The sequence below is a fragment of the Thalia democratica genome, chromosome 6, assembly GCF_965202585.1.
Source record: "Thalia democratica chromosome 6, ktThaDemo2.hap1.1, whole genome shotgun sequence".
Lineage (NCBI taxonomy): Eukaryota > Metazoa > Chordata > Thaliacea > Salpida > Salpidae > Thalia > Thalia democratica.
In genome coordinates, this window is record NC_139170.1 from 12,199,901 (window position 1) to 12,344,079 (window position 144,179).

Consider the following 144,179-nt stretch of genomic DNA (forward strand, 5'->3'; position numbering starts at 1 on the left):
GAAGGAATTACTTACTACCTTTAATTTTTTCTTTAAAGGGTTTAAATACTGAAAGTTGATTGTATCAAAACAGTTTCAATGACAGTGGCTGTCTTACTCTTTGAGCAAGTAGTTAATGTTATCACAAGCTTGCTCTTTTACAAAAAAAAAACTTATGTACTTGTTTGTTTTTTCCTTCTTCCAGTTTTTTTCTCATGTCTTCCTGCATCAATTTTTTCTGAAAATCCCACCGTTGCCTCATTTCATTTAAAACCTGTTTGTGACGCCATAGTTACTTATTTTGTCAAAAAAAACATTCAAATTGATAAAAAGCTCTAAATATCTACAAAAAAGAGGGCTAATGTAATTTTGCGATTATGAGAGCAGAAGGTGAAAAGTAGCATTATTTCGAACTTGCTCTGGAGTTCCATCCTTGAACTGTTTTCCTTTCGACTTCTGGCTCATCAGCACTTTTTGCACGTAATCAACGTGGTGCCACTGCTGCTCGCTGCTGAATATCCTCTTGTGTTCTTCGTGCAATCCTTCGTGCTTTTTTTCTGTAAGATTTTTTTTTTCATTTGATTTTTCTATCTTGTAAAAATTTTGTTTAGTTCGTAAAAAAATCAGTTTTTTAAATATCAGAAACATTTGAATTTACAGATCGGTTGATTTTAGTTTTGTTTTTAATGATTCTATTCAACTACTCTGAGATAATGAAGAAATAGTTTGTTACCACTTATTTTTGAAATATTTTTTACAATCAAGAGTACTTTTGAACTTTAAAAGTAGCCTATTTTGTTCAGAATGCTACCAAATAAGTCCAAAAACTAATCAGTGAGATTTCGAATCAATATAAAACTTTTCATACTGTACCACATATTTTTCAAAACTCTCTGAAAATCAACTAAAAAAATTCTTCAAATGCTCAAAACAAAATCTTCCACGGTTGCCCGTTCAAAAATCCTTCTCACCTGCCGTCACCTTGCTCTGCCTCCTCACCTCCGTCACCTTCAACTCGCCCTCGTTCGGCTTCGCCTCCATCAGCATCTGCCAGTTCTCCAGCACCATCTTCCTCCTGCGATCGTTCTTGTGCGCCACCTCCTCATTGGTCGGCTCGTCCGAGTCGTACACGGCGATGCGGCTGATCGCCTCCGTCGCCGACGGCCGCCCCGCTTGATCGAAGTGCACTTCGCTGCAAGTTGGATTTGAAGCTTTAAATTAGATAACATTGTTTTTCAGCAAGTTAAACTATTTCAAACCGCTTAAGTCAATTTGTGTTTTCTTTTAAAGTTGCGAGGTTTAAACATGATCTGCCCTAATGACAATTTAAATCAACTGATAAATTACTACAAGGTAACTGTTATTGTAGCTTAAAAGCCTTTTATTTATGTGGACGACTAATAATGTACATGACACATAGTTTTAAACTGTACCGTTATTTTATTAATAAAGTACTAGTGTATTATGGTAACTATCGTCAAAATAACGTAAGAAAAAAAAAAAGTTGCTGCAGTCACTTGGTTGTTTAAAACTGTTGTAAATGAAAAGTTTTTACATTTTAAAAAGAAGCGTACGTAGCTAAGGCTTGTTAAAGTAAACTTTATTGATTTTTAAACTTTAAAAAACTGTCAAAGTTGACACCGTTTTAGTAAAGATGACAATTTTATACTCAGTTTAAGTGATTATATTGAATTGATAATAGTTGTTACTACTTTTAAAATGGTATAATTACTTATTTAGAGTTTTTGAAATAGACATTAGCCCGAAATACTTGACTAAAATTAATTCTGCAGTTGTTTTATTTCTATAGAAAAAAAGTTCATCATCAACAAAGTTTGTAAAATATTTTTTTACAAAGCTTTTGATCGAATTTAAAAATAAAGTAAGTTCTTATTATACTATATATCATTTTGAACAGTACTGATATTAAATTGACTTATTTGCAAACAATAGTCGAAGTTTTTACTTTTGTGAAATTGTTTCGTTGTTACCATCGTAGCTTGTAACCAAAAATGAAAATAACTTTTAAGTTTTGTATGAATTCCTAAAAATATTTTATAGCTTCTTTTAATTGCCTATTTTACCGTACTTAATTTACTTTTACAAGTGTGACAAAAGTATATAAAAATGTACAGTTTTAATAGTAACACTAATACAATATTAAGGCAAGTTTTTTACCTGTAGAACAAATTTCTGACTGTCTTCTTTTTCAAAGGTATCATCGTTCTTAGTGCTGATTTTTTCATGTTCACTATTGCACACAGTAGTATGTTTATGTGGTGCAGCTTCTTATATCTTTAAAACAAAAATTAAATACATTAAAAAATTGCTTTAAGTAGTTTAAAACTATTAGAAATTTTTACAATAACAATATTTAAGTAGAATTGAAAAATGATTTTATCAATAAGTGGTTTATAAACATAAAAAAAATATGTATTTTGTTTAGCGACAAAAAACACGCTAAAATATTTGGTCTTAGGACCTTGTGCACGAAAAAACCTATCAGTTATCGACGTTGATAACAAAAAATATATTTTAACTATTTAAAGTTTTATAAAAAGAAGTATTTAAAAGTTTAATTGTCAGTTGCAGTACATTAAAAAAACTAAAAAAATAAAAAAATATTAAAATTAAAAATACTGACCAAAATTTCTACAATCTCAATTTCATTTGTTACAAAAAATATGGTAACTATTTTACACTCGAACGATTTACACCAATTACAAACCTGTATTTTCTCGCCATCTTTTCCCTATACTCCCTCAAACTGACTTGGTTCTGCTGCCAGTTCACCTTCTGGTTGTACTCCCTTTCTCCCATGAGCTTGCAGCGACTCTTAGTGTCGAAATCGTCGCTCATCACCGACATCTCGTCCTCATCAACGTCGAATTCCTTCTGTCTCATTTGGAGCTTGCGAACCTTTAGAGAGGTACTTTGGGTAGAGAAATGTTTTTGAAAATAGTACAAAACGTCTACGTCAAACAACACTTTTTAAACACTTGATTAGATCAAGGTTAGTTCGCAGTTTTATTTTTGTACAAATACAAGTTACTAAAACAATGATTTGAAATTGAAATTTTAAAAGATTGTGACCTCATGAAACTTTTTCCCTTAAAATAAAACTATAGTTTGAAATGATATTTTAAGTTGGTTACTTAGATTTACACAATGAGTATGTATAGCAAAGTTTTTGTCTTTTAAGGTTTTTTTATCAAAATTATTTTTTTAACCACTCTTCTATGAATGTGTCAAATGAGCCTACAAGATTCTTTATATTTACTAAAAATAAAACCTAAAATATAATTTAGAACAAACGGTCTGTAAAGTGTTATCAAAAATTAAAATAAACTCTGAGGAACAGATGTAGTAAAGACTTCAAGTCTGCAAGGGATTGTTTTACGTGCTGCAGCTAGTCAAAAATGTTATTAATAATAAAAATTTAGTAAGCATAAGTAAAATTAGTATTAGAAAACCAAAACAGTATTTATGTTGCATAAATTTTAAAAACTTCGTTAGCTTTTTTATATTTGGTGAACAAGTAGATGCAAGTAATATTATTAAAACAATAGATACTACATACTAACCTTTTTCAAAGTCAGTTTGCTGATACTTCTCATTGGTTTAGCGCTTACCACGTGGTCATCAAGCTCAATCATGCGAAACTTTACCTTCTCTCGCTCTTTTATTTTCTCTCTATTTTTTACAAAGCTCATCAACGGGATTTTTCCTTTTAAACCTTGAAAAATATTGAAGTTCAAAAGTTTCTATCAAATAAATTTTAGTCAAGATAGTTATAGGGTCAAGATAAGGGCTTCCCAAAGTGGCCTGTCAGAGGGCAAATACAAGTAAGGAGGCAGAAATTTATATTTGAAATTTACTTATAAAGGAGCGATATCTAGTAAAAAAATTCAATTTTAAAAATTTTACCGTTTGTGGAAACCAGTATGGAAAGCCCTGATTAAAAAAGTTGTTAAAAAATATTTTAATTAAGACTAATAGTTTAACACCTATTCAAGAAACATATTTACATAACAATATCTACACTTTTTATTTAAAGTTTATTGACATTTAATATTGTTACGAAATGAGCGTAATTAAGTCGACGTTTGAGAACCGCTAGACTTAGAGAAGCTTAATTTATAAGAGTTCTGCTTTGAAAATAAGTTTATACACATCAAAACGGGTATTTGTTGGCTTCTGTGAAGCACCGCTAATACCTGGCTAAAACTTTCTAGCAAAACATGAATTCATTTTTTAAGCAGAAAATTTATCAATGAAACTTTCTTAATCTAGCTGTTTTGATATTTATACCTTATTAATTTATCACAGCTAGAATCATGACTATCTAATTGTGCAAACCCTTAGCGTTTACAACCGTAAGGTTTACCCAAGTTAAAGTTATGACATATATGCTGTAAAGTATAAGATTTGTATTGAGACACTTTTTGCTTAATTATTCAATTCACCGAAAGTAATGTTTATGTACAAACTTTTAACAACTAAGTAACGTTTTTTTATAAAAATTTTTCAAACTACGTCCATGTTTTCAAACTTTAACTTTTTGTCTAGTCATACTTTTAGGTGGTTTTATTCCAACTATTTAAATATTTGTATTAAAATAGTCAATTTTCCTGGTAACCTGTTTGAATCAATCGAAGCTCGTCAATTTGTTTTTTGATCAAGCCGAAAGTTAAATCCTTCTGACACCGGTGAATGTCTCTCACTGCTAACTTTGGTAACCGGTCGTTTCTAGGTTTCTTCAATCTAACTCTCGGCTGCACCTGTTGGTTGAAGAAGAAAAGTAACTTGTGTTTATTTTTATAACACGGGATTTAACCTTTTTTTTACTGTCTTTTCAAAGTAACTGGAAGAATGTTTTTGGTGTCATGAGATTATAGAAACTTTTTAGTTTTTTTGCTGTTTAAAGTTTTCTATAATAAACGTTGAAAACATTATTAAATTAACAGAATGTAAAATATCGTTATGTAAAAAACTTGCCTGAATATAATTGAATCTTAAGTATAAACAATACTATTTGGCCAGAAAAAAGGTATTGTAATTTCTAATTGTCTTTTACACGTCTTTTAAAAGTTAGTTGTTTTTAATGCAAACTGTCAAAATCACCATCATATGGTCTTGCAGCTTCTTCTCCATGTTGAAATCTTCAATTTTCTTCACCCTCATCTTTTTCCTCACATCGGGGGTTACCCCCTGAAGTATGACGTCACCGTCGTACTTGCGGAACCTGCCTCCGATTTCCTTATACGGAATTTGCGGCAGTGAACTGAAACCCTCCTTCTTTTGTCGCTCCCTGCGCAAGTACTTCTTTTTGCTTGCTTTCTTAAAGTCCTGAACAATAATTGACACTTGTTGTTATTTTTTGTTAGATTTAATGGTTGTTATTGTGTTTTAATTTTCTAACTCTTAAACTAATTCTAAATAATCAGACTTGAGTTAGGAATAATACATTGAAAAAATAGTTTTTTTTAACAAAATTAGTTTATAATTTTTATGTGCAAACTATTTATAAAAAGTCAATTAAAAAAAAATAAAGAATCAACTATCTTAGAAATAAATTATCCAATACTAACTTTCAATTAGAAAATCATAATTTAATATAGTGGTCTGTAATAAGAATTGTAATGTAATTTTTATTTTTATTTAGACAATGAGATTAAGTAAAGTTAATTTTATCAAACATTTAAAATCTGAAATAAGTTGTACTTTTATAAATATATATTTTTTTCCAAATATACTCTGTCTTGAGACTTGTTTAGCAATTGTCAGAAAAAATTTCTTAAAATTTTACTATTCTTTTTTAATTGTAAAGTTGTTAAGATTTTTAGTGTTTAATCAAATATATTTTTCAAAATGAAAAATTCATCCGTTAGTTAAGACTGTAGTCGTTTTAATTTTTTTGTCTTTATTTTACTGACTTAGTTATGAACCTTGTATTTTTATTTTTTAGTTAGGTTATCATGAGTTCAACAAGTTTAGTTCTTTTTTCTTAAAAAAAAGTTTGCATATAAACCAGTATTACTACAGATAAGCTTATAACATATACAACTAGTTTCAACAAATCAAACAAACTTTTTCTTCAGTCAAATACTCCTGTTCAGTTCTGACGAGCGCTTTCAGTTTGGAACACCTCTTCGTTCTGTACAAATACTCCTGATTGTTCACTTTGTGCTTCAACGCATTGTGGAGTGCATTCAAGACGTGTTCCTTGAAAACTTCGTTTGCTTTTATTTCAGCTGCCCTGCTGGTCAATTGGCTCGATTCGTGCATGCTATATTGCTGAAAATGTCCTGAAATTTCAATTGCTGTTTTAAGTTTTTCTGATGTAGATTTTTAATGCAGTTTAGTTGCTTGTAATATTCATTGCTTAGAGACAGTGGTTACGTAGAGTCATAATTTTGTATTATAAATAGTAATTTTGAAGATACTTTTAAGAAAGTTTTTCTTAAATTAATAACTATTTTGTTAAAACCTGTAGTTTTTAGTCATTACAGAGGTTTTAGTTTTTTTTAAGTCAAGTCGCTAAAACTTTTACAGATGTCAAAATAGGCATATTGTACGTTTATTTAAAAACAATATCATTTCTAAAAGATATTAGAAAAGTCCATAGTTCTATCTTTATTAAATTGAAATCAAAAGGTACCTTACGGTTTGTATAATGTTATTTAGATAAGCATGTTACTAACTTTTAATACAAACTACTTTTTTTGCTTTCCTTAAAATTGGTTAGAATATTTAAACTAGAAAGTATAAATCGTATAGAAAATTTATCTAAAACTTACCAAATTTGTTTATAATTACAGCTAAAACTGAAGTCTTTTTTTAACAACGTAGATGTTAGTTTAAATATGTTGAATAAAACTACAATAATTATAATATAAATAAATAAAACAAATCTTTTTAAATTTGTAATGCATTTAATATAAATAAGTCTTAAAATGTATAAAGCATATTTTTAGATATTTTTTATGATCATTGCTATAATTTTATGCAATTTGCTCAATATATAGTTTAAGGAAATTATAAACCAAAAATGGTCATTCATTTTAAAGCGCTAAAATTTTAAAGTTCTGTTAAAAACACAAATGAAACCTTTAGAACTAACACAAAAATTTTTAGAGTTTAAACGTGCCTAGAGAAATATTTTCATTACATTTTAAACATAAAAAATGATTTAAAAAAAGCATTTAATACGCAAAAACACAAATCTGTACAATTCTTCTTAACTAGCCTGTGAAGGCATTACATGTAGTACATTTAAAAAAAAAAGTGATATCGTGATAATACGTTAAATCTTAAAGACAAGCAAAACCGGTTTAAACATCAAAAGTATTTTTACGCAAATTCATTATTCGATCGACGATGTTTCGCTGCATATAAAATTTCATGGAGTCTGAAGAAATCATAAGGTACATTATAAAAAGCATACAACGAAAAATTCTGTACTATATAATACAAACTACTACTTAGTGATTTCTAACAAGTTTTTATTATATATGACAACTACCAGCTTTAAACTTTTATAACTCGATCTTTCCTGTTCTGGGGCATTTCTAGTTTCATATTATTAACTTGATATGCTTATAACTTGTCTGTTTTCTAAGTAGGTAAGTTTCTTTTTTTTTGTTTTTAACTTTTTTTTGTATTTTGTAGGTCCAATGAAGTTTAACATAATTAGGTGTTAACTTATTTTTAAAGTTTGGATAATTTTAAGTATATTTCATTAAGTTTTCGTTAAATGTAAATTTAATTCAATGAGTATTGTATTGTAACTTTGGTTTGACTTTAACTTTTATAGAACTTACAAATAAAGAAGTTAGAAAATTATTTAAAAATAAAAAAAGTTTGAACTATACTCTAATAGATAGTTCAAAGTTAGAAAAAAGTAAGTTATAATTAAAATAAAATATGTCGAGTTAAAATTCGTGAAAATTCGAAATAAAAATATTTTAAACTTGAAATGAATGTGAACTTGAAATAATAAGTTATAAACTTAAAAACAAATAATAAAAGTAAAACATGTTAGATATATTATTACTAGCTTCTCGAATTTGTTTTCTTAACACAAACGCATACTTAGTGGAATTACTTTTAATTTAATTGTTCATTTGTCTTTTATTTTACGGCTTTTATAAGTTTTTTACTATTTTAGATTGAAAACTTAAATATAAACGTGTTGTACTGGCAGTTTTTCTTACTTCTTACTCGTTTATTGAATAGTTTGTTTATCTAGACTTCTGTGCTTTATGAAACTGATTAGCTATAAAAAATTACCTGCAATTATTAAAAAACAGTTCAAACTGGTACATTTCTAGTTTAAAAGCAAAGAGAAATGAAAGCAACGGACTTTTTGTGGAAATGTGAAGCTTTCCTTTACAGCTTAACGTTCGCTGTAATATATAATTTTTATTGAGCGACAAAAAAAGAACGTTCAAAATATTTAGTCTAAGGACCTGGTGCACGAAAAAACCTCTCGGTTATCTAGTCGTACACCAATTGGATACCTTTAAACGTCATGTCCAGGACAACTGAAAACTATAATTACTAATTAGAACAATAACCGCGTACAGGTTACGACAAAATTGTTTAAATGAGACATTAACAGATATATATACAAACGATTAAATCTAAAAGATAAGACAAAAGACTAAAACAAAAAGCTCAAATCTAAAATCGAAACAAAAAAATGACAAAGACTGAGATGTAGTTATATTGGTTGCTTGTTAAAAAAAATTAGTATAAAGTTTTAAATACTATAATCATAATGTGAGCTTATCGATTTTTTGAAGTCTAAAATAGCTGAACTAGGTGGGTGTCACTTTTGCACGAACATCATTTTTGCACGAAGGGTCAATTTTGCACGAGGCGAAACTTTTGCACGAGCATCAATTTAGCAGGAGGGGACACTTTTGCACGGTCGTCACTTTAGCACGAAGGGACATTTTTGCACGGCGTCACTTTTGCATGGCGATATTTTTTCACGATGACAATTTTTTACGGCAGCATTGTTGCACAACGATACTTTTGCACAACGACACATTTTTACGATGACATTTTTGCACAGCAACATATTGGCACAATCACTTTTTTGCACGGGACATTACTTTTGCATGCAGGCCGATCAAAAGTTTTTTAGCTAGTACGAAATCTGTATCATAAAAAGAAACTGAAAACTAAAATTTTATAACATACTTATATAAAAGGCAAAAAATGAAAAATTTAAAATCTTAAACAGTATAAGTAAGAAACAAACTAACGAAAAGATAAAATAAAATAATTTATAAAAGATTCATACCAGTGATAAAAAATTTAATTAATTTAGAAACAAAAATAAAAAAGATATTTTAAGTGTAAGTAAATTTTTCTAGTTTATTTTGAATTTTAACATGTTAATTAACAACTATGCCTTTTTTATATTTTATTATCCATATGATGGACCTAGGCATCAAAACCTAGACCACTTTAACTGAAAAACACATTAAAAAAAATAAAACTAACACAAAAAGTTTATTTATTAAAACAAAGATAAAAACATAATTTGTTATAAAATTTATATGTTAACATAAAAAGCAAGACTTTAACAACAGACTTATACTTATTTACGCTTTGATGTAGAACGAGTTGAATTTAAGTTGACAAAAAACAAATTAGTTTATTTATTTGAGAAAATAAAAATTAGAAGCGTGCAAAAGTGAAGCTCCGTTAAAAATTGACTGATTGTTTAAAATTTTTCGCAGTTCATTAGTATATCCGTGAAAATATAACGCCGTGCAAAAGTAACTCTTTGCAAAAATGTCGCCATGCAAATGTAACGTCGTGCAAAAGTTTTGACGTGTAAAAATGTTGCCCGTGCAAAAGTGATGCCGTGCAAAAATGACCCTGCGTGCAATAATGACGACCATGCAAAAGAGTCGCCGTGAAAAGTGACCCTCCGAGCAAAAGAGTCGCCGTGCAAAAATGTCCCTTTGTGCTAAAGTTACGACCGTGCAAAAGTGACCCTTCATGCAAAAGTGGCGCTCGTGCAAAAGTGTCCCCTCGTGCAAAAGTGTTTCAGTGCGAAAGTGACCCGTTCCCAGCTGAATTATGTCAAATTATTATGAAAGGGCATGTAAAAAAACTTTTAAGATTAAAATATTATACTATTTGTTTTTTTTTTAAATCATAACCTATAACTTCTTTATTTGTATGTTTTGTTATTTATTTATATATATACTTTCGATAAATAAAAATTATGCAAAAAAATAAACTTAAGGCATGCGTTTTTAATTTTTTAAACATGTAGCTAATTCAAGATTTATTTTAGGTTTGTTATTGACAAACATTTAATTGTTTCAAATGAATAACAAATAAAAGTTTTAAAATTATAAATAATTTGAGCAACTACTAAAATCAACAAAAAGTTATACCTATAAACGTTTACATAAAAAATAAGTCGTAAACTTAATGGACTAAAATACATAAAACAGATACCAAAAATAGAATAAGTTTTATCTTTCGATAAAAAAGTTATAAGTAAGTAAAGTAAAAAAGTTAAGACCGTTTAAAACACCTTAAGAAAATTTTTGACATGTAAGATTTTATAAACGAACCAAAATTAAAACTTTAAATAATCAAAAAGTTAGTTACAACTTTTATAGTTTTTTAACAAAGTTTCGTATACTACTTAATACAAAGTTTAAGCATAAACACAAAAAATTTATTTTACGGTCTATTTTAGTTTATCCTATAGTTTCCGTAAATAATTTCAGTTTAAGTAAACGAGTTATACATGGGCGCTTTTAATAAAATGTTGAAATTAGAATTTTCTGAAATACTTTGATTTTATTTTCATGACCACTAAACTACTGCCGATACATGCATAAAACGATTGAAGTTAGTTAAACAGACTAATATATTTTTAAAAGCGCCCAAATATAACTCGTTTACTTAAACTAAAACTATTTACGGAAATATTTTTAAACTATAGGATGAACTATAATAATTCGTAAAATAAAACAAAACAGGATTATGCTTACAGCAACACTAAATTTTAATGTTAAAGAAATTTTATAACGATAATATGCTAAAATGGTTTTACGAGCGCTTACAGTGTAATTTATAGCGAGTTAAAAAAACTTTGAATTAATTTTCTTAAAAAAAAAATTTAACGAAACTGTATTTTTAATTTTTACCAGAAGGAGAAAAACATAGCATATATTTCATTACAAAAAAAAGAACTTAATGAGTTTTAAAAGTTTACTTTTTTTTGTCATTAAATAACTCTTACGATTCTTTAAAACTTTTGAGATCTTTTTTTTCTGTTTAGTAAGAATATGTTTTACAAGTTGTTTTATTTTACTTAGCTCTACAAGCTAGAACTTAAATACATCATCAAATTTTCGAACTTTAACACCTAACTTTAAAATACGTGACTTAACAAGGCTTTGTACTTTATTTTTTACAAGCTTATATCTAACTTCAAGATGCCTTAAACTGTTTTATTGGCATTACCTAAAAAATTTTAAAAATGAAAGAAATACCTGTGTTTATTACTTGAACTGATGTTTGGCACGAGCTCACTAAAAACTATGATTTCGTTACGTCAACGCTTGGTTGGATAGGCGTGTAACTAAATTATTTGTGCAGCATTTCAGCAATTTACTTTTGGAGAAGTGAATATAATACGAAAAAATATATACACTACTGAATATATAAATAAAGCAGATTTATTTTATGTTTTTTATGCCTAGTGTTTAGTTGAGTTTAATTATACTTTATAACTACAGAATACAAGCAACAGCTATGATTTGTTTTAAAATAACTTTTTAGGTTTTTATGTACAGAAAAATTACTTTTGTAAACTTTTGGATATACTTTTGTAAGAAAGAGTGAGTTCATTAAAAAGTCTTTAAATTTACTACAAAAAATCTTTGGCATACAATATATTCTAAATTTATATATATATATATGTATTGTTTATTGAACAAAAAAAGCTCTCAAAAATTTGATTCAAGGACTAAGATACAAAAAAACCTTTCGGTTATCGAGTCATACACCAGGATACAGTTTTATGCTATGTCCAGGACAACAAATGTTATATTTGTTCTAAAGTTAACGTACTAGAAAATAAAAGGTTAAAAACTTATCAAAAAGTTTGTAAAAAACTCAAATATACATTTGTTATAATTTTTAATAAAGTAAATTTTTTCCAAAATTAAGTTACTTTTCAGGAATAAAACTTTTAGGTATAAATAAATGATTTGAAAAAGTTGACCTAAATAAAGTACTAACTATACTTAATTCTGAGTTTTTATTGAAAGTGTACTTTTGTTATTAATAAAAAAAAAAGTTCAATCAAATTACCAACTTAGCTTTGTATGAGCACAAGTATGACAGAAACAATTATTTGGATTAGAGGTGTACCAAAAGGAATAAGTTTAGTAAAAGTGAAAAGTGAGTTGCTGAAATATGTGAAAGGAGTTAAAAGTGTTAAGTGTGTTAGAAATGATAATCTAACTGGAAACAAATACGATCATCAGAAAGCAATCGTAACAAAACTGAGTTCAAAATCAGGTTCGTTGCAGTTTTGGAATTAGTATTTTATTAAAAACTTTAAAGTTAATATTTGTTTAAGTATGAATGGTAGCTGGGTCAATTAATCGTTCCTTTAACTTTTTTAAATTAGTTTTTATTAGATACATGAATTATTAAGTTAAGGTTGTTTTTATAAATAAAGGTTTTTATTAAAATATTATATTTTGTAGTAACGTCACACAGTTATTTTAGTATACATTTGTTTTCCTTTTTTATTAAAATATATATATGCTCATTTAGTTTTATAATCTGTCATTGTACTTTTTTACTTCAGATTTTATAAACTTAAAAATAGAAGTACTAGTATTTAGTATATCCTAGTAACCAAACAGTAAAGTAAAGCTTTTAAAGTGACTTTGGTTATTCAACAAAAGTTTATCTTAATTGTTACTTGTTTTCTTAAACACATATTTAAGTTTCAGCATTAAAAAATTATGTAGGTGATATAAGCTTGTTCCATATTTAAGAACTTTTAAAACGCTTTTACTATATATTTTTAAACAATTACTTAGTCTTATCTATTGCTGATATGTTTACAAACATCCGACTGATATAGTTATAAAAATATTGATAGTTATATTTAAAGCAAATTTATAACTACCAACTTGTATGCTTTAGTTGAAATAGTATTAATACTTAAAAATCAAAAATTTTAATGAAATTCTGCTGTTTGTCTAAACAGAAATCTAAAATTTTAGCCTTTCGTTTAAAGTTCTTCAATTTTTAAAGCTCGTAGATTGTATGAATTCTCGTTTGTAAGTTAAGCTGTTTATTTAGCTTTTAAACGCAAAGTGTGGTATGACAAATTTTAAAACACAATCTAAATATGGTAACAATTATTTTTAGACGCTGAGCTTTTACTGAATCTAAAAGGCATATCAGTCAGTATTGGCGGTACAATTGTTGATATGGTGTTTATCAAACCTAGAAGCATGCATCCGGAAGAAAATACTGAAAGTAGTTAGTGAATATAGATTCTAAACAAAATAAACACTTTTGTATAATTTTTTTTTATTTCACACTATAATAATTATTCATTAAAAAAGATTAAGAAAAAAATAACCACTACAGAGTTTTAAACTACGATGCTTTGAATCTTAAACATGGTAAGCTAGTAAACTTAATCCTCTTACAACTTTAAACTAAATCTAGAAGACAACGGTAGAGAAAAAATCAAAATCAAAACCCAAAACGACAAAAATCAAAGCAGCAAAAGAAAACTAAAAGAGTTTAATGAAAGTGGAAGTGAGACTGCTGATAACCCTAAAAGTACGTTTGAGTAAGAATAATGACTATAACAAACATTTTTAAAATCTAATAAGTTTATGCTTGTAATTAATTTTTGTTGGTCAATTCATAACATTTAAAAAATTAAACATATTAACTTGTAAATTCTATATGTGTTATACACAGACATTCAAAAAATGCTATATAAAACAAGTCAATTATTTTAAATATTTTAAATAAAACAACTTAAAATACAAGTTTAATATGCAATACTTTTGTTTCTACCCCTATTCACCAATAAAATTAAGATGGACTGGACAGTTAAAGTAGGTAAGTGAAAATTTCGATTAGCTGGGTAAACCAAATGTATAAATTTTAGAATGTGTAAACTTTGCGACTGCTACAAATTCGGTAACTCAAATTAATCTTATATCATTAACAAAAGTGTTTAAATACAATGAGAATTATCTTCTTTAAACTTTTTTAATCAAAATTTGCTATTGTTTTGTAATATTTGCTAACAAAACAAAAAAAAAAGATTTTATTAACAATTTATATTTTCTTAGCAAAAGAATTTTTAGTGTATAGCTTTATTTAGATACTAAACAAATTTATAAAAACATTCCAATAAAAACGAATGGAATTTACTTGTTTTAGGCTACCAAAGGTTTAATTATTAACATTCTTTACTAATAACAAGTTTTCGCATTACTTTTTCTTTATTAAACTTAAACATGTTTCTGTATGCAGACTTCAACAGAGTTCTGAAAAAATATACTGTAAGAAAAGAATAGAAGTTAAAGTAGGTGTATATATGTGTTTACTGAAAAAAAGCATAATTACTATAGATTAATAGTTAATAATAGATACAACATATGATGTTAAATCCGACTGTTATTAAACTTTATAATGTTTGTATGGATTAACTTTAAAATTTAAATATTAATATTTTGAACGAACCATTCAGAAGAGTAAGCAATAAAACTAAAAACAAAAAATCCGACAGAAGTGTAAATAAAAACTTAAAATCTAACTTCAATAGACTTGCCGTATTACAAATTTTTGCAGAAAACATAAATGCTAAACTCAATAGCTTACATTTAGTTCTGACAAGTGACTTGGTATATTTCCACACAATTACACGTTGTACTATATTCAAAAAAACCACTTTTTAAGTTGTTTTTTAAGTTTTATTTTCAGAACTTTTTAAGTTTTCTTAAACACTTAACTTGAATATTCATCTTTTTTAAATGCATTTAAACATTTTTTTTTCACATGTTATTATTTCTAACTTTTTTGGTAAGTTTGGTTAGGAATTTGTGAAAAATAAGTAAATACAAATTTTACTTTTTGTTAACAACCTATTTTCTTAAATCATATTAACTTGAAAAGCTTAAAAATAAGTTTTTTTTATAAAAACGCCTGATAGTATCAAAACTAGTGTAAAATCCAACTAAGAAATTTCCATTTTGTGTTCAGTAGAGCATGTGATTATGTAGAGATTAGCGAAACCACTAGCTTTGAGTGAAATAAATTTAGGTATGTTTTTAAAAAACAAGCTACAGCACTTCACTAGATTGTTTACTTATTTATAAATAAAACAACATTTAATGCATACACAAAACCAATGAGGTGGTTAAGGTATTAACTGAAAATTTTTGAAAATTTATACTTTAAATTTTAACTAGCTAAAAGCACAGCCAATGAAAAAGAAAGTCTTGAAAACTCAAAACCAGTAAAAGTGTTTGATAAAAAACTAAGAAGTATTTTTTGCTCAAGGATTCCAAAAGGATATATGTATGAAAAAAAAGTTAAAGAAATATTTTCAGAGTGAGTTTTATGCTTTAATAAAATGCATTAACATTTTGTTTTAATAAAATAAATGTATAATTTTCATGGTAGGTTTGGTCCAATACAAAATGTGTGTGTTTTCAAAACATTAAAAAGTGCTTCTGTTACTTTTGTAAATGAGGTAAGCAACTTTTATGCTATTAATTCTAATTTAAAAATTCTACTTATAAAAAGCATACTTTTTTATTAAAGTCTTTACAATTATACACAAAAAGCATATATACTTCATGCATACTTGTAAGAACGATTATTAACAATGAAATTGAAAATTTAATAAAAGAAATTTTTTTGGAAAATTTTATTATTTTATTATGTGTCCAAACAGTAATTCACTTAAGTGATTTGTTTAGTTCGTTGTTAAAAAACTTAAGAGTTAACTTTACCAACTTTTCTAAAATTTTTGTTACCAAATTTTTAAAATGCTTCACAAAAGTCTAAACCATTAAGATAAAACAAATTTGTTTAGAGAGATGCTAAAAAGGCTACAAAAACAAATATAGTCATTGAATTTGAAAGGTTTAAGCGAGTATTGCTTGTTTCTTACACAATAAACGCAGGTTTTTAACAAATATACAAACTCTGAGTAAACTATATTTAATTTAATTAAGAGTATATTCTTTCAAAGTTTTCGTTTATTTAGTACTAAAAATTTTTTAAATGTTAAAAAACTCATTATAAATTATTCTTTTCAATCCACCTGTTTTAATTAACATGTATTAAGAAAACCTAAGCTTATCAGTATTTGCGTTTGAAATATACTTTGTTTGTTTTAAGAACGTTTAAATAATTTTTCATAATTATGTATATATTTCAGTTTCATTAATTTTCAAGGCTTAAATTCAAAAAGTTATAAACTATCGTGTGATTATTATAATTACGTTACAATTTATAGACTTTGAAGAATATTTAGAGTTTGAATCGTCGATACGTAATCAGCAAAAAAGCTTGTTTTGTAATGGAGTGAAAAACTTTAACAAATCTTTTATTAAAAGTACTTTTGAAAAGTTTGTTTTTACAAGTTGGTTGCTACATTTTAAGATATAAAGTTTGATTTGTTCTTTTTATTTTTATTATAAACTTTATTAAAAATATTTTTTTAGTTATTATTAACATATTTAAACAGGTTAATCTTTTACAAATCATAGGTAATAGTAAAACACGAAGTTATATTATACAATTACTGTTTTAACTTGAAAGTATATATAAAAAAATTTAGAGAAGGAAAAGTTGATAGAGTAGTTTGGAAGTCTTCGGGTGAAAAACCTTCTGCTTTAGTATATTTCGCTTCAAATGTTATTCTACATAAGTTTATTAACACTTTTAACTAAAGTCTAATATAAAATTTAATTTAGCTTTTTTAAAACTATCCTGGACAACACTAGCCTAGATTTTTATACAAAAGTTAAGTTACATACTTACTTGCAACAAATAATCACACTTTGATAAAACAGAAATCAATCTTATTTGGTATAAAATATTATATACATACTAATGCACATAGAATTCTTAAACCTCATTTTAACTTTTAGTTTATTAACACAATTTTGCACAAACCCAATTTCAAATCTCCATGTTTTCTTAACAAGCTTATAAAATAATTGATTGACTTTTAAATTTGATTTTTCAGCAAGATGCAGTAAATTTAATGAAAAAATCACTTATTCCCTCCTCCAATTCATATTGTTTCAACAACTTTATTGTTGAATGGAGCGGTACTGAAGGTGCTTGTTTGTTTCATTTAAATTTGATCAATATCTTGTAGTTACTTATCTTTTTTAAGTAAATTAGTCTAAATCATTTGTAGAAACTTTGATAGGCTAATTTATAAATAACTCAGTGTTCACTTTGATTATAGCTCGTGATATCAGAGAACAGAAAGTTGAAGAAAAACTTGGAGTTAAAATACGTAAGGCGTTTGTTGTAATTCTTTATAGGAAAGAAATTGTGTATAAAAGTTTGTTTTTAATTTTTTTAATTATTGTACAGTTTTAGAAGAATCAATTTTTAAAATTTATTACTAGAAAAATGTTTAACCATTTTTTGTGATACTATCTTAAACTTTATTTTACAGTTTATAATTTAAATTACTGTAATTAGTTACTCATATTGTAAAACTTTTCTATACACCGAGTAAGAATTATTAAGGTTGTTTATTCTAATTAGAAGCTTAATGTAAGATATATGTTAATTTTTTCAAACGTTAGTTTACTGTTTGTTTTAAATCAAAAACTTATAATTTGTTTCATGTTTAAAGTTAAACTTTGAAAGTTAAATCTTTATTAAAATTTAAAAAGAGGTTTTCTATATTCACTAACAATGTATTGTTAAAACATACATAACAACACCTTTAAAACTACATTATATTTAGTAAACGGCAGAATATATAAGTATTAAATCAATTACTAAAACTGGCACAACCTTTTTATAATACAGCATTAGCTAGACCTCGTCAGCAAGCAAAAGTTCATTATAAACACAGAAGACCACAGTCAAAACCTATAAACAGAGATTCTAAGCTCACAACAGGTAATAATTTTTTAAATATATACTAACACTATCATACAAATTATAACTTTTTTTAGTTTCTTCGGGCCTAAATACCACAAATGAATCTAAGAGAAAAAAAGTTCACGTAAAAGATATACCTCATCAAAGTTTCAATAGACACTACTTGAAGGGCTTAATTGAAAGGTATTTTACTATTTATCATATTATGTAGAATTTTATCGTTAGCTATTTAGAATGTTTAAAACCTAATAACTTCTTCTTGTGTTCTTTTAAACATAAATTTAAATGAATAATGAGTTTTTTTTTAACAGTTTTGGTAGAATAGAACACTTTGTCATGTCTGAAACTTCAATCAAATTTCTAAACGTTACTTTTGTGAACCACGTAAGTGTAAACTAACATGCTAATTTAACAATTTTAAGAGTTATCGAAAACATTACTTATTTAAAGTTATAATAGTAGAATAACACTCAAACAAAAAAAAAATTAGTATTAGTAACAACTATCAAACTTGTTTAGAAAGATGCAAGAAGTTTTATAGAAAAAGGGCTTGTTTGTCATAGAACAGGGCGACAACTAACGGTTGAATGGTCTAATAGTGAAAGTTTGTTACAAGTACAACATCAAAGCTGCTTTGAAAATAAAATCTGAGTTAAAAAATTTAATTAATAAGTAAAATGTTTGATTAATCTTAAAAATTTAAGTATCAAATAATATAAAAAAATTTAATTCGTTTAAAAACCAAAGTTTTATATAAATTATAGCTGTTACATGCCAAATAAACTATTTTTAGATTATCGACAAAGTTCAAATCCAATCAAGACAAAAATAGCGACTGCAGAAACAATAAATAAACAAAAAATACTTAACTCAAGTGAAGTTTCAAACTTACAAGACTTTATAGATGCTTTAGAATCGTCATCAATAAAGTTTAATAAAAATGGGTTGGTATCATTTTGTTTAATGAAAGTATCATTTTTATTTTAAACATTCGGTAAAAACTTTTAGTTATACTGATAAATATTTTACATATTTAATAAAGTAAACATCTAATAAACAAATAATTTAAAAAAGTAACTAATCAATACAATAATATTAATGATTTAAAAATTAAAGTGAGAAATTTAAACAAGTTTCATTATTTTACGTATTTATAATTATAAAGTTCCTAGATGCATCAATAATACACAAGTGTTTAAAGAAAATTATATCAAACTTTATTTTGTACAATAATTTTTGGTTATCCTATCATTTCATCTTTTTTTAGTTTTTGTGGTCAAAATTTGCAGCGTTTTGTAAAAAAGTTTTTACAATTCTTTATAGTTTTTTTTTTTTGTATTCTACTTTGTATGGTTCTTTTTTGTTGTAGTAGTTAAAAAATTATGTGTTGTTTTTTGTTAAATTAACAGTTTAAATAAATAGCATGTTGCTCAAAAAACGAAATACATTCAATAGATGTTTAATTTTCAGAGCCATTTTAGTTACTAACGTTTCTGCAAAGACAAGTTGTGAGAAATTAAAATTGTATTTTGAAAATAAACGGAGAACAAACGGTGGTAAAATAAACTTGATGCGAGCAATCAGCGATGGTGTTCTCATTATTTTTGATAGTTTACAAGGTCATCTTGTTCATAATAACTATAAAGTAGTTGAAAATAGAAATATTCTTAGTTTTAAATATAAATTATTTTTCTTTGAAGTTTTTAATTTTTAATTAGTATGATGGAAAAATAAACTTTATATAAACTTTTTTTACTTTAGACAAGAAAAACGTAACCATGAACAGCAACTACGAATTAGATGAAAACAATATTACTGTTTTTTCAAAAACTTTACCTGAGATGCAGAAAAACAAGTTCATTATTAAAGTTAGTAGTTTTTAATGCTTATGATTATTAAGAAATAGTTTAAAAAAAATCTATGGTTTTTTAGCGGTACGAAAATACTTATAAACTATAAATAAAACACAGGGGTTAAAGGAGAACATGAACAAGCTTTTGATCGAAATGTTTTTGGAAAACAAAGATGTAGTGAATCAAGCATCACCAGTGTCGATTGAAAATATTACACCAACGTCTTACTTGATAACTTATGAAATTAACAGTAAGTTTCTTAAAGTTTTAGTTTTGTTTTAATATACTTATACAGTTTGAAAAAATGGTTACTTTTAACGAGCCTAAAAGTAAAATACATAAACTATTTTTTCTTTAATTTTAAATGAATTTTCTTTCATTCTAGAAGAGGTTAAAAAAAATTAATTTAATCTTTTTGAAATACTAAAATTTTTGTTTTAAGCATAATCACGCTAAGGCTAACTTACTAGGGAAAGAAAAATTAATATCAACTATAATTAAATTGTCAAGTTGATATTAAATTAGCTAAAACAAACAATTACCAATCTGTAATCTTAAATACTTTAAAAAACATATAAAATACTAAAGTTAGTTGTATTTTAATAACGAAATTGCATTTAAAAACCTGAGAAAACTTGACATGATAGTTCTTAAAACCGCTTCAAAAAGTTTTGTGTTTTTATATTGATTAGTTAAAACTAAATGAATATTTTCTAGCTGAAGTTAAACACATTAAAGACTCAGTTGATGGAAGTTTTTTGGAATCCAGTATGATTGAAGTTTGTTACTAATAATTATATTTTACAAATTTCAAGTTAATCATACTAACTTATACAACTAGACATAGTTTACTTAAAATGGTATACAATTTTATACGAGTTAATATATGTAAAAGCAAAATAAAAAACAGGTTAAAAATGTTTATGAAACTGATTGTATCAATGTTTCCGGAATTTCAGCAAACTTAAGTTTGGATTTTGTCAAAGTATTTTTCTCAAATGAAAACAAAACTGGTGGAAAGAATGTAACTCATGTTGTAAGAAATAAACATCAAATGGATCTTGTATATGTCTTTTTTGCTGATTATAAAGGTTACACTATTTTCTTTAATATAGTATCAAATTTGTATATATTTATAGTATAATTTGTCTTAAATATAATACTTGTACTATTTAAGCCATATTAAAGATTAAAAAAAGTTCATAAATTAGCCTTTTAAGCTAAGTAATTTAGTTTAATCTATATTTGAAAAATACTATGAAATATGTAAACAGTTCAACACTAAAATAAATGTTAGTCTATGTTATATATATTTAATAATTTTTAAGCTTTATAAATACTAACTTCTTACATAGGGATTTTTAATAACTTTGTAATTCAGTTGCATCGGATGTCATAAAAAGATCAAAACAAACTAACATAAAAATCAACAATAAAGTTTTAATAATTAGCCCTTGTTACAACTACAATGAGGAAAATATGCAATCAGTAGTTAATGGAAAACCTATTACTAGCTTACAAAAGAACGAACCAAAATTATCTCGTTTACTGGAAGTAAATGAAACATATTTATAGTTAGTGAAGTTATCTTAATTTCTTGTTTTATAATTTTTATGATAGTGTTTTGTGAGCTAACACTTGAAATTCTAGTATCTGTATTTCTTAATGTTAGTTTTACTTAACTTTTTTATAAAAAACAGTTTTAGAGCTAAAAAACATCAGAAATATTTGTAACTAAGTGAAAATTTATAATGTTTTTACAGCTTTTTGGAAAATGTGTCCTGGTTTGTTGATTTTAAAGCAAAATATACAAATATAGTGACTGTAACACTTAATAAACAGAAAAACATAATATACTTTCACAAAAAACCTGAATTATCAGATATTTCTAAAGTAGATGTTTGCGTTAACGAGCTAAGTCAATTTCTAAAGGTTAATGTATTGTAAATAGTTAAAACTAATAAACTGTTTATAAGTAAATTTTAATATTCTATTTTCAAGAACTTAACATTTTCAAAACTATCGAAACAAAAGTGTTTTGAAGCTTAATTTTTAGATTATAAACAAATTTTTAAAAATCTAAAAAAGCTTGTTTTTAATTATTAAAGTTTTATGATTTATTATTCTTGAAGCTTTTAGAACAAATGATGTAGTTTTATAAAAAGGTAAGCAACTATTTTCATAAATTATGATTTGTTCTAATGTTTTAAAAACTACTGTTAACCTTTTATAAGAAATAATGACATCTAAGATGGTATGTTGTTTTAATAAATCAATAATTCTTGCAACAAAACACTAAACTATATAAAAAAATATTAGACTGTAGAAACATACCCTATTAGGAGTCAATTGTCTGAAATAAAGAAATCGTTTCTCTGTTTTTGCATGAATAACAAGAATTTGAAAGAAAGTCTTTTCAACACGATCAAAATCAAACTAAACGAAATCAAAGCAGTAGGTTAGAAAAGTATGAAAACAAAGTCTCTTTAAGTTGTTGTTGTTCATAAACATTATTTAGAATTGATAGATTATACTTTCTATTGGTGTAAGTTAAAAAATATCGCCTTTTAGCTTGTATTGAAAGAACAACAATCAACAATTTTAATATTCTTCACACAAACGTTACAAATGCCAGTGGTGTAGTAGCCATTATAAGAAAAACTATCCAGATGAAAACAATAGCTATTAACTATGAAAAATTAAATAATAACCGAGAATGGAGCTTACTGTGTGAATCTTTTTACAAAGAAGGAGTTTATATAAAAAGCTACCAAGTTAGCTTTTTACAATTTTTTAATAAACAGTTTCTATTTGTGTACAATAGTTATATTTAATACTTATCGCATTTGGTTTAAAAATGATTTTTCAGCTAATTATAATGCAGTATAATAATAAAAATGTGTTAAGACCTGGAAAAGATGTTAAAACGTTTCCGTGGTGTGCGACTTGATAATCGAAAGGTTCTTCGTGCACTAGGTCCTAGTACTAAATATTTTTCGCGTTTTTTTGTCGTTCAATAAACTATAATAAGAAATAATCAACTAAAAAGAAAATTATAAAAAAATAATTATCTTTGATTAGCTGTAATAAATATACTTTACCATTTTTGCAAGTTTTTTTTATTTGTAGAATCCGAAACCAGGTAAAATGGACATTTTAAGCCTTCAAAATTTAAAAAATTCTATTGACCAAATACTTAAGTGCTTAGAAGGATCAAAGACTGGAAAAAAAGTTATAAAGAGCGAGTTAGAAAAATGTTTGTATGCTGTTAAATATCTAACTTTTAATTTTTACAAACTTCGAATGGTAAAAGAAAAAATTGAAATCGAAACGACTAACAACAAAATGAAAGAAGGTGTGAACACTAAAACAAATTATTTTAAAATATCAATATTACTTTTTGTTAAAAATTAGCATTTGATTAAACCAAAAGTGTTGTAGTAATTAACTTTTCTAATCAAAATTAAAATCTACAATTTTTGTTTTATATTATAGTCCTAAGTAAAAGTTTTTCAATCTTCTGTGTTTTGTTTATGAAAAAGTTAGTTGATTTTAAATTTAGAACAAAATACATACTTTTTATTTTTTTGTTTTTTCTACGTATTTATTTACTTCTATTAAAGGTTTTTACTTGCTTTAAAACTTTCGATTTTTTAATTAAAATTTAAAGTTTTGTTTATGTTATGAATCTCTGACTAGTTAAGCATTTTAAGTATTTTATTGTATGTGCTTTTATATACTTAAAATTTCAAACAGTTATTATCAAAACTAATACATTAAGATATTTTTGTATTCTAATGTAATATTAATTAGTTTTAAAACAAAATTTTGAAGCTGATTTTTTTGTTCTGAATGAGTAATTGTGCTATTTTAGTTTTACTATATATCAAAATAGAAGTTTAACAAGTTTTATATTTGCCAAGTTTAACTTGAAAAAAAGCAATTAGTTTAAAATTTGTATTTTATGAAAAGTTTTTATAAACTTATATGTTAATAAAAAAACTAAAGTAAAGTTATTAAAAACACTTGTTTTTGTAGCTACAATGGATTTAAACAAAAGACTAAGCAAGTTGATAGTTTCAAGAAAAGCTATACATAACAAATCAATGAAAAACTTTTTAAATTCTAAAGAAGGACATGAATTTTTGGAAAAAGTTCAAGAAAACCGTAAAGTTATTGTTTTACTGTCCCAAATTAAAACTAAAATTTCATTAGAAAATCTAAAGCAATCTAATGAGAATGAAACAAAACGTCTAGTAGAATCTAAGCAGAAGGTTCGTTACTAGGAAACTTTGAATAGTATTAATCAGAGTTTACATAGAAAATAGATTCTAATGTTTAAAAATAGCTCGTACTACAATTTTTTTAAACTTTTAGATTTTTTTTAAACGAAACGGAGTCTCCTTAAGTTTTGAATAGAAAATAAACGAAAAAAATGATACAATTTTTTTATAAAAAACAAATAAAACTGCATAAGTTATGCTAAAAACTAAATAAAAAAGTAAAAAAATAAATAAAATAAATTTAAACTAGTTGCTTTAAAACTTAAGTTATCAGTTTTGAGTTTTATTTAAATAAAAACTTACAGACATTTTTGTTTTAGATAGTAGAAGAAACAAAATACGAAGGTGTTTTGAAAACCAACAGCAAGGTCACGGTTAAGGTTGTCAAGGGCGACATCGCGTCTTTTAACGGTGATGTCATAGTCAACCCAACAAACGAGCAACTTGACTTGTTCAACAAAGGTGTATCCGGTCATATAATCCGTAGAGGTTTGTAAGATCTTGCCGATTTTTATTTAGTAATACTAAACTGTAGCTGAAGACTTTTTAGGCAAGTTCTATAACAAATAATTAGTCCCTATACTCCAAACACTTTTAAATAATTTTCATTAAAGCTTTTCGGTATTTTTCATAAGTATATATTAGTATAGAAAAGTTATATGTGGAGCAATTAAAAACTGTTTTAAAGCTTTGTTTTAGCTTATATATGTAAGAAAATTTAATTTTGTATAAAAATTTTATTTAGGTGGAGAAGACCTTCAAAAGGAGTTACTTGCAGTTCTGAAATCAATAGGAGTTTTGTGCAAGGGGGATGCAGTTGTCACTGGCGCAGGAAAACTTCCATGCAAAAAAGTTATACATGCTTCTGGACCTAAGTTAGTTTTTAAATGGTTTTCTTGTCTTTTGTAGCCTTTTAATTTTTTTAAAAAGTTTTGAGGTGTAGTCACACTTTTATGTCACACTTTTATTTACTCTGATATTAGCTAATTGAAAAAAAAATATTAAAATACTTATTAATACTCTTTTACTTCAAAATCTTATAACTTTCACCCAATATTTACAAATAAAGTTTAAAACTGTTGTTTAAAAATTTTTAAACAGCTGTCGTAGCTATAACTATTTTTTTACTCCAAAGTTGGCACCAATCAAACGAGGTGGAGTCATCAAACTACTTGAAGAGTTGCGTTGACACGGCACTGCAGAGAGCTGAGGAATTAGATGTAAAATCAATCGCATTTCCCATGATAAGTTGCGGAAGCTTCGGAGGCGATCCGAAAATTTGCAGCAAGCTCATTTGTGAAACAATTTCGTATTTTTTCGAGATCAGACCTGAAAGCCCTATTAAACAGGTTCAGTTTGATGACAATTTAAAGTTACCAAAACCCAAGTTTTAGTACTATTGACAAAAAGATATCATAATTATTTAGAGTTTTTTTTATTCTTTTTAAGTTTTAAAGACAACAAAAATTACCAACTATATATCTAAATAAGGAAAAAAAAAGTTGTTTATCTAAAAAAAAATATTATTTTTGATTTAAAGTAAATTTAAGTTAATACCATGTAGAATAAATTGTACTCATCAAAAGGTCCAACTTCAAGAAAATAGCAGCGAAGAAATTTTGTCACTGTGGACTCGCATTGCTAAATTTTACTGCAATGTTAAAAATCCAAAACCACAAAACACAAAAGTTGATATCGAAGCACTAAATGATACATCATTTTCTAAACAAAATGTAACAGCTTCGAAGTGTTGTGTTTGTAAAAGCGTTATATTTCAAAAAATAACCACTTTTAGCAGTTTTTAATTAAAACTGTAAAGTAGACTAGTAAATATACTGATTAATATGAACTATGTACAAAGTTTTACAAGTTTCTTTTATGTTTGTTAAGTCAATACATTGATTAACGTCAAACGACTAGATAAGTTTTGTAGTGACTCGAATGACTAATTAAAAAGAAAAAACTCTATGATTGAAACAAATATAATAGATTTCTCAAAATTTTCTACAACAAAAGAACACTTATATGCTTGGATCAACATCAATAAAGATTGTAACAGGAGATATTGCAGCTCAAAAATGTAGTGCAATTTGCGTAAGCAACAAAAACTTTTCTGGTATAAACTTTTATTTTATTTTTGCAACTATATCAATAAATAAAACTGATGTTTTAAAGTTTTGTTATCACAAAATTCTGAAATCTTTTGAGTCTAAACATGTAAAGATTTTAATGCATTAATTTTTAAGTATTTTTACGTTTGAAGTGTTGATTTATATAACTCACTTTATAGCATAGTAAATAACCAAGCATTTTTTTAATTCAAATTGAACTATTTAATGTTGAGTGCCAACACTTTTTAACAAAAATTTAAACAATTTCCAGGTCGTCTTTTAAACCATGTAATAAGTAAAGGAGGCCAAGAAATTTTGGACGAATTAAACTCGTTAAAACAGGCAAATATATTGAGTAATGTTATAGTTACTAAAGGATACTCTTTAAGTTGTAAAAATGTGGTACATGTGAGGCTAAGTGACGATTTAAACGCGGATAAGGCGATTATAATCGAAGCATTTCAACAGCTTGTAAGGCTGAATGCAAAAACTGTTGCTCTTCCAGCTTTTGGTGAGTAAACTTCGTTATAAGTTTTTTAGAACTATTTTAAATTGAAAAACAGTGAAATTTTGCATAGAAATTAAGTTTGGTGTTAAACTGGAGTGTTATTCATTAACTGTATCCAATAAATTTTAACTGTTGTATTATTAAGTAAAGTTTTATAAATGAACTTTAACTCTTATTAAAACTCATATTTCGGATAATAAGAAGAAATAAATTGAAGTAGTAAATTTTATTTAATCTTAAGCTTCTAAAATCTTTTATTTATGTATGAGTTAAAAAAAGAAAATCACTTTACTTAAATCATTAAAGACTTAAATTAACAAATACGTTTTTGCAAACCATGCCTAGAATTTTTATGAATTTGAAGTGGAAATATATACTGTTTAAGTATTTTGAAATTTAATTAAACTTTTAAAAGCTTAAGCTCTTATTTCTGCTAGTAGTTGAGTATTCTAGTTTAAATTTTATTTTTAGATAACCAATTTTTTTTAACACAATTATCAGCAAAACTTTATACGATTGTCTATCTTGTTATCATTACAAGTTTGTTAAATGCTACGAACATTTAAAACAATAAAGCGAGTTTAACTTGGAATTTGAACAAATTTATCAACTTAAATTTCTATTGCTTGTTATTTTCAGGTGGATTTCTATGGACACCTGAAATAAGTGCAAGCATTACAATAGAAAGTTTAAACACCGTACTTGGACAATCTAACTCAATAAAAGAAGTTTTGTTAACTTTTGTTGATGAAAAATTCATTGATCCCTTCAAAAAAGAGCTTACTAAATACACGACTAAAGTTTCTGACAGTAAGTAAAGTTTTGCTTCACTAATGACTTTGTTTAATATATTATACTAAAAATTTAATTTTGAAAGTCGTAAACTTTAAAAGTATGCTGAAATTCATTGAAAAATAAATTTAGTTTTTTAAAAAAAATATAAAAACGAATTGTACAACAGTTAAAGCTTCTACAAGTTCAACAAGAACATCAAAAACAACGAATAATTACAAACCAAAAATGGAAATTTTGTTTTGTTCAGAGAACAAAAAACATATAAATGATGTGAGTAGAGTTAAAAAATCTCCATTTAGTGTAAACTATTGTTAAAATGTTGATTTTCAGATGTAATTTATTAAAAACTATTAATAACATACAGTTTTCGAAACCAAATAAAATGTTTCTGCTGTAAAAAAAACCTAATCTTTTTAGATTATATTTTTAGTTTAATATTTAAAGTTATATAAATACTTATTGAATAGTTATGCAAGTTATGCAAGTTGTTTATACTTGACTTATAAATAATAAGCTTAAAGTAAAAGCAAATATTTGTTGATAAAAAAGTAAAGTTTAATAATAAGTATTTATAATAAGTAAAGTTTTAATCTTTTCATACTTTAACCACTTTTAAAGTTTTAAATCTCTATCTATTTACCATTAAAAATACAGAATTTAATTAGATTAAGAAAACTTAAAACCTACTTTATTTTCTTATTTTAAGTTTTTTTACAGGCGCTTAGCGATATATCAACTTATGAGTCAAAAAATTACAAAACGCTGAGATTTGAAGACCATCTGCTTGGAAAGTATCATGAAAACAAAATGGATTTTATAGAAGAACTTGAAGAAAAAAACAGTGTAAAAGTTAAAATTGAATCAAACAGGTTGATTTCTATTTCCATTACAAGATAAAAATAAAACAAAAACTGTGGTTCTTATTATGATATTTAATAGTAATTTGTCAATTTTTCGATGCATAAATTTTCTAAAACCAGTTATTTTATTTTTAGTTTAAGATGCACTCTTTTCTGAATAACTTAAAAATCATTAATAGTATATGAAACCAACATTTAGAAACTGAAGGAAAAACTAAGTAGCACAATAAATTGTAAATCGTATAAATTAATCAAAGATTAAAACTGATGAATAATCAACATAAAAAAAACATAATTTTTGTATAATTAAATTAGTCCTATTTAGTTTTTTCTTTATTAAGATTATGTACACAAACTATTAGTATTTTCTTTTTAAAGCACGAAGCTATTTTGTGAATAAACTGTTTAAAACCTGAGTTATTTGAAAGACATCTTAAGAATAACTGCAGCATCTTAGATTTAGATAAATTTATGTATAATAAAGTAAAGTTTAGATTATTATTCAGATTTTTGAAAATCAATAACATGTAATACAGCATTAGGTAGAATATAAACTATTTTAAGTTATTTACAGGTACATGAGCTGGGCCCTAATATCTGGGTTCAAGGAAAACGTTCATGAGACCAAAAGTGCCATACAGTCTGACTTGCATCAGTTCGACAAGGAAATTACAAATGCTAAATTTGTCCAGTGGTTTGAAATGGACCGGAGTAATGTTTGGAAAGAAGTTGATATTCACCTGAATTATATTCTTGAAAACAACTACGAAGTAAGTTTTAAAGAATGAATGATTTATTGAGTTGAGTAGTTGCTTCATCAAACGTATACTCGAATGCTCTACATATCTTGATTGTCAGGTAGAAATCTATTACCAGCGAACTGTTTTTAATTGAAACTGTAGAAAAATAAACTAATTTCTAAAAAGTATACTATATAATTAAAGTGTGTTTTAGATTCATAAGTGAATTGATTATTTCATAAGAAGGTCTTTAAACGTAAACTTTTATTTTTTCTACCTACAGTGTTTCTTTATTTAGAGACCCTCAAAGAATTCTTAATAAAATTCGATCCGTTATTTCTTAAAAGTCAAGAAATAATACTATATTTAACATAACTTTATTTTGTTAAACTATTTTACAGTCATAATAGTACTATTAAAAAAATATTTGTATAAAAAATATGGTGCTCAACAAACAAAACTAAGACTTGACTAGCGTATTATAAATCATAAAAAGTGTTAGTTATTAATGAATTTTTATAATAAAAGATCAAACTGAAAAAAACTTCATTGAAACATTAAAACAAAATCTTTTACTGGTTAATTTATTAAAATTGACCAAGTTATTCTATACTAAGAAGTTCGACGAAATATTTATACAGGTTGCAACCTAACCGTATTTTAAATTTTTTTTAAAACTCATTCAGAATTTTTAAAGTACTTTTTAGTTTAATTTTAACTAACATAAGGATGAAAAAGTAGTTATTTTACAATTTTTTTCTTAGGGCATCACAATGTATTTAATTATTTTTTGATTATTTCAGGACAACATCAACAGCACTAGTTTTAGTTTGTACGACACCAAAAACTCGAAAGCATACTCTGTTAACTTTAAAGATATGAAAATTACAGAAGAAAACGAAAACAGTTGGTCAAAAATCAAAAGAAAACTAACCGGAAACTCAAGTGAAGGTAAAAATGAACAATTGATAAAATATATTATCATATAACTTTTTAAATAGATCTTTTTAAACTAAAAGTATATAGTTTGAATACAAATAAAGTCAACAATAACTAATAACAACAATAGCTATAGTATATTGTTTTTTATAAATTTGAAGAAAACGAAACCGTCGAAAGACTAATAGCTGAGAAAACGTGCAAAATATGCTAGTCGCATCCACTGCAGATCTTGTTCATACCATGAGGTCATATTTGCACTTGCTCGCAATGTGCTGACAGATTGCTCAGTTGCCCCATCTGCCGGAAGAACATTTCAAAAAAATTAGAGCTTTTTCATCTTAATTTTTTTATGTGTAGAATTTGTAATTATTAAAATTTTTTATTGAAAATTTCAACAATTAAACAACCTGACATTTTCTAATCTTCTATATTGTCATTTAACGATTTTTTATTGCAATAAAGTATTTTATTAGTTATGAGTTTCATATTTGATTCAAAATAAGTTTGTTTGAAATCTGTACTACAGTGTTTATTTATTTTGGAAATTTGAATAATAAAGAATTAATAAAGTTTGACCTCTTTAACTATTTTTATTTTGAAATATTTCAAATTGCTAACTTGTAATAAACTCATAATACTTTTTCTTTGTTGTATGTTTTACAAGTAACTTACACATAGTTTTAAACTTATAAAATAAAAATAACATAATTTAACTAAAGTTTGAAAATTTTAAGCTTTAGTTTTAAACTAATAAAAATTAATTATAACTGTTCCTGAATACACGAGATCAATGAAATTTGCTGTAAAACCAAATAACTACCCAAAGCTTTAATTAATAAGTAAAACTAATATTCCGTATACTTTGCGTTTAAAAAATTTAACTTCTATTAAATAATTGATAAGCAAAAAAAATCAGGCACAACCACGTAAATTATCATAAAGATTTTATTTTATAATAATGTAACTTTTAAGCTTACAGTTTCCCTGACAACTGGGACAATATGAACAATCAACAAGTCAAGAAAGTTTTAGTCGTTCCTAATTCAGCTGAACACAACAAAATATTAGCTACCTATAAAAACGCTGGTCTATCTATCTCTAGGGTTGTAAATGTTAGGTTTTTGTTTGATTGAAATTTTTCTAGTTTAGTATAGTGTTTTAGATTGTTCTGTAGAATATTTTTCGTATTTTTAATATTTTTTTTTTCTTTTTTAAAATAATCATATATCAAACTCAGTTGTTTCGACTACAAAATGTTGTGCTGTACAAGCAGTTTCAAGTACAAAAGCAGAAAGTTGAAAGCAAGCTACCAGGTCAATCAGCTACACGATTGTTGTTTCACGGAACTAAACAACAATCAGTTAACAACATCATCACCAATGGTTTTGATAGAAGTCACGCCGGAAATGGTATTATTTTTAATGTTAAATTTATTATAATCTATTTGTTCTTAGTAACAAGTTTTGTGTTGGTATAGTTTGTATTTTTACAAAATATGTTACAAAGTGTATTTTTTTTTCAATACTTTAAGACTTTTGCTTATTTAATGATAATTTCTTAAATAGTTAAGTTTATAAATCAAAATCAGCATAAACGTTTACTTTCTAAATAAAAGCACTAGAACTTAAACATTAAAAAAGATATTTCGTTAGCACTAACGTCTAGTGTAGGGACTCATAGTTTTGTATGCCAACTATTGTTCAAAACCTTAAAAAAAGAGTGTAAAGGTTACTAAATGTAACTTGAAGGTATACTAAAGGTTTTGTAAAAAAGGTTATTTTTAATTTAAGGAAATATCTTACATCAAGATACTTAGTTATGCGCTAATTTTTAAAGCAATCAACAAGCTAAGTAAATCAAACAATCATAATTCCTAAAAACTCATAAATCAGAAGCTTTGCAACAAGTCTACGATTTCCACCGGTAGTTAAATAAAATAATTTAAATGATAAATACTTGTTTACATTGCAGGAAGCTACGGAAGAGGAGTCTACTTTGCAAAATCATCCCAATACTCACATGGTTATTCCCATCCTGGAACTAATGGAGTCCGAAGCATGTTCCTTGCCGAGGTTATATGTGGGGAATATTGCAGCGGTAATAGCGGCATCATTGCAATTCCCATCAAACAGGGATCGAATGAAGCGTATGACTGTGTTGTTGATAATTTTAGTAATCCAAACTTTTTTGTCGTTTTCAATGACTCATCTGCTTACGCTCATTATCTATTGGAGTATATGTGATTTTATATGTTTTTTGTCGTCTTTATACACTGCTAGTATCATTTTCAGTTGCTTAAACACAAATACTATGTTTGTGCAAAATCATCATGACATGTAATACTTTGTTTTATAAATTTTAATTTTTAAAATTAACAAAACTACAAAGTATTTTAAATTTTAGCGTATTATGAAATTTAATAAATTTTAATTTCTCATAAAACTATTTTTTCTTAATTTATGTATAAAATGTTATGAGTGAAAATAGTGTTGATTATTTACTAAACGTTATAAGTTTTGTTAGTGTTTAACTTTTATTGCATACATTCACCTCTCGCAAATCTACGCAAATTGTGTTCACAGCAAACGTGAGTAACTAAACGAGATAAAATATAACTACTCTATTGACTGTTTTTTAATACTTAATTTACAAATACTACGTTGTACAATTGTGAATTGCCTTTGAATTTATTTTTTCTACTTTTCTTATTGTTCGCAGTGTGAGGTCACATCTTGCTTTAGTTTATGCTATTCGAAAAAGGTTATTTAAAAAATCTGTTTAAATCTATAAATGTTTTGCTAACTTTATATGTTTACTTTATTATAATCCTGCAATGTAACAAGCTTACGTACTTACATTAAGATGAGAGCTTTTAGTTTATCTTAATTAACACATAGTAATTTTTTTGCGCTCAGAAAAACCAACAACTAATTAAAAATTATAAAATTGAATGTTTTCAAAAAAAGTTTAGTTACATTATTAAATGGGTTGATGATACTTTTTTAAATACATATTTAACTATATAGCTGTATATGTAATCTGAAAATTTTCCTCGAAAGTTGCATACCTTATACCAGTGCTTCTGAAATGGGATTCCGCGGAACCCTAGGGTTCCGCGAAGGCTTTCGAAATTTAAAAAAGAATATTTATTTAATTAAACATTTTATGTAATTTAAAATTAGGGCTTCGCGGAAAAGTTGAACTTTGGAATAGGGTTCCGCTACTAGTAATAGGTTCAGAAGAACTGCCTTATATGATATTCATACCTTGTAGTTTTTCGAGAAAATTTGGTGGTTTTACACTGAATTTCAAATTAAAAAAACTTTCCAAAATATTTTTTTGAGAACTCTAGAATGTGTAACAAAATGAAACGTAACCAAAAGAGTAAGTATATTCGCGAGAGGTGACTGTTCTTTAAAGATTGGTTGAACTTCTATAAACTTATTTTCTTGTTTTATGGTAAAAAGCTAATTTATACAAACTTATAATGGTTATAATAGTTCTAAAGGTGAACAAATAAACTATAAGAACCATTAAAACAAATAATCATCTTGAATTCTTAAAAAATTAGTCATAGGTATTAGCCATCAAATTATAAACATTCAAAAAAAACTATTAAGTTTAAAAACGACTTCAAAAAAATTCTTATTGTTAAACAATTATATCATTTAAAAATTTTTTTGAAACTTAACCCTTTTAAATGTTTAATTTTAAAAATTACCATTTACCAGTTTTTATACTATCTATGTGTTTTTACAACTATTCTTTCAAAACCTAATTTTAGTTTCCTTTTTTTCCAGAAAAGTGTTTTTTATTAACAAAGCCATGTTTACTGTCGCATAATCTTATTTCAGAACAGGGTTTCTCAAACTCGTTTTTATAATCGCCACTTTTACTAGTACTCGGCATTTCCGCAAGTAAAATCTTTAAATTAAAAACAAAAAGTTCTTGTTGTTTACATCTTGTAAAATTCTATAAGTCAGTAAAAAGCTGTAACAAATATTTTGATATGTGAAAACTTTTATTAATTAAGAAAAAAAAACTTAAACTATTAGTTTAAAAAAGACCAGTTTAATATGATCAAGTTTAAATAATCAAGTTTAATAGATCGAGTTTAATAGATCGAGTTTAATATAACCGAGTTTAATATAATCCAGTTTATTGTTATCAAAAATAGAAAAATAAAAGTTTAAAAAAGATCAAGTTGAAATGATTGGGAGTAAGAAATTATCGGCTCTCACTTTACATATTACTCTTTGTAGATAAACGCTTATAATCACGTCTAATAAATGTAACTGATACGAATAATAAGTATATATATTTATGAAGTAAAGATGTGATAAAATTAAACTATAGGATTGCCATTACTAGTTAAGTTATGAGGTATAAATACAAGTTCTTTAAATAAACAAAATGTCGAACAGCAAAAAAAAATCAACAAATTTTCACTAAAACTTCACTATTTAGTTAACATTAAAAGCGTTTGAGTTTTAAATCTTTGCACAAACTCTGCAATTGAGTGCAGCAAGACTCAACGACGACATGAGATATTAAAAATTAACTAATAGATAATGCTATGAGTTTAAACGATTGAAATTTTATGTGCTCTTTTTAATATTTTTGTTTTGTTTATCACCTGTAGTTAGTTTTAAATTTAACTGATCATATTAAGACTACATGTTTCAATTCAAGTACATATAAAAATAAAAAACAACTAAAATTAAAGTTTAAAAAACAATTAACGCTGAATTAAACTTATAAAATAAACAGATAATTCTGAAGAAAAGTATAAAAAATGTTAAAGTAGCTAATATTGTAAAAAAAACTTTTTTTATTTGTCTGGTGTGCACAAAAAGAGTATATAATTTTTAACAAAATACGTTTTTTGTTTACTAAATTTATATGGAAAATTGAAATAGTGTAGTGATAGACTAACTTTGTACGAGAACTATAACTTAAGTTTTATTTAAACTCCTTAGTTTCAAAAGGCAAGAGCTTTCTTTTAGCTTAGTATTCTAATTTTTTGAACAACGAAAAAATGAAGCTCAAAATATTTCGTGCTAGGAACCGGTATCGAAGAACCTTTCGGTTATCAAGTTGCAAACAAGTGACACCTTTTAGTGTCTTGTCCATGACGAACAATGTTTTATTTAATAATATTAGTCAAATTTGTTTAGTTTCCAACCATAATTTTTTAATTTAATACTATGAGTAATGCTGTAGCCCATAGAAAAAGTGGTACATTATGGCTTTTTTCTGTAAATATAACAAAACTGACAAGAAAATAAAAGTTTTAATTAATAGAAACTTTAATGAACAATAATTTATATATTTACAAATGCCTTAAGTTATCGTCTTTTCATTTGTGCCTAATAACATGCTTCTGGTATTTAAAAAATGTCGTACGAAATTAACTCAATTAAACATTGATATTGTTATTTAAATGATTAGCTGTATATATAAATTCAAATCGAGTAGTTATGATTAATAACAAAAATATTAAAATCATAAGACATGTTAGTGTAGAAATAGTTATATAAAACATGTGCTCAAAATAGTAAAACTTTAAAATTCTTTTGAATAGTTCTTTAACGTATCTCCAATCTTAATTACATAAGTTCTTTGACTCTGAAAAGATAGGTTTTGCAATTTTCTAAATTTAATACTCATTATAATAATACTTATTATAAGTAGTAACATTTGATGTGTTTTATTTAATAATATCAATACTTTATGTACAGTAAAGTAGTTCAGTGTTATATAAAAACTATTAAAAGTTTAATAAATGTTGTTTTAGTTTTCATTTTAAGTTCCAAAGATAAAGTTTTCGTTGGTCAATAATAACTCTAAATTGTTAAGAGATAAAAGTTCTGATTAGTATAAGGCAGGGGTCGGAAATTTGCGGCCCGCGGGCCAACTAAGACCCGAAAAGGGTATATCTGCGGCCCGTGAACACATTTTTTTTAGAATGAAATGTGGCCCGCGTAAGAAAATTCTGCGGCCCGCGAGCACGTAAATGTAGCCCGCTGAGCATATATATTTCAAGTCAATTTTTTTTTCGGTAATATCGTATAATTTGATTAATTTGGTTAAAAGTCCCTGTACAACATTTGAAATAATTAAAAGACTTTACTGCTTTGGCTTAAAAAAAAATTAAAAGACAGATTAGCACTCCATCTACCAGGGTTTTCTCTCAGTTTCATAATAACTTTCTTCTTACAACAGCAAGTTATCATCTGAAAAAAGAAGGTAAAGAGTGCTTGTATTTAATAAGCTATTTGTAAAATACCTATTAAGTAAGTAAACTAAAAAGATGCAAAAGATTTCAATTTTGTACAAAAGTAATGCAAAGTAATTAACTAAAATGCTATTTCTTTACAATTTAGGTATTTTGTTTAACATGTATTTTATACCTACGTTTCGTTTATAAATTGTTATCACTACAAGTTATATTTGAGTGTGCACAAAAATATTTAAAATAACATGTTAATAAGAAATGAGGTTTATTTTATTATAATTCTGACGCACTTTGATATTTCAATTATTTTCTTTGCACTTTAAATTAATTCGAAACTTACAACCTATGCACACCAATGTACAAAGATGCTCATTTTTTGAACCACTTTTTTATTAAGTACTTAGTTAGATTAAGTGTAGTTTATGCATAACTTTTTATTACTGTTGTAACTATATGTAATATCAAAGTGTGTACAGACACATTTGAAACACAATATGTATGAAATAACAATATATATTAAAATAGTTTCTGTTAGGTAAACATTTTCATTTTGAAGATGGTGATTTTATTATAACACAGATGCTGTTTTTTGGAAGTACCTATTTAGAGATGGTAAATTTATTAAATCTATAAATTGTTAATTAAATATTTCAAACTTAAGCTAGTAAGCAACTTAACATTGCCACACATTTAGACTAAATCAGAGTAGTTTGAAGACTTTTCAAATCTACTCACAGTGTTGGTTTGAAATACAACATATTTCTACCTTGCAGCTGCTATTCTTTAAAATATTGTTTATATTAATTGTTTACATATAATTGTGAACAATCAGTGTTGCTAAAATTAACTTGAATTCTGGACAAGCTTTAAACTTCACAAATTGTGCTAAAAAAATCTGGAAAAACCTGGTATTTAAGAATTCTGAAAAAAAAAACCTGGAGTTTTAAACAGTTTTTACATGTTAAGTGATGATACTTCGAGTTGCCACAAAAAATCTACCATATAGGTTTTTTTTGTTGAAAAACACATTTAAAGTTTCAAATTTTAAAGTCATTATAACATGGAAGAAATTTTACTTTTAAAAAATGGAAGAAAACCTAGAAAAATCTTCTTAAAGACCTTTAGCAACTCTGGAATTGTTTACATTCTTAAGGGTTAAAAATGGGCACTGATATTTTTGTTTGACATATGTCATGGATGTACAAAACAAGAAAAAATATTTTTTTAAAACAAGCCAGAAAAAAATAAAGTAAACTATAAAAAACAATTTTTTCTATTGTTGAAACTTATACAATTTTTGTGGTTAATTAAACTGTTTTGTGTTAAATTAAAGTTTTGGTGTCCTGGCCAAGGCGTTATAAAGTATCCGTGGTGTGCCACTCGATAACTGAATGGTTTTTTCGTGCACCAGGTCCAAGATCCAAATATTTTGAGCGTATTTTTCAAATTAAAAAGAAAAACAATTTATCTGAAAGTTTTTAGTTTTGGTGTTGTAGATACCAACTTATAAGATGTGCGTGTTTTGACTGGAGCCCTAGAGAATACTGAAAGAAATGTTTTAAAAAAGCGATAAAATATTGTTCTCTTTTAAAATACTTTATTAAAAATTCATATCTACCCATAAAATTTTTGCTATCAAGTAAAATTCATTCGCAGTAGTTTTATAAGTTTTCGTTGAAAAAATTATACACAGTTCTTCTTTGCTTATTTGGTCCACGCATATCCAGTTTCTCACTTATCCTGCAGTTTTAGTCGAGAAGTTAAATTATTTTATTAAGCTAAAATCAATGCTTTATTATAAATACATATCTAGTTTGATTTCAATAACTAAGCAAGCAGTTTAAAGTAATGTGGAAATTGTAAAAAGTTAAACTTGATGTTATAATTCATAGTTTTGGTAGTTTAAAAATATTGAACCGAGGGCTACTCAGAACATCACATTTCAATTTCAATGAAACCGGGTTGTATTTAAGAATGTTGCTAGGGCATACCTTGAAGTAGAACACAACCCGCAGGATGAAACAAAAAAACATAAACACACCAGAAAGTGTTTCACAATTTATTCTAATTGATTCTTTCATACCAACCTCAAATCTTTCTTTTTTCAGAAAGAGTTCAGATATTAGTTACACTGTTTATGATGTAGTTTGTTTTCGTAAAATTATTCTTTGTCTGTTTTAATTCTTCGGTTTGATGAAGAAAATAAAAATAAGCTAGTATAACAGATAATTAAGTGCACGCTTTAGAGTAAGAAGTGCATAATATTAATGAAATATATTAACTGTTCAAAATATACTTTTAGTTGTTTGCTAACAAAAGATCCTAGTAAAGTAACTTCACTGGAATATAAATAAAAACAAATTATACAATAATCATCCTTTATTCTACCAACATATGTTTTTGTGTGTCAACGAATCAACACACTTCAACTGGGTTCTGTAAAAAGTTCTGAAATATATTATAAATGAAAAAACTATATTTTTTTCTTTTCCGGCCAAAAACTAATTCGGCCTTATTTACAAAAAAAAAATTTTGCACAGCATGGCCAAGTAGGCGAGAAAGCTCGATCTAAAAACTTCATGTTTACCAAAGCGCCACCCTACTGAAAAAGTCTAGACTCTAAACACGCCCCTGTTTTTTATAAATCTTTAAGTTAACTATGACCATTTTTGTCAAAAACCTGTAATGAATACGCATTTATTGTATAGCCCAGCACATTTTTTAAGATAAAAATTTTACATAAATTTAGTTTGTGTCTTTCAAATTTCCTTACTAGATACAAGTTTAAATATAGTTAACATGCTAATGTAAATAATAAATTAAAATTACGATTTTAAAGATAAATAAACGTGTATAAAAAAATCTATTAGCAGCATTAAAATATAAAGTTTTAGATAGGTACAAAAATAAGTTTTATAATAAGGTAATTAATTGAATATTATTGTAAAATATGTTTGTTTATAATAAACAAAAACTAGTCTGAAACATTATATACTTTACTTAAATAATTTTAAAACACTTAAAACAGAGCTGCTACACATGTAGGCTACTTAGTTCACTTAAACTAAAATGATATCTTTGGAAAATTCAGACTACTTTTTATAAATTTAAAAAATATTTTTTTTAACAAAATTATGTTTTTTCTGTTAATATTAAATCATTTTGTTTTTTTTTTTCTTTTTTAAGTATTCAAGCTATACACCACTTGCTTATAAAAAAATTAAGTGCTAGTTCAATTTTAAGTGTAAAGAAACAAAAATTTGGTGATAATTTTTTACAATAATATTAATTAACAGTTTTAAATAAGGTTATAAACGAGTTGAAATTGAACAGCCAAATATGCCCAGTTAAGCTCAGGGTCGCCACACAAACTAAGTCTACTCCGTACAACTCTGCTCTCAAAATGCTTTAGAAAAACTCAGGCTAGTTATATCTTTTTTGGAATAAAAAGGTTGTTATGAAATTTATAAATCTCAGGCAAGTATTTTTTTATCTTTAGATTTTTTTTGACTAAAAAACTTATTTCTAATTCTAAATCCGCATATTGTTATTTTAATATCCTTATGTATTTAAGCTTGATCAATTATATATATAATAGTGTTTTGTATGTTTTGTTTTAGTTATTTTAGGAATTAGAGTGACTCAGGGTAGTATGAAGTAACAGAAAACTACTTTTTGATCATTAAGGCTGGGTTTTTAATTTTACTTATTAGTTGTTTGTAAACTAGCGGCTTCGAAGATATTAAAAGGTAGTATTAAATTAAAACTATAAAAAAAAGTTGTTATGAAAACTGTTAAACTGCAACTTAATAGTAAGTTGTCAATTATGGGTAACATAACTTTTGAAATTATAATAAACTAATTTTTTGTAAAATTTTGAAGGGGCCAAATCTCTAAAGTAGACTGAAGTTAAAAAATAAAAAAAAATCTCATGTTTTTAAGATAGTTATGGTATTTTTAGTATTATTTACAAAAATAGATTACCTAAGTTTGAATTATAATTTATTAACTTTAAAAACTTATTGTAGCTCTCCCTCACAAAAAACAAAAATTAAAAAAGCTTAAGTAAGTCTAAATTATAAGATTATGGTCTATGATAGCAAAATAACTTTTTGTAAAGATTAGTTTTAATAAAAAGTTTAAATCAACTGAAAGTTATTAAAACTTAAAATTTCACAATTTTATTTTTTGTGTTCTGTCAAAATTACAAATAATTAGAGTTATTTCTTGTTCTAGTTTTTTTATTTCTGTCTTTGTTACACTTAGATAGTCATACATTTATTCTTTTCTAATAAAGCGCTTTAACAAAAATTTAGCACTGCTAGATTTAAAATAATTTTGTTTACAGCTACCCTGCTTTGAAAACAAACTCAGTTGTGGCGGTCCAGTCAAAATCACAATGGCTTATATAAAACACTTATAACTTGTTTCAATAAATACTTATATAATATTTTTTATAAATTCATTATGTATTTATTATCTTTTTTTCAATGATGTGGTCCCCTGATCATGAGTTCAGATTATTACTACTTTCCAAATTTTGTATGTTTTAACGCTATTTAAGCTTAAATTATTTATTTAAACTTTGGTACAGTATAATACGTTACAAAGTAATTGGATTTTACATTAAATTGATCTTATATTTTTTGATTAAGTAACTTCTAGTTCAAATATGTTTAATATAGTAGCAAATAACTATTTATATTTAGCTTGTTTAAACTTCATAAAGTCAAATTAAATGTTAATGTAAGTACAAAGTCTGAATGTATTTTTCTTTAATTAGGATATAAATTTCTTTTTTAGTAATAGTTCTACCACTTTTATGCATAAAAATTTTGTCTAAGTAAAAATAAAATCATTTTGTTTAATCAACTTCTTTTTTTCAAAACTTTTGTAAAAGTGCTTTAGTATTTAAAAATTAACCTTTGTAATATTTTTTAAGAGCCCGGAATGCTAAAGACTTTTAAGCTCTTTAAGCTTAAAATAAAGTATTAAAAATAAAATCTTATCTTTAAAAGTTTATTATAAATAACTTAGCACTTATAATTTTTGTCTAAGCTTACCGATAGTAATATTTTTCGCTTGTTTTATTTTTATTTTATACGAGTAATGAAATTTTAGTTTACAGTAAATTAAATTAAACGTGTAATTTTTCTGCTCTCAGTCTTCTTTTTGATATCAAAGTAAGAATTTAGAAAGTTTATTAAACCAATAAGTTTGACTTACATACATTTTTAAGCATTTTTTACTACTATGTATCAAGCTCACAATTATACATAATCCTTAAATATCTTTGTAATTAGAGTTTAAAAAAGTTAGTAAAATATTAAACTTGAATTGAAGCTTCAGGTCTTTAACGAAAATAAAACCGGGCTTAAGTTTTTAAAACTCGAACTATTTTAAACATTAAGTTTTAAATCTCTAACCGTAATTTATTAACTTAAGCCCGGTTTTATTTTAGTTCAAGACCTGAAGCTACTTTTAAAGTTTAATACTTACAAACTTTTTTGAACGGAACACTTGTTTGCCTTTTATAAGTGATGTTATGTTTAAATGAATTTTAAAACAAAAAACAATCCTTACAGTCAACGGGAAAGTACATCTGAAATTTCTTTTTATAACTAATCTAAGTTATCAGATTTTTTTTAGATAATATTTATTAAACAATAGTTGTTTAAAAAAGTTTCAGAATGCAATAATATATCTTAGTATAGCTAGAAAAGAAAAAAATAACATGTCAATTTATTAAAGAATGACCAGTTTATGAGTTTCATTGCTTTTAACTTGAAAAGAAAAATTAAACTGTACTGTTTTAAACTTGTTATAAAATACTTTGAACTTATAAAAGTTATAACATTTTACGTAAGTGTAATTAACTTATCAGATACTGTAAAAACATTTAAAAAAAGCTGTTCTTAGATATATATTTAGTTATGATTGGAATGGATAATAATGTTGAGTATGCTAGAGGCTTTTTAAGAGTAGAACATCTCTATAATGAAGAAGCTCAAGAAAACATTTCCTAATTTTTCTTCAAAATCTGGAAAACTTCTGTTTGAAACAGAAGTAGAAACAGGAGTAGCCTATGTGCGTTAGTTGAACTAATTGTTTATTTCATTTCTCACTAGTTAAACTGAAAATAAAAAAGGGCCAATGTCTCAAAAATATTTTGTTTAAAAAATCTTAGTACAATGAGAGAAAAAGTTTATTCACTGAAGGATATTAAAAGAATTTAGTAAAAATTATATACATTTTTAGAGACATGTTACGCAGTATAAAAAAATATCTTGTTTTTCAATGGGCTTTAGCACTGATTCTATAAAAGTTTAAGTTAAAACTATTATAAAGAAACGTATGTCAAGTTGGATTAGATGACTACTTAAATTACGACATTACATATTCTTATAAAAAATTTCAAGAGATTCCTTTTAAATAAGTTAAAGTTGTAAATAATTATCATGTCCGTCAAATTAATATGGTAGTGATTGTTTTTTTAATAATTGTTTATAAAAAGAGATTACTCTTTTTGGTTTAAAGTTATAATTTTTTATTTTGAAAACTTTCTTTAGTTATACCACAGAAAATAATTGAATAAGAATAAAACTCTAATCAAGATTTAGTTGATAATATTATGATTGTAAAAAAATTATTTTAAAAAATAATTTGGAATTTCAACTGTGCCGTGCACCTGCCAAAATGACAAACAACTTGAGTTTTGTTTTTACTTGTACCTTATTTTTTTATTTTTTTTTAAGTGTTTAGTGTTTATAAGCGAACTTTGTAGTATATATATTTTCGTTTTTGTAATGGCATGGCCTGCTAAATATCTTTTAAACACTAAAATCAAATTTCAAAAATCAAATCTAATCTTTAAAAGTTAAAAAAGGTTTTTTTTTTTGTTTTAGCATACTGATAGTAATTTTTTACTATCCATTTTTAAGGGATTTTTATACAAATGATGAAACTTTAGTTTAGAATGAATTAATGTTAAACGTATAATTTTTTGTGATCTCAACTTTCTTTTGTATCTTGAAGTACGCATATAAAATACTAATTAACTAATTGTTTTCACTCATGTATATACTTTTCAGCATTTTTATCATTACGTTTCAAGCTCACAATTATAAATAAGCCTAAAATGACTTTGTAATTAGAGTAGTAGTTACTACATACTTAAAAAGTAGCTTCAGGTGTTTAGCTTAAATAAAGCTCAACGCTTATAAATAAGCTTATGGTAATTTTGTAATTAAATTTTAAAGTAGTTAGTATATACTTGAGAAGTAGCTTTAGATCTTTAGCTGAAATAAACCCGAGATTGAACAACTAAAATACAGTTAGAGAATTAAAGCTTAACGCAGGGGTCGGCAAACTGCGGCCCGCGGGCCCAATTGCGGCCCTCAAAAAAAAAATCTGCGGCCCGCGAGCACGTTATTTTTTTGGAATGAAATGCGGCCCGCGAAAGAAATTTTTGTGGCCCGCGAGCATGTTAATGTGGCCCGCTGAGCAACAATATGTTTTAAGTTAAATTTTTATTGGTAATTTGGTTTTGTTTGATTTCGTTTTAAGTTTATGTATAAAACTTTTAAATAATAAAAAGACTTTACTGTATTAGCTTAAAAATTTGAAAAAAACAGATTAGCTTTCTAACAGGGTATTTTCTAATTTTCATAATAGCTTTCTTCTTAAAACAGCAAGTAATTATTTGAAAAAAGAGTGTAAAGAGTGATTAGATTTAGTAAGTCAGTTATATAATAGCTACTTAGTAAATAAACCAAATACAAATGTTTTTCATTTTGCACAAAAGTAATGCACAGTAATCAAATAAAATAGCATTTCTTTACAGTTTAGGTATTCATTTTAAATGTATTTTGTACCTAAGTTTCTTTTAGAGATGTATTATTACTAAATATTATATTTAAGTGTACGCAAATACATTTAATAAAACATAATAATAAGAAATAAGGTATATTTGATTTTGGTTTTAACACGTTTCGATTTTTTAGTAGTTTTTTCATTTGAAATTAATTTTAATGCACACAAGTGTACAAAGATGCTCATATTTTAAACCACTTTTTATTTACTGCGCAAGTTAGATTAAGTTTAGTTTATGCATGAATGTCTAACATTATTGTATCTAAATGTAATTTCTAAGTGTATTCAGAAACATTTAAAACAATATTTATGTCATAAATTAAAACAGTTTTTGTTATGTACACATTTTTATTTTTCAAACAATGTTTTTAGGCAAATGAAGTTAATTTTTATGCATTGCATACTAATATAAACAACTGCGGTTTTTTAAAACTACCAATTTAATACAAGCTAGATTCAAAGATGGTAAATTTGTTAAGTTTGTAAATTGTGAATCAAATTAGTTCAAATTCAATTAAATAAATAACTAAACATTACTACAAACTCAGACTATGACCGTTTGAAGACTTTAAATCTCAGGCCAATTTAGTCTTTTTTTCAGTTATTTACTTGAATTGCTTTCTGTATACGAAAATATCAGGCTAGTTTTTTGTCACTAAGGCTGGCTTTTTTTCTTTAAAGAATGGCAAATTAAATTAATGATGTATGTTTTGGTCAATACACAATGTTGGTTTGAATCATAATCTATGTTAAATTTTAAATCTTGTAGCTGATACAATTTGGAATACTATTTATACTACTGTATATAAGTGTGAATAATCAATGTTGCCAAAAAACGTTTTCAAAGTCCCGGTAAATCTTAAAATCTAAAAATTTATACTTAAATAATCTGGAAAAAGTTTGAATTTGAGAATTTTTGAAAAACCTGGAATTTCAAACAATTTTTACATGTAAAGTAATGAAATTTTGATTTGAAACAAAAATTTACCATATAATTGTTTTTATTAAAAACCACATTTAAAGTAGCTTAAGAGCATCTTTTTTTAAATGATATTATTTTTAAAAGAGTTTTTTTACCTTTAGTTTAACTTTATACTTAAAACAGAAGAAAAAATTTGTACTTTAACAAACTTTATATTGGTGCATTGCACTTTTGCTTTGAAAATCTATTTACCTATTGCTGTGCTTTGCATTGGAACTAAACCTAGAAATTCTTCTAAAATTTCAAAGTTAGTAAAAACAACTCAAATAAAAATTCTCAGATAACAATATATGTTTTATCTTTGCTCTCATCTTAACAGATTGATTAAAGTCCTAATTTGATTTATGCTGCTTTATAATTTTCAGGCATTTCTTAAACACGACTTTTGTTGTCAGTAAAGAATTAAACAAAAATCTTATACTACCGTCAACATAAATTCTTTAAAAGAAATTAAAATTCTAAACGGTATCTTCTTTTTAGTAATTAATTTTGCTACTTTATAACTTGGCTCAACGTTTTCTATAATCAGTCTGTAGGTACTGAAGATAATCATGTGCTTTGTTGGAACTGACTTGAGCGATTTGCTTTTTTTTTCGTTTCTTGCAATAACTCCTAAATAACGTTTTTCAATGTTTATAGAACGTCTTATATTTCACATTTATTCTTTACAAATGCAATATTTTTATTGCAGATAAAGAATTGCTATAATTCTTAATAAAAAGTTAGTTATTATTCTTCATTAAAGGCTTAACAAGCTTTTATACTTTTGTTAAAAATGTTTAATAAACCGTAATTGTCCATTGAAACTGACTTATAATACTTTTTTTTGCTTTGTATTTAATTCACTGTTAATAAACTTCGTTGTGAATTTTCTTTTAAACAGGGTTGCCAAACAAGCAGGCTAGTTTAAAAGTTTGTAGAATAAAGACTAGGTTAAACCTGTTTAAGACATTGTTTTAAGACTCAGGTGTGTGTGAAACTTTTATTTTAAACACTTTGAATTCTCAGAATAGTTATTACAACCGTAATGTAGTTAACTAATTGTATTTTTCTTTCTTGTCTTCATACATATTGTGTACTTTTTTAGAATAATGATATTTCAATTAGGTATTTAAGCTTGATTAACACGAAGTTTTATGCTTTTTCAACTTTTAATTAACTTGGCTGGTTTGATATAACTTAGACATTTTGCTGTTAAAGTTGCAACCATGTAAAATACTAATTAATTACTAATAAGGTACTTTATTAAAGTATTTGAGAGTTAATCATGTTAAAAAGTTGTTTTAGATTTTTACATAACAAATAGGTATTAGATATATTTAGTTAATTAATTACTGAATTTTTTAAAGAGTGTAAACTATTTTAGACGCAATTTTTTTTTTAAATAAATATTTTTAGAAACATGAAAAAAGGTTTGATAGTACAAACAAGGCATAAAAGTGACCTCTAAAATATTTTTAAGCTCGAATTTTTATTCAGAGTTAGGTTATAAGCAAAATTACAAAATATTAAGTTTAACCTATCAGTCTTTAAGAAAGTACATAGTTTATTAAGACTTAAGTACATTAGTCAATGTAAATTTTATTCTATAAAGTATTTATGATTTAAATAGACATTCTCTGTTTATCTAAAAGTAATTTGAAATATCAAAGTGAATAAAAGTAAAACTTTCTCTAGTAAGACTAAAAGCATAATATTATTCAAATATCACTAAAACTAAAACTGCGGCCCGCGAAGACTTTGAAAACTTGAAATTTGGCCCTCGAGCACCAACTGCCTGCCGACCCCTGGCTTAACGCATCAAATAGTTTGAGTTAAGACAAAACACTTGTTTGCCTTAACAGTTTTCTAAAGAGTTGAAAAAAGGAATGTTACGATGTTTAAAAAAAAGGAAAGTACAGCTTTAATTATGCTTTTATGACTGGAGGTTGTACCGTAAAAATTCTTTTTATAGCTAACTAAAGTTATCAAAAAAAAGTTTTTTCAATAAGTTTTTTTAAACAAAACTAGTTAAAAATGTTTCAATAAGCTATAAAGTATCATGATTTAGTTAAAAATAAATTGTAAACTTTGAAATGTAAATTTAGTTGGAGTATGATCAATTTTAAGGGTTTCATTTCTTTTTAATAAAAAACAAAAATTAAACTGTGCTGTTTTAAATTAAATATAAAATACTTCTAAAAGTAAACTTATAAAAGTCAATATATTTTATGTGTGTGTAATTAATTTATTAGGTATTGTGAAAACAATTATAAACAGTTTTTGCTAGATATATAAACTATTTATATTTGTAATGGACAATAATGTTGAGTATGCTAGAGGCTTATTAAGAGTGGAACATCTCTTAAATGAAGCAACTCAAGAAGAAATTTTTCAAACTTTTGCGAAACATGGAGAGCTTCTGTTTGTCACAGAAGTGGGAGAAGGAGTTGCTTATGTGCGTTACTTGAATGAAGATAGTGGTTAGTTGATATATAGTTTTTACTGTTTAACAGTTAAAATGTTCAGCTGCTACATGTACTCCTTTTTAATATCAATACTTTGTTTGTCTTACCCTTAACTGATTTGTAACTTTTATTTATTTTCTACTAGTCGACACTGCAATAAACCAACTGCATATGAATGACAATGAAAAGCTGAAAATGAATGTTTCAAGAGTTGATAAAAACGCGCTTTTTCTTGGAAACCAGGCAAATGCTGTGTTTGTAAATAAAATCCCCAAAAATACAACTGATGTAGAGTTCTATGATTCTTTTAGCCAATACGGAGAATTAATTTTTTGCGAGGTATGTGAGCTATAAAGTTTATTTTTCTCGTTCTTAAATCAGTAACAAAGTTAGTAATTTGACATATTAAATAATTTTAACAAATATAATATATAGCTATTTATATACTCAATATTAAGTGTGTATACAATTTTCTGTATTGACTTCTGCCAGAGATTTATTTTGTTAAATCTGGCAGGTCGACTAAAAATTGCCTAATCTTATACTTATGCAAAGTATAAGAATAAGATGCTATTATTTTAATTTGGGTCAATTATTTAAGCCAATTGATATATTAATTGATATAAACTTTGTTAGGTACTTGAAAAAAAACTACTTTTGGTTTGTTTTTATGTTTTCATGAAATTTGAAAACTTTTTAATGATAACATGACTAAAAATTAAGCTTTTAACTACATGAAAAAAACTACACAATGCTACATTTGCAATTAGGTTAGAATACTAGAAAATGGTGACTTGCCAGGTTACGGAATTATCATATTCAAACATAATCAGTGCAAATCAGAAGTGATAAACAACAATTGTTTAAAAGTAAATAACAAAAAGGTTAGTTTTTATTGGCTCAAAATATAAATACTTGAGTAAATTTATTTTAACTAAATTTTTTCTAAAGTTTTAGTATTCACTTAAAAACTATTATTTTCAATATAGTTTTAAGTTTCTTTAAAGTTAAACTAGTAAAGACAAATTGTATGAATGTAATTTTCAATCTCTAGAAAATTTTTCTAAAATTATTTATTCAGGTTTGTATGTCTGATTATAAGCACAATTCTGAACAAATTGGCTTAACAAGACAAGGTCCACTTTCAGTTACTGAAATCTACATGAAAAACTTTGCACCTACCACCGATCAAAATGATATTAAAAAAGAATTTTCTGTAAGTTTTGTTTAACTGTGTCCCAAACCCGTATTTATAAAAACATGTAACTTTAACTTATTACGCTCACAATTGTTACTTATTCTACTTATTTTTAAGTTTATTCGTTTAAGTTGTACTTTTTATATTTTACAAAACACTAAAGTATTTTAAAACTTAAATGATTATTCTATTCTTTTTTCATAACAAATTTTACTAAATTTTACACTGTTTAAATTAAGTTAATTTGAACATAATTACAAACAGAAATACGGTCATGTTTTGAATGTTAGTATAATAAAGAAGTACAGTAATCCATATGCATTTGTAAATCTCTCCGCTACAAATGAAAATTCGCTTAGAGCAATAAGAGAACTCGACGGAACAATACATAGAGGTTTGTTGGTTCATTAATTTTACTTTTTTATATTTGTTGATTTATTTTGTTGCGAGTTATCAAAAACTATATTATTTTTGAAAAAACTCTGCATTTGTTTAATTGATACAACAATCTTTCAAATGTATAAACTTACTTCTATATATATTTAGAAATAAATTGTACTTATCGAAAATAGTAACAAAAATTAAGCTTAAAATTTATACAGGAATTAAATGGGTTGTAAAAAAGAAGACTTATAAAAATCAAGGTTTAGCAGATGAAAGAAAAGAGCTGTTCATCTTTGGAGTCAACAACAGATCCAGACTCATTTACTTGTTTAAAAAATATGGCTATGTCAGCGATGCTGTGGTAAGATAAAATACTCCGTCAATTTTAAAGATTTAAACATTAAGTTAATACTTTAAGATAATTTATTTAAAATAACAATGGCATCAGTGTGCACATTTTTTGTATTTTTCACACACTTATCAAAAATAATCAAATAACATCAGATATTGAAAGACCACAACACCGGAAGAAACAGGCACGTAGGATTCATGAAACTTCCCGATCTCAAATCTGCACAAAGAGCAATTAACGAGATGAATGGGAAAAAAGAAAAGAAAAAGAAATTGGACGTCAAGTTTTCTGCAGGACAACAAAACTGGGTTCCGAAACACTCACAACAAACTTGGTTTGACATGAAAAGAGTTAACTTGCTGATGAACAGCCGTCCAGCAATGTTTGGCCAGCAAATGTACAATCTGCAACGACAGGTAATAAATATATGTCTCTAATTTATTAATGCTTAAAACCTACTTTTTTTACCCGCCATTTGATTCTTATTCGAATCGAATCCAGTGCTTTAAATGTTTTTAGTCAAGTATGCAATCTTAGCATTTAAATATCAAGTGAGGTTATTTCAACTTTTTAACTTTGAGTTAAGTTTTTGAAAATAAGGTTTTTTTTTATGATTGCAAAAGTAAATATTTTAACACAGACCAGAGTCATCAGACAACAAAATCCACCAGCACCAATTTACTGGCAATATTACCCGGTATTTCCACCTGTCAGCCAATACTATGGATACCAAGGAAACTTTCCTTGGACTTCAACACAGAAGTACAATTGGCCGATTAGAATGATTTTATAAATTAGAAGATAACTTTTATCTTCTCTACTTCTTAAGTTTAGGTAATTTTTTAGAAAAAGTGTGTTAATTAGGTAATGAATTTCCAAATAAATAAATTTGCTGCTTGGAAAAAATTTAAATTGACGTTTGATTTGATTTTCTTAATGTTTTTTTAGTAATTAAGTAATGTAATATAACTATTTTAAGTTAATTTTCCCCATTGGTGTTATATAAAGTCTAGTTTTCAGTAGAATAGTTGTTTTCACACTTTAATTTCTTGTTAATTTCTTTAAGAAGTGTATTTAGTTAATTTCGAATATAGTATTAAAAAAAAAGTACTTTTTTGCAAAATATAATTTAATATTGTACTTGTCTATTGTGTTACGAATAAAATGATTTAGTTTATAAAAAGTTTGTTGTGTTTCATAGTACTTATTAGTCTGCCTTTAATTTGAAACTTAAATAATTAAAGATAGGTAAACCTATTGTATTTAAGTTTACTTGCACTAACAAAAGTAAGACTACTTTAAATATATAAAAACTACTTATTGAAAAGGCTGGTTGCCTAGTGTTTAAAAAAGCAAAAACTTATTAATAAAAGGTAATATTAGACTTCATAGAAAGAATATGTTGATTTTATAAACTAACAAAAATTATTAAAAAAAAACCTTATGCAAAATAGTTTAAATTACTTTAGATAAGAAAACGAGCAAGCAATTCAAATCACTTTTATGAAACTTGTTTTCTGTTGAGAGCTTAAGTATTTAATAGCTTTTAAAGTGCTTCTTTTAAAATAAAACTAATATTTTTGTTTGTTTTATACACTAAGCACAGATATAAAACTGACAATATGAATCATTTAAAAACTAGTTGAGTGAAGGTTTTATACAAAGTAATTAATAAATATAATTTTCAGTATCTTACTTTCAAATTATTTGTTTGAGGATGCATATTATTATTTAAAAACAATAAAAAACTTTACGGTTTAAAACAAATTAAAATCTATCACGTTTGTGCGCTTAATCAAAAACTACTTAACTCTATATAGTCTTTCTATACCAGGGTTTTCTAAAGTAGGCCATGTGGCTACCTTGGGTGCCGTAAGCTGCAAAGGGGGAATGGTCGTGAGTAGTTAGTGGGCAGAATTTTAAACTTACACTAGATGTTGTTGAGTTGATGATAAACAGCAAAAAAAATCTTAGGTATATTTAAGGGGAGTTTTGAAACTTATAGTACTTATAATAGAAAGTTTTTAGAAATTAAGGGGGGCTTAAGCTGTTAATGGGGAGGGGAGATAAGACCATAGTTTTAAACTTACACTTAATGATATAGTGTTGTTGATGAAGAGCAAAAATAGTCTTAAGCGTATTTAAGGGTAGTTTTTAAAAAAACCTTGTCGAAGGGGGCCATAGCTTTTTTAATTTCTTCAAAGGGGGCCAAATGAAATAAAAAGTTTGCAAAGCCCTAGTCTAAACTATTTATAATAATGGCTAGAGGATTTTATTAATATTTGAAAAGGATTTTAAATAAGACAAGCATAAAAACTTACTGTTCCATTTCAAAACAGAAAGCTTCAACTTTGAGACATAAAGATGATGAAAATTTTCGTAAAATCTTTAGCTAAGTAACAGTAAATATAAGATTAGTAAAAATTAATAATATATTAAAAAATTTATACATATTTAACTAGTTAAAAAGTTTCAAGGTTTTTGCATATTTATTTTATAACAGCTTTAAACTACATTAAACATTTATAAAGATACTTTAAATTAAACAACAAAAGTGCATGCTAAAAAAGTTACAGACTAAATAATCTAAATTAAGTATAAAAGTTAACGTTATGCTACAAAACATAACTTTTTAAAATACATATTTATTAAAAATTACTTAAACACAATAACGATTATTTCAGAGTAAATATAGATTAACTTACTATGTAACTTTAAAGCTTACTTAAAACTGTATTTATGTTTTTGCACAGCATTTTATTAAGAGTATCAAAAACAATTTTTAAAAAAGGTTTTTGCCCAGATAAGTTACGGTAAAATTTAAAAATCAAAAACTTCTATTAAACAATGAAAGATTGTTAAATGAAATTTTAATTATATTTGATGCTGTTTATAAAAGCTTTTTAAAATTTATAGATTTTTGTTGTCATAAATAAGTCGATTCAGGTACTTTTAAAAGTTTTCATAATCAAAGTTTGCAAATTCTATTCTAACCCTAACGTTCGTAGTTAAAAATTACAAAACGATCAAACCAAAACGCACCTTTAAAATTTTATAACTTATTGCTTTTTTATTTGTGTGTATTTAAAAAGAATACTGCCAAAAATAGTACTCAAGTTGCTGAATAAAATAAATAGACAGTTCATCAAACGCATGTTTTTTATCTTTAAAAAAACCTAACATAAAAAACAAAAAAATTTTAGAAATTAATAACTACAACACTGCAACTTGAGTTAAGATTTGGAGTAAAGATAAAAGTTATAATATAGATTTCTTAAAACCTTCATAAAAAATCCTTGTTATTATTTTTATTAAAACTGCTTGTAAAGCTCATGGGGGTCTCGGTGATGTAGGGGTCTTACTGTCGGTATTGACGGTTGTAATAGTTGAGCTTTGCAAAATTTAAATCGCTGCCCAACACATGTATAAAAGTTATTGTTATATTACAAGTTAACATAATAATAATTTTTTTGGTCAAATCTTATGTAAATTATAAGCTAAGCTAAAATATTTCTTTGATACAACAAAAGTACTAAGTTTTTTAATGAAAAAATATATTTGATAATTTTTTTTTTCGGTTATTTTACAATATTTAAATGGCTAATGCTACAATTTTCAACTCTAGTAAAGTTAAAAAAAAAAGTAAAAATTATGTATTAAAGTAAGTTTCAATGTTTAATTTTTCCATATTATATTGCTTTTTTTATTACCTGTCCTTTAATTATCTTGTCTTGGTCAAGACCTTAAAAGGTATCCAACACTAAGAGGTGTGCAACTCAATAACCGAAAGGTTCTTCTAGTACCAGGTCCTGGGACAAAATATTATGAACGTTTTTTTTAATGTTCAATTAACTAATTACCAAAGCTTAAGAATCATAAACTAATTTTTTTTTTGAAATTTTTTTTTAACTAGCGTTATTAACATATTTTCGAAAAAAAATTTCTTTTTATTTTTACACCTAATGCTTTGTTCGCTTCAAAAAGTCGCTGGTATAAAATTTTATTTTTTTCCATTGTAACCACTTTGCCATAACTTAATTTGAAGATTTCCCAGAATGACTAAAATCTGATGAGAAAATAACAATAATAAGCTTATCAACTGCTGGAAATACAACTTGCATCAAGTAGGAAATTCAAAACTAATTCTATTTGTAGAAGTTTTTGATTTATCTATAGGAAACTATCTCATTTTATATGTCTTAGATTAACACATAGTTCAACAAATAAAGATTGTATGAGTTTACCTAAATAAGATAAATATACTCACTGCTTGGCCTTCAGAAAACGTTTATTGTTGCATAGGGTAGAGTGAGTTCTGTTGTTTTTCAACCTTAAACAAAAATTTTGAGGTAGAAGATTCTATAATGTCACTCTTCCCTCTATTAATTGATAATTGAGGTAAAGCAAGTATGTTAAATCAGTTTATAATTGTACCTTACCCTTGAAAAATTCAAAACCAATTTATCCCAAAAGGATTTCTTAGTAAAAAAAACTCCTTTTGACAACTTTTCTTTTTTTTTTGGTAGAAAAAAATCAGACTTAATCTTCCCTCTACAACGATAAACGTTTTATGAAGATCAAGCAAGCACTTTTCAATCACCCATAATTCTACCTGCCCATTTAAAATTAACATTAAATTAACCAAAAATAAAAATGTCTGCTAATTCTCACAAAGTTTAAACATCAGTATTAGAAGCCATATTTTCTAGGATAAACATCTCTAATCCTCAAGCAAGTATCTGTTATCAACACCTTTTTTCTTGTACATGTGTTGGGCACTGGTTTTAAATTACATCCAACAATTTTTCAGCTTTTTATATCATTAGGACCCTAACCAACATACCACAAGTTTTTTTTGGTAATTGCATTTAAAGTGAACCCACTATAGTTGTAAGCTCAAATTTAAATTAAACATGATGTTGTATCTGGCCCAAAGACAAACACATATTTTCATCCATAATTTAAAAACTTTATTTTTGTTTGCTCAACTTTTGAACAAATCTGCTCCACAAATTATTTTTTCTTAATATTTCTAGTCATCAATATATCGTCAAAGAATTTAACAAGTTTATTTATAAATGTTCCACATTTTGTAACAAATCATTTCAAACTTTTTCAGTCTAACCTAAACTTGATAACAAACTATCCAGATTAGCCATTATACCAGTAAAAACCTGGAATTCAATAAATAAGTTTAATAAAATGGAAAAACATGAAGTTTGAAACTTTTTGAAAAAGAATGGAATTTTAACATTTTTTACATGTAAACAATGAAATTTTGGTTAAATAAGAAATATTTCTTAAATAAAAACTTTTTTTATTATCACAGAGTATAAATTTAATCTTAAGCAGAGTTGCCTCAGTATAACTTAGGCTGACTTGGGATATTTTGTTGCTCTATAAAAAACTATATATTTTTAAGTATTTTTAAGATTTCTTAAAATTTTAGTCTGGTATTTTTTCTAGAACTTAATAGATCTAAATTCAACATTTTGTTATTTTATAACTAATTTTTTTGGAGAACTTGATTGTAATTGATTTTGCAAAGTAAAAAAAAAATTAAAGGATTTGAAATAAAACTCATGATGACTCTGGACAAATTTAGGTCAGTCAGGATTTTTTTTTCACTCTAAGAGTGGCAACCATGCTGGAGTCCTTGAATGTGAAAATTTTGATAAAAATAATCTCAAAAATCATTAAAATTCATAAAAAAAACCTGAAAAAAACCTAGAAATTTGAACATTTTATACTAGTTGAATTATGAAATTTAGATAAAATAAGAAATAATTGTTATACATAAAAAAAAGGTTATAAACTATTTCAATTTTATTAAAAAAAGTGTTTAACATAGCATATATCAGTAACTTTGTACCAATAAAAATGCAATATTTAAATTATAATTAACTTTATACTAAAAAGACTAGAATACTTGTAATTTAAAAAACCTATAAGAAAATTAGAAAACTTAAAATAAGTTTATAAAAAACCCAATTGACACCTTAGTCATTAAATATATTTAAAGTACATTTTCAGTATTGATAAAGTAAACTAACACTAAAACAGCTAAACTTATTGGATATGTTATTTCATTTAGTTATAAGCCTTACTGGGTTCAGATAAACAATGGTTAGGGGAAATGTCAGTTTTAATCATGGCATGTCAGTCTAAAATTGTAACATTTTGTGTTTTATACCTGCCGTAGTTGTTTATTAATTTTAAATAGATATTATTTTCATGTATATTAATTTCATTATTTAACTACATATGTATAAATTTTCATTATCAGATAAAAAAAATGTCTAGCATTAAATTACTTTGTTAATAAATTTTCGAATATAAATTATATTGCCATTTACTAATGGCAACTTAAATAAATTTTACTTTTAAAAAGCTCAGAATTGTTTTAATATAGTTTTTAAAGTTAGATAAAATTTATATTTATATTTTCATATTAGTGCTATAGGGTGTCAAGGCCTTTGCTACAAAAATTCTAAAAATTTTTTTTTCTGTTTTTATTTTTACTCTTGTGCAAAATTGACTTTTGGTGCAAAATTGTCTTTGTGCATTTTGTCTCCTCAGACAATTTTATCCCCTTATCAAATTTGTGTTTGTGCAAAAGTATCTTCGTGCAATTTAGTCCTTGTGCAATTTTGACCCGTTCCCTGTAGAACTAGGGTTGACACACACTCAGAGTACTTGTACATTTGTGATAAATCATTTTTATTTGGGATAACTCAGAATTTTTAAACTCAGGATGACTTAGGTCTTTTTTTTGAATAAAAATCTCAGCATGGTTTAAATATTTTTTGAAAATATTCTAATTTATCATTACTAAACTAAAGAAATGACATTTTAGTTAATTACTGTGCATTACTTTTGTACAAAACGGAAAACATTTGCATTTAGTTTTTACCAAATAGGTATTATATAACTAGTTTACTAATTCAAAGCACTTTTTACATTCTTCTTTCAAAAAATAATTTGTTGTTGCTAGAAAAAAGTTATTATTAAATTGAAAAAAAATTTGGTAGAATTCTACCTCTCTTTTTCACATTTTTAAGCTAAATCAGTAAAGTCTTTTAATTGTTTCAAAATGTTATACAGAAACTTAAAACAAAATTTATCAGACAAATTTTCTTTTGCGGGCTGCATTCCATTCAAAAAAATAATGTGCTTGCGGGCCGCAGTTTGCCAATTCCTGACCTAGATCATTATGTGAATTTACTACTCAAAACTAATTTAACTTTATTTTATATAAAAAAGTTATAGAACAAATTAAAATTTATTTTTTAAGCTAAGTTACGTTTTTAATTAAAAATTTATTCCAAAATAGTATAAGTTTAACAAGATTAAATACATGCAGACTTTTTGTAATGTAACAAAATGAACATAATTTTATTTGTTTTTCTTTTAACACTGTTAAAAGCTGAAGTTAATAGTTTAAGAGCTGTCAAGTGCTACGACTGCCACAATTGGTTGGACAGTTGGAACCCGTGGATTGACTTTACTGGGCGCGCAAGTAAAAAGCAAACTAAATGCACAAATATTAAGACTTGTGGCAAGCAAGAAGTTTGCATGACTGACATACGTGATGCGCCTGACTACTATCCGCGTTGCAGGGACATTTTTCTTTGCAGAACGGAGCAAATACAAGGACTTGCAGATTGCTGCTACACAGATGGTTGTAACAAAGCAAGCAGTTTTAAAGCGAATTTGTTTGTATTAGTGTACTCAGTTTTATGTTGTTATCTGATTATTTAAACACTCAAATTTAGTTTACAAATGCTTTGATAATATTTACAAAAAAAAGTTTTCACTGAGAAGTTTTGAAAAATAAGTCTAGGTGTATAATAGAATCAGTGTTTTATAGGTGAATATCATACATATTTCAGTTTAATTAAATAAAAATTTACTTAAACCAAAACATTAATTTTTTTATATTTCTCAATGCTAATATGTTTTCTTATAATAGATACTATCAGTGTTGCCAAAAAACCTCCAAACCTGGAATAACCTGGAAAACCCTGAAATTTGACAATTTTAGGCTGAAAAACCTGGAATTTTGAACAAAAATCATTAAAAATTCTAAAATTTTTAACAATTTTTACATGTTAAGTAGTAAAATTTCGGTTTGACACACAAAAGTATCATAAAGATCAAAAATTTTTGTCATCATCTAAAAATTTTTTTATTAAAATTCATTTAAAATAGCTTTACAGTAGCTTTTCAATGTTTTTAGGCTATTTAACACATTTTTTTACCTTAAACGTAACTTTAAACTAAAAATAGACTAAAAAATGTGTACTTTTAAAAACCTGGAGGAAATTTTGAAAACCTGGAGAAAATTCACCAAATTATTTGGCAACCCTGCACTAATATTAGTCTTAATTTTTTATCCTATTTAATCGTTTTGTTTGATAATTGTGCAAATTAGCTTAAGTTATAAAAAACTGAAAATATTACAGTTTCAATACTTTCATTTTTTCTTCTTAGTGCGCGTAATCAGAAGTTTTTAGTTAAAGAAATTAGCTTCTCATCTGTAAAAGTTTTGAAACCAGAGATAATTAAATTTAAATATTGTTTAATGGTTAAAGAAGTTAATTTATACATAAATTAGTTTAGCAATTATATTACAATAATAATTAAGTCTTAGTTTAGAACGTTATGAATTTTTTTCAGTCTATGTTATTTAAACTTCTTTCTAAAGCAAATATTGGCTTTAAAATTTCTTATTCTTTTCTTTATGACGTAATCTTTTTATAAAAATATAGTGTTTTAGAAAACCAGTTTACAAAACTATTTGATCTAGTGTTTATTTTTAATTTACTAAGTTACTTGGTATTAGTTTTTTAACTTATTTTCTAATTGGTTTGTTGACTTGTTGTTTTGCAGTAGTAAATAAAATGCCACATAATGTCGATTGGGAATCAACTGATGACGAACTTAATGGCACTGAAGGTGCTAAAAAAAGACAGCGTCAGCATAAAACTACTGTAAGTATTTAGTAAAGCTTAAAAATCATATTAATCATTGTGAAAAGTAAAAAATAGATACAAATTTTAGTTTAAAGCAAACACTTGTTTTCCTTCTTAATCTAAACCTAATATATATAGTTGACTAAGATTATTTGACCCTAAAAAGCTAACTTAACCTTATCTGTTTAGACTGCATATATATAAGTTTTTACTAATGTAAGAGTTACTACTTTTGTAAAATTTTTGTTTATGAAAAAATGATCATAGTTAGATTGGAATCTCCTTGAAACTAAAAGAAGCTTAAGTGTTAAATAAAATCTCAGTTTTTAAATTTCACTAATAATAATTGTCATATAGTCTAAGAATTTATTAAAAAGTATTCATCTATACAAAAACATCCTTACCAGATTAAAAATTACGAAACTTTTATTTCTAAGATGCATTTACTTTTTCAAATTCAAAAAATGATTAGATATAACTAATTTTTAATTTGTTCAGTTTTTTAAGAGCTGGTAGATTAGGAATAGGCAACATTATAGCCGGCAGGCCATATTTACAAACAGATTTACAAGGGCTCATCCTTGAAACTAAAAACTATTTTAGGCTGCTTAATGTGCGAAATTCTACTACAAGAAAATAAACTCTTTAGAATAAGAATTGTAATGCAATGTGGTTATAATAAGCACTACTAAGCACAAGATTTAAATTTAAGAGCACACGTGTTATTATTATCAACAATACTTTAGTGTAAATGCCAACTATAATATATCAAAGCCCTAACTTGAGTACTATACTTTCATTATTTAAATTTTTCAAAAGTATTTTACTGTTAAGTTTAAATAATGGTTTATAGTTTATAAATGGTAAAAAAATGTTTTTATTTTTTAAGGATACCTAAATTTACTTTCTAGCAAGCAACCAAAGTTATTTAGGTTTTTTTTTGATTAACATATTTTAAGAAGTTGTGCACTTTTTGTTCAAATTGAATTACTTACAGCCAAGCAAGCGAAGCAGAAATGATGCAAATGCTTCATTGTTTGAAAAGCTAGTCAGTGGAAAAAATGTTACAAGACTGGTTGATTTATGGATTGATAATTACCAGGTGAGTTTTTAAAGTGTAAAATTAGAGTCAGGCTATTCTTGTAGTCTGCAGGCCAGATTTACCAGGAAAATATTTAGCTGGCCGAAACTAATAAAAAAGGTCTTAGGTGGTTGCGTATTAAAAAAAATCTATAATATGATTAAAAAAAGTTTATATTTGGTATAAAATAGTTGTTTAATATAGTACTTAAAAAAAATTTTTACTTTTCAAAGTAACTATTTAAAAAATAATTTTTTGTTTGCACAATATGTTTTTAAGCTAAAAAATACGTTGTTGGCCGGACCTTTCCACTGATTGTATGTAGCCCACATCTTTGTTTAATAAAATATTTAACTTTTTATAATACATTTTAAACCTTTTATATGTTATTATCAAGTTTTGTTAACTTGATTGAAATTTAGGCTATAAGTTTATTCATTCCTTAATGCATTTTAGTTTTTATTTAGAGTTAATTAGTTGTTTAAACAAACATTTAGGCTCAATTAAGAATTACCTTAAATTGATTTTTGTTTAAAATTATATAAGTAAAACAGTGATTTTAATTATTATTACTAATTTATTGTCTTAAAGTCTTCTTTTTTTTCTTATAAAAATAAACCTTTTGTTTAGTAATATACCAAAGCCTATTAATTTTATAGTATGCATACTTAGGTATTTACCATATAAAATTTATAGATAATAATTGATTTAGTATCAAAATAAAATTAAGCTGCATTATTTGATAGAAAAAAAAAGAATCAGGTATTTTGATTAAATAAAAATGTTTTTAGAGCAACAAAGTCACAGCAATGCTGTCTCTAGTACAATTCTTCATCAACTCATCTGGGTGCAAAGGTGTGGTTACCATGGAAATGTTGGAAAACTGTGAACAAGAAGAAGGCTTTAGTGACGTCATAAATAAAATGTCAGAAGAGTTTGATGAGGTTTGGTCTTTTTTGAAAGTTACAAGTTTTCTTAAATCATTACCTAATGATGTCCACTCTGCAGACAGTATTGCAGCCTACTTAATGTTTTGTTATGTCTGCTGTTAATTCATGAAACTTATAATGGAATATTGAACTAGTTTAGAAATTTTGGATTAATTGTAGATAATTTCCTAGATAATTTATTTCTTTTACTTGTTATTGTTTTAGGTTTTATAAGTGTTTGAATTTAAAAAGATACGCATATAAGCTAAAAGTTGTAGTAATAATAAACATTGATTTTAAGTTTTTCGAAACATATTTAAAAAAAAATAAGTAAAACTGTTCAATTACAAGGAGTTACATTTAAGGAAATACTTATAAAACAACATTTTTCTTGCAATTTCTCGCAGTGAGAAATGGTGGTGATGTTTATTAATGTGTTGTGTTGTGTTGGTTAGATTTAAAGGTAACATGCATATTAATATTCTTATAGTTCAATTGTGTTCAATCGTAGTTTTAGTCTAGTTTGCTGTTGTTAAATTTAATTTTCATCTTAACTTGCGTTATTTTGTTCAAGTCAAATATATCACTAGCATTTTATTAAGAAATGATGATTGCTTTTATCAAGGACGCAGTTGACAATACATTCTTTTCTATACCCATATCTATCACTATTTATCTAACCCGTAAGTACACTAGTTTCTTTTCATTACAAGTTGTCTTGAAAATACTGTATTATTAAGATAAAAGTTCCAAGAAAATGTCCACCAAGGGTGCTTATCAAAAATGCAACCTTTGAGTTTTCAGCCAGAAAAAAGTTTGTAATAGGGAGACATCATGCAACATTTTAGATTTAAAAAAATATTTCACTGAGTAAATTTTTGATTTTCTGAAAACAACCCCAATGTAATCTGTATTGGACCGACAAAATGCGACATAAGAGTTTTTACCTTTAAATTGTTTTGCGTGTGGCAATTGTCACAAAAACACATTTTGCAAATTTGAGATGATCTAGAAATTTTCTCCGAGACAATTCTTGACTTGATATAAATTTTCATCATTTTATCATTAACTGCATTAGAACGTTACAGTATTTCTAATTATTAACCGCGAATAATTTGCCTTCCCGTGGTTTTGTTATTTGTTTTAGTTTTTATCATTAATAGTTGGTTTTGCGGCCCGTTAAATTAAAGGTTGAACTAAAAAAAAATATGGTTTATGTACTTGTTTTTAAAACAATAATAGTATTTGCATAACATTTTAGTTAGTTAAAAGTAAATTGCTAACTGTTATGTTTTGTTTTGATGGTTTTTTATTGATTGGATTATTTTTGAGAAATTATTTACTATTAGGAAGTAGAAACATGTGTTAGAATTTAAAATTTTCAAAAAAACTAATATGGTTTAATATTTTTAGTGAGACAACTCATTTCTATGAAGCCTAACAATTAAAACTCAAAATTATATGCTATTTTATTTGTCTAATTCATTTTACACTATTGATTTAAACTATAAAATATGGTTTTTTACTTTTTAATATCTTAACATCAAATTACAAAGGAGTGCGGAGATTATCCATTGGTTGCAAGTGGTAATTTGTACAAAAAATTCAGAATGGGCTTCTGTGATTTCATAAAGGTAAATATCATTATTTTATGTTTTTTGATCTTATCGTCTTTAATTTTGTTTGAAAATGACTAGTTCATTCTTGCCTACTTGTTAAGTTCTTCAAAGCCAATTTATAGTTTATTTAAAATAACTATTTCTAAAAAAATTGATCTTTAATAAAGTAATAAATTCTTAGCAACAAATCTTTAAAGTTTAAAGGTTATTAGGTAACTAGTCAAGCATATTAAAAATTAAAAACATGTTTTTGTTATATTTCTGCATAAATTAATATTTTTTTGCAAACAGACACTAGTCAAGCAGTGCCAGTACCAAATAATATACGATTCATACATGATGCCGAACATTCTCGCGTTGTTGACTGAGCTGAGCAACTCGCAAGTGAGAGCTTTCAGGCACACTTCAACTCTAGCCGGTTTGTCACAAGTTTTTATTTGTTTGTCAATATTCAGTGACATTTTAATTGTTTTTTAGTTTTCGTTTGTTATTTGAGTTTTTAGTAACTTTTTTATGAAAGTGCATCTAATTGAACGTTTTTTAGTTATTCAGTTATTATATAAAGTTGTTATATTTAAAAATTCAATAAATGGAAAGAATATTGTTAATTTTCACAAAAGAACTTACAATAGGGGGCATAGGAAAAAAAAAAACTAATAAAATAATATGACAGCAATGAAACTCATGAGCTGTTTGGTTGACGTGGCGCTTCATTTATCCGTCAGTCTGGACAACACGCAGCGTCAATACGAGAATGAACGGGGCAAGGAGGCGAGCAAAAGAGCTTCGGAGAGAATCGCCACTCTTATTGAGCGCAGAGAGGAAGTTAGATGTTTAGTCATTTTTAAAATCCAAAAAGAATATTATAAACAGCTTTTTAAAGACGTTGAACATTAAAAGGAATTTAAAACTAAATTTAAGTACTTTAAGGAAGTGCTATCATAATGATAATGATTTTTGATGTTTTCTGATTTCTTTATTTTCGTTCCAAGAGATTAGTTTGACATTAAACTTTCATTTAAATAGCACCATTTAAGAAAAATATTGCATCTAAAATGTAATATTATTTTATATATTCTTTTTTAAAACTTTTGAAAGTAAGTTTTCAATACTAATCTTGCAAAAGTATATAAGTAAAAGTTTTAAAACCGTGTATGTTAAACGTTGGGACTTTTAACAAACTTAAAAAAAAAGTTTATCTTAAAAATTGTAGGTTGCTTACTAAGTGTAAATTAAATTTGCTTTTTATGAAGTCTTAGCTGCAGAATTAGTCATGTTCAAGTACAAAAACAAATAAATTGAACAACGTTTATTATTTTTCAGCTTGAAGAAAAACAAAATGAAGTAGAAAGCAACTTAAACGGAATTTTTAAGGTAACTCTTCTAAGTAAATTTGACAAATTAAACGCTTTTTTTTCTTCGAAAAAATAGTTTAAATCTGCAATATAAATGTTGTTTTAATAATTTTGATAAACTTAAGCTCAATTAGAATTAAGAAAACGATGTATTAAAATATAATGTAGTAAATATATGCAAGTTTTAAAAAATATTTGAATTAATAGCAATTTCCTCCATTTAGCTCAAACTGTTTTATTTTCTGCAGGGAATATACGTGCACAGATACAGGGACTTCGTTCCCGACATAAGAGCTTTGTGCATGGAAGAAATCGGGTGCTGGATGCTCAACTTTCCCAAAATATTTCTCACAGATTCGTATCTCAAGTACGTTGGTTGGACGCTCCACGACAAGGTTTGTTCGCTTTAAATTGAAATTGAAATAGCTTTGAAATTATAAATAGTTATAAGTTTTTTTTATAAAATAACTTAGTGTGGTTTAACAAAAAATAAACGGATTAAATACTTACATATGCATGTGCTAAAAAATCTCAATTTTGTAAGATGTCTCAAGTATAAAAATCAGTAATACTACTACATCCATTCTTATGCAGATCTTTAAGTTTTACGATTTTCCATCGTGTGCTATTAAATGCACACTTGTTTCCAACTACGTAACCAAACCACGTGTTTGCTCAGGTGAGAGAAGTGCGTATGAAGTGCTTGCAGTCGCTGATCGGTTTGTACAGCAACGCGTCGCTCATACAAGACCTGACGCTTTTCACGCAACGCTTCAAAGACAGGATCGTCGGAATGGTGCTCGATAAAGAATACGACGTTGCGGTGTTGGCTGTTAAACTTCTCACCATCATACACGAGTTTGTTTTTCATTCATATATGTGTAGGTGTAACATGAAACATGAATTTCGTTTTTGATTTAGATCTTCTCTGATAATCGTCTTTTGATGGTACTAATCAGTATAATTTAGACTAGGGGTGGGCAACGTTTTTAATCGGCGGGCCGGATCAGAAAAAAATTAGTCCTTCGCAGGCCGGAACATTTCAAAATAGTTATCTACTAGATCCAGGGTCGGATTATCCCTTTTTAGATCCGGATCAGTCCGGATTCAAACTAGAAACTATTATGTAGATCCGGCCGGAAATTAATTTGATGGATTCGGTTGATCATTATTTCCTATCCGTTTAATTTCCAAATATTTCTCAACTATAACATTTTAAGTTAATATTTGTTATATTAAGATTTATATTTTTGTTATAACCCTGGGTAGAATTAACAATAATTTTATAAACTCAATAATTTAAATATTAAAATTTACTCGACACAAACTTTAACTTGTTAAATATGTCACTAAATTTTTAAAGTTTTTCAATTATAATTATTCTATGATTGCATTGTTTACTGAACTTCATCGTCACACCAAACTCATTGTCAGCTAAAACTATAATGTTTATGTAATTCTCCGTTGATATCACTGATTGTTCTGTATTTGCAAGTGTTGCAAAATGTGTTAAGTTATTCTTACATATATTAAGAAAAAATAGTTTAAACTTAAACGTTTATGCCTTAAATACAGAGTAAATATCATGATAAAAAGTACCTTTCCCCATTGTTTGGTATTTAGTTTGTCATATGCCTACACAAGTTTACCCTGAATGCAAAATCTGAGAACCAATCCCTATTGGAAAATTGGGTAAAACCTTTATACTTTTCTTTCATTTTTAAAAGTTGCCAAATTTGCGGCTTCAGGTCCCAAGCGCATCTTAGAAATTTCTTAAAACGTAAAGTTGAGCAGTTTGTCTGAAATTAGTTGTCAATTACTTGTTGCGAGATAATAAAAAAAATCTTAATATTGATATAAACAACTCATTTTTTATTCGAAAAAAAAAAGTCATTTTTGACTTGTCCATTGTTTATGAATGTCATTGACATGGTAGATTGACAAAGATAGGTATGTAAAATATCAGATTAAAAAAAACGCTTAGGGTAATTTGAGTTATGAATATTCCAATAAAGTTTAAACAAAACAGAATATTAGGACAAAATGGTGTTTTTATTACTACATATAAATTGAGAAATAGATTTAAATTTTTTTAAAGTCTAACTCTTACTTTTTGTTTTGAAAAATTTGATACCAAGTTTTATACAAAATTTGTAATATTGACTTTGGCGGGCCAATCACTTTACTGGCTGGCTGGTAATTTTCATCTGCGGACCGGATTCTTTAGAAATTTAAAAAACGTCGAAGTTAAACAGTTAAATAATGTTATTAAAATTACAGCTCTCTTTATTTTACTTAATTCTTACATTAATTATTCAAGTGCAAAAAATATTTATCCAAGAGTTGATGTTGGCGAGTAAATTATGGTGCAATCAACCGTTATGTATTAAATTAATTTAAAAGTTTGTTTTTAAATAAGTAATAAAGTGTTTAAACAAGTAAATTCAAAACAAGTAGGATATAAGTTTATTATGTAATGCTGGAATGTAATATTTCATATTTGTACAATAAACTATTAAGAAATGCGAGGAAGGAGCTGACAAACGAGGATTGTGACCACATCAACCAGCTCGTGTATTCTGTGCATCGACCGTTAGCTGTCGCTGCTGGTCACTTTTTAACCAATCAGCTCTTCAAGAGTTCTGTTAGTTGGAATTAACTTATTGTTAAAAACTTTGACTTTTCACTACTTTCTTCGGTAAGTTTTTAAATAGAACTATTACAATTATGTTTGTTTGTTTACCCTGCTAAAACATAATAAGCAAATCGAAAAGTTATCTTAAAATTTTAATTATCTTAAGATTTTTTCAAGTTGCTGAAGTAACAAAGTAAACATAATTTTAATACATAAATTATTTACTATCTCAAACCTAAAGCGATTAGTTATAAATGCATGTTTGTTTAGATTTTTGCATAGTACGTTGAAGTAATGATATAAAGTTCTTTTCATAAATTAAAAGATAAAACTAACAATTACAGAACTACAAGCGAAAATACACAAGTAGTGGAAATCCGCTGCCTCCAAATTACCCTTACATCAATAATCTTTTGAACTTCTATATTGACAATGAAGTAAATTTGCATTTTGTTGATTTTATATTGTATATAGTGTCGTGTTATAAACTGGTAAATACGATTACAACACATTTTTTTGTACTTGTATAAAATATTACACTCATGAGAACTAAATATGATTGATAATCACATAAACAAAAAACCAAATAAAAGTTTAACAGTACATTTTTGAAATGCTACTTTGTGCAAACAAACAGTTGCACGAGCACGCCACGTACTTGGTGGATTCTCTGATGGAGAGCGCTTCGGAAATACTGAAGGATTGGAACTGCATGACCGCCATGCTGCTGCTAGATGGCGACAGTGAGCTGGACGAGAAGCAGGAGAAAGTGCTTGTTGATTTGCTGGTTTGCGCCGTCAAGCAAACCGCAGAGGGGGTTCCGCCCAGTGGCAGGAGGGGATTTCATAAGGTAAAATTTTGAAATTTGCTTATTAAAAATTTTAATTAGACTCGTTTAGTTAGTCGCTGGTTGACTTGATGAAGAAGCTTTTCAATTATCAAGAATTTTATATCGCTTGATAATTTGTACAACTTGAAATATATTGTAAAAATCATTACAAAAACTGCATCAGTTTGATATTAAGTTATCTTTATTTGGTTTTTGGGCTTTAGTTTAAGTATATTTTCCTAAATTTATCACGTATCCTTATCTGATTTACCTATGCATTTAACTTAAGTTTTTAAAAGTCTTAGAAAATATAAAACTAATGTCAATGACTGATAGCAAACTAGTACTTACAAGTATACTGCTTAACTTCAACTGTTGTTTCAACAACTTCCTGCTAACAGAAACCAGGTAACAAGGAGAGACGGCAGGCAAGCGATGACAGGACCAAGCTGACCGAAGACCTGATGACCACCGTACCGCTTCTGCTGTCCAAATACAAGATGGACCGGGACAAAATGGCCAGTTTGCTTATAATCCCCAGGTACTTCGATCTCGAACAGTACGTCACTGGAAGGTTTGTCGTAGTGTGTTGCTTTTGCAATATTATTGATGTTTATTAAATTTTTGCTCTTTAACTTTAGTCATAACACACACTTCAAATAGCTTTTGAATGCAAATTTATGTGTGTCAATTCTGTTAATAACAGTTTGTTACTTTATGTTGCTAGTTTTTATTTTAGTTTCAAAATTTTATTGACGATTTTTACATGACTAACTCTTATTTTAAACTTATAGGTGATATTTAATCATTTTTAAAAGATATTTTTGAAAGCTTGAAAGTATAAGTTCAAACATATTAATAAACAGGGCTGAGAAGAATTTGAATGAACTTTTAGATGAAATTACGGACATAATTGCCAAGCATGCTGATACTGATGTTGGTACAAAATATTTATTTTTTAATTTAAAAAAGTTAAATGAAATCTATTTAAACCAGTATTAGACAAGCCACATCCATTTTTTTTTTACATATATCTATCTACATTAAAATTGATTATTTTTTTTAGTTACTTAACGTTGTATATCAAAAAAATATTCTATCAATTCATACAAAATAAAGTTTACTTTATTCTTAAATAACTTTAAAGGTACTCGAGCAAGCATCTAGAACACTAAAGTACCTATGCAATGAGAAATACTCCATTTATGAGAAAATAAACAAGAGAAGGAAAAATATTTGTGACGAGTTGAAACACGCTTTTGAAGTTGCTTTTGGTATTTTTCTACAAGCAGTTAGTTTTTAAACTCATACAGGTTGAAAGTTAAATTTAACAAAATCATAGTTTAATTTGTAGATTTTTATTTCCTTCCAAATAGTTGAAAAATTGATTTTTGTTTAATATATTTATGCTGTTGCCTAAACACTTCAGGGTTTTTTTTACAATGACTTAAAATTACTCAAAATGAACAATTTATTAGAAAGAGGAAGCGGACGAAGAGGAAGTGTACAACACGATCCAACCTCTCAAAAAGTTATCACACCTCTACACTTTCAACAATCTCACAAATCTCAAGTTTCACGATACCGTACGTTTCGTTGATTTTATACGTACAAGTTAGGTTTTTACTCAATACTTTTTTACAAATATTTTTACATACTTCTTAATGTACAATTTTAATTAAACTTAAATTTAATTTGTCGAAAAATAAATAAGAAACCTGAGTTTTATTTAACTTTCCTTTTTTTATGAAACTTAAGTTAAACATATATTTATCTTTTTAAAACAAAAATACTAAAGTTTTAAAACACTCCTAAAAACTTAGGTTAAAGTTTAAACACTAAAAAATATAATTGATTTGTTTACTAGTTTTCAAAAATCGCCGTAATTTTTTTATTAAAGATAAATACAATTGTGTTCCAAATGGTACATTTGTTATTTGTTTATTCTGGTACATGAGTGCATCCTTCGGCAGAAGAATTGATATTTTAATACTTTATGCCAACAATCAATGTAAAATAAAAATGTTTCGTAATTTTTATGCAAATAACTTTTTTATCAGGTGAGTGAAGTTTTACAAATGTTCAAAGAACGAAGCTTTTCAACTTGTGAAGAAGTAAGTTTGAACATTTATTATCAGAAGTCATGACAAAAAGCTTGCATTTTTATTTTAATGAATAATGTTTAGCTAAAATATATAAAGTACTGGTATAGTTTCGGAATTAATAAATTTAATTAATTATGTATATTTGGTTACGCATTATAGTTTGTAAGGGGTGTAATGTAAGTAGGTGTTAAAGTAAACAAATATAGGATGTAAATTTTAGTGGTTAAAGGTAAGTGTCGGAGTTATCTATGCATATCTGACACCTAACCTAACATACTAAAAATATTAAATTTTTAAAAACAGTTTTAGATACAAAATTTGCGTATTCAAAATAGTATAAATTTATACATGAAAATATTTACTAATTTTAAAAATCATTGGATTAAACAAATTTGCGATTTTTTTGATTTTTTTAGTTATAAAAATAGCAGCCTAGGAATTTTAAGTTTGTATAAAGAACCATCGTTATATTAAACATATCTTATATATTGTTCAGATCTTATTTTAACCTTACAGTTGCTGATTGAAGCGATTAAGTTCCTGTATTTTGACATATCGTGGTCTGTTTCCGTCATCAAGAAAGATTCAGAGAACGGGGTTGATGTCACTTCGACCGAAGAAAATGTTAGCATTCCTCAATTGAGAAAGAAAGTGTCTGCCTTTCTGAAAACCAGTCTTCAAATACTGACGTCTTCTCCAAATAAAAGCGTTAGTGTTTCGCGTTTAAGACGATCAGTAGAGTTTGTTGGCGTCGGACAGTGGCTACCCTATTTTTCGCAGCATTGTTTTTACTCCACCTTGAAAATTAAGTCATTTTTAACTCAGTAGTGTTTCACAAGTTTCACTGAAATTGCCCATACTTGCTCTCTTTCTTTTGTTGTCGTTATGTGCTTACTGTTGTACAATTATGACAAAAGTTAAATTGTTAAAAAGTTTATTGCTTAACAATTGTTCCACGCTAGTGCGATGATCGCAAGTAAAAGTAAACAAACTAATAAGTTGCAACGGACAAACATTTTATATAGCTTTAGATAAGTAATCAGTTGATTAGGCTTATTGTCGTACCCACAGGTGCAGGAGGAGTGCTACATGGCGCTGTGCGACACCCTGGTCATGTACTCGCCCCAACTCGCCCGAACCTGCCCCGCGCTCAAGCCGCTCGTGCAGACCGCCGGCGAGGCGCTCGTCAGAAGCTTGCTGCACTTCATCACCGAAAACGTGTTTGTTTACATTGACGATGACGAAGGTTCATTTCGTTTTAATAAAAATATTTCAAAAAAAAAGTTCTTAAATAAAAGTTCTATTAAGATGTAGAAGAATTTAATCTAAGCCCTTATTATACTTTTCAAAAGTAGTTTATTTGATGTTTTATTTTACTTTTTTTATTAAATAGTAGTTTATTTGATGCACGACTGCTTTAAATTATAGTTAGTCGTTTAATCAAGCAACAAAAGTTATATATTTATTTGTTACACAAACGAGTTTTTAATTAATAAAAGTTGTTTTAAATATTTACTTATTATAAAACTTTTAGACATAGATGACATGATAAAAATAGATGCTTTGCACAAAAGAAGGTCTTTATTGGCAGCAATTTGCAAATTGTTTGTTTACAATATGATACCGCTGAAGAACGCCTCAGTTATTTTCCAACACTACATCAGGTCTGTTTGCATGGATTAGTCTCAGTTGTGAATTTTGAAACATGTGTTTAAATGATTATAGTAATAAGGAAGTTATTTATCTTAAGAATTATAACTGGGCTTTTATTATATTTTAAAACTATTTGTAACAAGTGTATCACCAAGTTAGTTTACATAAATTAATAACAGTATTATTTATTTGTTTTATCAATTAATTTTGTTTATATAACATTAAACATTGCAGATTTTATGCTGATTATGGAGACATAATTAAGGAAACCATAAGTAAATCTCGTCAAGGAAATAAGATTGAATGTTCCAAAACACTTGCTCTCTCTCTAATACAAGTTAGTTTTAATTACATTACAAACAATTATATTTAATCATTCAATTAAACAGCCATTACGGTATTTTATATCAATAAATGTAACGTATGTAATTTTAGTTTATGTTTTAAGTGCATAGGGGGGGGGTGAACCATGTTTTTTACAAATTGATTTTATTTTATAGAGTTTTTTCTAAACTTCAAGATGCTTTTTATCGTTTTAAAGAGTTCGAATTATTTTTTGAGATATGACCAGTCAAAGTCGGCCGCATAATAGGTTCCCTATGGGAAGGGAAAACTAAAACAGCGAAAAAAGACTATTTCATTTAAAATCTATCTCCTACATTTTTCTAGCAATCTTCTTCAAACTTTCACAGTCTAATCTTTATACAATAAAAAAAAATGTTACTTTGGAATTAAAATTTTTTTTATGTGAAAATATATTTTTTTTGAATAAAAAACATTTTTTAAAATTTTTCTGATAAAATTTTTATTTTTTTAAATTACTAAAATTCTAAAATAACGTTTTTTCCTTTTACTATAAGGAACGTTTCATGAAAATTTGAAGAATATTGCTTGAAAAATAAAGAAGGAGATAGACTTTTAGTGATTTTTAAATTTCCGAGAAAATTGACCCCAAAAAATTGGCGGTCCATACGTTTATATTAGAAAACTTTACAAAAAATTAAATATCTCAAAAGTTAAATGATATTTTTAATTCTATAAAAACTGGCTTGTAGTTTGTACTTAAAGCAATCATATAAAAGCTAAAGTTAATTTTTGTAAAAAAAAAATGTTAGACCCTCCTATGGCCTTAAGTTAAATTAAAGTTGGTTTTTAAAGGTAGTTTTCGTTTAAACAACATAAACTCTATGAAAACACGTAAAATAAGTTTAGGTGTACTGTTAATAGCATAGTTTTTAAAAGTTGTTAACATATGTGAATAAAATACTTATTGCTAAAATATAAATGATGTATACAAAAAGACATAAAAATGTATTAAAACATGTTTTTACGACCTACTAGGTAATTTAATAGTTTTGTCTTCATATAATTTTAAAAATAATATATCATCTTTCAAAACACAAATTTGTATAAGAATAAGTAAATACGTATTTCAGTTATACCACGGTTCGTTGAGGGACAACGGGGTCGTTGAGGAGACATCGCAAGAATACCAGCATATGAAAGAACTAGCCAGAAGATTCTCACTCACATTCGGTATTGACAATATTAAAATGAGGGATGCCATTGCCCAACTTCACAAGTTCGTGTAGAAATTTAATTTTGATAGATTAAGTTTAAGTTCAACGGTTTCATCATACGACCTGTTTGTACTGTACTTGTAAAATTAGGTTACATAAATTAGGTAAAATTAGGTGATTTACTTATAGTTAACTTATATAGCATTAGTCAGACTAAATCTTTTTTATATTATTAATTTTTGAAATATAAATTTTTAAAGTTTTGGTAATTTTTCAAAAACAATAAGTACTGAGAATGTTGCATAGAAAAGTGTATGGTATTTTTGTAGTTAAAAAATAAGTACACATATATTTTGAATACTTATTAAGGATAATTTAGTTTTTTAAAAGCATTTAAAAACGTTTTACTTTTTTTTTGTCTGGTAGCTTTAGATTAGTTGGTTTATAATAAAAAGTAAAATAATGATTTCTGAGTATTATGTTTATTGATCATAACTCGGAAGAAAATTATGAATTTAAATAATAATTGTTTAGGTTTTGAATAATACTCCTATACCTCTTAAATTTACTTAGTTTGTAATTGCAATTTTTTATCAAGAATACCACTACCCATTAATAAATATAAGAAATAACTTGTTTAGAAATTTAATCTGCTTATATTTACAACAATCACATAATCCAGGCAAGGAATCAACTTTAGCCTTATGAAGGAAAATAGTGAGGAAGTTCCGAGGAATCTCATGTTTCTCACAATTCTGACTGAATTTTCATACAAACTCATGAAACAAGACAAAAAGACTGTGTTAGTTTTAAAATAGAAATAAACTTTTAAAAACTAGTAACCTAAGATTTTGTAGTTAGTAGCACTTATCAAATCAGTTATAAGTAAATTTATACTGTTATACTATAACCTTCCACGTTATAATGTTTAATTAAAAGTTCTTAGATTATATTTCAAATTTCAATGAGTTGATTTTTTTGAAATATTTTAAGCAAAATGTTTTTATTTAGTTTTAACCAAACCAGCTCGGATACTACAGGTTTGAAACAATTTGCGATTGTCATATTTAAATTATAGCTTAAGCTTTTTTAAACATCCAACATGATCTTGATTTTATTAACAATTTGTTATTGTTATAATGTATCGTCAGACTGCAGTATTTGGACAAGAAAGCGTACGAGTTGTTGCCTAGCAGCCTGGACGAAGAATGGTCGCCACTGGTGACTTACAGAAACTCTCTCGTGCAGGGTGTTGAAGGCGAATCTGTACAGCAAGTTGCGAAAGTATGTCGTCATAATTAAGTGTTAACCACTTTAAACAAGCTTGATTAGTTAAATAGCAATAAAACGTTTTTAGTGTTAAGTACTTACAAAATGGTTTTGTTGAAAAAAGTTGTGTATTTTTATTTATATGAAGTTTAAAAACTTTAAAATAAATATATAAGATAAAAAAATTTTGGTGGTAGTCTAACACAAGTTTATGCGTGGAATTAAAAAAAATCACTTCTTTTAAACAAAGTTTTATAATAATTGTAATTAATTGCAGCAGAGTCGAGTTACTAAGAAGAAAAATCCGTCTCGAATAAACACTCCCCAAAAACATAGGAAAAATCAGGTTTTTAGTTTATTTAAAAACTTTAGGAATATTTACAGTACTGAAAAAGTCTAAGCTTTTATATCTTGTTTTAGTTAGTATGGCTTAGAATTAGCTATATAAAATTTAATTTTTTAGAAATAATACTTGAAATAAAATATTTTAAACATTGTTCCAACAGTCAGGCAGAAAATCAACTACAAGGTTAACAGAAGAAAATCCACAATTTTTAGATTCTACTATCATTCAACACGGAGTAAGTATGATTGAGTTTTATTATTTTTATTTATTTGTTTTTATTTTTACTTTATAGTATTAATAAGCCAGTAATAGATAATTTTTCCAGCGAGTATCAAATTCAACTGCTTTTATGTATTGAAAATTTTTGGTTTATAATAATTATGCAACTTTTAAAATATAACATTCTGCGTTCAAGTTCATATATAGTTTAATCGGGACACGTTCAAAATCCACCCACGATCAAAATCCACCCAGTCAAATTCGAGAACCGCTTACCGATCGAGGGTAAGCGGTTAGGGGTAAGTGTGATAGTAAAAAAAAAAAAAAAGAAAAAAGAAAAAAAAATGCAAAAATATAAAAAATAAATGAAGAAAAAAGGGTGGATTTTGAACGCGGGTGAATTTTGATTGTATACCAGTTTAATCAAGTGTTTGTAGTATAAATAGTGTTTTTTTTTTGAAATTTTCTCATCACCTGAAAGTTGCTAATAACCAACTTAGTTTTAAGATAAGTTTTAATTTTCAAACATAAAATTTTCAGAATATTGAAGGTGATGTAAATGAAACAGCTACTTCATTTGGAAACCCTCAATTTAATTCAACTGTGAATAAATCCGCTCAACATAAATCTTTTCAGTAAGTTTTTAATGAAATAAATTAAATTTCAGCTAGTTTTAACTTTTGTTTTATTTTTACAACATGTTTTTTTTACTTAATTAAGATTTTTTTTTTTAATTTGGTAAAACTATTAGAAACGAAAAGAAGTGTACTGTTAACCTAAATAAAATAGTATTCGGATTTATATTATTCATATATTATATTATTATTTATATTAATCATATATTAGATTTAGATGTTTCACAAAATCTTAGTTTATCTTCAATTGAAAAACTATGTGTGTGAAGTTTTTACAGTTGGTTTTTTGTTTAGCACTGTGTTTACGTGTCACTCGAGGTATTTACATATTTTATAAAATTAGAAAACTTTTCCAAAATGAACAGGCGAGGAAAGATGTACAGCAAGAAGGTGCAGCTGACGCCCAGCAAGCGCAAACAGTTGAGCAGGAGGAGCGGGGAAACACCTAACAAGCAACCGAGAAAACACGCGGACGGCCAGCGCAACAGCAGGAAGCTTTTCTCCTCGCAACAAAGCGAAGGAACACCGAGAAGGTCGCAGCGCACCAAGCGGCAGAACATCTCCTACGTCGACAAGAACTCGTCGTCCAGCGAAGAAGACGTCAATGACGAAGACGAAAATAATGAAGTCACAAACAAATTGAAGGAGAACAAGGCTGATGACGTGGCAAAAGAGAATACCGACGCGACACTCACCAACAACGACGAAACGATGAAAGACGGCGGTGATGAGAAAATGGACGTCGACGCAAATTCGTCGGTTGAAATCGAAGAGTTCAGCGACAAGTCCTCGCTGGAAATCGACGAAGATTTTCGTGATTTCGACGCCGAAGAGGCGAAAGTTTCAGACACGATCCCGATCAGCAGTCCGGACGAGGTCGCAACGAAAATGGGAAAACTTTCAACGAGAGAAAATGCTCAACAACGAGCTTCTCAAGTTCAGGAAACTCGGGAAGTCGCTGAGACTCCGCAGGCCACTCAGATTACTGAAGAAATTTCAGAAACTCAGAGGTCATCTCAAAAAGTTTATAGTCAAAAAGTGTCTCAAAACTCCCAAAAGTTGTCTCAAATCGTTGACACTCAAAGTTTGTCTCAGAAGTCGAAAACTCAGAAATCGTCTCCAGTGAGAGACACACAAAGGTCAGAAGACAACCCGAACTCGGAAGAAATATTCGAAACGGCGAAATCGCCCGAGCACAGTTTCAAGGTGCCGGAAACCCAGGAAAGCTTCAGGAGCTCTCAGAGAAGCAAGCTGGAGTTCGACGTCAGCGCCACCCAGCAGAACATCACCGAAACCCCGATGAGCCCACTCGCCAACGACGACCCGTTCAAGGGCCTCATCGACAAGATATCCGAGGAAATCACCGAAGACAGCCAGGAGTTCCAGGAACATCTGGCGTCGCAACAATCTCAGAGGTCCAACTTGGAACGCGACCAGATGTCGGAGCTTTCAGACGAAGACGATCTCTCAGACCTGATGACGGACGATGAATCCGAGGAGGAAGTTTCGGAAAACGACCAGAATGCGTCGGAAAAATCCCCTGAAAAGAAAACGGCTCGTATCAACAAGGAGGTGTCAGAGACCCCGTTGGAAGACGACGTGTTGAGTCCCTCGAACCCGTTCAAAAGTCTCATTGACAGCATCTCAAGCATAAGCCCGAGTGATATTCCATCATCACAAAACAGCGGCAGGATTCTCTCCCTGCCTAATAGCAGGTTGTTTTGAATAATTTAGATTTAAACAAAGTTTTTATAATGTTTTATCTCAATATTTAATGTTTTTTTATGTTTTTAAATATTTTCATTGTTTTTGTAATAATTTATGATAATCGGATATAACTACAAATATCTATTTTGTTTTTTGTTTAATTCAACTTAGTCAAATTTAACCTAGTTTTTTTATAAATAATTTGTTTAGAAAATTTGTATTATACGTAACAACTTATATATAAAATAATTTTTCTTTTAGTAACAAAGTCTAAATATACCTTTTTTTTTCTAAAATTGTAGTAATAAATGTGTCTTTAAAATTATCAACTAAAACAATTTCATTAACAAACAGTGATAAAAGTTTTCCTTTGTTTCAAAATCAAGACAGCCAACAGAAAAGCTCTCAGTCGCAGCACAAAGTAAGATATTTCTTAAATCAAAGTAATTGTTATTTTTGCTTACTTCTTTACTTAAAAGTTTAAATATGTATAAAAGCAATACTAAGCTGTAGAGATTTGTTAATTCTTATAAAAATATTACATAATATTTTTTGTCTTAGTTGTTATTTATATATTTTTATACTTAAAGTCTTTCAATATTGCTTTAGTTTGGTAAAATGTTTTTACTTCAATATAGATAACTAATACACAAATATTTCCTACCTTCAACATAGAAGTATTATAAACCAAGTCCCAAGTTTTTTATTTGAAAAAGTTTATAAATTCAGAACTCATCAACCGCTCATGCAGTTCAATCACCAACCAATGAAAAAGCAGAATTTGATCCGCTGTCGCCTTTCCATAATTTAACTGCTGCTATCATGAAATCACCTTCGCCTGTTAGTTAGACCTATGTTCTTTGTGTTATTTTTATTTAATGAATAAAAAAGTTTCAAATCAATGTTTTATACATTAAAAAAGGCGTATATAAAAAAATTAATTTGTTCGATTAAAGACAATTCAACCAATGAAATAAAAAAATTAGTAAATAAAAACTCTCAAAAATTTTTATGCTGTCATGTCAGGTTAAAAAACATACGATCTCTGAGTAACTAAATTGATAGTTTAAAAAAAAGTTATTAGAAGTTAAATACTAGAAAGTATTTTACGGAAATTTTCAAAAGTTTGTTAATTAATACAATAGACAAATTTATTATTATTATTATTATTTTACTAAGTGTTTTAAATTAAACTGTTTTAGATTTAATAAGTTATGTAACATTGGCTATTATACTAAGAAATCGAACCTAGGATTAATACTTCTATTAAACATGTTAATATCTATTTAAAAAGGTTCTATTTAAGTTTATATACTTATCAAGTTAGTTTTTAAACTCAGCAAAATATTATTGCTTTATAGCAGTACATATACTATATTTTTTAAATAATAAATTTAAAAATTTTCCATCATTTATCTAATGTTTATTTTAAGCAAATGAAAATTTATGTAATATTACTTATTATTTCTTTCTATTATTTTACATTTAAGCTTAAACTCTTACTAAAGTCAAGTTAACCGTTTGTCAAATATGTTTAGATAATATTTTATTAAACAAACAACTTTTTATTTCAGTTGACAGGCAATCAGAAATAAAAGGTACTGAAACATAAGTAGAATATGTTCGTTTTTTTATTGAGTTTTTTCTTTTTTTTCATTGAAACTTACTAGCTTGAAGCTACCTAAATAATGTTAGTTCCTTTTTATAGCTGTTTGTATTGTACATGTATATATTTAATTTGTTTGAACTTTGCAATGTTCTGCTAGTTTAATTTTTTAAATCTTTCGTTTGTTTAACTTCAAAAAATGCTTAAGTTTTTTATCATATGATGATAATAAAAGTAATAAAGTTGAAAATAAAATTTTTGTTTACTTGTTGTAATGTGAGATAAATGTTTTTTAATATTTTTAAGTTTTAAACTACATCATTAGATATTCACTTCTTCAATATTTATAAACAATAGAACACATTGGAACACATACAAATATAAGTAGGTTAGAAAATAAATACTTTTTTTACTTATAGCGATCAGAATAAAAACATGCAAAAAGTCAAAATTTTTAAAGGGGCCCGGCAGCAATAATCCAACCCCAATTCGATTAAAATTATTTTAAAAGGTATAGGAACGTTCTTTTGAATAAAAGAAATCCTAGTTAGCCTTAAAGACAAGAGAAGTTATAAGTTTTAAAGCTTTGAGTTTAAAATCCAAAAATGGCTATCCTAGCTAAGTTAACGCTCGCTATAAACTGATGCTTTTGTTATGCGTCCTAAATCTATGCAGTAGTTATCTAAACGCTTAAATAACTTTTGTTTGTTATCATCTTACGAGATACTTTAACATACAAGTACTAAAGTTTGCTAATAATCTATTATGGGGTCTACTTAAATTGATTTCTAATTTAAACTAGTTATGTAATTAATAACTCTTCACTACATAGTAAAACGGTCAGTTATATAAATAAAAAATAACTGTCTGTCAGATATCTATGCTCATCTAAATTATTTTTTAATACCTAATCAATATTTAATTTATGATTTCAGATATTAACTTTATTTAGAACTATACAGTTTTCTAAATAAAGATTACTTATAAACTTAATCAATATTAGAAATAGAGAACACTAATGAAATTATTTTTCGAATTTAATGCAGTATTACTTTTAAGCTATCTATTAAATATTTACAAAAAGTTTAAAGAAAAAGTTACTTATGACAAACGCTATATTGACACACTAGTAATAAAACAAACGACTTACAAAATACGGAAACAACAACATCTTCCAATAAATTGTGTTTCTTTATTGAAATTCAAAATAAAATTTGTATCGGAAATTCAGAGCTTGAATATTATTATCCACCATATCGGATTCAAACCCACCTTGGAAAACTACGGAAGAAGAACTTAATCTTGTTTCGACAGTCGCAGAAATTTCATTCCATTTGTAACATATTGTGCTTCATTGCAAAGATTTGTGTTGCCTCCATTTATAAATGTCGCATCCGTTAATACGCAAAATTGACGACGCTCGTCATACTATTTATTATAATCTTTATTTTGTATCAGGGGTCGTAGCGGCTTTTTATAATAAATTGGCTAGGCTTACTGAATTTTTTCGCGGTCAACATTAAATGCATGTAATCTTAGTTTGTAAAACATCCAAAAAATAAGATCACTTGATTCACTTTTTTTGTTGTAAGTAGAGCTAATTTATAACTATTTCTGATATATATATACTTTAATTTAATTTATCAAAAAGAATTGAAACAATGTTAGACTAAAAGAAATATCAAAAAACTGATGCTTAAATTTTTCGAAGTTAAAGGAACAACTTATGGTTAAATTAAGTATAGTTAAGAGCAAAAGCTCGTAAAAACGCCATCACGTTTTTCCTCTTTCATCAACTATTTTTTATATTACAGAAAAGCTAGCTTGAATTCCGTTGACTTAGTTAATGGTGTTCATTTTCTCCTTTAAATTTCTATTAATAGTATAAATTTGCATAATATGAAGTAGGTTTTACAATAAAGTTTGTTTTAATGATTAGTTTATAATAACTAGTGATGTACCGGACTCACTATCCGGGTCCGGCCGGATATTGCCATTTTTATCTGATATCCGGATCCGGCCGGATTCTAATTTGAAAAAAGAGTCCGGTTCCGGCCGGATTCTAATTTAAAAAAAAAGTCCGGTTCCGGCCGGATTCTAATTTAAAAAAAAAGTCCGGGTCCGGCCGGATCCTAACAGAGATCCGGCCGGACCCGGATCTAGTTAGTAAAAAAGAGCATACTGAAAAGTATTTTTTCAAAAACAAACCCTGTGTAAATTAATAAGAGTCATTTTCGTCAGTTAAAATTAAGCACCTACCGTGATTGGCTCATTTTGTACACGTGACTAATTTATATTTGTTTACATTTAAACTATGAAATAAACATTTCATGAAATGCTAGTCTTTACATATGTTGTAAAATTGAAAACTTTGGAATGAATACTTGCATTATTTATTGTTTAAAGTTGAGCTCAGAGAATATTTAGAGTTAATACGGTTGAATGTACGAGCCAATGAGAATCATATGACGAAATGTTTCAAACTAAATACTGATGCAACAAACCATCAGAACATGACAGGTAGTTTATATGTAAGCAGTTTGTTAGTTTGGTATGTAGCTTGAAGCAACAATATATCTTGAACGTTTTTGTGAATGCTTATTGTAAGTAGTGTTTTGTTTTAAAAGTGAATATTTCAACAGATGTTTAATTGTTTAAATATTTAAGCCAGGTTTATGGTTTAATAGTTTATTTAAAATTTTACAGTTTCTTGTTTACTAATAGTTTTATTTAATTTTTTGTTTATTGTTTTAAGTCTTTTGATATAGATTTAAATAGCTTCCAGTTTTGAAAGTGTTACCAAAGTAATTAATAAGTTTGTATATGCTAGTATTTCTTGTTGTGTTTTATATAAAAGATTCATCACTCAAAACAGTCGTGTCTGATTATAGAAAGTAGTCTCAGTTAGAAATTAGTATTTGTTACATATTAGTTAAATAAGGTAGGATTTAAATATGATGGGTAGTACTAATAAGTTAAGTGTACCACAATCAGACCACAACTTTACTACCAAATTGCCAACATTTGCTAGATGTTCTACTGATTATTAGATTAAAGTAATTTTTTCAGTTTTTAAAAACCTCATTCTGACTGAGGCTTGTTTATACTCACTCTAGCTAGTTTTATTGACTTAAACAGTGGCAACCCTGCTAGTTTGAAAATTTTTGGGAATTTTAGAAAATTTTGGACTGCCTCAGGCTAGTTTAGTTTTTTATAAAAACTCAGGCTAGTTTTCTTTTAGATTTTGAATGAGTTTAAGCAGATCCAGTTTTCAATATTTTGTAATTTTCTAGTGTATTTTGTTCAAGAACTTGATTTCAGATATAAATTGTAAATAACACCTAAATTTGTAAACCTTGTGGTTAGCTGTTCTACTTATTATTAGAATCAAGTTCTTTTTTTTCAGTTTTTAAAAACCTTATTCTGACTCAGGCTAGTTTATTCTAGTGATGTACCGGACTAACTATCCGGGTCCGGCCGGATATTGCCATTTTTGTCTGATATCCGGATCAGGCCGGATTCTAATTTGAAAAAAAAATCCGGATCCGGCCGGACCCGAAATTGTGGGTCCGGTACATCACTAATAATAACGCATATGGTTAACGAATATTTCATGGTTGATAATATACTTGTTTAAAATAGTGCGATTTCGTTTATCATGGAAAGTTAAACATTAAAAAAAGATTTGAACATTAACCGTGAAAAATTGTTTTTGAAACTTTAAAAATGTTTTGTTGTATAAAACCTTGTTTTGCTCTATATACTTCATTTTATAGAAGAGAAAAATGAACAACTAAACAAATAAATTCTAAACGTATAACTTTAAAAAGTTATTTTATGTTCCTCCTCTCTTTTGTTTATTAACGTTGATCAAAATATTAACTTTTAAAGTCGAGAAATAAAAATTACAAAAAAACTGTTAAAATATTCTAGCTGCGTAAGTGACGAGAAGATCTAACTTACAGCTTACTTTAACAACTCTACAAAGCAGACTTAAAGATAATCGCTAAAAAATCTTATATGATAAAAAAAGTTCTATTTAAGCAGATTGATACAAAATATATTTAAAAAAATTGAAAATTTAACAAGATAAAATTAATATTAATAATAATTTTAAATAAAATTATCTAAACATTTAGTTTTGTTAGAGTAATCAAATTTTAGCGTAAGAAAAATTTTGACAAGATTAGTTATTTTTCAAATTAAATCCTGAATAAAAACTAAACAATTTTTTACCTATCAGGTTGGAAGTGATCGCGGGTTAGAAATAATAGTAAACCTCGAGTAACAAACCTTTTATTTACTTTAACTGTATGAAAATAAAGTTTGTAAAAACATTAAGAACAAAATAACAAACAATCTAAAAGAAAAGATATCAGTTCTTTTAACTCATATTAACTAAACATTAATAATATAAATATTAAAAAAAAAAATTTTGTAAGCATAAAAATTAGTCATATTAACTTGATAGAAATTCTTTGGAACAAATTTTAGTAGTTTCTGAAACTAAGAATATTTTTTACCCACTTTGATTTGCTCAATTTATACAACTAAAAATATTCATGATATTAAAGTTCAACTATAGTAGATAAACCATGTATGTAGACACGGAAGAAATAAATTACATACGCTCATTATTTTTCAATGTTGCACCAAGTTATCAAAATCTGGGCAAAATTAATCAGATATTCGAATACACAAAAGGAATTGAAAATTAAAAAAAATTGTTAAGGCTGTAATAGTTATAAACTTGTAAAAAATACTAGAAATTAAACAAGACATGTCCTTGATAAGACGTTAAAAGGTATCCGTGGTGTGCGACTCGATAACCGAAAGGTTCTTTGTGCACCAGGTCCTAGGACCAAATATTTTTAGCGTCTTTTTTTTTTTGTCGTTCAATATAATATAAACAAAAAGACGCATCTACGTAAAAATACAAAACTTCAATTTAAACGTTAACTTTATCTTTGAAAAATATTCATAGCGGCGATTAAATCTGTAAAATCATAGACTTTGAAAGTCTAGGCGAAAAAAGAAAGTTAATGAAATTTGGAATTTTTTGAAAAAACAGAATTTTGGTCAAAATTTGTGGTAAAACCTGGACATTTGAACAACTTTCTACAAAAATTATTGAAAGCGCTTATCTATGTTTAACAATGTTAATTAATTGATGATTCATAATTGTTAACTTAAGTACTTAAGTATAATGATAAATAAACTCCTATCTATAAAGAGAAACAAACACTTTATATATTAAAATATTTAATAAATTTACATTTTGGTGCTTGTAAAAACAGCGACGTTTGAGTTTTCAGGTTTTTTTTATCTGGCAAATGTCGCAAACACACCCTTTGCAAAATTTTAAATGATTTAAAGAAAACTTTAATGCTAGCACTTTTCGATTTTTTGAAAACTACCCCAATGCAAACTGTGTGGGACTTTAGAGATTTTAACTGGAAATAGTTTTACATGTCGCAAAATCACAAAAACACATTGTGCAGAGTTTAAGACGAAATAAAGAACTGTTGTTGGAGACACTTGTTTATTTTCTGTAATTTTTATCAATTTTTGGTAGTTTTCTTGAGCTTACAGATTTTTTTTTTAATTTAGAATATGTCCATGAAAGTTTTTTAAGTTGTTTCAAATTTTGCATAGGCTGTTTTTGTGATATTTGTCAAATGTAAAAAAAAGCTGCAAACAACTCAAATGTCGTCGTTTTTTATAAGCACCCTAATGTACACATTGCACTAAAGTTTTTGTTTTAAATTAGATTTTTTACAGAAATAAGTACAATATTGTTCAACTTGATGTTGCTTTAAACCAGATATCTTGTAAAGTCAAGCTAATAGTACAAAAAAACACGTATAAAAATTAAATTTTGTTACTACACAATATCGTTCCTAAAAACATATAAAACTGCTATAAATGTATTATGGAGTAAAAATTCTCACACAAAGTCTAAGTAACTTAACGTAAATAAATATACTTGTAATTTACTGTTAATTTTTAAGTGGTAATTTTTATTTACATCTTTAAGAGTGTACATGAAAAATACTTCTATCAAAAGCATCTAGTTAGTTTTAGTTTGTTATAAAACATATTGAAGCTTGAAAACTAACTTTAAGTCGTTATTAAGTATTAATTGTATGTACTATATATCAATACTACGGTTTAATAAAAATCTTATGGTAAGGAACTTGGTGAGTCTAATTAAAATTTGTACCAGTATTAATTTATAATGTACGACTTACTCTATCAATAGAACAAAACACACATAAAAAAGTGTTACAGTAACTTTTCGGTGATTTAAAAGTGTTAAAAATCTTTTTGTGATAGTATAAAGAGATAAGAAAACTTATACTTTAAAAATATCTGGAAGAAATTTCGAACAATACTAGTGGCAAACCATATGTATATATATAGCTTATAAAATTAAATTTAACTAACTTAATCAATTTTCACTGAGCCCACTTGGAAGGATTTTTAAATAATTTATTTCAAAGTGTACAGATCAACAAAAGAAACAGTACAGTTGTTTAATATATATAAACGACAGAATAAAGTTTTTTTTTGAGTTGTCAGTTTCAAAGATTTGTATAAACAGTGCACACATTTTAATTTAATAAAAGACTTCTTACACACTAGATTCTGAAATACTTATTTACTTTCAGAAAAACTACTATTATTACGGTTTAATTGTCTCGAATGATATATAAATTAAAGCTTCTAAAACAGAGTTTTTACAAGTTCTAAATAGAATACCGACTAAAACAAATACTAGTTTTTAGGGTAGTTTAGCAGAGTAAATTTATTTTAACTCATATTACTATGCACTGCAAGGGTTTACTGTACGAGATACTAGAAATATTAACTTAGATTTTAGACAAACTAAAAATGAATAAAACAATACTTAAAGCTATTAAACAAACACATGTAAAGTTTAAGTGTTTCTATTTTTGTATATAAGTTTTGATACTTTTTAAATTTTTTATTAATTTAGTTAAATTAACTGCTTACTCGTTAACTGTTTTTGAAATTCTTCCAAAACAAGTTAAAATCAGTAAAAAGAGAAGAAAAAACTATTAAGTTATATCCAACTACTTAAAAATTAAATTAAGAAAGGAAAAAGACAATTTTTGTTTAAGTAAAAATCATGATTTCAAAATAATTACCAAACGTTTACTTTCTTAAACTTTAATGTAAACCTTTATCATATTTTTATGGACTTATGTAGTTAAGTGTTTCGTTCACATGAAATAAAGATTACATGTTTCGTTTACAAGACGTTAAAAGGTATCCAGATGGTGTGAGACTCGATAACCGAAAGGTTCTTCGTGCCCCAGGTCCGAGGACCAAGTATTTTGAGAGTCTTATTTTTCATTGAACAAATTATATATTAAAATCTTATCAAGATAAAATCAACGTACTAATAAAATGATTTGATACAACTTATTATAACGTAAAATTTGATGTAACTAGTTTACTAAAAGTTTCAAAAAGTATCCAGAGCTAAACCCAGTTAATATGTTTTAGTTGTTTATTAACTACTAGCTTAAGTTTTACTGAGCTTACAATCAGTTTCGTAAGTTTTTATAGTAATTAAACGCTAAAATAAGGTACTAATATCAATTTTTCTTTTTTTTTAAACATGTACTAAAAATAATATAAGTTCGAAATTTAATTTATCGCATAAAAGTTAATTATATAAAAGTATCGAATTTTCTATAAGTATATATTGTTAATCCTTGAACAAAAGAAGTTTCACAATAAAACTCATAGTTAATGACTTTAGTAAAGCTTTAAACGACAAATGTCAAAACGATGTATTGTCCTGGACATGACTTTTAACTGTATTTAAACGATAACCGAAAGGTTTTTTCGTACACCAGGTCCTTGGACCAAATATTTGAGCACTTTTTTTTTGTTTAATAATAGTATGTAAAGTTTTATATTAGAAAAAAACACTAATATAACTTTCAATAAGTCATCAGATTAAAACTTTTACAGTGTGGCTGTTTTAAAGTCTAAAATAAAGTAGCTTAGTTAATGTTTTATTCTAGAGCTTTTTATTAAATTTAATATAAATGTTATACTAAAAATATGTTTGTATCTGATCATTCGTAATTAAGTTTAAAGAAAAACAGATGAGCAGGCTTGAATTAAGTTTTTTGAAGCAAGTTTTATTACATATTTATAGTTGTACTGCGGTCGTAATATTTTTAAAAATAACTAAAGTAGTTCTTTGAAAGCTTTCATCTTATAATAAATAAACGTATTAGTTTAATAGTTAATTGTGATTGGATGTAAACAGAGAAACATCGCTTGTCTAATTCAGAGATAACAGCACAAAAATGTTTGTTCAAGTGGCGCTAGATATTTGGTAAAGGTAAATAGTTTATTCTTTACTTTGTGTAATCAACATACACTAAAAGTATATTTGATGCTTTATAATACTTCTCGTGTTTTAGTATATATTTTTTTCAATTTTTTCAATTAGTTGATTTATACATTTGTGCTATGAACTTATTCTATTTAAAGCTAAACATAAGAATAAGCTTTTTTCAAGAACTAAAACAGTATTAATTTTTATTTAAGTTTGATTACAATAAAATTTAGATGGAACCAAACATATAAAAAACATTAAAAGGAAACAAAAAAAGTACAACTGTAAATTTAGCCTGTTTAGAATGAGTGGAGAAAGGTATATTTTGTTATTACTTTTCTGTTTGTTTTAAAAAGTGTTGTTTTAGAATTTCAAAAAGTTTTGTTAATAAACAAATCACACAGATACGAGAAAGTGAAAGGAAAAGTACTGCTATGCAAGTTTGAACAACATCCAGAAATCAAAAGAAGGTTTTTGGAATGCTTTGATTATGACGTCTTTGGAGACCAGCTTGGCCTCACACCGGAAATTGAAGAAAGATTTGTTAGGATATACTTCATAAAAGTTGTTTAAAAGGCATGAAATAATCTTTAAGAAACCTTTGAAAATATTTTAATTGATTTGAATCATAAAGTTAACAAACGCACAAATCTAATTATTTATGGTTTATTATAGGTTGTGTCTCGATAGAAAACTTGTATGAGGCTACTATTGTAGAGTTATTGTAATTGAAATTTACGTAAAGTTTTAACTTTGAAAAAGCAATTAAGTTTAAATTTTCATAAAATAAAATTATACATACTTTTTATACAGGAAAATGTAAAGAAGATTCACGAAAACTACGGTTCAGAGAGAGCAGCAAAAGAATATTTGTACAATGCAAAGATGGACAAATTGAAGGAAAATTGGTACGAAGTATTAATTGAAACGTTGAAATTTGAAAGTAATGGCGCTAATTCTGATCTTTGTAAAGAACTTGAACTTTGTAAGTTAAGCATTGTTTGTTTGCTATGTGTCAGAAAAGAGTAAATATAAATTTATAAGTTTTTGAAATTTTGGAATAACTGATCAGTTATAAACTGTTTATAAAATAATAAACTTTTTTTTTACATTTAAAAAATTTATGTATAAAATAAAAATTAGTCTGTATTAAAAAGATCAATTTATTTCAATTTTTTCTAAATCTAATTTTTAATATTGACTTGCAGCTGCAATGGATTATGAAAACTACAAAAAAAAAGGTTTCAATGAAAATAAAGTGAACAGTAAGTAAAACTATAATAAACTTATAAAAACTTGGCAAAATTTATAAAAAAAAGTCTTGTTTTACTTATCATATATATGAAACTTGGTTAGTAATCTGCCATAAATTTAAATTATAATAAGTTTTATTCTAATAAAAGCGATTCTAAAAGTGGTATTAAAGTTTATAGAATAAAAACACAGATAATCCAGTTTTATCCAAAGTTAAGCAAGCATCAATAAAAAAACTTAAAACATTCAAAAACGCTTTCGGAGAAAGTTGCGATGTTTTCAGTAAAAAATCTTTTGAAGCTGTGCCTAGAATAAAAAAAGACCAAAATTTTCAACAAGCTAATCTTGAAACGAGACGAAGTCAGACAAATCTAAATGATGAAAACAACTTTGAAACTTTAGAACACTTAATTAAGTAAGTTTTTATTTTTGTTGTTTTTCTTGTGAGTAGTTGTTATACATTTTATATCAATATATATTTATAATGTTTTATAAAGTTTATAATAGCAATGTATTAAATAAAAAGTTAGTGCTAAAAAAAATTACTACTAACTCATTAGAATAAAAAAATAATTTTATACTTACGAAAACAAAATGGTATAAGGCATGCTTTTAATAAAAAACAATAAAATTTTACTTTTGTTAATACTTTATACCGAATTTTACAACTAAAGGTTTTTAAACAAAGAGATCTATAAATCTTATATTAAGATTACATAAACTTTTTTTTAGATTTAAAGGAAGCTCCTCTAATCCTTACATTAGTATCTCTGGAGAGGCTGGTTCAGGTAAAACCTTCCTAACTTATATTATTTGCAGAAAGTTCTATGAAAAAGATTTTCTTTGTTTTAGTATGAGCTTGAATCAAGTAAGTCAAAATAAAAAGCATAATTTAGGACAGTTCTTAACAAAATATTGTTGCGTTGACTTGATGTTGGATAACAAAGAACTTAAGGTTTTTGTTAATTGGCTAGTTGAAAACCAATCTAGATTCGTTCTGGTTCTAGACGGCTTGGATCAACTCACCAACAAAATTGATTTAAACAAAATGTCAGAAGTTTCTCCTGACCTAAATGAAAAATTTACACCAGGTCAATGGTTGTCATCTATTTTGTCACGTAAAGTTTTAACTGAAACCAAAATTATTCTTACTTCTAGACCTTACTCTCTTACTTGTCTTCGTGGGGATCTTAAACCTCAAAAAATGTTTACACTTGAAGGATTTACTGAGGCAGGGCTAGAAGAAGCTCTTAAGTTGTATGTAGACGAAGATAAACTAAACTTAATTCAAAGCACAATAAAAAATAATAATTTGGGAGTTATTGCTGCTAATCCTATTAGTTTGTTTCTTTTGACTAAAATTGTAAGCGATGACCTAATAGATTATGAAAATCTAACTCCATCTAAACTACATGTTGCTGTTTTCGAAAAGTTTTTTGCTACAAAGAATGCTTCAGTAAACAGACAACAACAAGAAAAGATTTTAAAAATTGAAGAGACGTGTTACAAACTGCTGACCAAGTCTAAACTTGTGTTTTCTCAGAATGATCTTGTTGAAGGATTAACTTTAGAAGATTTTGAGAAGTACGTTATGGTTGATGCAAGCGTTATTACTTCTTCATACCAAAATTCAGAAGGTGAAAAACGTCTTGTTTTTACTCATCAAACTTTCCAGGTAAAAACGATACGTATAGTCTATTCTAGTTTACTTGAATTTTATTAGTTGTTTAATATTTGTTCGTCAACACAGGAGTACTTGGCTGCGAAATATGTTCTGTACAGCAGCGAGTTAGAATATTTCAAAGTTGTTGTTAAAACTTTTATTCTATCTCAAGATGAGTTGATGCTAATGAAATGGTCGATTGTGCGAAGACTTATGTGCACTATGATTTCAAAGAGCTGTTAGTTTGTAAAATTTATACTAAGTATTTATAGAAAAATAATAGTTTATATACTAAATATATAGATGGTAAAAGTTCTTAACATCTTCTGTTAGTATTTGTATATATTTAGTTAAAAAAAACTTCAATGCTTTCTATATTTATATTTTCAAACAGTTTTATACTTTGCTGTGTTTTACGACAAATTTATAATTGTCCTTAAACATAGTTTTTAGCTGTACTAAATGGTTTTATTAATAAACCATATGTTTTTTTTTCTCAAACTGTGGTTATTTGTAGTATACTGTTGTCAGTTTTATTCAGTTTACGAACTTTTATAATAATCTGAAAACCTTTTATCTTCTATTATAAAAACTTTTTTTTTTCAATTGCTTTGCAGTAAGAGTTGTCTTCATTTGTCATACTAAAGTGTTGCATTAAAAGAATTTTTTTTACTCTGCAACAGTAGTAATCTTTTTTTTTGAATTTCGATAAAAACTTTATACGTAGAATCTCTAGTTATGCTGGTATTTATCACTGTGTTTGTTTGTAGTAATACTTTCTTCAAAATGAAATAACAACAAGCTTTTATATTTTAGTATCTGTGTTTTTCTTAATTTGTTTTTCAGAGGCTTCTAAGTTTTATAACACTTGTTTCATTTACACTTTTACTTGGGCGTGTTTATACTTCTAGTTTAAGCTTTTGTAATTAGTTTTGCAGTTAAAAATTTTTTATTCAAATTGTTGATGTCTCATTTTATTAGGTTTAGAGAGTTTGCTTTAAAACTTTCAACTTAAAAAAAAACATTTTTATTTAAAAAATAGTTTTAATTTATTTAATTTTTTTAAATAGTTTTAATAAACTGTAATTTATGTTCTTTTTTTATTGTATGAAATACATTGGTCTTCTTACCTGTTATAAAATTGGGAGTATTTGAAATAATTTTTTACTTAGGATTATCTTGTTGTAACTCTATCTATAAATATTATTAATTATTTTTTATCAACTTCACAGAAATTTTTATTAGTAAACTATATATTATTTTATAGTGTAATTAAGGTTTATTGACACTTATTTATTACAAAGTTTGGGTGCTAGCACCTAATCGTGCATACAAAGTTTTTTTTTAATATATGTTTATAAAAACTAGGTTTGTTAAAAAAAATTAGCATAAATAGTTAGGCGAGTAAATCCAAACTTAGTAATACATAAGTGTTAATAAGTCTCAATTATAATTCTGTATTTTTCTTTAAAGAAAAAATTAATTTCTGACTAAAAAAAACAAGATACGTTTTGTTTTATTTGTTCGTTTTTTTTTTGTTTTTGAACTAGTAAAAAAAAGAAGTCTGAAATATAAAAGTCTTAAATTTTATACAGCATTATACAGTTTGTCAAGACTAATACGCTGGACAGAGAAAAACTATTTTAAAGTTAAAAAATGTTTTAAGTATATAAAAAGTAATAAATTTTGTTATACTAGATGTTTCTTTTCACTTGGTTTTGTTTAAGCATTAAATTATAAATAAGAGTATAAAGATTTTAATGATAGACATAGCACATAAAATAACAATCATTGAATAAATGCAGTGTAGTACTAGAAGAATTTGTTTTTAAATAATCTTTACAATGCTTGTAAAATAAAAATAAGATAAACATAACAATTCTTTTAACAAAGTAAGCTAAATTATAAACGAATTAAATCTTAACTTGATAAATAAACACAGTGAAAAAATACTTGACCAGAATAACGAACACTTAGTTATATAGATTTACCTTCATTGATTTTTACTTTGTTGCGAATTTTTAGTAATTTTTTTACATGATGTTTAGGTATAATCTTTTTTTTGAGTTTTCAATAAAAGTTTTTTATTCTATTTTTGCTTATTAATAACTTAACATAAACTTAGGCTTATTTGAGCATGCTGTTAGAACTATAAAATAGTTTTAGTCAACCCTTTTTTTTTCAGTTAATATCGATGCGAGTAATTATATATAAAAAATTTGAAAAAAAAACAGCTTTTTTCTTTCCTTATTTCTGTCGTCATTTAAACTTAAAAGTACAAAAACTCAAGTGCGTTAATTTCATTCGAAAATAAATAATAATAATAAAATCAAGTTGATCTAGCTTACTTAACTTAAAATTGTTTTAATACTGTGTTTCATAGTTGTGTAAGTGCTTTAGAAAATAAAAACTTTAACTTTTTATTTTTTATAAACTGTGCTTCTTTAAAAAAAATCCATTATTAGCGTTTAAAAAATTTAACTAAAAAATAACATAGATTGTCTATAACAATAGTATTAATAGTGAAAATAGTTTTAAGCTTAGCAGTAGTCGATTGTGAAGTGTTTTGTTAGCTTTGGAACCTTTGCTTTTATGTATTTTTTAGTGAAAGTTATTTGTACAGAAAACTTTGTATAAAAAATAAAAAATGTTTTGTCTTTAAAGGTTCAGCTGTGGTTACATTGAAAAGAACGTGGTTTATTGAGGAGTTTTCTAAAAAGATAAATTCTACTCTAACACGTTATATCAATAATGTACACCATAAGTTTTATATGCAAGATTGGCAAATAAACGCAAGTTTGTTTTAGTTATTATTTTTTATCTTGAAAACTTTCATTTTATAAAATTAAAAAAAAAAATTGTATTTTGTATACAATGTAAAAAGAAACAGACTGTACGGTTTTTTAATTATTAGCTTTGCTATTAGTTTCACTGTAGTATTCTATTTATAATCTATTTATGATTAAAATAATAACTGTTAAATGTAAACCCTTTAGACTAACTGGTCATAAATTTTTTGTTTAAACTCTTGTTACTTTAGTCTGGAACTTTTAGTTTTGTTAATCACAAAAAATCTATTTAAAGCATATTTAAAACCAAATTAGAAAGACTTTATGAACTTTTATTAAACGTTTTACCACATTTTTTTGGAAAATAACTGTAACAGTTATAAAATATTTCAAGTTAATGACATTTTCTTAGACTAAATTCTTAGAACCAATTTGATATTTCTTAGAGCTTTATTAATTTTGTTTTAATGAAATTAAATATAATTATACCATACTGTATTTATGGGTAAAAATATTAGTACATTTAAAAGACTTTTAGTCATGATAATGTTAAGAATATGACAAAAATTTGTTCTTTCTCTAATAGTTATATTTTACTTAACACATGGATTTGATTACATATGGAATATTGTAATTATAAAAACATTAAATCAAGTAACTAAAAAACTGGTAGAAAATTTAGTTCTATTTACTAGTTTACATTATATAAGAATAAATTTTAAATTAAAAAAGGTTAAGACAAAACAAAAACTTATAAAAAAATAGTTTCATAAGTTTTTAATATTTATAAGCAGTTCTCAATGATTAAATAAATTCTTGCCGGTAAACTAGTTACATCAGATTTAACAAAATTTTTATTAAAAACAATTTTTTTTCCATCGTATAAAATAGTTTCAACAAAGTTATGTTAAATTTAAAACAGTGTCACAAAAGTTGATCAAAGCAAAATTTGTTTTTGTTTTAAAACATGTGAAGTAGCAAAGCTTAAAACTTTTTTTTTAAAACACAATGTGATTTATTTACCTATTATACATTAAAATACAACTATAGCACTGTGTATTTTATTAAACAATGCTTTTTATGACAATAAGTTATAAAAAAACTGATGTGCTCACTTTTTAAAACATTCATCTATATTTTAAAAAGTCTTATAATACAATCTGCTAAGAATTTAAGGTATAGTTTGGAAATTAAAGTACACTAAAAAACTTTAAACATATTTTGATAAGAGAAAACTAATTAATTTTAAGTAATTTTAAGATAACTTTTAAGTGTAATGTACATAAACCTGATTATTTTAATTTACAGTTTTGAACCAACTACTATTTATTTTGGAGGATCTTATAGAAATGGAAAAATTTCTCTCTAAAATGAAAATAATTAATCATTTAGATCGGTTTGAGACGTTTCTTTTTAAACCGATTTTATGTTTTTTAGAAAAGTATATTAAAAACATCAAAGTGCTTACAATTCTTGATGGTGGCTACAGACTTGGTGGATTAAATTATAATCTTAGAAACACAAAAGTTAGTTGTTTAAATTTATTAGAAACTATACTTCTGCTTGATAATATAACACATCAAAAAAATGCAGCAAGGTGCAAATTTCCCCTAAAAACCAAAAATATATTTTTTGCTTAAAGTCACATCTCGCTAGTCTACGCACTTGTTTGGTCAAGTACTTTAGTTTAGTTACGCGATTTAGAATTCTCAAAAAACACAAAAAAAAATTAAAAAATCTTTAATACTGTAAATTTATTTATGTATTGAATTAAAAATATATATTTAATTTTACATGTATAATTCTAAATGCTAAATCACCTTTATATTTGTTAAAACTTAGTAAAATTGTGTTCCTTGACGGTTGAAAAAGTATTTAATTGTGCCTTAGTGTCCCGTAAGTTTTATTACTTAACAACAAATTTAGTTAAAATTCTTAAAAAAAAGCATAATTGATTAACAATCTGACTAAAAATAGTGAAATTTCATAACACAATAAACAATTATCTAAAGAAACAGCTCAAAATATTTTTTTAGGAAAATGTGGCAATGATATTAAAAATAAAATCATGCATAGCATATAATATGTTTTTTTTAGTGAACATATCTTTAATTTTCATTTGGCGTTTTTTTATTTGCTTGAGTTGTTCTTCTGTAGAACTTACTTTGCACAGCAAATGTTAAAGTTTTCTATATTTCTTTAATACCAGGCAAGTTAGGTTTAATCTTATGTGGGCAATAAACAAAGTAAAAAATAACTTTTTATAAGAAACTTTTTATATATATGTACAACGTGAATAAAAACTTGTTAAACAAGAAATTAGGAAAATTGCCTTACTGTGTTTATTCAAATTCATTATAAGAAAGCAGCCAACATAGTAGGTTATTTACTACCATTCGTTAATTCATGTTGTCTCGTTTAATTACACACTTTTGCTGTGGACACAATGTACGTAGATCTGCAAGAGGTGACTGTACTTGATAAATTTGGTTCAAAAGCACTGTACACAAACTATCTTTTTACTCAAATTTTTAAGTTATGGAATTGTTATAAATTTTGTAAAATTCTTACATTACTTTATTTGTTAATTAGAGAAAAGCAACAGCATCAAATGAAGCAAGCGCCAATATCATCCAGATAAAAAATGTCTATTTTATTTTAGTTTGAACTCATTTTTAAGGAATTTAATCTCAAACATAAGAGCGCTAATTTAAAATTTTAGGTGAGCTGACTAAAAATTTACTGTCTAAAATAAACATTGCAAAAAAGTTGTAATTTTTTGGCTTAAAGGAAAGGTTAGGGATTAAAGTACAAATAATTTCGTCAGACAGTAAATTATAAATAAAACTTTATAGATTAGATAAGATTTAAGAAGTAAAAAATTTTGACCGAGAAAAAACTCCGGTGCAAAACTTTTCCCACGTAAGAACATTTTTACACTTACTCTGCTTTTTTCAATATTATAATTTTTTTCTATTTTTTCCACAATTTAAACATTTCTTTCTTCTGAGCTGTAATTTTTATAGCTAACCTTATCTAAGATTCATTTATTTATATTTTGGACGTTAAACTGTAATCAAGTAGTGTACGACTTGATAACCAAAAGATTTTTTGTACACAGGTCCTAATACCAAATTTTTTGAGCACTTTCTTTGTCGTTCAACAAGCAATATATACATTTTTACAACATAACTTATTAATAGCTTTACATGTAACACAACGATTTGAATAAAAGTTGGTTAAAACAGTTTTATTTAATTCAAACAATTGTTATTTGTATCAAAAGCATTAAATAATAAAAAATAACTTTCAAAAATATAAGCTTTAAAATAAAGCTATAGAATAATAATAATAATAATAATAATAATAATAATAATAATAATAATAATAATAATAATAATAATAATAATAATAATAATAATAATAATAATAATAATAATAATAATAATAATAATAATAATAACAATAATAATAACAATAATAATAACAATAATAATAATAATAATAATAATAATAATAATAATAATAATAATAATAATAATAATAATAATAATAATAATAATAATAATAATAATAATAATAATAATAATAATAATAATAATAATAATAATAATAATAATAATAATAATAATAATAATAATAATAATAATAATAATAATAATAATAATAATAATAATAATAATAATAATAATATTAAAAATAATAATAATAATAATAATAATAATAATAATAATAATAATAATAATAAACTTGTTTGAAGTAAAATATCCATTATACTTTTTATAAACTTGATTTTAGAAATTTTAGACGTAAACTTTGCAAGCAAAAAATAAACATTAACCATTATTTAGGCAACGAAAAAAAAAAACTTAAACATGTTTTTTTTTTAAATACAGAATAAACTTAAAGTATAACAAAAAAATTAAGTTTACAATTATGACTTTTATTCAAAATAAAAACATTTTTTTATATCAGATTTATAAAGTGCGTTATAAATTTAAAGTCAAACCTGGCATAACTGAAATGCTATCGTTTTTGAAAGATTTATCAACGATTGTAGAGAGATACTTGGAAATATTTGTTAATGTTGTTATTGAAAATGAAGTAACTTTGAAGTACATAAAATCTGAAGTAGTCAAAATTTTAGACAAAAGTGTAAGTTTGATTTAGTATATTAATTTTTTTTTAGTTTAAGACGTTCAGTTTTTAGTTTTTTTAATTCTATAGATAAGTATTTAAGCAGATAAATTACAAAGTTTGTACTTATCTTCAGTAAAACTAGCTTTAATTAGTAAGCGTGTTTAATATAGACATTAACTTTTCGACTTTAATTATTTTTATTAAAAATTAAGAAGATTATTAAAAATATTTTTGATACAAATTAGCAAAAACTATCAAAATCTAATAAGAACACTATTTTATTTCTAACTTTGTATAATAGCACAATTATTAAAAAGAAAAAAACAATATAAGTACTGCATAGTTAAAAAAAATTCTACATTGATAAAAAAACTCAAATTGTATTAAACAACGATAAATTAAGAGTTTGTGTTGTTATACTAACAGTTATTTTGAAAATAATATTAAGTTTATTATACGTTTAATATATTAACGTAAAAAACTACATACATTATGTTTAGAATTGTCTAAATAAAACTTTTAAATACAAACAGGTTGGCTTAGAGAAAGTCTTAATATCGTTTTCAAATAGATGTGAGGTTTATTTTAAGTCAAGTTATACGTCGAAAGGAAGCAAAGTAGTTGAGGCTCATGTAGAAGGTAAGATATTTTAACTTTTTATAAAAGCATCGTTGTTTATATATTTCAGTATTTAAAACAGTTGTTGTACTAAAAGTGGTTAATTAGGTTCACAAACCTTAAATTAAAATAATATAATTAGATGTTTCATTTAGTGCTAAACAAAAAATACCGATAAACAAAGGTTTTTTAATTCAAAGAGTAAAAAAATACATACTAATACTTTAATTATTGTTACTGAACTTTAATTATATTCATTTTCTATTCTGAATTTAGTTTATCAGCTAGGACATAAGAGTAGTGCACACGAACATTTTTACAAAAGTTAGTGTATGTCAACACATAATTTAAATAAAATGTTGTCATTCTTTTGAAAGTGACTTGTGTTTCATAGTATTTGACTTTTATAAGTAGCCTAAGTAAATTAAAATGATTAATAACCCCCTATGTCCTTAAGGGAAACTAAGTATTTTAGGTTATTTTATACATTTTATTGTTTTTTAGCTGGACTTAAAGCTTTTAAAACGATTAATAAGTTAGTACTAAAAAAACAAGTTTGTTCCTGTTATGAAACATTTGCTAATTTTATATGCTTAAGTTTAAAAACCATTTGATATAATAAAAAGCGTGTTAGTATATTCTTAAAACTTATCAACAAAAATATAGTTTAAATATTTTCAAAACTCAATTTTTTTAATGAGTTTACTACTTTTTGTAACTAAATTATGATTTAAGCATATAATTTTAGCTTACAATCGTTTTTTTACTAATTTTAATTTTTATTGTTATAAAATACAGTATTAAACTTATAACAGTTAAAGTTAAATCAATATTTTTAAATTTTGAAGATATGTATGATGACTCACATTACATTATAAAACACTGTAACATAACTGGACTCGAAAAAACTAGAAAAAAAATAAACAAAATGAGTTTAAAAAAAACTATAAAATTATATATTTTGTCGGCTAATGATATGAGTAAAGTTTTCCAAATGTATGAAAAAGGACTAAATAAAGTGAAATTGATACTTGATACGAATTTTAAAGAACAAGAAGAAGTTATAAAAACCTTAATAAGCACTATGAAGATAAAAAAAAGAAAGGTAGTTTTAATTACTATTAACAAACCAAATGTTAAAGTATAACAGTACGTAATAACTTTTTAACTTAAGGTGGCGAATAATGTTTTTTATAAAACAAATCAATAAACTTGTTTTAGTAAAGTTATAATAGTTAAAGTTTATATTTAAAAACTTAACACAGGTAGGTGCTATTTACCTCAACAAGTTTCGCCCTAAACATATAGTTGAAGTGCTAAAAGAACTTAAAGGAAGTAAGAATGGTATTGAACTTGAAATCCAGTTTTTAACTGGAAATTTTTGGGAGTTGTCTATGTTTAACTTATTTGCAAGTATGTACAGTCATGTAGTTCAACAGTTGATAAAAGAATCAGTATTCACTAAGGTTGTTGTTTAGTATTTCGTTTTAGAATTAAATACTTAAAAATACAATTGAGCCTGAAATTAAATCAGTACCTACAGTTTTTAAATAGTACATTTTTTTCACATAATATAAAATATTTTAAACTTTTTGTATTCAAATTTGTATTTTTTTTTCTTATATAAGTAAACCCACTTTCCATGTAAAAAAATTAAAACTTATTTTTATTGAGTGTAAATTTAGTTAAAAACTAGTGTAATTATAACTTAATTAGTTTTTTGTCAATAACTTTAGTAGTATAATACATTGATTAACATAAGTTAAGTACATACAAAATTTTGAATTAGTTATAACTACTTGAAAACTTAACCTTTTATTATGAAGAACACAAAAATAGAAGTAAAAAAAAAAATCTTTTTGTTTTATTAATAAATATTTTATCTGCACAAAAAAAAAGATGAATCTATTAGTTTTAGTATTAGTCTGCTTGGTTATCATGAGTATCCAGAATGAGTGGGAATCTCGATAAAATTAAAAGTATATCTTTAGGATTATATTTACTTCTAGTTTTTTACTACTACGATATTGATTATCGAAATAAAAAACCAAATTGGCAAAGCTTCAAAAAAACTTAAACTAAAATGACTACGATTTAAAGTAATTTCACAAACTATTTTAAATTTTATTTATTAGCTATATCCTACATTATATAAATTCAATCTTCAAGTACTTACTGAAAACCTTTAAGATATTTAAAATACTTCTATAGCTTAAAATACTCTTTGAAACATTAAAACATTTGAGTAATGTTTTAAGGGAGAATAACTTTGTTTTAAAATAAGCCCCTTTCACTTAAAATAGCCCCATTTTTCCTATTAAATATTTATTGCCCATTGAAACTTGCAATATAGCCCTATGAAAAACTCTATTGTACACTAGCTAAAGTTTTGTCATATATTTTTTCGAAGCTTGTACTTTATATCTATACCTAATTTGAATTTAATGTATTAAATCATGAAAAAGCTTTTCTGCCAATAATGTGGTTTAGTTCCAACATATATATATTTATATATAAATAAACCTATTATACTATACAAATAATTAACTTCAGTCTCAATTTTTTTTATTAAAACCCTGAAGGGCTGTTTTTGCAGCAAAACAATTAAGTTTGAGTAGTATCTAGTTTAAAACTAGTAGCTTAATCATTTCGTTCTATTTTAAATTTAAATATCTTATTGAAAATAAAACTCTAATGAGCACAAATTTTGTAGATATGAGTAAAGTAGTATATTTTTTTAAACAAGAAAAAAAAAGTTTCACACAAAGTTTATAAATTACTTTTTTAGGTTCGTTTTATACTTTCAAGTGGAAGAAAAGTTTACAATGAACAAGGAGTTCTTGAGTTTAAGATTGACGAATCAAATTTTACATACAAAGCCCTTGATCATGATTATTATATATACTAGAATATAAAACATATTCAAGCAACTTTCAGTATACTTTCTTGAAATTATAGAAAACTACTTTTAACAATATTCTTATTTTGAGATCAGTAAAGCTTCATTTTTAAAAATTTTAATACATATCAAGTCAAAATAATTTCAAACTACAATGTTTTAAAATGTACTTAGACTTGTTTAAGTAAAAATAAAAGTTTTAGATGAAAAAATTAAACTAGTACTGAACTACAACTATAGTAATAGAATTTAGTTTTTAAATCTTTGATTAAAATGTGTTAAAGTTGTTTTTAAGTATTTTGAAACAATTTTTTTAAAGTACTTATAAAGTGGTCTAAAAATAGTATCTAAACAAAAAAACTTTGTCATGCTTTCAACAGCTTGAATAAAATTTTTGATAATTTTCTTCAAAAATTAAAAGTAGGATAAAAAAATTACAAAAAGTAATATTTTTTTAATACTGAAAAATTAATGTTGTTTTTACGTTCAATACTTACAAAATACTAAACAAAAAAAAACATCTCACTTTGACAAATAAAAAATTTAAAAATAGATTACTTAAGGTATTAAAAAGTTCTCAAAACATGCAAAAGCTTTTATAGTTTCTAACAAATTTCTAAAAACAAGTCTTAGTTTTCAGTTTTGTTTATAGATAGTTTTTTTTATAAATTATGTAAAATTTGTTTCTATAAATTAATTGAAAATATAGTTATATGTAGTTTAAACATACACAAATATGTTTTTGTTTACTTAAGCACCATTTTAAATCTTTTATTTAAGTTTTATGTTGTTTTTCTATAATTCAATTCAGTAGCTATATCGATAAGGTACGCTAATTAAAGTTTGAAAAAGTGCGTACCTAAAAGAAAAAATTATTCTTTACACAATTTAGCTAATTTCTGCTTATTTTTAATAAAAACATATTTTGTTCTAGTTTACTTTAGAAACTTCATCTAAAATTGTAATACTTTTGGAAATAATTTACTTTTTCTTATTGTTTAAAATTAATGTTTTTAGGCAGCTTATTGTATATAATGTACAATGTTATGTAAAAAAAAATTAGTAAAAATGTTTATATGACGCGAAACAACGTTGCATAGTTTTTCAATTACTAACTTTTTTTATTGAATTTATTAAGATTATTTTTTAATTTATTTGAATTCTATCGTTCATCAAAATATCATTAAATAAAAAGTTTCAATAACTGTTATGGCCTCACTTATGTCGAGATTTAGAGCTTACTTCTTAAAAAGTGTATCTTATCAATGTCCCTAATAAAGCTTCTGGTATCAAATAAAACAACTCCTTATTTTTATTTTTTTTGTATACTTCAGTTTCATATTTTGTTTTGTTTGAAGAGGTCGCAATTTTTTGCCACCGAAACCGGTCGTAAATAAAATATTTTATTTGCACACCTCTGTTTATACTTAAGAAACAAAAATATTTTAAAAAAATTTAAAAACTAAACATCAACTGTAAATCTTTATAAATATATGATGAAATTTTAATCTTATTTATGATTGTTGTTATATTTTTGACATTTTAAGTAATTAGTGTTTAGAAATAAAAACTATTAGAGAGTGTTTAGTTTAAGTTTATAAATTGAAAAATTCCAAACTAAACGTATCTTTTGAACACAAGTTAAAAAAAAGTCAACTAAGTCAACAATAAAAACTTCAACGTTTTAATATAATCAATCAAAAACAAAATTTATAGATATAAGTCAAACACTCTGTAATAACTTCGTTTTCTCTTAATTTTATGTTGTTTGTTGAAAAAAATTCAGATATCATTTGGACAGTTTGATTTTTACAGAGTTATTTTCTAACGAAAAAAATATTTTGGTTTAACTTTGTACTTTATAGAAAGCTAAACTATATTTTCGTTAAGTTTAGTTTAATTTTTTTTTTGAAACAGATATACATCTCTTTTTGAGATTTTGTCTTACAGACCTTATTTGATTAGCAGCATTTAAATTGAAATGCAAAGCTACTTATTTTTCTGCAAAGTTAGTGAATACCTCATCTTACTTTTGTTGTTCTGGTGGCATTTAATATCTTGTAACTCAACAAAATACTTCAAGTAGTTGTTCAAGTCCGTTTTGTATATAATATAACCGATGGAAAAGTTGGGTAAAGGACATATTAAGAGGACGATTTTCAAAAGGATAAATATTATTATTGCACTACTAAATAAATGAGTAATTGTGTAAATACTACTTAATCTGATATCGGGTATATAGAATTGTAATTAAATGTTATAAGTTCAGTAACAAATTGTTTATAACATCAAAGTCTTCTAAAAGTAAGTATACTAAATAACTTGTTAAATATTAGAAACTCTTGATAAGAGAAACTATTTTTAACTTGAATTAAGTATTTACGTTACAGTTAAGTCTCTAAAGGTATATATAGAACACAAAAAAAAATTAAAACTGCTTTGTATCTATAAAACACACAAAACGATAATAACGCTTTCAACAACCATTGATTATTTAAGGAGGCCTGTTTAGTGAACTCTCAAGGGACTTAAAACGGGGTATGTTTCGGGGTAACTTCGTCCAGATTTAGGATGGATAAACTGCTTTGGTCGGGCTTCTAGACTGAGCTCATAACTTGAAAGGAACCGAAAATGACGTTACAGATGACGTAACAATTGGAAAACTTCGTAGCTTTATAAGAAACCCCGGTCAGGGGCCTGGCTTACTTTGACTGGTATAATACGAAAAGCCCCCTGCATCAAGCAAAGTCAAGCTTACATGCAGAAATGATTGAAGAGAATTGGCTTTTCTCTCGGCGAAAATTTTCATTTTTGCGGAAACTTCCTATAATTTAATCAAGTACTTATCAAAAAAACTTCCAAAGGCAGAAATCAGTAATACATTTTAAAAAGGTGGCAAAAATAACAAAAATTTGAAAGTAAACACTTATTTTATACTTTATGAAAGGACAAGTAGAGGACACTGTCCTTACAATACCATTGCTTTTGTTGAAATATTCTGTACTTAACACAGACTTTACTACGATTATTTTTAGGTGTTTCCTGAATTTTTTTGGATGATTTTATTCATCCTTAGCATAAATGGTTTTAGAATTGGGTTGCAGTATTAGACATTAGCTAATAGTGTTTAATAAAGCATCTAGAAAATTTTTGATATATCTCTAGTGTTGATAATGATTTTAAACCATATTTTTAAGGTAATGAGTAATTGCTTTTTAGAGTTTGTGCCAAAAGATTACTTTATTATTACGAGACCATCAACTTCTACAAGTTAAGCCTACTTTTGGTTTATTTCATATATGAACAAACTTACAAAGCTGCATACATCTGCACTGTGAAGGAATTTTGTTGTAGTATCAAAAATATTTTCGTTCTTTATTCTCCTCTAGTTTCTGATGCAATGGTAATAAACAGTTTGGCAGGCATGCATTAAGAGTTTTATCTCTTTTTTAGTGAATGTAGTATAGTTCAATTTAATGAAACACCTATGTTATTTATCTTTAATATTATGAAACATCTATAAGTTTGTTCGAATTTTACCATTGTTTAATTACAGATGATGATAAAGTCTTTGCTTTAATTTTTAAATGATTTTAATGTAAAGATCTTGATACTTATTTTGTTATATGTTTTACACTGAATAGTAAATTTGGTTAAAAATCTTTTAACATAGAACATAGTAAATGCTTTTGGCTTATTGTATTTTCTAATAGCTGTCTAACAATTAGAAAGTAGTAAAAGTGCATCTTTACAACTACTCTCAAATCATCAGGTACCTAACCAAAATGTTATTGTTACACCTTTTAAAATTTATGCTTTTAGTCAGTTGGAACTTAAAAGTTATGTTGTATAACTATTTTATTACCAATTAATTGTTTGTTAGAAATTTTTTAAAGTTTGTGTAACCAATTAAACAAAAAAAACTTGTTTAAAAAAAAACTTAAAGTTTTGTTAATTTTTCTAATATTTACACACAGTAAAGAATCATATTAAATCTTTAAATGATTTAAAATCAAAACTTTTTGGAGTTTTTGTAAGAATATCAAACATTTAAACTTTTCATAGACAAAAAGTTTTAGATTTAGTAAGTTATTTCCTACTAAGAACATAAAATACTATTACAAAGTATTTCGCATTTGTTATCGTAACTTACCTTCTACGTAGTAACCTTCGTACATCTGTCTGTTGAATTAGAGCCAAACTACTTTAAAAAGATATATTAAGAACTTAGATACACAACTTATATAATGCATAGATAACTATTTAAAAAGTTTAGAGACGTGTTGATATAGAAATAAGAGGAACTTAACATATTTATGTATTATGATGTTTGAAGTTATACGTATTGTTTTGCTTCTTTTAATTTTATGGAAAATTTAACCTTATTAAATTAATTTAAGCTAATTAAAAAAGTTTTAAGAAACCTAGATCTCATATATACTGGAGGTTTAAAAAATAGTTTAATGTTAAAAATTTGAAAGTAAAAGTATCAAAATATTTACAAGTATATAGTAAAATAAGTTTAAAAGTTTTGTAAATTTACTTTTATTTTTTTAAACGTTAAGGTATTTTCTTAGATAACTAAAATTCAAACACGAAGTTTTAGTTGAAGCTTAAACTTGCAACACATTTAAATTTTAGTTTACATGTTTCATAGTTCAATTTTAAATTAAAAAAAAAAAAAAACATGATATAAGCATTGAAAAAGAATTGTGAAAAATAAATTTTGTTTTTAAGTGTCAGTCCGTGCTAAGTTGACACTCCGTGCCAAATTATCACTCCATGCTAAAGTGTCATTATGTGCCAAAGTAACGCCGTGCTTTTCTGACCCGTTCCCTCCATTATACATTGTTAATTTTAAGCTATAAAACTTTATAAAGTATTTTAACATAAAACAAAGCTGTTCACTCATTTAAATAAATATAATCTGTAGAGTTTTAGATTACAAGAAAATAAGCTTGACACAAAGATAATTTTGACTCCTTCATTAACAAATTAAGTAGAAAAGGGTATTTTAAGAAATAAACTAGAAAAACTTTATAGTTTATTTCTACATCAACTAAATAAAATATTTTTTATTTTAATTTAAATTAAATGTATGAATTATATTACTAACTAATTTAATCATTTTTAGTATTTAACTATACAAATTTTTAGTATTAAATTTTAGTAAAGCAAAAAATAGGGTATTTATTAGTAGTTGTATTTATAAACTTGGTCTTTTAATCTATATTATTAAAATTTTTAAAGAGTTAGCATAAGAAAAATAATTCAAACTGAACAAAAAAAAATTTTAGCACAAAACATCATTTAAAATTTTTTTACATAAATACAACTTGGTTAGTGATATGCTTCCGAATACTGATTTAGTTACTTGAAGTTTAGCACGAACTTTTGTATATGAAAAAAAAATCACTGTATCAAAAAAAATTTACTAGTAACATAACATGGTAAATCATGAATTAATAATACAATAAACTCGAATTTCTAAATAACAACTATCAATGAAAGAGTTTAAATTTAAAGACAAACTTTATTTAGAATCAAAAATTAATAAATACAAACATAAACATGATTATAAAGTGGCAATAGTTTATTCTTACAAAAATGAGCAACTAGAAATGGTTGGGCAGCAAAAGTATTGCACTATGACGTAACCAAACTTCAAATATTATGCAATATAATTTTGTTTATGAAGTAGTAGACCGAATTAGAGGTTATTTCTTTTCTTCTTCTAGTAATTTCAGTTTCCTAAAAAATAATTTGTTGGTTTTTTCTTTAACTTTTTTGAAATATAACTTATCATTATATAATATTATTGAAAAATTTAAAAATTAAATCAAGATTTTTTTTTACCCCTTAGAATGTAAAATAATAGAAAATTTTCAAAATTGTTTTGATAACCAATAACAAGTTTCTTACAAAAATTAAAAAAAAAATTGTTTGATATTTCTAATGAGTTCTATAAAAATACAAACAGCCAGTTTCAATAAAAATTGTTATTTTGTTAGTATTGTAACGTTACTTTAGAAATGTAAATCTTTGACAAATTCCATAGAAACAGTATTTGATAAGAAAAATTATTACAAATAGAAAAAGTGTTGGTTTGTTTAGTGAACACAACAAAAATATATTGCAGTAGTTTTTTAATTATTTGTTATAATTTAACAAATTGAGTAGTTATTTCACTATTCAGAGACTTTTTTTATTATAAATTTTACAAAGAAAGTGAAACTTTGAGAACATAGTAAACCAAAATCTTAAAATTTGTGAGCTTTTTTTTTCTATATAAAATCCCAGAAATATCTGATTAGTTTAAAATACAAATTACACAGCTTTGAAGTAAATGTAAAAATACCAACAAAATATACTGTATTATTTATTTAGTTTTTGTTATTAATGTACCAAAATAAGAATACTAATTTAATTAAACAAACGAACAGCAATTAATTAACGCATAATGATTAGCATGGCAAAGAAAAAGCAGTAAAATAAGCAAAAAAGCTTAAAACAATCTTCGGTAAATAAAAAACTTTAAATATTTTTCTCATTTTCTAAATGGTGGTTTTACATTAAAAAAATATTTCAAAATTTGTTAATCAGCTTAAAGGAAATAGCAATTTATTAAAAATATTAATGAACAATTTACTGTGCAAAAACAAACTCATGTGTATTGAAAACAGCGCAAGCAAATTTTATAATTCAACAAACAAGTTTTATTTTCGAATGACTAACGAAACTCTATAAATAAAAATCCCTGGTAAATGTTAACAGTTGATGTTTAACAACACTACTCATTTAGACCCAAGCAAGTAAAAACCATCAATTATGACTGTAAGTACGATTGAACAGGTAATTAACACAAATCAAAAAATTGTAATTGAATTTCAATAAAGTTGCTAAATCCAAAACTTACTTTTTGTTTTCACCTACTCAACGTGTTTATAGTTGTTCTAATTTTGAAATTTATACGAAATTAAAAACCTAAATTAACATTAATTTCTTTTTTCATTACTTTTGTTTTTGATTAAATATCTAAAAACAGTCCATAAAAATTACTTGTATAAATTGCATTGTTAAATTTTTTTTTGTAGTTTCCAATTTTTTAGACATATATTTTTAGATATAAAAAAAACGTTTTATCTGTTTGTAACAATACTAATTAATTTTATATTTTGTAAAAAAATTTCCTGTTTTTGGCAATACAAAAACAGTTTTTAGAAAACCAAATAATAAACTTTAAAACAATTCTTAAAAATTAAATACATATATCTACAAAACAATAACTTTAAGTTTCAAAATTTAATATTAAACTTAAATTTTATCTATATTTTACTTTACACTAAAAATAGAGATAAAAATTTTTCTTAATAAAATATGATTTATAAAGTTAATAAAGATTTTAAAACAAGCTTATAAAAGTTAAAAACTAAAAAAAAAAGTTCTATACTTTTTACAATATTTTTTGTATTATAATTTATATGTTATTGTATGAGTTGTTCTTACTTATCTTAATATTAAATAAAAATGTCGATTTTTTTCAACAAACCTTTCTTTCATGCGGGTGCACTTGGGGCAGGGGGAATCACCCTTCCAACAATCACCATGGTAACAGCTTAAACAGGTGGTGCACCATCTGGTGGTGGGTTGATGCGGGAATATGACATCATAATTACCGCAAATCTCGCACACATGACCTCTCATTATGCACAACTGAATGTTGTTTGTTTGTATAATAGATTTCAAACTTTAGATGGCTGTTATGTTTTTTTTCTTAATTTTTCATAAATAACAAACTTTTAACAAAAAGTTACTGTTAATTTAAAATTATAATATTCTTTGTTTCGTATTTTTACTTTGGTGTTTTTCTAACAAATTTCATTTTAACTTTTGTTTTATTAACAATAATAAAACTTTAAAATTGAACAAATCAAAACATATTGAAGTTTTAGTAGATTGAGTTTACTCACATACAAGCATAAGGTACAGCTGTACTGTTTTTAGTTTTTGCTCTAAACATGTTAAATTTACTGATGATGCCAGACAACTCGCTTCAACAAACAACAACTAAGTACCTGGCAAGTTTCAATGTGCTGTTCCCCCACCTTGTGGGCGAGTTGGATGCCAACGCACAGGCTTCCATTCCTGATGCCCACCAGATCTGAAAGTGAGAAGACGTCCAGGTTGAAGTTGAGCATGTGATTGGGAAATTGCGAGAATATGTAGGCGACACTGCACTCTATTTCATCTGATTGTTCTGTTAACGTGATTGTTTTGTTATAGTTAAGAAATTTTATTTGAAATTTCAGTTTACTGATTAACTTTTTTTATTCGACTATGGTTCTTTTCCTTTTTTTTTTCCATACTCTTTTTTATATATGAGCTTTTTTGAATATTGTGTAAAAAAAGTTAAATACGTTAACTTTAAGTAAATTTACACGTACTTCTTTCAATTAAATATTGTACAGTACTTATTCACTTATCCGGACAGTTTCGGTTAGAAAAAAATTCAAAAAAATATCAATAGTAAACACAAAAACTCATTCAAAAAGTTTGCAACTTTTTAAATACCATAAGTTTTCTGCTGAAAAACGTGAAAAAACTATATAACAAACGTGTATTATTTCTAATTTTAGTAAAACTTCCAATTAAAACTAGTTTGTTAGGAGTGGTATGTTTCCGTTAAGTTGACTTTAAACTTAGTCAAAGTTTCCCGTTTTTTTTTCTGTCTGTCTTTTTAATTAAAAAAAATATTTCATTTCATTTAAAAAGATAGGTTTACATTATTTTTTGTTTTTAAAGATAAACTTATTTTATATTTTCTTTTAAACAAAAACTAAAATTAATAGTTAGGGCATTGGAATTACAAATGATGAATTTTACTTGCTTAACCCATAAAAAATGTATATAGTTGCAGAGGGTTAGTAAGTCTGATGTTTTTCTACCATAGAAAAAACAAATTAATTTACCTTAACTTTAGCTTTTATTATTTATCATTTTATTATATATTACTTACAATTACTATGTATTTCTTTTTACCATAACACTTTTATTATGCGTTGCATTATATGCAGCAGTTATATTAATATATGAAAAAAATTATTTCTTGTAGTTATCCGGATTTTTAGTTATCCGGACACGTTTACAGAAAAATCTTGCCTAACGTGTCCGGATAAGTGAATAACCACTGTACTTAATTTTTAATATTTCAGGTCGGTTATTTAGTTAATAATAATAACATCTAAATCTAACACTAATCGAAAACTCTTACATTTAGATTAGGAAAATTAGTGTAATTTATTTATAGAAAGTCCATATAAACGTAAAATGTTTACTATTTATTGTACAAAATTTCCAGGAAAATTTGTATTCATACAATGATGCATATAATTCAAAAGATCAAATAAAAAATACTTATAATAATTTATGAATATATACATAAACAACATATTTTAATTATTAGTCATTATAAACTAAAAAAATAAATAAGCAGCAATAAATGACTGCATTGAGTTTAGTCACAAGAGCATTGATGTATACTGAATGACTTTACAGTAAAAACATAAGTTTTAAAAAAACTACAAAATTGATATCTTTTTTGCAAATTGTATTGGTGTTGATTATTTCGCTTGGGTGTTTACTGTGTAGCTATCAAATTTGAACCAGCGTACAAAATTGCACGAAGACACATGTGGACGAGGGTATAAAATTGCACGAAGATACTTTTCCACGGAGACATTTTTGTACAAGTTGATTTTTTTTTGTTTTGCCTTTTTTTTTACTATCACTGTTACCCCTAACCCTTACCCTCGGTCGGTAACTTATTTTTTTTAGTTTTTTAAAGTTTTTTTTTTCTACTATCACTGTTACCCCTAACCCTTACCCTCGGTCAATAGCTTTTTTTTTATTAATTTTAATTTTTTTTATTTAAATTTTAATTAGTTTATTTCTTATTTTTACTATCACTCTTACCCTTAACCTCGGTCAGTAATTTTTTTTTTTGTTTTTTATTAAATTACTTTTTTTTTTTTAATTTAATCTTTCAGTTTATTTTTACTCTCGTGCAAAAATGTAACTCGTGCAAAATTGACCCTTAGTGTAAAATTGTCTTCGTGAAATTTTGTTCCCTCGTGCAAATTTGTCTTCGTGCAAAAGTATCTTCGTGCAATTTAGTCCCCACGTGCAATTTTGACCCGTTCCCGTTTACACTACAAGAGAAGATTTAAAAAATTGTTTAAAAATTTAATACAGGTTTGCTTTTTAAAAATGTATGTTTTGTATAGAAGTAATGGAAAATGTATTTGTTATTTGTATATAAGCTTGTTTTGACATTAAAATTTTAAATTGGCAGAAACTAAGAACTTTATTAGCAATCCAATGCATTTTAAACAAGTAGACCTTTACAAACTAAATACAAAATATACTTTTTATATTCCATATTATTTTTCATTAGTTGCTGGGCCCTTTACTGAAACCATGACATCTAAAATCAAACGTTTGTTAGGTTTAACATAGCTAAATAAAAACAAGCTTGTTTTACAAATCAAACAAAGCTATAATGAATACTTCAAGTTTTAAACATGTGACTGCGTATTTAAATGACGTAACTGTGGGAAAAAGCAAAATATATGCAGACAATCAGCACCGAAGATAAAAGGTACACCTATTTTGAAAACAACAATCATGTACTACTTTATTAATTTACTTGTTAAAGCAAACAAAGTTTGTATATGACTGAATTGTATAGAAGTGCTAACTTTAAATATAATAAGTTAAAACTAATAAAAGGTTCAAAAAATTCATATATATTTATGAAAAAATATACATTACTACTAATCTTACAAAAAGAAAACATTAGCAAAAGTCGTTAGAGATAAAGCCTGCATTCATGTTCCGTGAGACAAGCTAAAAAATTTTTAACAACAAGTTTTGATCAAACTTCTTCAATCATCAAACCAAAGCTCTCGGTAGGCTGAGACCCGGGTTTTCTTTTTCATCTTATCACAAACAAGCTTGCTAATGGAAAAATATATTACGTTACACAGTAATTAAGCAACCTCACGTCACTGATCAAACCAGTAAACGGTAGCTTCGTAATAAAATAATATAAACATTAATATTCTATTGACTAAAAACTTTATTCAGTCACGACTGACTGATGATTTTCATTAGAAACGAAGCCCGGGTCCCGAATTACCGAGAGCTTTGGTTTGATGATCGAATAAATATTCTCAGAACTTATTGTTGGCACTATACTTTGTAACATTTATGTAAACACTTCTTTGAGTAGAAAAAAACAGCTTATGAGCTTAACATGGTATAAAAAATCATAAAATAAATTAATACAATAATACAACTATAGCGCCAATTAAAAACTTATATGAACCTTGCTCATCCGATTTTTGCGGGACTTCTTTTGCAAGTCTACAATTTTTGATGTACAAGTTCATTGAACACAACCTTTCTCTCATTTCCTATAAACAATATTATTTTGTCGTGAAGCAAAGTACTGTCATTGTAATATGTTATGTGATGAATAGTTAATGTACAACATAGATTACATTTTTACAAACGTAAACTAAGTTAAGCCAAAATGTTTCCTTATCTTTATATTTCAGAAGTATTATAACTGACGACTACAATTGTACTATTACAAACATCTTATTGATTATATTTGTACTTATTTCTAGAGATTAGTTGAAAAATCTAATTGTTTTAATCTTTAAAAATAACGTATACAACTTTATAGACTAGCATAGTTAATTATTATTCTAGTTTTGCAATGTAAAAATTCTAGTTCTTAAACAATATACAAAAAAACTGTTATTGCAGTTAACAAATTAAAATTATTAAACAAAAAATAATTCTTAACTTGACATACAGTCATAGCCAAAGTTTTTTCTTAAAACAGTTCAACTTGAGTTTTTAAAGTAACTCATTATAACATACTTTAATTCTGCTCATATTTTTATTCTTTCTGTACAGCTTTGGGTTAATATCTTGCAAATTGTAAAGAGGTTCTTCAAACATTGTCTCCAATAAATCAAAACTGAAGTTTGAAACTCTATATCTGCATATTGTTCTGATATTAGTAACTATAACTTTTATTAATACAAAAATATAACATTTATTGTAAAAGAATTTTATAATATTTTAGTAGTATACAGTTATAATTATAGTGTTCAGAATGATAAAAAAACATATTTATCCTATTACCAATTCATTAATTATTATTGATGGCGCGAAACATCTCAACTCTATTGATAATGGCCGTAATAACTACTGACTAAACAATTTATTAATGCAAAAGAAATGAACTGTAATACTATACGATAATTAAGAACCCGTTTTCAAGTCTGAAGCTAATTACAATAAAAAATACTAACATTATAAAATGGTGCATCTAGAAAACACAGTATAGAATATTAAAACTATTAGTTTGTAAGAATAAACAGCCATTTTAAGTAAAAATAAGTACTAAATATCAAGTCAACAAATTGAAAAAACTGAATTAAATTAAAAAAAAGTAAGGTACCTTTGATAAATAAACTTTTCAGTAGTTAAACTACTTAAAGTTAACTTCTTAAAAAATACCAAAATATGTTTTCAAAAATTTTAGATAACATATACTTTTCTTTTACAGTACTAACACAATGAAATAGTTTTAAAATTAACATACTAAACAAAAACATACTGATGAAAATCATAGTTTTGCAGAATTTTGCTTGGTATGTAGCTGGTTTTATTTTCATGACAACAAGAACAAAAATACTTTCCCAAATATTCGCAATATCTCATTCTTTTATATGTACCTGTGATACATATAACTTTTGAAATAGCTATCTTACTTGATGTTATTAAAAATAAACACTATTCTAGATTTGAGTACCATTGAAATTCTAAAACTTGAAAAAAAAAGTGTAAGTTTATACCACTTATAGAATACTGCTTGCAATTATAAAGTAAAAAATAAATTGATATTATTTTAATTACTTGCATTTAAACAAGTTGTTTAATTCAGGAATGTTGGTGATAGAAATATTTAATAATAGTGCTTTGTAAATAAAAATTTATGCACTGTACATATTTGCAAAAGGAAAAAAGTTATATAAAGCTTTATTTAACAAAATAAACTAGTAAAAACACCTTTTAAACGCATACACCTAAATGGTTTGTATTGCTTAGATACTTTATTTATGTTTAGATAATTAAACAAACGCTTTCAAAAATTATCAAACAACAGTGCAATCTATATATCTAAAGTAAAACAGTTCTATAAGAAACTTAAAAACCTAACAAAATTTTAAAAATTATATTTTCAAACTATGATTTGACAGAAAAACTAGGAGTAAATATTATACCTCTTAATGAAAAAAAAGTATATAAAAGAGTACACTTGAAATATATAAAACTGAGTGAAATGAAAAAACATTTTTATACAACAAAATACAAACTGAAAAATAGCAACTTTATTTCAACTTTCAAATATTAATCTTTCTACATATTGCTTATTCTAAAAAAACTATGAAGCATAAAATAAAACCACAAACTTTCACTTATGACAGTTCCGCAACCAGCGCATCTGTCATTCTGCTTTTTCATGCAAACTTTCACATTCTCCCTCCTCATCGAGTGCACTATTATTTGCCTTCTCGGTGGCGCCCACTTGTGGTTGCCTCTGATTCTAACTTCTGATTGGTCGAAGTTTTTTGACCACAAAGTTTCGATGCAAGTTTCATCCGGATCAATAACCACTGACGATGGTATCGGAAGAAGCTGTTGAGACAAATTATTAGTAATTTTTATTCTTTTGTTTAAATTATTGTTTCTATAAAATATTAAGAATCGATTCAACTAAGAATAACTCGTATTTGAAAATATTTTCACAAAAATTTTTTGAATTCGTTCTAACAATTTTAAAAGTTTTAATTAATGTACAAAAGTTAGCTAATAAACGTTATTGAGAACATCTCTCAATTCCAAATTGAAAAATGTTAAAACAAGAAAATTGTCATTTTTAACATTATTGATAAGCTTTAATGCAAAATAAACGGAAAGCTAAACAATAAACTGTTTACAATGAAAGAACTTGTGAATATTAAAAAAGTATTATATATAACTTAATAGAACATATCAAACCAAATTTTGAAAAAATAAAATTATTTAAACTGTAAAATTCTAACAATAAACCTTAAATTTTGTACATATGAATGAGTTGCATTTTTGATAACAAAACTTAGTTATAACATTGCTATGAGACTAAAAAGCTTTAGTAGTTAATTTATCAAATACTGACAAGTTTGTTTACTCAAAATGTTTTTAACAAAAATAAAATATTGTAAACAATCATAAGATATAGAAAAATATATGTATCAATATAAGTCAAGCGAAAAAATAAAGTTGATAGTGCACACATTACAATACTTTTTTCAACTTAATATTACTAAACTTTATTGTAAAAATTAATGTTTGCAGTAAATTAAGTTATTATTGGATTTTTAATACAAAATTCAACTTGATATTATTATTTTAACTAATTTCTCCTTTTAAAATAATTAATGTAAAATTTAGAAAAATTGCAATAGTCTTTTATTTTCCTAGTATAAACAAATACGTTTACTACTTAAACTGAATATTAACAAAAATAGCTATAAAAAGAAGTTATAAAACTAGAAACTGTGTATTCAAAGCTGTTATTATATTACATATTGAAAAAGTAAACAAAATTTTAATCAGTCTCTATGCAATAAAAACAATATTTATTTAGAGTTGTTACTTCGTACATCGTGGAGCGATTTATTGTAAATTATAAAACTAACATGTTTAAAAAATTATACTTAACTTATTTTTACATTATATAATTCAAAAGCCTTTAGAAATATTATACAATATAAACTTTACGTAAAGACATTTAAAAAATATTAAACTATCAATCAATACTTTTTTAGAATTATATAATACAGTTGATAATTTAAACTTAAATACTTATTTCAACTTGTATAAAAAATAGTTAAATATTTAATATTATAAAAGGAAAATAAAGGATACTTTTATATCTTTCTGTAAAAAAATAACAAAACTTTTTTTATAATTTAGAAATTGTAAAATTAAATATAGTACGAGCATAATGTGATGGTGTTGTCGCAAAATAAAACTTTAACAAACTTTTTGAGGGACTTCATCTTCTGAAATGATGAATTTATTTTTATCAACAAGACTGTTTTCATTGGATAATCTTTCAAGCAGGTTTATTGCTACAGATTCTGCAGTCGATAAATTTCTCTTGTGCGTGCTTCTGTGAATGTAAAAGTTATTGAAGTAAAATATATAGTAAATCAAATTATCTAATATAAATTTTATCACAGTTTTTTAAACCCTGAACTGAATTAATTTTTGTGTTTGTTAAGAAAGCTTATAACTGCAATATGTAAGGAACCGGATCCGGATCTTTTTTTCATATCAAGTTCCGGCCGGATCCGGATATCAGACAAAAATGGCAATATCCAGCCGGATCCGGATAGAGAGTCCGGTACATCACTACTTTAAACATAATATAAACAGAGGAGTTCAATGTTTTAGTATTAAAAATTTTGTTCATACCAATAATGTGTAATTAAGTAAAGTTTTCAAATGCGAAAATTAATACAAAAAAGTATAGGATTATTTTTAAACTTTTTGTATACTAATCTTAATGCTTAAACAATTGGCTATTCCGTTTTATATAAATTATATTAAATATATGATAGTTTTGTGCTAAAAGGTTTTTTAAAGTACTTTTTGGAACATTTATTTTATAAATAGAAGAAAATATGGATTTATAAGTAAGTTTTAAACTAATGTATTAAATTTTTGAATTGTGTAACTTCGAAATTATATATATCTGATTCATTCTTTCTATCATTAAAAAACAAACAATAATTTTTTTATATAGTACTATATTTTAGCACTATTTATTAGTCATTAATTGCAATAAAAACAAAGTGTTCAAAACTTATATAGGAAATAAATAAAACTAAAAGTAGCTGTATTAAATAATGAATAAAACAATATACATAAACTATACGATAAAGTATAACAACGGCTTAATAAAAACTGTATAATTTAAACACTTTTGTTTATAAAGGTTAGGTTTTGTAACTAGAATAGCTGTGATTCTTTGCACAACCCAACATTTTCACTATATAATCTTAGGACATGTCTTTTAGTTGATTTTTTTAATGTATGTCGTTTAATTTTAAATAACTATATTTTAATATAATAGCTATAAAAGTTTTGAATAACTTTAGTATCAATATAATTAAACTCACTGATGAAAATTGTTGAAATATAATTAAAAATGGCATCATTAAAAAAACTTGTTAGATTTTTTACTGTTTTGTTTAAAAACAAATATAACTTGAATAAAATAGACTATAACAATTTTGTTTAATTGAATATTTAATTATGTTAAAACCATAAAAAAATTATATGACTGTTATTTCTTTGATAAAAATAGTTTTGTTTTTTTACTTACATTCTGACCACTTGTATAGATACTACTCAAATATTATGATTATTATCTTTAACTGTACAAGACTTTAAAATTCAGCCAAAACAAGACTTATTGTTTTGAATAGTTAAAAAACAGTACTACTTTTTCTTCGACAACAAAAACTTTCTCCTTTTAACTTTGACTCTTTTCTTAAACTCAGATTTTTAATAAACAACTTAACAATTAACTTTTTATAAGTTATACCTAAAGAAATGACGTAATTTAGAACTATTTTAAGTGAATACACTATAAAAACTCGTGCACTTATTTTTACTTTTCAATTTATTAAAATCTCTATGAAATACTTAGTTAATTGTTTATAACAAATTGTTTATAATAAAAAATCTAAAATAATAATATGAAATAATTTACAACAAAATATATTGTAAGATAAAACTCTATATAAGTATTCATATCAGGAAAAAACCCCTAATAAGAAAATAAAATTATAAAGTAAATGTGGTGAATTAGCTTTTATAAAAAAATGTATACTTATATATACTTTTTAAATAATAATAACTGTTTATACTCTTAAAACTTACTCAGAACTTTCAACAAAGGACTTAGGTGAAGGAACAGCTTTACTTTCGGAAATTTCAGCTGTAATATTATTTAATATTTGTTGTTAATAAAATTTTGAAGAACAATAGATTTAATGATAAACAACTTAATTAAATTTTTGATACTCTTTGAACCACTTTAAATCTAATACGATAGCAGTAAAAAAACTCGAAAACATTGTAAAAAAAAACTAACAATAAGAGGTAGATGGTTCATCAGAATGATGTGAAGAATTTTCTATTTTTTCATCATTCACTTGTAATAAATTTTGTGAACTAGTTGCACCAGTCTATAATACATTGGTGTAATGTCGTTTATTAAGTTTTAAATAACTTCAACAAGTTTAATAATTTTACAATCAAACTTGAATTTTTTTTGATTTTGTAAGACCAACAAACCATCCTAACTGATAGAATAGAGTAAAAGTAAAATCTAAGAACAATAAAACAAACTACAAACCAAATTGAAATTTGAGTTTGTATCAGGAAATTTTTTCAGCAAAATTCTACTCAATTCGGTTCGCATTAAAATTTCACTTTTCATTTTCTCAATAGTAGATATCATCATATCAGCAAATATGAAGTGTGCGTTTTCCTGTTTACGATCATAAAAATCAACTTTCATTGAAGCGCAAAACTGACTGTGAAGAAGCCTTATTAGTTTTACAAAATTTGCATAGAAATTATTCTATATAATTTGAACTGAAAAAAAAAACAATTAACCTTGTCAATATCAGCACACGTGGCAAGATCCTGATTTTTCAGGAACTCCATCAGACTAGGAGTTTGAGACCTGCCTGACTTTCCCGAGTATTGGGAATCTAAAATTGTCATGAATAATTTTATCACTGTAATCTTATATGATCACAAAACACGATTTTTTTTACCTAGAACAAAACTTTTTTTTTTTTTTTGACTTAAAATGTTTTTTTTCTATCATATAGTGATTCAAGATGAAACAACTAAAATAATAAAAGCAAAAACCTGACAAAAAAAAACATATACATAAACAAATATATATATATATTATTTAATGACTAGTTGTAGGTTATTTATAAGAAAATCAATATTAAGTTGAATGCATATAATTAAACTTAATTTTAAGGACTTACAGTACAAAATTACCTACACAGATACCAAACATACCAGTTTCATATTCATATGAAGTGTCAAGATTCAAAACTGAATTGTCAGAATAAGGCTTTCTGGAATCGAGGGAAATGGTGTCGTCATCTCTGTATGATTCCTGACATTTGTACAACTTCAGGCCTTCGCTGAAACTAGACTTTGAAATACTTTGTTCCAGACTTTTGTGAAGACTTGATTTGGTTACATTTTGTTTTCTGTTCTTTTCAATAGAAGGTATTAGATCTGGTAGAGGCATTTTTAGTGATGATGCATTTTCACTGTATTGTGTAGAAAGGTGGTCATCAAAATTTTGTGAATTCTGCTTCTTTTCCTGCATAAACATAACACAAGTATTAGATCTTTTTTTTTTGTACTTTTGGTAAAGCATAAGTAAAGTGTTTAATTAGAATAAAAAACAGTGAGATTATGTATATAAATTTATTAATCAATTTAAAAAGTTTTTAAAAGGCGTAAACAATTTCTATAACAACGATATTTAAATTTAAAACATTGAAAAAATAACAAACAAGTCTAACATAATTTGAACGGTTTTTTTCAGTCTGATTTTCAGTATATTCTTTTTCAGAATCACTTTTATGGGATATATAGTTATGTGTTGCATCTAAAGATAAAATAATTATCAACAATTTTCTTTACTTTCAACTAAACATATATCTAATTCCAAGTAAATTTTAGTTATGAAATTACAAAAAAAAAAGCTATAAAAACTTACTAGAACATATACAATCAAACACTTGATTAAACATATTAGGTCACAGTAGATACTCATTAAAATTTAAAGCTCTAACAAAGAAAGTAACAGCATTGGTTAAACGTAAGTAAAATATAACTCCATTACCGAACTTATACGCATATTACGTATACAAAACTGTTGCTCCAAATATTAATTCGCGGTCAATGTTCTATTTTTAAAACTTTTAGTGTTATTTTATTTTAATTTTACTGTGCTTAAATACTTTTTATTTCATTAGAAGTAATTTCAAGTAAACAACTAGAACAATATACTTACCTAAATGTGTTTTCTTATGAGTTTTTTCTTGCAAATTCATATTTTCCATGCCAAACTATTTTTTACAACTAGTTAAAACAAAAACTTAAACTTTTTATTTGAATAAGCTAAATACCTTACTTTAGTCTAGATTTTTAACATAATTAATACATTTTTAAGCTTTTAAAAAAATTCTTAACATGTAGTACACCTTTTAATTAACAATTGCTAAATAATTTGTACTATGTAAACAAGACTAGAAAAATACCATTTGTGAAGAGATGCTTGCTAAAAGTGATGAATTATTGGTTTCTAATGCTTTGATACAAGTGAAAAATTCCTTAAGAAATCTATCATCCAACAGAAATGACCACTCTACATGTTTTAAATAATATAATTTACTCAAACATGTATTCAATTTCACATAATTTAAAATGTAATACTTTTTAATAAACTTGTAATTAAGTTTATTATCAGTTTAGATGAAGAATTAATGTTTAAAGTATTTAATGACTAGTCTTGAATATTTTTACTGGAAAAAACTTGTTTAATAAACAATTTGCACTTAAGAAATATAACTAATTAACAGGTATATAAAAATCGACAACAAAGTTTATCATGCTATACTACCAATGTAATTAACAAAACTTGGCTGTTTTATTTTATTAACAAAATTTTATTGAAAACTAAAATTTATTTCATTAATTCTAAGATTAAAAAGTTTACTTACACACTTTATGAAAGTTTAATTTATAATAACAAAGTATTACTACATACATGAGTAATTTATAATACGTTTAATGTTAAGTAGTTATAACAGACAATAACTCTATTCACTTTCGTTTGAAGTATTTATATAAAAAGTTCTTAGCTACCCTTGTGTTTTACCAAACAAAATTTTACTAAAACCTTAACATTTTTGACAAAATATTTACCAAACACTAACTGTCTAAAATTAAAGTTCAATTAATCGAAGATAAATAGGTTGAACTAATTTATACTTTTTTATTATTATTGTTGTTTTAAATAAACAATACAATATATTAAAAAAAATCATATACAGAAAATAGCATATGACACTTCTTTATAAATAGATACTTGATAATTTTTTAGAATAAAGGTTTTGTTTAAACTTCAAAAAACTTAAAACTTATAATAAAAACCTAGATTAGTAAATTAATAATAACATGGCTTGTATATAATTAAAACTAAAGTAACTTAATTACAATGTTAACTTTATCGTAAACAAAAAGAAACTAAGATTTATTTTTACACGTGTATTATTTTAAAAGATCAATAAGGTTAACAATAACTTGAAAAAATTAAAATATTTAAAACTTAGGATTTGTACTATTTATTTTTTAAGTCCACAAAACTACTTTGATATGCTTTTCAAATAAAGCAATTAAAATATTATATAAGAAAAATTAAATTATATAACGTTTGAGCATAAAATTTATAAAATATTACAGAAAAAAACTTAGTTATAAACATGGTAAGTATTTTTATTTTGTGTTTAAATTTATAGACTTCCTAATCAAAAAAAATTCTTAAATGAATTAAAATTGTAATTTAACTTTTAAACTTTTATAGCTGGGAATATTATAAAGTAATGGCCTAACTTCAAATTAATAAATCGAATAAACATATTAAAGTTTAAAAAAAAACTTATAACAAAGTTGTGTAGATATGATTTAAACATATATAAAGATATGATTTAAATTAAAAGATTTTAAAAAAACTTTTTGCAAACAGTTTTGTCAACTAAAGCAAAAACTTTTAAACATAATTTTATTTTCAAACACCTTTTTTACTTTAAAGTAAACTACAACCTTCATAATACTCTTGAACTAATTGAGAATCATCCAGTAAGATTTTCAGCTGATTTTGCAATGTGAACTCTCGCAAATTGTGTTCTACCCATTTTCTACCTTGGCTAGAAAATATATGGTTTTTATGAAAAAAATAAAAAACAGTATTAATAAACTGAAAACACCTGTAAAATAAATATAGTATTGTGTTCAATATTTAAGAGTTTTATATTTATTATCAAAAGTTTGACCAAGGCCCCTTAAACAGTAGACAAATAATAAATAAACGAAAGGCAAAGCTTTACGAAGTTTATCAAACTAAAACATAACAATATATTGTTTTAGTGTTTATAAAAACTTGTCAAAGATTATTTATACTTTTACAGATAAAAGTTGTGTAATAGATACATTACCACAATTTAATAATTCAAAAATATAAAACCATCGTGAAATAATCTAAGAAAATTATTTGGAAAAATCAGTCAAAATCCTAAATATGAAGCCTCAAGCACAATAAAAATAACAAAATATTCCAGTCATATTGTACGAGGATTTTTAAACTTTAAAGAACTTCCAAATTAATTTAATACGACGAAGTAAAAGAAATCCAATACAAAAAGATTGAACAAAAAAGGAATAGATTTAATGTAGTTTTCACACTATTTTGTATTCTGTAAACTTTAAAGAAAATGAATTAGATTTTTTCTATGCAGCAAACAACTGAAAGTTTTATAAAGCAAAATTTAATTTACTACATTTGGTATTTACTGACGTTTTTTTAGTATAACTTATATTATTATATGTTTTGGTTTTAAGAGAACAATTAGAGAGATCTCAACTACTGGCGGAGAAATAATGAATTCATTCTTTTAAGAATTAATTTTACAAACTAAGTTTCGGTCAAAGACCTCGTCAGTGCTTAAATAAATCTAAAAAGATATGTTACAGTCGGGAGCCGATCATTTCTAACCCGCTATCAATTCTAACCCGATCACTTCTAACCTGATCACTTCTAACCCGATCACTTCTAACCCGATCACTTCTAACCCGATCATTTCTAACCCGATCACTTCTAACCCGATCACTTCTAACCCGATCACTTCTAACCCGATCATTTCTAACCCGATCACTTCTAACCCGATCACTTCTAACCCGATCACTTCTAATCCGATCATTTCTAACCCGATCTTTTCTAACCCGATCTTTTCTAACCCGATCACTTCTAACCCGATCACATCTAACCCGATCACATGTAACCCGATCACTTCTAACCCGATCACATCTAACCCGATCACATCTAACCCGATCATTTCTAACCCGATCATTTCTAACCCGATCACTTCTAACCCGATCTTTTCTAACAAGATCATTTCTAACCCAATCACTTCTAACCCAATTAAACACGATCATTTCTAACCCGATCATTTCTAACCCGATCATTTCTAACCCGATCATATCTAACCCGATCATTTCTAACCCGATCGTTTCTAACCCATTTTACTTATATTACGTTTTAATTTTTAAATCTGGATTTCATGCAAAAACAAACTAGTCTTAATGAAGTTAATAAAATAATAAAAAATAATTAAACTTTTAGTTACTTTAAAACATAATGATTTTATATGTTACGTAAAAATATTTTTAGTATAAATTTTTGTTTTAGTATTAACTTAACATAATCTTAAAATATTTTTATTACCTCATTTTTTAAATTTTTATCATCACATAATTTTAGTTTTTTTATATCTTTTTTTTATTATTTTTTCAATACACTTTAAGAGACGTTTTTCGTTAATCATATATAATTAACTAAATTGTTTACTTTAAAGTATTTTGAACTCTTCTTTGTAGGATTTTAAAATAAGCAGTGATAATTATATTTCATTTCATCTTATTGTAATTAACGTGACTACAATAGTCTTAACATTAGCAAATTTTAAAAAGTAAACTTTTACAATTGTAACATTCAGATACAAAAACTTTTATATTACGGTTTAAAAACTACATTGAAAGTCTGACGTAAATGTTTTATTATTGCTTACTAATATATTAACCTTTTATAGTAGGGTAGTTTTAAGTTTCATCTTAATAACTTATACAAATTGTTATGTAACTTGCATAGGCCTATTAAGATAATGGGATTCAAACAAATATTAGGAGAAGTTAAAAACTTTTGTTATATTAAGTGGAAAAGCCTGGTTTTTAAAAGAAACTAGCTATTAAAACAGTCATGTCATATAACTCAACCGCAAAAGTTGTTATGTCAATTGACCGTCTAGATTTCACATAATTGATAAATTCCTACTTAGTTTTAGAGCAAAAAATTTTGTTTTAGAATAATAGTTAAAAAGACAAGTTTATTTGTATAACAAGTTCGAGGGTAATTAAATCTTGCTTATGTTTTAATTGCGATATAAATTAGTACTTTAATTGAAAAACTTTTCTATAAATTACTTTATTATAAGCAGTTGAAATAACGAAAGTAAAAACAAAATAAGTATTAAAAATAAAACATTTTGAAATAGAATAATAAATTAATTATAGTTAAATTAAGTATAATTAAGAGCAGAATTTTATAAAAACTCCATTAAGTTCTTTGTTTCTTTTAATCAAAATTTTTTCCAGACGATTATTACACAAAACATTTTTTTTTATTCATTACTGTAAAGCTAGCTTGCAGTCTATTGACTTTATTCTCGGTGGTTTTTTGCACCTCTAAATTTCTATAAATATGATGAGTTTTTTCTTTATTGAAAATTTAAATCTATATAATAGGTTTCACAATACAAAATGGTTTTATTATTTTGTTATAAGTTGTTAAGCTATATAGTTTACTCTAATAATTTATACTTACACTTCATATCAATGATCGCTAAATAATCTAAAGTTTTTGTGTTTTTGAAAACCTGTAAAACAATAATTTTCAACAGATATCAAGAAAATTATTTTAGAAATATCTGCTATTAATCGTGAGAATGATCGTGTTTTTGCAAATTTAAAAACTTTTAAATTTTTATGAAAAATGTAAATTTATTTTGCCCTACATAAATTTTATTTCAAAAGAAAAAGAAAAAATGCGTAATAATAAAATTTCGACACTAAACTTTCATAGTTAAGTTTATTATATATAATTATAACTAAAATACAGTTAATCTTTATACACAATTTACCAGTTGATTTAAGAATTAAAATTAAATCAAAGTTCGAGTATATGACAAGTTCTGAATATTTAAAAAACCTTCTACCTCTACTTTTGGCTTAAACAGTATACATTTTCGTTTACAGAACTTTGAATTTAATGCTATTAATTTTAAATGAAACCACCATTATAATTACAATTACTAAATTTTATTAACTGTATTATTTAAAGTTTCATAAACGCTGATATTAATATTTTAAAAAGTTGTATTTCATATAAATTCTCCCTGAATTTGGAGGCAAATTAGTAATCTGGTTTCTACACTTAAAAATATATATTAAGCATATATAATCATTTCAAAAGAAAGTACAGAATAGACTTTAACCGCTGCGATACTCATTATATTTCTTACATTGACGACTATCAAAACTTAATATTTAATCCTTAGAATACAAAAGACTTATACTTTTCCTAATGCTTTTTAAAACTCATTAACTACACTTAATTAATAATCCTATATTAAATCTTATTGTCAAAACAATAAATAAACCAGCTAATATCAATAATTAAATTGTAACAAAAGCTATCTGAATATTAGGTCTTATTTTAAACAAAATAAACTAAACTTCACAAATAAACAATTTTGTTGAGGTTAATTTGTTTTTAAAACAAATCCTTATCTTAAGAGAAAAATAAATTAATATATTAATTCAGATCGGCTAAATAAATTTCGGGTTAGATATGATCGAATTAGAAATGATTGGGTTAGATATGATCGGGTTAGAAATGATCGGGTTAGAAATGATCGGGTTTAATTAGGTTAGAAGTGATCGGGTTAGAAATGATCGGGTTAGAAATGATCGGGTTAGAAGTGATCAGGTTAGAAGTGATCGGGTTAGAAATGATCGGGTTAGAAGTGATCGGGTTAGAAGTGATCAGGTTAGAAATGATCGGGTTAGAAATGATCGGGTTACAAGTGATCGGGTTAGAAATGATCGGGTTAGAAATGATCGGGTTAGAAATGATCGGGTTAGAAGTGATCGGGTTAGATGTGATTGGGTTAAAAGTGATCGGGTTAGAAGTGATTGGGTTAGAAGTGATCGGGTTAGAAATGATCAGGTTAGAAATGATAGCGAGTTAGAAATGATAGTAAACCGTTACAGTCATGGAAAATAGCATTAAACAATTAAATTAAAATAGAACCAAGTTTTTACTCAAAATTTTTACTTAAAGAACTAAACAAATCAAGTTTTAATATTAAGATTGAGTTTAAGGTAAAGTTTAAATTTAATTAAATTTTAAAATCAATATAACAACAATAATAACAATAATAAAAGCTGTTTGTAGCTTTCTTTTTTCTTCTAGTTAATTTATAAAGTAAACATTGCTTAAGCAAAAATGTAATTAATAAAGTGAGACTAAAATTGAGGTGCAATTTAACGTAGCTTATTTTAATTGTGACGTAACTATTGAAAATTTAAACAATCTTGTGCTTGTAATAGCTATAAAAAATTTAAATCCCGCCCCTTAATAATAAATTCTTAGTTGAAAATGTGGTATACAAAGCGACAATCAGATCGGAAAACGAAATAAAAAACTATTTGGGCTCAACGGGTGGCACTTTCAAAAAAAGATGGTACAACCATATTAGTGACTTTAAAAACTATAAAGAGAACGGAACAGAAATATCGAAGTATATATGAAAGCTAAAAAATTACAACATTGACTACAAAATAGACTGGGAAATTATCCACCATATTGGCAAAGCCAAAAACCCACAAAGCATTTGCATATTAGAAAAGGTCGCGATCGCTAAAGCAGACAGATGGGACAATCTAAACAAACGGTACGAGCTCTTTTATTCCTGCCTGCACTTCCGAAAACTCCACTTCAAAACTTAAGTTACCCGTAAAACAGGTTTTATGCATGCTTTTTAATTTTTGTGTAGCTATTATTTTCTTAAAGCTAAAATTTTTTTTATAAAAGTCATTCAAGCAAAATTTCAAATTTTCGTAACTATTACAAGCACAAAATTACTTAAATTTTTAATAGTCAAGTCACAATAATAATAAGCTTGATTAAAATGCATCTTAATTAAGCTCACTTATTTCTATTAACTACATTATTATTTAAGCAATGTTTACTTTGAAAATCAACTAGAAGAAAATAGAAAGCTTCAAACAGATTTTTATTATTATTTGTGTTGTTCTTTGATTTTGAAACTTAACTAAAATTTAAACTTTACCACAAATTCAATCTAAGTGCTTTAATTTAACTTGTTTTGGTTTTAGGTAAAAACTTGTTTTAACTATAAGGTTTTATATAAAAAATTTGGAGGGGATTTCAAATTTTTATAGCTATTACAAGCACAAGATTGTTTAAATTTTCAATAGTTACGTCACAATTAAAATAAGCTACGTTAAAATGCACCTCAACTTTAATCTCACTTTATTAATTACATTTTTGCTTAAGCAATGTTTACTTTATAAATTAACTAGAAGAAAAAAGAAAGCTACACACAGCTTTTATTATTGTTATTATTGTTGTTATATTGATTTTAAAATTTAATTAAATTTAAACTTTACCTTAAACTCAATCTTAATATTAAAACTTGATTTGTTTAGTTCTTTAAGTAAAAATTTTGAGTAAAAATTTGGTTCTATTTTAATTTAATTGTTTAAATGCTATTTTCCATGGCTGAAACATATCTTTTTAGATTTATTTAAGCACTGACGAGGTCTTTGACCGAAATTCATAACTTGTATTATATAAAAGTTTTTTTTTTTCAAAAAACTTACATTAATGCAAACTTGTAAGATATGCTTACACAAAATCTATGAAAGATATATAAATTCTCTGATCTTAAAAATAGTTTACAAAAAAATAAATTTAAACTCTTAACTAGTACTAACCTCTTATTTTCGCACAAATCAGTGAAATTAACAGGTTTGTACTGCATGAACAGTTGTGTTGTATCTAACCATTGTAGATTTTTTACAAGTGGCCAATAATCTCCAACAACGTTCTTCTTCGACTGTGTTTTTTATTTGTTACCATATTTAGTACAAAATTAATTTTAAGTTAAAAAACTGTCCTAAATAGAAAAATAACATTGAAAAAATATTGTAAAGCTACTTTAAATATGTTTTTTCTATATGATAAAATTATTGTCTATAATCAAAATTTCATTACTTTAAATACAAAATTTTTTTTTAATTTATGATATCTAATGGGTTTTGTTCCAGGTTTTACCTGTTTTTTTTTTTAATTTCTCAAAATTTAAGTTTTTCCAGGATTCCAGGCTTTTTTGCAACACTGTTTTTAAGAAACCTATTAGAAATCTTATAAGTTGTACAACTAGAAAGTAAAATGAAAACTTTTTACAACAAAGCTTGGAAAATTTATATTCTAGGGTTTGTCCACAAAAATTTTTTTTTTAACATATTGAAATATTTGAGTAATAGATAAACTTTCACCATTATATATATTTTTTGTATTTAAACGCTGAAAATAAAAATCTTAAAAAATGCTGGCAACTTAAATTTAATAATAGTATTTTTAATATGAAGTAGTAACAGCATCAATAAACAGAAGACTGATTAAAATTGTAAAAACTATTTGATATTAATTTGAAGAATTTATGTATGCTCTAAAAATCTTTTAATCTAAGCTTATTGTTTATTTATGATCAAAATTAAAACTTATTTTGATTTATTTTAGTTAAACATAAGTGCAATGTTAGTTATTTAACATTTATTGTAAACTACAAAATTATATATATGAGACTCTTTTTAAAATTTGATCAATGCAACAGTCAAAATGTTTACTTACAGCAACGTATTAAAGTAATAATTTTATTTCGCTCTAAACTTTAAAATATAAAATAATACTTGAACAATGAAAAAACTAACAATAGGTTTGTATCCATGCTTCAATATATCATCCACATGCTGTAAAGTTGACTGAAACCCGCCATAAACATTCCAAACATTACTGGCTTGCTTGCTGAGTATGCACTCGACTGTGGTTTTCAATGCGGTGAATAGGCTGTACTTCTCATTTGTTCTAGTTAATAATTATATGTGTTTGAGGTTACATGCTATAAAAACAATTTTAAAAGACTTTTTAGATAAAATTTTGTTATTTTGCAGATGATTGTAAAACTATGCTATAAAGGGAAAACTTTAATTTGCTTTACAAAATTTACTTTTTTCTTAAACAGTCAGTAAATTTATTGAATTTTTAGAACTTTTCAATATATAAAGATGTGCAAATTAAATATTTTATTTACAACCAGGTTTTGGTGACAAAAAATTTGCGACTTCTTCAAGTAAAATAAAATACAAACTATCTTATTTTACTTGAAGAGGTCGCAATTTTTTTGTCACTGAAACCTGGTTGTAAATTAAAAATTTAATTTTCACATCTTTATTTAAATAAGCTCTTTACATTTCAGTAAATTTTGCAATCTTTTTTAGTTAAGACAAATAACTGTGTAGAAGTAATTAATAAAACATTTGCAGCTTTTTTAAGAAACTTGGCAACTCCATAAAAAGACTAATAAAACATATACAAATTAAAAATTTCTAAAACTTATCAACCTTGTACAATGACTTGTCATCGAGAAATAAGTTATTGATTACAAAACGTTGTTTATTGTAGTTTGTTCACATTAAATAATTCTGTAAAAAAATAAGTTCATAAGTCAGTACAAAAGTTATCTTATAGACAGTAAAACTGATTTTAATTAACTACAAAGCATCAGGTTCTTTTAAAGATAGTTAAATTAAATCTTAAAGTCATAACTAGCTTAGCTTGCATAAGACATACTTTACTAACTAAAAATGTAGGTTTTACCTAAAAATTAACAATAATATAATTAAAAACAACAATAAACAAGTCAATTGAATAACAAAAAAAAAAGAAAATTAATATTTTTTTATTATAGAATTTAAAACTGTGAATAAAGGACACTTAGACATTTTTCTAAAGTCATTTGAAACGAACACCTTAAAAAAAAATACATCATAAAATCTTGTAAAATTTATAGTTAATTTTTATAAGTAGTTTTAAATATTATATTGTAAAATGTCTTATTTAAAGTACAAATATGTCTAAAAAGTGATTTATAAAAACAAAAGTCAGCTATTTTTTACACAGCAAGCACCAATGTCTTATTTAGCTTGATCTTCCTTGAGCTTTTGTATCTTCTCCATTTCAAGCTGGAACTCCTTCTCTGCGTGGCGATGGTAGTTGCCCTGTATGATGTTGTAACTGCAGAAGGAGTAGACGAAGGGAAAGGCCACGCACACCCAGAAGAACCTCTGCCAGAACTTGTTGGAAATCCTCGGTCCCTTTGACTTGTACCCCTCCTTCCTGCCGGGAAATCCTTTGTGAGCGGCAGTTGCGTTTGAGGGGGTTTCCGGGGATGCCTTGTGAGTAAGGAGGATGTCGTAAGACTTGTTCAACTGTGAAAATTGTTTAGTATTTGTAATAAGCTTAAGTTACTTGTTAGCATTTTTTAAAAAATTCTCAGGAAAATTACTTGATAAAAGAATAGAAAAATGCAACATATATGTATGGAGGTGATAGAAAAACAATTTTAGTAAATTTTATTTGTATTTCTCTACTAAGATTTACTTTTGTTTAATTTGACATTAATTTAAGCTTAATAAAACAGTAGTTAAAAATTATAAAGATATGTGAGTTTGATTTTTTTAGTTATAGATAAAATAAATATGGTTATCAGTTCTGGTAATACCTTAATAAATTAATGTTTATTGTCTATCTCTATAAAAGATTTACAACAATACTAACTTAGTGTTTGTTAATCTTTTTATCTTTTAGTGTTTGAATCACACTAATCATATGAAAGGATTTTTTAATAGAACTTTTAAAAAACATAACGTATAATAATATAATATACTGTTGTTCTTTATAAATTAGCTTATGGTAATTTTTTAACATTATTTAAAAAAACTATCATTTATATCTTAAACTAATGCATTTGGAAATTAATTCAGATCAGGTACAAAAAAATATTAAAAGGTTGCTTTTATACCTATTTTTAATTATTAAAACTATATACACATGAAAACTTCATTGCTTATTTTTTGGTAATAAAATAGTTCAATATTTATGATTAGTATAGTACTGTTGTGTTAATATTCTTAAAAGTTTTATACCCAGATATTTTTTTTTATTTATATAAAAGTTAAGTACTAAAAAGAATTACTTAAAAAATACATAGTACTAAAAAACTGTTATAAGCAAGTGAAATTACATACTTTTTAACTTTTTACTTTGTAACTTTTTTTACACTTTATTTTGAAACTTTTTTGATCTTACAATAAAAGATCACTGAAGATTGTCAAATTTAGTTTACTCTACAAATACTTGCAGCATTACATCAATACAACTCTAACAGGGTTGCCACACTCTGAAGAAAAAGAAAAACAGCCTAAGTTTAAAAGAAAGTCTGAAAAAAGCAAGTGCTAAATACTGAAAGAAAACCACTTAACTAAACTGAAATACCAAAAAAAACATAATAATAACAAAAGTACTTAATATCTAAAAAACACACATTTTGCAAACTAAAAGATTTTAAGATCATAAAAACTAGCTTAAAATTTATAAAAAATGTCAAAACTAGCTTGAATTTTGCAAAATATTTTTTCTTATTTAACAAGCCTCATTTTTCAAAAACATTCAAATTAACATAAGTGTGTGGCAACCCTTCTATATACAAAATAAATTTTTCCGATACAAATTTAGCTACTAACATCATTTACTACTTAAAAATAGTTATTGAATCAAAAATTTTCACTAAATTTCCAAGGTTCTATTTAAACTTGTAACAATTTTTAAATGCAAATCTGAAGGTTTAGTTATAAAACATGCTGTGTAGAAACTTTTAATATCAAAGAACTATTTACTTATACTTAACTCTAATAATTAATTAACAGTTGAAATTAACTGGATCTGCCTAATTATAATTTTTTTTTAATTAATATACTAAAAATATTTCTTTACTCTACTTTAATTTTTAACCAATCTTGTGAATAATTTGTATTTATAGTCCCTTTTTTTGTTAGGTCTTTGTTTATTGCAGATTTTGAGCACAAAATTTTTCATATTCTACAAAATTTTGCTTATAAATTTTGAAGTGTCTATATAAAAAATGAGTATAAAGATAGACTTTAAATAAAATTATAAGTTTTGATGAAAACTAGCAATAAATAAAAAAACTAATATTGGTATTATACTAAAAAAATCACAAAGTTTAGTAAGTTTTTAGTATTTTATAAAGAAAACACTCTGATGTTTTAAATAGAACTAATTATAGTTTTTGTAAACATAAAATTTAACCATTACAGCAAAACTAATTGAACTTAATGTAGTGCAACAACAAAAAATGAGTATATAAAAAATCACACTTTACCTGTAAAAACTGGTCATGTTTTTTCTTATCTCCCTCATGCTTGTCAGGGTGCAATTCGTGGCACTTTTTCAGGTAGGCAGCTTTTATTTCAGCAGTTGTGGCATTCTCTGCAACACCCAACACAGTGTGGTGTTCCGATGACAGTGCAGCACTCCTGTGCAGGCATCTACTTGCTGTGTAACTCCTGAATGCCACTGAAATTGTTTTTGACGGCAAAGTGTTCATGTTTTTGTATTTAAAATCATAAAGTCTGTTAGTTTTATAATACTTTATATATTCAAAAAAAATTCAAGTTAAAAAACAAAATTGAATGTATCTTATAATGTTATATGCTTGAAATTATAAAAAAAAAAAGTTTTATATTCTAACTGTTCAAAATATAGTTTTAATTGTTTGCTAACAAAAGATCCTAGTAAAGTAACTTCACTGGAATATAAATAAAAACAAATTATACAGATATATAAATTATTAGAATATAAAACAAATAAAAACAAATTATACAGTAATCTTCCTTTATTCTACCAACATATGTTTTTGTGTGTCAACGAATCAACACACTTCAACTGGGTTCTGTAAAAAAATAATTACTGTAATGAGAGAATAGAAGCATAGAATAAAGTAGGTGTATATATGTTTTCATTAAAATAAGATATATTCTACAGATAATAGTTATTAATAGGTGAAATACTTAATATTAAATCCGACTGTTATAAAACTATATGATATTTGTAATTATTAAGTCTAAAATAAATAAGTAAGCTAAATTACACAACAAAACATAATATAAACAAAGAACTTACATTAATAGGAAAGATAACTAACTTTTATTTTTGTTCAAAATAGATTACATAAAAACAAAATTAATGTTCTTGCAGTGCAAATTAAATAGTTTAAGTAACCTCATTTACATTGTGACGTAATTATTAGTTGTAACGAATGTATTTTTTTTGTTAGTTGACAACAGTGAATTTTGATTTAGTTATCTTTCCTATTAACGTAAGTTCTTTGTTTATATTATGTTTTGTTGTGTAATTTAGCTTACTTATTTATTTTAGACTTAATAATTACAAATATCATATAGTTTTATAACAGTCGGATTTAATATTAAGTATTTCACCTATTAATAACTATTATCTGTAGAATATATCTTATTTTAATGAAAACATATATACACCTACTTTATTCTATGCTTCTATTCTCTCATTACAGTAACTATTTTTTTACAGAACCCAGTTGAAGTGTGTTGATTCGTTGACACACAGAAACATATGTTGGTAGAATAAAGGAAGATTACTGTATAATTTGTTTTTATTTGTTTTATATTCTATTAATTTATCAAAGTTTATCTTTAATATTATTAGCTTATTGTATGAGCTTTTCAATATTATTATACTACTTAATATATAAATAGATTATCTTCATAAATTTAAGACATATTCAAACTTATAAATAGTTAATAAAAGTAGAAAAAAAGTACAACAAAACATATACAAGTTTCATAGATGTTTTACTTGGATAAAGTAAAAAAGATTTATGAATCATATTGTTCACATTTTGTTAAATACTAGTATAAATTATATAATTAAACAGTTTTTAACAAGTTCAATATTTCAAAGTCAAAAAACAAAACTTGTACTGAATAAGTCTCTCTTTACTAGTATATAGTATACTAATATTTAAAATTTAATTATTTTTCTCTATATACCAATTAATATAGGTTTTTAAACTGCAAAACTTTAAAAATTGAACACGTTTGTCTAAACTTATCAATTTAATAAAATAAAAAACTAAACTGAGCTTATTTCCATAAATGTAAGTTTTTTAAAGTTTTTAATATAAAAAATCTGTTTAATAATTTACTACTAGCTAATTTTATAGTTCAAAATATTTAAATACCAATGTATATTTTTTTAGTTTTATTATTTAAGCAGTTATCAATGATTACATGGTTTGGTTGTTGAATGATTTTTTTGTATAATGGAGGTGAACATTTGCTTTGTGATTTGAGCTTCATGAATTTCCCACATTTTTTTTTCACTGTTATTTAAAATTTAGCCTTGTGAACTTTCTCTAAATGGCATGTCACTGGCAGTTTTGTATTTAGTTTTAAAAATTTAATTATCATGTTGTTTCTTAAAAAAAATGCTAAAAAAGCTTTTTCTAACATCCTAGTGTATGAAAAAAACTTTCAGTTATTGTTCTATAAAGAGGAGAGAAACTAATGTTTTTCTACCATAAAAAGTCATACCCTGTGATTAGCATGTGAATACAGTTTAATGTCTTGTTGAAGACAAAATATTTTTTATGGTTAATTAAAGTTCAAGTTTTTATAACATACAAAGTAATTATTTCAAAAATAATCAAAATACTAATTATTTAAGCAGATTAAATACAACTAGACAAGTGACAAAATGGGTCAAAGGACATGTACCTGCTTGCATTGATAAGTTTTTAAACAAAGCTGAAAAAGAAAATAATTCTAATAAAATTATTAATGCAATAAAAAGATCTGCTATTGCGGAACATTTGGTGAACAATCAGAATTTGGCTGAAAATTTCAATTAGGAAAGATTTAAGATAAATAAAAGTTGTTATAACGTGTTTGACTTAGTTAAAATGGAAGCTATATGAAGTTTAAATAAAAAACCTACCCTTTATAGGCTAAAATAGTGTTGTTTTTTTACTTAATGCTCTTTTTGGTGTTTATATGTTTGTATTAAATCAGCTTTTATAACTAGCATTATGATTAGTTTTGTGTAGTTGACTGCGGTCTTTTCAGCCTCAAAAAACCCAGCCTCAAAAATGAAAAAATACCCTAAAAACATGGTTTTTGAATTTTTTGAGTCTAAACTCAAAAATCAATCACGTTCACAGTTTTCAACCAATTTAAACAAAAAAGGTCTTAAACAATTGTTTATGCTTTGTAGTTATCAGAACATTTACTTTTATTAATTATGAAAGCCGAAAAATGTTATTTTTTTCCATCACAAAATCAAGCATTTTTTTACTAGTGTTTCCTTATAGAAGCGGACATGTTTTTTCAAAAATCAATCACGTTCACAATTCTCAACCAATTTAAACAAAAAAGGTCTTAAACAATTGTTTATGCTTTGTAGTTATCAGAACATTTACTTTTATTAATTATGAAAGCGAAAGATATTATTTTTTTCCGTCACAAAATTAAGCATTTTTTTACTAGTTTTTCCTTATAAAAGCGGACATGTTTTTTTCAAAAATCAATCACGTTCACAGTTCTCAACCAATTTAAACAAAAAAGGTCTTAAACAATTGTTTATGCTTTGTAGTTATCAGAACATTTACTTTTATTAATTATGAAAGCCGAAAAATATTATTTTTTTCCGTCACAAAATTAAGCATTTTTTTACTAGTTTTTCCTTATAAAAGCGGACATGTTTTTTCAAAAATCAATCACGTTCACAGTTCTCAACCAATTAAAACAAAAAAGGTCTTAAACAATTGTTTATGCTTTGTAGTTATCAGAACATTTACTTTTATTAATTATGAAAGCCGAAAAATATTATTTTTTTCCGTCACAAAATTAAGCATTTTTTTACTAGTTTTTCCTTATAAAAGCGGACATGTTTTTTCAAAAATCAATCACGTTCACAGTTCTCAACCAATTAAAACAAAAAAGGTCTTAAACAATTGTTTATGCTTTGTAGTTATCAGAACATTTACTTTTATTAATTATGAAAGCCGAAAAATATTATTTTTTTCCGTCACAAAATTAAGCATTTTTTTACTAGTTTTTCCTTATAAAAGCGGACATGTTTTTTCAAAAATCAATCACGTTCACAGTTCTCAACCAATTAAAACAAAAAAGGTCTTAAACAATTGTTTATGCTTTGTAGTTATCAGAACATTTACTTTTATTAATTATGAAAGCCGAAAAATATTATTTTTTTCCGTCACAAAATTAAGCATTTTTTTACTAGTTTTTCCTTATAAAAGCGGACATGTTTTTTTCAAAAATCAATCACGTTCACAGTTCTCAACCAATTAAAACAAAAAAGGTCTTTAACGATAGTTTATGCTTTGTAGTTATCAGAACATTTACTTTTATTAATTATGAAAGCCGAAAAATATTATTTTTTTCCGTCACAAAATTAAGCATTTTTTTACTAGTTTTTCCTTATAAAAGCGGACATGTTTTTTTCAAAAATCAATCACGTTCACAGTTCTCAACCAATTAAAACAAAAAAGGTCTTTAACGATAGTTTATGCTTTGTAGTTATCAGAACATTTACTTTTATTAATTATGAAAGCCGAAAAATATTATTTTTTTCCGTCACAAAATTAAGCATTTTTTTACTAGTTTTTCCTTATAAAAGCGGACATGTTTTTTTCAAAAATCAATCACGTTCACAGTTCTCAACCAATTAAAACAAAAAAGGTCTTAAACGATAGTTTATGCTTTGTAGTTATCAGAACATTTACTTTTATTAATTATGAAAGCCGAAAAATGTTATTTTTTTCCATCACAAAATCAAGCATTTTTTTACTAGTGTTTCCTTATAGAAGCGGACATGTTTTTTCAAAAATCAATCACGTTCACAATTCTCAACCAATTAAAACAAAAAAGGTCTTAAACAATTGTTTATGCTTTGTAGTTATCAGAACATTTACTTTTATTAATTATGAAAGCCGAAAAATATTATTTTTTTCCGTCACAAAGTTAAGCATTTTTTTACTAGTTTTTCCTTATAAAAGCGGACATGTTTTTTTCAAAAATCAATCACGTTCACAGTTCTCAACCAATTAAAACAAAAAAGGTCTTTAACGATAGTTTATGCTTTGTAGTTATCAGAACATTTACTTTTATTAATTATGAAAGCCGAAAAATATTATTTTTTTCCGTCACAAAATTAAGCATTTTTTTACTAGTTTTTCCTTATAAAAGCGGACATGTTTTTTTCAAAAATCAATCACGTTCACAGTTCTCAACCAATTAAAACAAAAAAGGTCTTAAACAATTGTTTATGCTTTGTAGTTATCAGAACATTTACTTTTATTAATTATGAAAGCCGAAAAATATTATTTTTTTCCGTCACAAAATTAAGCATTTTTTTACTAGTTTTTCCTTATAAAAGCGGACATGTTTTTTTCAAAAATCAATCACGTTCACAGTTCTCAACCAATTAAAACAAAAAAGGTCTTTAACGATAGTTTATGCTTTGTAGTTATCAGAACATTTACTTTTATTAATTATGAAAGCCGAAAAATATTATTTTTTTCCGTCACAAAATTAAGCATTTTTTTACTAGTTTTTCCTTATAAAAGCGGACATGTTTTTTTCAAAAATCAATCACGTTCACAGTTCTCAACCAATTAAAACAAAAAAGGTCTTAAACAATTGTTTATGCTTTGTAGTTATCAGAACATTTACTTTTATTAATTATGAAAGCCGAAAAATATTATTTTTTTCCGTCACAAAATTAAGCATTTTTTTACTAGTTTTTCCTTATAAAAGCGGACATGTTTTTTTCAAAAATCAATCACGTTCACAGTTCTCAACCAATTAAAACAAAAAAGGTCTTAAACGATAGTTTATGCTTTGTAGTTATCAGAACATTTACTTTTATTAATTATGAAAGCCGAAAAATATTATTTTTTTCCATTGCAAATACTCAACTTAATACACATTATGTTAGTTTCACTTTTTTAAATAAAAAAGTTATAATTAATACGTCATAATAGATTTGCTAGCTTTCGCGGTTTTCTCTTTAGCCGCGGTCATTTTAAATTAGTTTATAGCAAGCTTGTTTGTGTACAATTCAACAGTATGCCTAAAACAAAAAAATATTGTCTTTCATTTGCTTCTTATTTTAAAGATTTTAACAAACTTGTTAATATCATGGTGTGTTCTAATTTTAAGGAAAACTTTTCAAGAGAAGCATCTAAAAAGATAATACAAGTTTACAAGGAGAAAAAATATATCCAAGAAAAAGAAATTAAGATGTTAAAAAACGGTTGGAAAAGTAAACGGTGAAATAAAACGGTTTTTTTTTTCTAAGCAGAAAAAAGCATTTTAAACACAGAGTTTTTCGGCTAAATATTGCGTACTTAACTGGTAGTGCCTACCTAAGAAATGCGTACTTAAGCGGGATATTAAGATCAAAAAATATTGTAAACCCCTTTTGAAAAAAGTCTCGACACGCCCCTGGTTATAACTACAATTTAAGAATCCTACAAAGAACAGTTCAAAATAGTTTTAAACGATTTAGTAATTTCTATATATTTAAAGAAAAGTATTAATTAAAGTAGGTTGAAAAAACTAAAAAATATGATTTAATAATAATTTATTAAATTTATATTAAGTTAATACTAATTTATGCTAAAATTACATTTTACGTAACACAATAAAGTCGTTATTTTTTTTCAATAAAATAATACCTATTTATATTAACAACTTTGTAAGACTAGTTTGTTTTTGAATTAAATCTAGATTTAAAATAAAAATAAATTAAACAAATTAAACATAGATTCTATACTAGCTTTGTCTGGTATTTAAATAAATAATCCATAGTTTAAAATACCTTCTAAACTTTAGAAGGTATTTTAAACTATGGATTATTATTTTGTGAAATATAAAACAAAGACTAAATTAAATTTTGAATCATATGTATAGACTTTATTAGTTTTATTTTTATAAATAAATCACTAAATCTTGTAAAAATTAGAAAATTATATAATTAGTTTGTTTCTAATAGTTTCCAATCGATAGAACGTTTACGTTTGGTAGGTATGCATATGCTTTTATGATTTTACTATATATTTTTTATAATTAATTTTTCGCTGTTTTTTTATACGATGTGGTTTAAGTAATTCTATTTGAAATTAAATTCGAAAAAATTTTAGGCTTTTAGAAACTTGTTAATTCGTTATACTTTAAATCAACAAATTTGAACTACTTTTATAGTTTGCGCATAGAGCATTAATTAGTGACTTTCATACATTGGCTAAAGTAAAAAGACAAGTTCAAAAAAATATATGTTTGTTATAGTTGCTTTGATTTTTTCTCAGAGACAACATAGTGCTTTTAAAAAGATAATTCAATATTAAAGATAGCTTTAATTTGTAAATACAAAATTTAATAAACTCATTAAAATGAAACTGTAATTCTTTATTGATTTAAAAAAATAATTCAATAAATATAAAGTCATTCTATTCTGTATAAAAAGGTTTTTTTTAAAGCTCATTGTTAAATTTTTTCTTAAAATATTAACAGACGATAACATTAATTGTAGGTTTTTGTAAAAAATAATCCAAAATAAATAGTAAAGCTGTTCATAAACGATTTAGCATATATAACCACTTTGACTTTCACGTTAAGCCCCAAAACTCCGTTAGTCGGATGCAATTTCTTAAATTAATATTTTGTGGTACAAATATATCTTTTCTATAATTTCGTGTGCTCCTAAGCATGGTTGTCAAATCTAAGTTATACTAAACTTAGTGGTTATAAGTATGCAGTTATTTGTAGACAAGCTGTACATTGTTGTTAGTTTAAAAGCTTTTTTTTTCATATTTTAATACAAACTTCACTATAAATAGGAAAAATAATAACAGTTAAAACAGTTAAAAAAGAAACTAATGTCAACGATTTTGACGTAATGTCAGGTTCAGCATTAATGAACTTAGATAAAAGAACTGCTGAAAGCCTTGTAGAAGGAAAATTTTGTATTTTTTTCATAGAAGCTCAGCAACGTAAATTAATAGTGAGTTAGTATGTTTTTTTAAAATTATATTTTATACAATATACTCTTTTTTACAGTTTGTAAACAAGATCAAAAATGTCTGGATGTATCTCAATCCTTTTTACAAAGAAAATTATAATGAACAACTAGAAGAACGTGTTGAAGAGCTAACATGTTCTGTTAAATTAAAATTTCAACCAATTAGTCATAATTTCCTCAAACAAAGCCAAAGAAATAATGAGTATTTAGTTTTGTTCGATGTAAGTTGCGATTTAATTTAATAACTAAAAAAATTAAACAGTATTTGAAAAAAAAAATAGTTTGCAGAAAAAATTATTCAAAATTTGAATAATGAGATTAGTAGTTTGAAGTTAGAAGGGGATGAACAGCTACTAAGTAAAAGAAAACTTATTGCAGATGAAATATTGTTAATTGGAGGTTAGTATACATACTAAAGGTAAATTAGTCTTTTCTAAAATAAAAGTTTTATAACGTATATAATCTTTGTTATTCAGGTCCGCCAAATGTCGGTCCAGACCTAGACTATTGCTTTGGTTGCGGTAATGAAGACTTGGAAACAAAAAAAAAAACAAAAAGTTTTTGTGGGTGAGTTCAACTTAAGGTTAAAAATAACAATCATTAAAGATTTAAATATAGTTTTTATTTATAAAATACGTAAACAATTTTTTTAAAGATTCAGTGCGGAATTGAGAAGTGCCGACGGTGGTTCCACTTGAAATGTGCCGGACTAAGAACCAAACCAGCTAAAGGGTTTAATTATAGCTGCTTAATGTGTCAAAATTTATGATTGTTTCAGTTTATGAATTTCGTTGTTTCGTTGCTACTATTTAAAGTTAAAATTAACGACAAGTTACTTTAAAATTTTATTTTTATCTACTGCTTTTACATTATTAATCGTTTGCTAAAGATCCTTTGCTTTAAATTTACTTTAGTGTTTATTTATTTGCAAAAATAAAATGCTAAATAAAAATTTGTATTCTTAACTTATAACAAAATACTTAACACTAACTAAAATACTTGCTGTAAATTGACAATATTCGCTTTAAAAGTACTCCTGCATTACCAAAAAAATGCAAACAGTATATTTTAAGGCCATAATCTTTTATCAAGAAGGTGGTTTTAGGGTAAAATTATGTTTATTATGAAAATACTTCTTAAGACTTTTATTCTATTTTTAAAATATTTTTTAGTTAAGTTGAATGTTTCTTATAATTAGACTTAAGAACTCAGTTATAACTTATTAAAGTATTTCTATTTGTTCTAAAGCTTTGAATTAAGATTTAAACAACAATTTTAGTAAAACTTTCCTTGCTTTTATTAACATTAAAAACATATACTTGCAATTAGTGTTTGTATAGTTCAGCAATAGGAGTAAATATAATAAACCTGCTATCAGCCGAATTTAGCAATGCGTATAGTGCGTAGAGTGGTAAAACAATAATAAAAGCTATAAAACAAAAAACTGCAGTAAAACCAGTTATATATAGTATATTTTTTTCTCTATCTTTAAGTCTTTTGTGTATAGTAGACTTCCATTTAACGCAGTCGTCTGCAAGCAACTGCCTTAATCAGTTTTTAAGTTATTTGTTGTTGTTGATTGTGCAGTAAAGTTCATTGTTTATTTTCGATGGCATACAACATCTCAACTTGTTGACGATGGCCGAAATACATAAATACTGGCTAAAACTGACAAAACGAGCGTGGAGAGTAAAATCTCACATTAAGCTGACAATGTCTAAGACGTTGGGCTGTGAAGATTTGCCTGCGTCAATTTTCCTGCCTGATGAGTCCTAATTACCTAAACCGGTCGTAGGATTGTCTCGGATGCTGTTGTTGTTGATCGTGCGGTGAAGTTCATTGTTTATACAGTTTTTAAGTTGAAATGTTTATGCTGTATATCGGTTAAATATATTTTTATAATTTGGTAATAATTTATTACAATAATAAAAAAATTGATTAATATTAATTTTTTTTTAACTTATTAGCAATCGGTAAAAAATTGTTGCCTTTGTTTTTTTATAAAGAAGGCTCACTTAAAAGCACACTTTAATTGTGAACAATGAGCCTTGATAATTGTCAGCACTTAAAATCATGTAAAAAAGTTGGTTGTCAAGGATTTGAGTATGTGAATAAAATCATTCAAAAAAGTTGCAAAATTTTTCATTTTTGAGGCTGGAAGTTTTAAGGCTGAAAAGACTTTGGTGTGTAGTTGACTTTGCATGTAATTAATATTTGTATTTGTTGATTACCAGAATCTAAATGTTAGAGGGGTAAGTAAAATTATACCTCATGTAACTCACTTTTGCCTAAAAAATAGTTTTGCAAATGGTACTGTTTGAGACAGTTTTTTTTTACCTTATAAATTATATTAAGCATTTAACCTTAATATTTACTACAGAAAAAAATCTATCTAAAAATTAAGAAACCCCTTTATTGAAAAACTTACACAATGCTTTTTAGATATAAGTTTTGATAATACCAATTCGACTATCAGACCACAAGTCTTCAATAGACTTAGACCGGTTTCGTCGCACTCACGGTCTGATGATCGAATCTAATCAAACCTTATGATAACCTTGAGCTTGTCTCACAACATACGAAAGTCCAGGCATAAGCTCTGTGGACCAGGCCCAGGTCAAAAGGGTTTCTTAAACGTTTTTTCATAAGGCCCCCTTTAAAAAAGTAAAAAAAATATGGTTCCCTTCGACAATATTTTTCAAAATACTTACTTTAAATACAGCTAAGACTTTTTTTTTACCATCAACTCCATAACATCTAATAAAAATTTCATATTATTGCCATTTACAACTTCTGGCCCCCTAAACTTCTGAAATTTTTACATAATACTATAGTATAAGTTTCAAAATTAATCTTAAACACACTGAAGACCTCTTTTTTTTTGCTCTTTAAAACTTTAAAATCAACTCTAGAGTATTAAATTATGGCCTCGTAGCCCCCTGTGACCTGTGGCATTTTTACTGCTTATGGCTTATTTTGTAAAAGCCTGCTGTAGACTTTCGTCAGTTTTTTTGTTGATTTCTTGTTAACCAAGAAGAATTTTGTAAATATGTTAATAAGTTTTGTTCTTTTATATAACTATAGATCTAAAACAAAATTAATACAACAATCAGTTTATCATAAAGTTTTATTTACCATTTTTTCATCTTTTAAACTTTGTTTGTTATCACTTTTTATATGATCCTCATAAAAGCTAAATTGAATAACAAAATGAAAACACAGCAAAAATAGGGTCTCGTTCTATTGTTTTTGTTCCGGGTTTTTAGCAGGATTTTGTTCTTTCTCTCTTTGGAAAACTTGCAATAGAGTTTCTTTAATATTTAAGATTTTAGACTTTTAAAACAAACGATTATTCAAAATTTAAAATATTAGAAAAAACTTTGTTTGTTTTAAGTTAATTGCCTTTTTCTAGTAGTTGTGGGCCCATTGCTTGCTTAATGGTACTGTGGATCATATATATGAAAACTTTTCGAGCACAGGATTTGAATTGATTAAAAAACCAACGTTAATTAATTGTTAATATTTCCTCAATCTTAGTAAAAAATAAAAAAACTCTTGTATCGCAAAGATGTAATGAAATAAAGATTTGTAATCAACTAAATACGAGAATATAGAGATATATTTACAGTTTCCTGAGCATAAAAACAATGAGTTTAGAGTTAAAGATTATTTCAGCGAGAGGCTGAAAAAAGCTCATTCAAAACTTTTAGTAGAATCTTTTACAATATTAAGACTTGTTCATGGTTTAAAGAAATAATCGACAAATAATATTAAGCTAAAGTTAATTAAGCCCAGCAAAAACAACGTTAGGAACTTAATTAAATGTTTATTTAGTAAGTCAAAATTAAATCGTTAAATAATATTTTAATCTCACATATCAACTTAGATGATGATGAAATATTATATATGCGAATAAAAGACAGATTAGTAGCTTTTTAAACAATGCAAATTCGAAAGTTTCATCTGAAAAACACATTGAATTTTAAAAGTTCCCATCTGATTTAAGTCATGTGCTTTTTCAAACGAATAAACTTTTTATAAAAAAAAATCAAGTAGCTTTTCAAAGACCAAAAATACCAAAAATAATGCTGCATTATTTAAGTTTCAGAAACTTTTTCATTCATGACATTATGCGTATAGTTAAAATAATAATACAGCAGTACATTAATAATATCTAAACCCCTATTCATCCCTAACCCATGTTACTTAAAAATTCTAATCTAAACCTAAACCACTAACCCGGCTTACCCAAACATATACAGTAACCTCTCGCATCTTTACGCACTCGTGATGTTACGCTCTCTCGTTTAGTTACTTATTTTAGAATTCTAAAAAATTCAAAAAATTAATATTTTGTTTTTTTTAGTATTGCACATATTAGGTTTATTGTATATTCTATTTTAAAATATGTTTTCAAAACTTAACTCACCTCTCTATACCTTTAGTCTTTGTAAACTTATGTTCCTTGAGTCTTGACCAATTGATAACGTTTAGTTTTATCTCAGTATATCATAAACTTTGTTAACAATAATAAATTAAATTGAAATTTAATTTTTAAAGAAATTTGACTGTGTTAATAAATGAAAATATAATGAAATAATAAGAGTTTAAAACACAAATAAATAATACAGCACTCTTGATCTATATATGAATAAGCATCAAAAAAGAAGTCTATTGAAACTTTCTAGCAAAAAGTAGCAGTGATACTAAATAAATATAGAGCTTACACTTAACACAAATCTCAATTGTTTTTTAGTACACATATCACTAATATTCATTTGACGTTTTATATAACTTATAAAATTATAAGTTACATATAAATTTAAATCCTTTTTTTTAATATATGTATAGTT

The 144,179-nt window shown here is 25.8% G+C and overlaps 5 protein-coding genes across 11 annotated transcripts; 3 read left to right on the forward strand and 2 right to left on the reverse strand.

Moving 5' to 3' along the window:
* The first annotated feature begins 12,300 nt into the window (after positions 1–12,300).
* On the forward strand, positions 12,301–32,506 carry LOC145839593 (uncharacterized). 6 transcript variants are annotated; one of them, XM_082947207.1, is made up of 40 exons: positions 12,301–12,549; positions 13,417–13,530; positions 13,723–13,839; positions 15,486–15,627; positions 15,700–15,769; positions 16,115–16,205; positions 16,541–16,652; positions 16,865–16,940; positions 17,276–17,369; positions 17,504–17,554; positions 18,082–18,174; positions 18,231–18,339; positions 18,468–18,540; positions 18,676–18,760; positions 18,950–19,100; positions 19,627–19,775; positions 19,918–20,024; positions 20,127–20,259; positions 20,727–20,788; positions 20,920–21,100; positions 21,391–21,583; positions 21,773–21,941; positions 22,329–22,467; positions 22,581–22,783; positions 23,139–23,364; positions 24,048–24,283; positions 24,613–24,781; positions 25,038–25,167; positions 25,428–25,641; positions 25,879–26,046; positions 26,282–26,408; positions 26,675–26,914; positions 27,551–27,721; positions 27,873–27,976; positions 28,424–28,575; positions 29,141–29,336; positions 30,110–30,257; positions 31,221–31,360; positions 31,486–31,657; positions 32,220–32,506. In XM_082947207.1, exons 1-40 carry the CDS (start codon positions 12,354–12,356, stop codon positions 32,489–32,491), a joined length of 5,775 nt encoding a protein of 1,924 aa, XP_082803333.1. In that variant the 5' UTR covers positions 12,301–12,353; the 3' UTR covers positions 32,492–32,506. The 6 variants fall into 6 exon arrangements, 5 of the variants coding, with proteins under 5 accessions (XP_082803333.1, XP_082803336.1, XP_082803335.1 ...); XM_082947210.1 differs by having other exon boundaries at positions 25,879–26,025; XM_082947209.1 differs by having other exon boundaries at positions 13,417–13,527.
* A 15,127-nt stretch (positions 32,507–47,633) lies between these two features.
* Positions 47,634–50,514, forward strand: LOC145838735 (polyadenylate-binding protein 4-like). The gene is made up of 8 exons (XM_082946357.1): positions 47,634–47,802; positions 47,933–48,126; positions 48,558–48,632; positions 48,869–49,003; positions 49,250–49,379; positions 49,588–49,730; positions 49,874–50,137; positions 50,362–50,514. The coding sequence occupies exons 1-8, from the start codon at positions 47,634–47,636 to the stop codon at positions 50,512–50,514; spliced, it is 1,263 nt and encodes a 420-aa protein (XP_082802483.1).
* An 8,110-nt stretch (positions 50,515–58,624) lies between these two features.
* LOC145838736 (cohesin subunit SA-2-like) lies at positions 58,625–79,504 on the forward strand. Its single transcript, XM_082946359.1, has 30 exons — positions 58,625–58,714; positions 59,694–59,798; positions 60,569–60,721; positions 62,263–62,340; positions 62,617–62,743; positions 62,999–63,150; positions 63,649–63,699; positions 63,929–64,075; positions 64,360–64,538; positions 66,201–66,324; positions 66,660–66,752; positions 66,953–67,165; positions 67,546–67,718; positions 68,011–68,080; positions 68,292–68,435; positions 68,623–68,730; positions 69,205–69,258; positions 69,766–69,957; positions 70,321–70,495; positions 70,784–70,913; positions 71,137–71,239; positions 72,339–72,484; positions 73,105–73,224; positions 73,574–73,706; positions 74,198–74,272; positions 74,797–74,891; positions 75,257–76,606; positions 76,953–77,019; positions 77,328–77,438; positions 79,436–79,504. Exons 1-30 carry the CDS (start codon positions 58,625–58,627, stop codon positions 79,502–79,504), a joined length of 4,827 nt encoding a protein of 1,608 aa, XP_082802485.1.
* A 26,025-nt stretch (positions 79,505–105,529) lies between these two features.
* LOC145838014 (run domain Beclin-1-interacting and cysteine-rich domain-containing protein-like) lies at positions 105,530–128,812 on the reverse strand. Of its 2 annotated transcripts, XM_082945533.1 has the most exons (21): positions 128,730–128,812; positions 128,040–128,193; positions 127,041–127,162; positions 121,011–121,114; positions 119,447–119,553; positions 119,200–119,254; positions 118,706–118,791; positions 118,188–118,500; positions 117,765–117,862; positions 117,502–117,636; positions 117,238–117,331; positions 117,024–117,081; positions 115,116–115,245; positions 113,501–113,726; positions 112,645–112,762; positions 111,900–112,020; positions 111,337–111,424; positions 108,026–108,207; positions 107,500–107,663; positions 106,867–106,903; positions 105,584–105,701 (listed from the first exon to the last, which is right to left on the reverse strand). In XM_082945533.1, exons 1-20 carry the CDS (start codon positions 128,747–128,749, stop codon positions 106,876–106,878), a joined length of 2,403 nt encoding a protein of 800 aa, XP_082801659.1. In that variant the 5' UTR covers positions 128,750–128,812; the 3' UTR covers positions 105,584–105,701; positions 106,867–106,875. The 2 variants fall into 2 exon arrangements, with proteins under 2 accessions (XP_082801658.1, XP_082801659.1); XM_082945532.1 differs by lacking the exon at positions 106,867–106,903 and having other exon boundaries at positions 105,530–105,701.
* A 2-nt stretch (positions 128,813–128,814) lies between these two features.
* Positions 128,815–131,815, reverse strand: LOC145838015 (uncharacterized). The gene is made up of 2 exons (XM_082945534.1): positions 131,570–131,815; positions 128,815–129,596 (listed from the first exon to the last, which is right to left on the reverse strand). The coding sequence occupies exons 1-2, from the start codon at positions 131,792–131,794 to the stop codon at positions 129,303–129,305; spliced, it is 519 nt and encodes a 172-aa protein (XP_082801660.1). The 5' UTR covers positions 131,795–131,815; the 3' UTR covers positions 128,815–129,302.
* Between the last annotated feature and the right edge of the window lie 12,364 nt (positions 131,816–144,179).

Bases quoted from the DNA above. Each gene is read 5' to 3' on its own strand.
- LOC145838736 (XM_082946359.1), top strand. From the start codon at position 58,625: ATGCCACATAATGTCGATTGGGAATCAACTGATGACGAACTTAATGGC. The intron at 69,958-70,320 runs GTTAGTGTTTCG...TCGTACCCACAG, and splicing joins CGTCTTCTCCAAATAAAAGC to GTGCAGGAGGAGTGCTACAT. The intron at 73,225-73,573 runs GTTAGTTTTAAA...ATGTATCGTCAG, and splicing joins AAACAAGACAAAAAGACTGT to ACTGCAGTATTTGGACAAGA.
- LOC145839593 (XM_082947207.1), top strand. From the start codon at position 12,354: ATGAGCACAAGTATGACAGAAACAATTATTTGGATTAGAGGTGTACCA. The intron at 21,584-21,772 runs GTTAGTGAAGTT...ATGTTTTTACAG, and splicing joins GTAAATGAAACATATTTATA to CTTTTTGGAAAATGTGTCCT. The intron at 31,361-31,485 runs GTTAGGTTTTTG...TATCAAACTCAG, and splicing joins CTATCTCTAGGGTTGTAAAT to TTGTTTCGACTACAAAATGT.
- LOC145838015 (XM_082945534.1), bottom strand. From the start codon at position 131,794: ATGAACACTTTGCCGTCAAAAACAATTTCAGTGGCATTCAGGAGTTAC. The intron at 129,597-131,569 runs GTAAAGTGTGAT...CAATTTTCACAG, and splicing joins AACATGACCAGTTTTTACAG to TTGAACAAGTCTTACGACAT.
- LOC145838735 (XM_082946357.1), top strand. From the start codon at position 47,634: ATGGACAATAATGTTGAGTATGCTAGAGGCTTATTAAGAGTGGAACAT. The intron at 48,127-48,557 runs GTATGTGAGCTA...ATTTGCAATTAG, and splicing joins GAGAATTAATTTTTTGCGAG to GTTAGAATACTAGAAAATGG. The intron at 49,731-49,873 runs GTAAGATAAAAT...AAATAACATCAG, and splicing joins GCTATGTCAGCGATGCTGTG to ATATTGAAAGACCACAACAC.
- LOC145838014 (XM_082945532.1), bottom strand. From the start codon at position 128,749: ATGACAAGTCATTGTACAAG. The intron at 115,246-117,023 runs GTAAGTTTTAAG...TTACATTCACAG, and splicing joins TCCTTTGTTGAAAGTTCTGA to AAGCACGCACAAGAGAAATT. The intron at 111,425-111,899 runs GTATGTTATAAT...TATTGTTTATAG, and splicing joins AAAATATGAGCAGAATTAAA to GAAATGAGAGAAAGGTTGTG.